The 144179-nt window shown below is 36.8% G+C and overlaps 1 protein-coding gene across 1 annotated transcript; it reads right to left on the bottom strand.

The window, feature by feature from the left end:
- Window positions 1-23441: 23441 nt before the first annotated feature.
- On the bottom strand, window positions 23442-142855 carry LOC117913123 (protein PIR). The gene is made up of 30 exons (XM_034828050.1): window positions 142671-142855; window positions 139927-139999; window positions 135342-135406; window positions 135080-135157; window positions 133416-133535; window positions 133248-133318; window positions 119660-119752; window positions 112961-113030; window positions 112714-112778; window positions 112315-112510; window positions 111779-111930; window positions 99131-99224; window positions 98335-98550; window positions 91669-91880; window positions 87260-87407; window positions 73146-73314; window positions 66169-66245; window positions 63784-63954; window positions 62788-62864; window positions 62596-62698; window positions 60890-61009; window positions 60620-60763; window positions 58846-58995; window positions 41122-41265; window positions 32770-32857; window positions 31864-31991; window positions 29318-29525; window positions 25951-26123; window positions 24825-25031; window positions 23442-23912 (listed from the first exon to the last, which is right to left on the bottom strand). Exons 1-30 carry the CDS (start codon window positions 142722-142724, stop codon window positions 23718-23720), a joined length of 3861 nt encoding a protein of 1286 aa, XP_034683941.1. The 5' UTR covers window positions 142725-142855; the 3' UTR covers window positions 23442-23717.
- Between the last annotated feature and the right edge of the window lie 1324 nt (window positions 142856-144179).

Here is a 144179-nt window from a genome sequence, read left to right as displayed (position 1 = left end):
ATGGCGGGACTGACACTAAACGCTAAACTGAGAAAAGCAATGGCTCTGGAAGCCAAACCAAAGAAGCTAACTCTTAACGCTAAACTAGAAGAATAATGGCTCTGGAAGCCAAACAAAAAAAAACTAACTCGAAAACTAAACTAGAAAGTAATAGCTCTGGAAGCCAGACCAAAAACTAACCCTAAAAGCTAAACTGAGAAAACAACAACTCTAGAAGCCAGGTGAATAAAGAGAACAAAATCCCCAAAATAAAGAGGAAAAAAAACAAGGATTTAAAATCTTAACAAAACCTTATTTGATTCGATTTGATCAAAAAGCTTGAAAATAGGTAAAAATACCTAAAGAGAACAAAATCAAATTAATTAGAACATCAAAACTGACTATACAACTAAGTTAAATAAAAGATTTAAGCAATCTCTCAACAATTAAGGTGAATAAAGAGAAGAAGAGTAAAAAAAACAACCATAGATCATACAGTTATTGGACCAATTTCATTCTTTATCCGAAAGAGTAGTTCAAAACCTATATATTTCGAAATAATTCCAGATATATAAATAGATTTTCAATCCAAATTAAGCCATGATTCTCACCAACAAATAAATAGTTGGGATTTGTAGTTATTGACCAAGCAAAAAGAAAGAAACCTCATTACTTTATTATTACTTTAGATCAAAACCGAGTCTTAATAATTGATAATTGTTCTTGAATCAATGCGTTTATTCACTTGCTATTTGAGGTGAATTCAAAATTGTTCAAATTGTGTAATCGTCAATTACTAACATTGGTAAATTACCCAATCATGAACAATATAACCAACAACCCAATGTGTGGCCTCCAATATCCACACACAACAAATATATTATTTGGATTGAACCTTTAAACGTAACACATGTGTGGACCCGCATTTTTCACGTGCATCCTCACTCAATGGCGATACCCATTTAACTAGTGAAAAATTAGTTTTGGAAAAGTTGGAGTCGCCACTTATTTTATTTTATTTTAAAAGGAAAAATAAAATAAGAAAGAAAACCCTAAAGAAGTGACTTCATAGTTTTGGAAAAGCAAGTCTTGAAAAGCCTGAGTCTTGGTTCGGGGATCAGGTTACCTATTGGGAAGGTACCTTTAAGAGGTAGCACCCCTCTAAGCCCTACAAAGGTCTCTACTGACTACGTTGAGGGAGATGTAACAATTAATTGGTTGATTATAAATACCTAGGTAGGCCAGGTGATTTTAAAAAATAGCATGCCAAATAAAAAAACCAATCACAAATCATAAAGAAGATTTAAGGTGTGTTCCTGGATGCTTTTTAAGTGCTATCATAAATGATTTGTGCCTAGCTGGTGTATGTCCTGTTGATTGGTGTTCAATCAACTAGTGTACCTTGATTTCGGTCCTCAGACGGGAGTAATCAACAAAATTTATAAACCTATTTCACCATGTACTAGGATAGCCTTAGCTAGCATAGCATAGTGGCTCTAGGATCGTTCACTGGGATGGGTCTTCAAATTACAACTAATATTAGTTCAAAGCTGAATTGGTGCTTTTCTTTTTTACTGTTAGCTTTAAAAGAAAACATAAAGATGTTTGAAAAGGTTGGTTTTTAAGTGAAACCAATAATAAAGTAACGGAAAGTACTTACAAAGAAAAGTGTTTCTTAGAGTTTTTAGATCACTAGGCTCAGGTTCCTTATACAAAAAGAGAGTTAAGGTCACTTGAATCTTTTCCTTGTATTAGGGATTTAACATATAGTTATTTCCCGAACCGGTGTGGTATAAATGCTTCCTCTTAATGGTTTCAAACACTAAATCCCTCTCATTGAATCATTTTGCAATGGTTCATACCTCTCACCTGGTATTGGCCATTCAAGGTGTTCCTTAACCTTGGATTACCCGTCAAAAGCTCGCAAGAGATAACTAATGGATGTCTCCTTAGAGTTTAAAAGCTTACCAAGTGTTAGCTATTTTAGAAAATCCTACCTTTAAACCACCTCCCAAAGGCTCGCAAGAGATAAACTAGTATAACTCAATCGACGGAGTCCACTTGCCTTACCAAGTGTTGGCCCAGGTGATTTTAAGGCATTTTAAGTTAACTAAAAAGATAAAAACCATTAACGGGTTACACTTTCTCTTCATTAAAAAACTGAAACAACAAAACTTCCAATTTTTGCATTCGGAACCTTACCCAGCTTTCTTCACTCCAAGAAACAAAAATCCTAGCTACTCATTCTCAGAGTTTGTTTGGCTAGTGAGAAAAATACAATAAAAATGAGTAGGTAAGGTAGAGCAAAGCTCTGTATATTACTTTCTTCAAAACTATACAAAAGTGTTGTCTTTGAGAAAAACTCCCTGAGCTATTTTAAAAGAAAAATTACAATAGATTATATAGAAAGGTTGTTCACCCTTCCTTCTTACTTCATAACTAAGAAATCCTATGATTGGTGGATTACAAGGAGAAAATAGGGATTTAAACAACAAATATTTGAAGAAAAAAATCTACAAAAGTCGGTCGCAAATATCTGAGAGTACACAGATGGATTTCGCAAGTTAAAACATGACTTGCAAAAATTTTGCAAGTTGAAAGTGTCTATTTCGCAAGTTGAACCTTGATTTTGCAAGTTGAATTTTGTGATTTCGCAGCTTGCGAAATTGTCTTTCAACTTGGTGCGGTTGTTTTCCAATGGTCATAGCTTATTCATTTTAGCTCCGATTTACACACCGTTTAAAGCGTTGGACTCCTGACTTCCCGAGCTTTGAAACGATATATAGTATGTATAAAATGAACTCCAAGAAGTGCTCAAAATGTGTCTTGCAGCTACTCTCCCTTTGAATTTCTTCATGTTGGATTCCTTTCTTTGTTTTTCCTCCTTACATTCTTGATTTGCTTTTGGCAAAGGACTACAAAGCTCCAAAGCTTGGATTCTTCATGTAAATGAGCTTCCGTTTAATTTTCTAGGGATTATACAGAGCTCTCCCTCAATCTTATATTGCTTTGGTGATAAAAAAAGCTATCAAAAACACCATAACTTAACACAATTTGATTAGAAGCGATTGCAAGGGTCCTTAACATGTCAATTGAGTTAAAAGGTAATAACTACTAAGTTAATTACAAACTATAAAATAACACTTTTTGAGTAGTAATCACTCCCCCCAACCGACATATTGCTAGTCCCTTAGCAATGGAGGAGAAAAAAATAAAAATAAACAGTACTATAATTTACAACATCATGCTGATCACTTCAAAAAAAAAATTTCAAGTGGCATGATGATCAAACTCTCACAAGGAACATTAAAGATATAAAACTCAAACTTCAACAAGAGTTATCGAATAACTTGTCTAATCACAATTCATGAAGAGAAGGCATTATGCAAATTTAAGTTTCAAAATAATTTCCACTCCCAAAGGGTCAATCCTAACTCTTCCACAAAATTCTATGTGTTACTTGTTAGTTTCCTGAATATAGTATGCTGAACTAATCTCTCCCCCCAACCTAGTTCTTTTTCAACACTTAGCAAACTGACAACCTCCAATAGGCTAAGAACGCACCTCTTGGTTCACATTTTTTTTTCATTGTAGGAGTACAAAGCTAAAGGTATTATTTTCTAAATTGTCCATGTAACGGGGGTTCATCGATGACTGCCAACCACTTAAGGTTTAGGGCATCAAGCTTTAAGGATCTTTCAACCACTAATTCCTAGAATTTTATCCTGGACTTTTGAGAATGAATTTTAATACCCAAGCACCTATAGTTCGTTAAACTCCACCTATTCACCCTTGTAACGAGCATTTAGGTCGGTGACTCCCAACCAATGAAGGCTTAGGGCACCAGATTTTAAAGATTTTCACCATATACCCCTCAGACCTTGCTTGGGTTTCAAGGCAAGCAAAACAATTTTTTCTTTTTCTTTTTCTTTTTTTCAAAGGCTAATTGGCCTTTTATAAGGTATCCCAACACTATTAAATGAAGTCAAAAGTACCAAGTCTAAATTTTTCTAAGTCAAGGGGGTGAAATAGTTTTTCATCTTATAATCGGAACCTAGTGTGCACAGTGTGTGGATAGCTTAAAGTGGAAGACATAAGGTTGAATTCAATAGAAGTTTCAAAAATTCATCAACTTTAATAAGCATAATACAAATTCTAAGTCAAGTAAAAAGACAAAAATTCAATTTCTCCCATTCATTTTGAGAATTTTTCCTTAATAACCATGAAGAGTAGAATAAAAACTTAAATTTTTTTAAAAAATTAAGCAAAAAGCAACTAAATTACCAAAATAACTTAGCATTAGTAGTAAAACTTCCTTCCTCAACCCTCTTCCCCCCAACCAAGCTGAACATTGCCCTTAATGTGGCAAGAGTGATTGAAAATATAGGGAGGAAGTGGTGCCTCCTGAGTGACATGGAGTCTGAGTCCTCTAGGAGAAACAAAAAAAAAAAAAAAAAAAAAAAATGAGAAGAGGAAATAAAATAATAGTATGCCAAGTATACTAAAAAATGATGGATATGTATTACTTTAAGAAAGTATAATATGAACTATGAATAAGTAATACATCCAATCCCGGTATATAAAACATCAAAAACATGGGATTACGAGTTCTACTATAATAAGTAAATAAAAAAAATAAATAGATGATCAAGTAGTGGTAAGAGGATTGTGTGGAGACGATGGCTCAGCTATGGTAGTCTGAGTGCTCTGGATCAAAGTCTTGATCTCTACTATAGTAGTCTCCTCATGGGGCACAGTCTGCTCTACTGGAGGAGCCTCTTGAGATGGATCTGTAGGCTCGATGGACTAGGCATATCATGCTCAGGTGGCATCAAAATACCCAAATGTTGTTGTATCTGCCTAATGATGGCAGTATGCTGGGTCTGGATGGTAATAAACTCATCCTGATGTGCATGTATGACTACCATCTGCTGGGCAAGCACGCTCTGAGTAGCAGTAAATGTCTGCAATGTATGACATAGGCCTCTGAACTCTGAAATGGATATGGTGATAGTAGACTCAGGTGGAGGAGGCGCTGATGTAGCTGGTATGACTGGTGGAGTCCCAAGAGTGGTAAAAGGAGCAGAAGATGTAGCCTCAGGCATGAGCACTATAGAAGGTGCTGCAGGGGCAGGTGGTATGATCTCTGTAGGCATCTCAGCTTGCTGTGCCTGCTGTGGCTACTCGTCTTGTGGTATTTGTGGATGTGTTGGTCTAGCTGGGGCTCCTAGATGTGCAACATAAGCCGTCATATGATTCCATTTGTCGAGAGTGAATATCTCTCGGCAAATGCGTCGACGCTCGAGTTGAGGCTTAAAAGGATAGCCCAAATGCTCTAATATATGACAAAGTAGGTTAGGGAAAAGTAGTGGAATGGCATTTACTCTATATAGCTTCTTCCTGTGGACTTTCTCTTCAAAGTAAAGAAGAGAGGTCATGATCAAATGATGATGGCCAAAGTAAAAACCCTTTGATATCTTGTACAAGGCCTCTAGCATAGCTCCTCTCCTCTGCACCATATGCTGAAGTGGAAATATGTTGGAGCGTAGGAGCATATCTAGAAGAAACATGCTAGGTGGAAGCTCCTTTCTAAAAAGAAATGAGCGTGTTGATGTCCCCCTGGACAATATATGGACCATGTCGCTCTGAGAAAAATGAGCCCACTCTTTGTAATCTGCTGGACTCACAGGCTCATATGGAATGTGTAGGGCCTCTGCAATGTGTTTGGCTCCTAAGATACCGTGGCGTCCATCAATAGTGAAGTGGATAACAGTAGGATCCCGGACGCGATGTGTAGTCATAGATTAATAAAAGTCTAATGCTACTCGGGGATAGAAGAAATCCCTTGGAGTCATCAGGTGCTCTAAATGGTACCTTTATAGTAGGTGGAATGAATCTCTGAGCTCCGACTGGTGTTTGAAAGTCTCTCTATCAAAACATAGCTCTGAGTGGAATGACCTAGCTCGACAATCCAAATTTCCCTTTATAGGTGGCTGTGTAACCATAGGTTGCCTGATAATGCCTTCCGGAGTCATCCTAGTAGGAATCTGGGACTCTATAGTAGGCGGTTGAGGTTGTGGAGGTGCTAATGACTCTCTTGGGCCAGAAACTCTGGCTTTCTTTGTAGGGGGCGATGAATTGACTTCTTAGGGCGCGAATTGCTTGCCCCAGGTGTAGTGGGTGGTTTCCTTGTCTCATACCTTCGCTGAGGAGGACTAGGCGTCACTCCACCCTTAGAAGGTGGAATGGCAGGGGCCTGTGGAGCCTCAGACATGGAGTCTCGCGCAGATGAAGCTCTCGGTCTGATGTTGCGAGTTGATGGAGACGGGGTTTGGGCTCCTCTCGTCTTGGCCATGGCTGAAGTGGAGAGGTTCGTGTTCCAAAGAGTACGAAGAGGTGCGCGGGGTGGTCTTTTTCAGACGCACGTCTTTTGGGCTTCCTTTGGAGAGGGTCCTTCGAGATTTTTCGGTTTCGTACTTTGAAGAGCTTTTTCGCAAGTTGAAATAGTTGTGCGAAATGAAAAATGAGAGAATTAGCAGTTTAAATAGACATTTAAACGATGGTTGATATTTCCGCAGCTTGAAGGCCATTTAGCAACTTGGTTCGCAACTTGGTTCGCAACTTGTTTCCCAGCTGGGAAATTGGGTTTTGAATATGCGAAATGGCACACGTGTGCCCAGAGGGTGTTTCACAGCTGCGAAAATTTTCGCTACTTAAAGACTGAACTTGCGAAATTTTGCTTTGAGGATTTCACAACTTGGTTCACAGCTACGAAATGGGCTTTTGAAGATGCGAAATGGCACATGTGTGCCTAGAGGGTGTTTCACAGCTGCGAAAATTTTGCAAGTTGACCCTCATTTTCGCAACTTGATTTTTCAACTTGTGAAATTTTCGCAAGTTGAAAAAATTCCTCTGTTTTTCTCCTTCTTTGGTTCTTGGCTTTCTTCCACTTTCTTTGAAATTCCTCCTAATTTTGATCATTCAAAAAGTCTAAGTTATATCAAAATAAAATAAATCAAAGCTAAAATCAAAATTAAAACAATTAATAAAGCTTTTAAATCAACAAAATTAAAACAAAAACATGGACTTTGATTAGTCTTCAAAAAGACTAAGTCCATATAACCCCCTTTTTGTTTAAGGTTTCTATGGCTCAAGGAGACTAACTTCCTCCTTGTCTTGATTGAATGACTCCATGAATGGTTTGAGACGATGGCCATTGACTTTGAAAGTGTCTGTATTGTTGGAATTGAGTAGTTCCACTACTTCATTGAGATGCACTTGGTGAATAATGAAAGGGCCTATCCACCTTGACTTTAGCTTTCCTAGAAAGATATGGATCCTAGAGTCATAGAGTAAGACTCTTTGTCCCTTTCGAAATTCTTTGTTGGAGATTAACTGATCATGCCACCTCTTCATCCTCTGTTTTGTAACTTTGGAATTGATGTAGGCATCATTTATTAATTCCTCCATCTCATTAAGGTCTAAGCACCTCTTCATCTCGACTCTGTTCAAGTCCATGTTTACCTTTTTAATTGCCCACCAAGCCTTGTATTCAACTTCCACAGGGAGATGACATGCTTTGCCATAGACTAGGCGATAAGGAGACATGCCAAGAATAGTCTTATAAGCTGTTTTATATGCCCATAATGAATCATGGAGCTTAACAGACCAATCTCTTCTGCTCGTGTTCACCACCTTCATCAATATATTCTTGATTTCCCTGTTTGCTAACTCAACTTGCCCGGAAGTCTGAGGGTGGTAAGGTGTAGCTACCTTATGCTTCACCCCATACTTGGCTAAAAGAGTTTCAAAAGGCTTGTTGCAAAAATGAGTACCCCCATCATTGATTATGGCCTTGGGCACCCTAAATCTTGAGAAGATGTTCTCTTTGAGAAATTTGAGAACAACTCTGTGATCATTTTGTATACACGGGATTGCCTCAACCCATTTAGAAACATAGTCTACCCCCACCAAAATGTAAGGGTTACCAAAAGACATTGGGAAAGGTCCCATGAAGTCAATGCCTCAAACATCGAAGAAATCAACTATTAAAATGAGGTTCATAGGCATTTGATTTCTTCTTGTCAACTTCCCAAGCCTTTAGCATCTTTGAAAAGTGATGGCCAACTGAAACCCAATTGCAACACCTTCATGGTTGTTTTCTGAGAAGCAAAGTGGCCTCCACATGCACTTTCATGGCAATGACTGAGGATTCCCTGTTGCTCTTGTTCAGGGACACACTTCCTTATTATTTGATCTACACAATACTTGAAAAGAAAAGGTTCTTCCCAATAGTAGGCATGAATCTTTGCAAAGAAGTGCTTCTTATCTTGTGCTTTCCACTCACTTGTAACTTCACCAATAACTAGATAGTTAGCAATATGAGCATACCAAGGAGCATCTTCTAACAACATGAGTGGCTCCTCCGAAAAATCATCATTAATAGGTAAAACATGGGAATTATGTGTTATAGCCAACCTTGAGAGGTGGTCAACTACCACATTCTCCACTCCTTTCTTATCTTTGATTTGGAGATTGAATTCTTGCAGTAAGAGAATCCATCTAATCAACCTTGCTTTTGCATCTTGCTTTGTCAATAAGTACTTCAAGGCTGAATGGTCTGTGAAAACCACAATGAAAGACCCTACTAGATAAGCACGAAATTTGTCTAAGGCAAAAACTACAACTAACAATTCTTTCTCTGTGGTTGTGTAGTTTCTTTGTGCTTCGTTCAATGTTTTGCTTGCATAGTAAATCACATAGGGCTTTCCATCCTCTATTTGACCAAGACTAGCTCCTATAGCAAAGTCACTGGCATCACACATCACTTCAAAAGGTAGTTGCCAGTTAGGAACCCTCACTATTGGAACGGTTGTCAAGAACTGCTTCAGTTGCTCAAAACTCTTTTGACATCTCTCATTCCAAACAAATTTAGCATCCTTACCCAATAGTTCACAAAGAGGCTTTGAAAGTTTAGAGAAATCTTTAATAAACCTCCTATAGAACCCAGCATGGCCAATCCTTACTCCTTTTACAGTTGTTGGGGGTGACAATTTGATAATAAGTTCCACCTTTGCTTTATCAACTTCAATGTCTTTCTTGGAGATGATGTGGTTAAGGACAATTCCTTGCTGTACCATAAAATGGCATTTCTCCCAATTAAGCACTAAGTCATTTTCAATGCATCGGTTCAGAACTGCTTCCAAGTTAACTAAGCATTTCTCAAATGTACTTCCATATATGGTGATATCATCCATAAAAACCTCTATAATACGCTCCACCATATCATTGAAAATGCTTAACATACATCATTGGAATGTTGCAGATGCATTGCATAAACCAAAAGGCATTCTTCTATAGGCATATGTTCCAAATGGACATGTGAAAGTAGTATTCTCCTAGTCTTCAACATCGATTTCTATTTTAAAATACCTGGAGTAGCCGTCCAAGAAACAATAGAAAGGATGACCTGAGACTCTTTCCAACACTTGATCAATAAATGACAATGGAAAATGATCTTTCCTTGTCACAACATTCAATTTTCTATAATCAATACACACCCTCCAACTTGAAGTGAGATGTGTAGCAACTTCTTCTCCTTTTTCATTTTGCACCACTGTGATCCCTGATTTCTTTGGTACTACTTGAGTAGGACTCACCCATGGGCTATCTGATATGGGGTAGATAATACCGGCTTGAAGTAGCTTAAGAACCTCTGCTCGCACCATCTTTTCCATATGAGGATTCAATCTTCTTTGAGGTTGACGAATTGGCTTAGCTTATTCTTTCATGTATATATGATGTGTACAGACCAAAGGACTGATGCCTTTCAAGTCAGATATTTTCCATCCTAAGAAACAATGTGATCTTTCACATCAGCTCTAGGAGGTGGCATTGGTGGGAATAAGGCCAGACTATGTTGAAACTTCCCCATCTTCCACTACATTAAAGGCAAATGTGGCATCCCCTTGGGATTGACTTGAGTTGCCTCAGGAAGCAGGCAAAATATTGGAAATGGTACCTCTGATGGATCTTATGTTGGCTTAGAACTCTCTAATTTCTTTCTAGCTGACTGCAATGGGAACTCTGAGACTAAAGGTTAGCTTGAAAAGTCTTTTGGACAAGATTTTGAAGAAGCATCAAAGCAACTTTCTGTTCTATATGATTCGAAGTATGAATTTGTGTGGATTGAAGATTTGATGGGTTCAATATTGCTTCATCTGTATGCAAATATTCCACATTGATATCATCAGCTTGCACATCCAACACTTGTTCCAAAGGAACTCCAGGCTTTGGGAAGTAATGGGAAGGTGAAGACACCAAACGTTTAGAGTCCTCTCCAAGATGAATCTGATGAGGAGCAACTTGTGAATTCAAATCCTGATTGATTTGTTTTGAAGATGTAAGATGCAAACTATCTTGGTATTGTTTAGCCAGCCATGAATCGAAAACATCATTGAGCAATTCAGAATTAGAATGGCCATAAGCTCCTGTAATGCTAGGATTGGAGTCCAAGTCAGTCAAAGCATATGCTAGTTGATTCACTTCCTTTGGTGCATTTAATTCTATGTCATACTCAACAAGAACTTCCTTATTAACCTCCATTTCTCCCTGAAGTGTTTCTTGCAAATTTAGAATATTCTTGTATGGAGACACTATCAAATCCAGAGACGGACAAATAACATTGTTGACATCATCAACTTCATCATCACATGTAGCGGTGGAGACTAAATGTGTCACAAGAACTGATTCAGTTACTAAATCATCCAAGCTTAGGTGATCCTTAGGATCTGGATAATTTGGATAACCAGACGGAAAATCATCTTCACTGCCAGCACCAGAAGCAGCAGCAACAGCCACAACTACAGGTTCTGCTTGAACTATTTCAGGTATTGAATCATTTGAGATTAAAAGATCTTTTGGAACTAGACAATTTTGATTATTGGATGGAATATCATCTTTACTATTAGCACCACTATCATTGTCACGGATCTGCTGATGGGTTAGTACAAAATCGGAATTTGTCAACAACTTGTTTGGGAACCTCATCTGGTGAGGAACTTGAAGATAATCAGCATGGTTAGTAACTTCTCGACGAGGATGCACATAAGGTTGCAAATAAGTTGTGGTTGCTAGAATATTCATCCGACATTGCTGCAAATCAACCCCACTTTCTGTGGCTGTACAGTAAAGGGGTACAGACCTCTCAAAATCAACATCAGGCTTAAAAGATGAAGTCTGGGGAGGACCAGTCTTAACCACTGGAATTCCTAATAAAACTGGGCAGGTGACCATTGGACCTCGACCAGACCTTGACTGAACCTCTACTGGTTGAGGTGTGGGTCAACCGGTTTCTCATCCGGTTGAACAACCATTTTGGAAGAGAGAGAAGGTTTTTTGAACTCCTCAATCGGTTGAGCTGGCGGTCGACTGGTTACTGTTCACACCCTTGACCGATTAAGCTAGGAGTCAACCTGCTCTTAGACCGATTGAACTGGCGATCGACTGGTTCCTCATCTGGTTCAATCGATTGAGCTGTGTTTGACTCAACAACCCACTTTTTCAACTTAAAACCTTTTAAAACAAGTTTGAAAAACATTTGACACAAGGTTTTAGTTAAAAACATGAAATCATCTAATTTTTAAAATATTTAAAACAAAATAACTCTTGGATGATTTTGGTGCATAAGTAAAGGATGTAATGCATGAAAATCCTAGTGCACCAACAACCTTACAAAGAGATCTTAGGAAGCTTGGGTCTTGAAAAACACTTCTCTTTGAGGTGGTCTTTTTCTTCATGTTTTCTCCTTGGCTTGATTTGTTTTTTGATTGCCACTTTGGAAATCTTCTTGCCTAGTCACACTTGAAATATAATCATTAGTTCTAAGCCTTGTTTTGTTATAATCAAAATCGGATTAACCAAACCTTGGTTTCACAAGACCACTTAAACCAAGCTTAAACTCCCAAAATGTAAAAACCCAAGGTTAAGGCTCATAAAAGCACTCTTAAAATGAGCCTAGGGAACCCTTAAAAAAAAAAAAAAAAAAAAAAAAACAGGGAGGAGGAAACCTAGGGTGTTGCTAAAGTCACACCATATATCTAAAAATCCCTCCAAAAGCTGCTTCAAAGTCTATGCTAAGGCCAAGTAACAAGTGAATCACTAAAGAGTGCAAAGAACAGAAAAACCAGAAAGAATCCTATGCATGTATTATATAAGGGAATGAAATAATGGACACCAAATATGGTTAAAATCATGTGCTATAAGAAAAAAATAAAGGGTTTATACTATAGCTATAAAAACCATAAAAGTACTAGATCTGAAAAGAAAAAACTCAAACCTGTGATATGGATATTCCCATATTGAATCCTATCCAATGAAGATGTTGTGGTCATTATAGATCTCGTTTAGCTAATGATCTTCCATCTGATTTCTCCCTCCATGGATACAAGGCATAAGAGAAGGGCAGACTTTCCTCTCTCTCTTTGAAGATGGCTAGGGTTCCTCTTTCTAAAATTTCATAAAACTGAACTAGAAGACTAAAGCCTTAACCCCTTATGAGGTTTATATAGACTTTCCTAAGAATTTAAGTGACATGAGCCCAAATTAGGCTTGTGTCACTTAATCCAACTCACTTGGGTCTTAATTAATTATTTAAACCTAGAGGGCTCCAATTAATTAATTATGACAATTTCTAACTCATTAATTTTTTAGCATTTTCAGCTACTTATGAGTTCAAAATGCATATCAAACTTACCCAAATTTCATTTTGGCTTTTGAATCACTTTAAAATGAGTTCCAAATGCATCTGTTCAATTCAACAAGCATCCTAGACATTTAAAACTCGTAATTTTTCATACTTTTTAGGCATTAATGATGTAACTATGGAATAAGTGACCAATTAAAAGATGTCACATGTTTCTTTTAGGGTTAGACTATATACATTTACTTTGTTTTAGAGTTTTAAAAAAAGAGAGTAGTTTTAGAGGGAGAAAGATTGAACTATTCTTCTTAGATTCTTGAATAAAGTTTTAGTTTTTCTTCAATTTCTTTTCTATTCTTTCTTATTTTATTTTCTTGGAAACCAAATGTGGGTTGTGAGAAGGAATATTCCACCAGTTTTAGCTAGTGTTATGAGATCAAGAAATGTTAACATGAAGGTGAAAAATCTAAAGTAGTAAGAAACAATAATGTATTGATTTTGTTTTTTTTTTTTTTAATGTTTTCATATTTGAATTGGTCGGAATAAATTCTCTATGTTATTTTATCTTAGATAATGTAAAAAGGATTCTTACCAAGGTACTAGTAATTCTTGAAAAGATCTTAATCACTTGTTAAATTAGTTTGATCCTATTGTTAATGGATACAGATTTTTTATTAAATAAAATTGAAAACCAAAATAACCATCACATTTAATTGGTCTAAGAGATTTGTTTTCCAAACCTAAAAACCTAGTTTTAGATGTGAAGTGGTTTTAAGATTCAAATATGATATCAAGTAGACTTCAATCCTAAACCATAGAGTACATCTTAATGAATTTGACATTAGATTGTAAAACTCTCTTGGATTTATTTTGGTTATTTCATTATAAATTTTAGGAAATCTTTATCCATATTTTATTCATATTTAATTTAAATATTTATTTATTTTAGCAAATAACTAATCCTTTTAACTAAAACAACTAAACAAATTAATGTTGATCCTAAAAGATGGCAATCCGAAATACTACAAATAAAACTCAAACGAAAAGGAAGTTTAGATTTTTTGGTTAAAGGATAAACATCACAAACCTTATTAAAATGGATAAAAAATTTAAGGAGTTAAATTTGTAAAGTACTTCATGGAGGCGACTAAGACATCTAGGCCAAAGATCAAGTTATGAAGTTGTGTTGTTGCCTTTTGAAATAAGGATGAATTGTTGGTGCTGAAGTATTTGTGAAGAAGTGATAGAAACCATTATGTTGTCTCCTTAAACCAATCATCTCCTTCATTCCCTAGTCCTGTTAAAAGGTAAATATTAGAAAAGGATAATTAAGCAAGTAAAAGATTTTTTCATTTTGTTGATTGACAACAAATTGACTCAAAATAAGAGCACACAAAGAGCATCTAGAAAAATAAACTCAGGACCAAGTTTAGTTGAACCTGTTAGAGAAGATTAGTTAGGATCAGTTAAGAATTAGTTTTGGATTAGTCTTGACAGCTCATGCTTAACAGATTGTAACAGATTGTAACAATACTTGAGCTTTAGAAATATATAAAGAAAACAGAGAGTAAGGAGAGACTCTCTCTGATAGTCTTCCAAATAACCTTTTTCACAATCTTCTCTTCAGAATCTTCTTTCTTAAGATTCTATCATGGTATCAGAGCCTGAGTCTTCTTCAATGGAGGTCAATATCAGTCCTGCAATAGCGAACCCTAATCCTTTGTCTTCCACTCGTTTTGTTCCAATTAACTTCAATCACTCACTGTCCGTGAAGCTTGATAACAAGAATTTCTTGATCTGGAAACAACAAATTGTCTCTGCGATTCGAGGCTATGGGCTACAGAGATTTGTGTTCAGTGATGATGAAGTACCGGTTCAATTTCTCACCAGAGAAGATGCAAGATCTGGAAAAGCAACTAAGGAATTCCTCGAGTGGGAACAACAGGATCAACTACTGCTCTCTTGGCTTCTCTCATCTGTTTCTGAGTCAATTCTTCCTCGGTTAGTTGGTTGTGATACATCCTTTCTTCTTTGGGGACGATTAGAGCAATATTTTGCGTCTCAGACTCGAGCCAAGGCGAAACAGTTCAAGACTCAACTTCAGCATACCAAGAAGGGAGGTTCAACAATTGATGAATACCTTGCGAAGATCAAGGTTTGTGTTGATTCACTTGCATCCGTTGGTGTTTCTTTGTCAACCAAAGATCATGTTGAATCAATTCTTGATGGTTTACCCAATGATTATGAGTCTTTCGTTACCTCAGTCACTTTAAGGAATGATGATTTCTCAGTTGAAGAAATTGAAGCTCTCTTGATGGCTCATGAATCCAGAGTTGAGAAGAATAACAGTTCTCTTGACTCCTCTCCTTCTGCTCATGTTGCAAGCTCTAACGCTGTAGAAAAAGGGAATCGTTTTAAGCAGGATTATTATGCTGCTAACTCTCAAGGTAGTCATTCAGGTTACAATGGTGGTTTTGGACGAGGTGGAGACTTTGGTCGTAGAGGTGGCTTCAATGGTGGTCGTGGATTCAATTGGAATTACAATGGAAGAAGCAATAGAGGTGGTTTTCGTGGTAGAGGAAACAGAGGTAGTTTTCAAACAAGACCTCCTTGGAACTCTGATAATCAGAATGAGAAACCAGTATGCCAACTATGTGGTAAAATAGGTCATGTAGTAGCACAGTGCTATTACAGGTTTGATCATACTTTCCAGGTACCACAGAATCTACCAGGCAGGAACGCTTCTCCTCGGGCTTATTACAGCTTTTCACCCCAAGTAAATGGTGTTATCCCAACTTCTGAAGTCTTTAGTGATGACAATTGGTATCCGGACTCTGGAGCTTCAAACCATGTGACACCTAATCCTGCAAATCTGATGAAAAGTGCTGAGTTTGTTGGGCAAAATCAGGTTCATGTTGGGAATGGAACAGGTTTGTCCATTAAGCATATTGGTCAATCTGAATTCTTATCTCCTTTTTCATCTAAACCTCTTTTACTTAATCACTTACTTCATGTACCTTCCATTACCAAAAATCTCTTGTCAGTTTCCAAATTTGCAAAGGATAATAAAGTATTTTTTGAATTTCATTCTGATTCCTGTTTTGTCAAGGATCAGGTAACCCAAGCTGTTCTAATGGTTAGGAAGGTTAGAGATGGATTGTATACTTTTGACTCCTCACATCTTGCTCTCAGACCAACTCAAAGCTTATCGAAGTCTCCATCTGTTGTTGCTAGTTCCTTTTTTTCCAAAGTTTGTACAGCTTCTTTGTCATCTACCTTTGATTTGTGGCATAGACGGTTGGGTCATCCTTCAGCTGCAACAATTAAAAATGTTATGTCCAAATGTAATGTTGCCCATATAAATAAAATGGACTCCAACTTCTGTTCTTCTTGTTGCTTGGGTAAAATACATAGGTTTCCTTTTTCTTTGTCTCATACAACTTATACCAAACCCCTTGAGTTAATTCATTCAGATTTATGGGGTCCAGCCCCGGTATTATCTAATAGTGGATATAGGTATTATATTCACTTTGTGGATGCCTTTTCCCGATTTTCTTGGATATTCTTACTCAGAAATAAATCTGAAGCTATCAAAACCTTTGTTAACTTCAAAACTCAGGTGGAATTGGAATTTGATTCCAAAATCAAGTCCTTGCAAACAGACTGGGGAGGTGAATTTCGTGCTTTTCAATCCTATCTGGCTGAAAATGGCATTGTACATCGTGTTTCTTGTCCACACACTCAACAACAAAATGGTGTTGCTGAACGGAAGCATAGGACCATAGTTGAACATGGTTTAACCCTTCTTCATACAGCTTCTCTTCCCCTTAAATTTTGGGATGAATCATTTAGGACTGTTGTTTACCTATCAAATAGGCTTCCCACTGCAGTACTTCATCACAAATGTCCCATTGAAGTCTTGTTCAAGTCCATACCTGACTATTCTTTCCTCGAAGTTTTTGGCTGCTCCTGTTTTCCGAACTTACGTCCCTATAACACCCATAAACTTCAATACAGGAGTGAAGAATGCACTTTTCTTGGCTATAGTCTAAAACACAAGGGTTACAAATGTATGTCTTCTAATGGTCGAGTCTATATTAGTCGTGATGTCATTTTTAATGAAACCTCCTTTCCTTATTCTAAAACTATTCAAGCTTCATCTTGTTTACCTTCCACTATTTCCCCTTCTACTTCTCATTTGTCTCCTTCAGCCTCTCCTCCAATATTGTCTCCAACAATGCCGCCAGCTCCTACTTCTCCCATTTCTTCAGCTAGGCCAATAAGTGAAATGGATAATATTGTTTCCACTCACCCACATGCACCTAATAGTGCTGATACTAATCTAGCACCTGCACAAGTTGTTTCTAATCCAGTTGCTACTCCTGTACAGCATGTTGTCTCTTCCATTGCAGATGCAAGTGTGACTAGGACAATTGCCAAGGATGCTGATAATACTCATCCAATGATTACTAGAGAAAAGAGTGGAATTGTTAAACCCAAAATTTTTATTGCTGCAGTAAGAGAACCTTCAAGTGTTGCAGCTACCCTTCAACAAGATGAGTGGAAAAAGGCTATGGTGGCTGAGTATGATGCATTACAAAGGAACAACACCTGGTCACTAGTTCCTTTACCCACTGGTAGACAGGCTATAGGTTGCAAATGGGTTTACAAAACTAAAGAAAATCCAGATGGCACTGTTCAAAAGTATAAAGCACGATTGGTTGCCAAAGGCTTTCACCAACAAGCTGGCTTTGATTTCACTGAGACCTTTAGTCCAGTCGTTAAACCTTCTACAATAAGAGTTGTCTTCACCAATGCTCTCTCAAGGAATTGGGCAATCAAGCAACTGGATGTAAATAATGCGTTCTTCAATGGAGATTTGCAAGAAGAAGTGTTCATGCAACAACCACAAGGGTTTATTGATGAGCAAAATCCTAATTTGGTTTGTAGAATTCATAAGGCCTTGTATGGTTTGAAACAAGCCCCACGAGCCTGGTTTGAGAAACTCCATCGAGCATTATTGAGTTTTGGGTTTGTATCCGCCAAGTCTGACCAGTCACTATTCTTAAGGTTCACTCCTAATCATATTACATATGTCTTGGTCTATGTTGATGACATTTTGGTCACTGGTAGTGACACAGCTGCAATTACTTCCCAAATAGCTCAATTGAACTCAGAATTTTCCTTGAAAGACCTCGGGGAAGTACATTATTTCCTAGGAATACAAGTTTCTCATACCAATAATGGACTACATTTATCCCAGACTAAATATATTCGAGACTTGCTCCAAAGGACAAAAATGGTGCATTGCAAACCTGCAAGAACTCCCCTGCCTACTGGTCTAAAATTGAGAGCTGGAGATGGTGATCCTGTGGAGGATTTACATGGTTATCGGAGTACAGTAGGAGCTCTTCAGTATGTCACCATCACGAGGCCGGAGCTCTCCTTCAGTGTGAACAAAGTATGTCAATTTATGCAGAATCCTACAGAGGAGCATTGGAAGGCTGTGAAACGAATCTTGAGATATTTACAAGGCACTTTGCAGCATGGTTTGCATTTGAAGAAATCATCCAGCCTTGATTTAGTTGGATTTTGTGATGCTGATTGGGCATCTGATTTGGATGATAGACGCTCAACCTCAGGCCATTGTGTATTTTTGGGACCAAATTTGATATCTTGGCAATCCAAGAAACAACATACTGTTTCAAGGTCTAGTACTGAAGCTGAATATCGAAGTCTTGCAGGTTTGGTAGCTGAAATCACATGGTTAAGGTCATTGTTGAGTGAGCTGCAACTTCCCATAACAAAGCCTCCTCTGGTTTGGTGTGATAACCTTAGCACGGTTTTGCTGTCTACAAATCCTGTTCTTCATGCAAGAACAAAGCACATAGAGCTTGATCTCTATTTTGTCCGTGAAAAGGTCATTCAGAAGGAGGTAGAGGTTCGCCATGTCCCCTCAGCTGATCAACTTGCAGATGTGTTGACAAAGACAGTTTCCTCAACTCAATTTATTGATTTCAGACACAAACTCAGGATAGAAAATCTTTCTACCCTGAGTTTGAAGGGGGATGTTAGAGAAGATTAGTTAGGATCAGTTAAGAATTAGTTTTGGATTAGTCTTGATAGCTCATGCTTAACAGATTGTAACAGATTGTAACAATACTTGAGCTTTAGAAATATATAAAGAAAACAGAGAGTAAGGAGAGACTCTCTCTGATAGTCTTCCAAATAACCTTTTTCACAATCTTCTCTTCAGAATCTTCTTTCTTAAGATTCTATCAGAACCAATGGAAGTAACTTGTGCTTTTTTCGAATTGGGTAATATAATAAAGGAATGTGAGGGTAACCTTGTCTTATGTAATAAAAAATAATGTGGTTAGTAGCACCACTTCAATCATCTATTTATTGGAAATTGTAGTATTAATATGAAATGAAAGAAAAAAGAGAGCGGAATAACCTCTAACATTTTCCTTTGGAGTGTCATCCTTATTTAAAAAAACTAAGAGTTCTTAATATTTACTCATGTAGGAGTTGTTGGCAAAAGCCTGTACTTTGCTTCCTTGTTTCATTCCTTTATGGACTTTATGTCTTAGGGGAAAGCCATTCAAATATATCTTTCAATAGTGTGGTTGTGTCCTATGACAATGGATAAGAGTGAACTTTGCTTTTTATGATTTGTTATCAAAATTATTTTTTCGAATATCTACCATCATGAACATTTTTGAAGACAACTAACTCTCACTAATTTTCTTCTTAAAGAATCATGAATAAAATTTCCCAACAACAAGAAGAGGTTGCATATTGACCATGGATAGGATAATATGAATAATTTAAAACATGAAAAATTGCATTACCTTCCTGTTTTGTTCTCCTTTCTCAACTTTCTTAATAGAACCACATGTGCAGACATATAGATCATTGTAGGTGGAAAATTCAATCTATAATCCCTTTATTTTTGTGAAATAAGCAACAATAGACATGGTACTTTAATGCAACAAGGTAATATCCCTTTCAATATAGAATATCCTAGGAATGTTGTTTCATGATTATCTTTCCTTTGGATCAACCTAGATTTTGGTAGTGGATTTGATATATATCACATTATTGGCAAGGTCAAACTCTATGGAGTTAGGAATCCAAGATAATCCCATGTCATTGCACATTTTCTATGAGGTTTTACATCAATTGATGGTGATCTCTTGATCAATATATCAAAGATACTTGTTTTATTTTTGGCACCAAGAGCTATACTCACTGAGCAAAAGTGTCATAGATATCGTTGTTCAATGGTTTAGTGACCAAAATAATTCTTGGATGATTTGAGTGATGAAGATAAAAAGGGTTTGAAGGATCAACAAGAACTTTGACTTCAATTATGTTTGATAAAAACAAATTTGTCATATTAGCTTAAGATATTTTCATAAGAGAGTAATTGCTATGATAATGTAAAAATGTAAAAAGAAGAAATCCTGAGAATATTTTTTTCATTTAATCTTGTTATGTACAATTCAAGTGGAAAGGAAAAAAAGGAAAAATATAGATTTGATAACAAACACCAAATTGTATAGCAAAAAAAATAAAAATAAAAATGATCAAGCTATTTACATGCAAATTGCAGTCAAATTAATTACTATCAAATAAAGAAAAGTTTGAGAATGCATATCAATGACTTCTCAAATTATCTCTTTCATTACTTTCTTTTCAATTAAGAATATTTGGCAAAATTTTCAACCACTTACAAAGCCTTTGACTTTTCTTCTAAGACCATGCAAGCACTTCTTTTTTCTTCCATCAAGATCACAACATTACTTAAGACCATCACAACGTGGGCTTCTTATTTCAATTCTTATACAAGACACTAACTATTGGTATTGTTTCTTCTTAACAACAAAATTTGAACACAACAACTTAACAAAGTAGGTGCAATTGGTTTTTTCCTCAAAAAAAAAAAAAAGGGTCTAATGACGGCATTAGAGCACCTCCTATGTATAATGAAGAAAAAAAAAAGTGGAGAAAGCATAGATGAAAGAATGAGATAGCTTTGGTGATGAAGGTGAGTTTTAAAGCAAAAATGAGGGAAAAGGCTAGTCTCTCCTTACATTGGTTCACTCTTGCCTCATTTAGCAACTGTGTTTTTTTTAGGTGGTTATTTAACCATTCCCTAAGGTTCTATCATGGTTAACCACTATTAACTATGGTTGGCCCTTAGCTTGGGTTAAGGATTGTAATAGGTTGTAATGAATTAAAAAATATTGAAATTTTTTTTCAACTAAACACAATCAAATTAATAATTATATTAGAATCATTTGATGTGTATATGATGTGTAAAGATGAATCTTACCTATAGATAACACCTAGAGGGGGGATGAGTAGGTGTTTTTTTAAAACAATTGAGATGGTATCTCAAAAATGCTTACAAATCTCCTGTTTATCTCAAATGAATTGGTTGTTTTTCAATCCTACCAACCAGCAAACAAATTACAAACAACAATGGATGGACCAACACTCTCCCAACAAATTAGTCAATGCAAGTCACATACATATAAATCAATACTAATTGATTGTTTTTTCAATCCTACCAACCAACAAACAAATTACAAGCAACAATGGATGCACCAACACTCTCCCAACAAATTAGTCAATGCAAGTCACATACAAATGAATCAATACTCCCTGATCATGTTATGTAAGACATTGTATCAACACAAAAATACATTTTCACATGTCCTTAACATCAACACAAAAAACTGAAATATACTATATTCTTTCAAAATTTCAATGATCGGCTCATTTTGTAATTAATAATCCAAAATATCACAATGGAAATATCATAACCTAATGAAGAATGAATCAAATGATGAAATAGAATAAAGAGACAATGACACCAATATTTTAATGTGGAAAACCTTCGAAGAGATAAAAAACCACGAGCATCAAGTGATCAAATCATCCACTATGAAAAAATCAACTAAGTACAAGGATTTACCTAGTCTAAGCCTTCAATCCTCTCCTGGACCACTTACCTAGAACCTTCAAACTTTAACTACCTTTATTCTTCTTTCGAAGCACACTTGGAATCCACACCAAGAATCAAACCATGGTAAAAAAAACTTAAAGCTTAAAATAAGGCTCTCTTACTCACAGTCGTCTCATTTTTTGGAAAGAAGACTTAAGTATTAGGGTTTTAAAACTCATCAAACAGTTGAGATTTGTTTGGAAAATACTAAAGATTTGTAGGTATGATCGAAATCTAATTGATCAAATAAGAATAGAAAAGAATTGGGTATAATAGAAACTATTACTCTTAAGTTTGATTGATACAAAATCAATCCAAATGATCCAAACATTATGTTTTATACTCCTTAAGCAACCGCTCCATTTTTCAATAAAATGATAAGAGTTTAAAACATGGTTGATCAATGTTTGCCATCATTCAACACCTCAAAAACACTAGCCATCTTCAAATATGAATAATTTAGAGAAGACAAGAGTCCAAAGGAGGATTTGAAGAGTATGAGCTTAGAGGCACAATAAGAATTTTGATCCAGAATTGCCAATACACAAATACACTTACAATGTGTTTATTATATGAATAACATGACATAACCTATTTAACTCATTTATTAAAGGATTTAAATTATATATGAATTAAAAAGAATAACAAATTAATACATTTCCAACTCGTTAACACGATTATAAACTATGAAAGCTCTTTAAGATTTTAAATTTATAAAACATTATTTTAAAACACTTTTTAACTTTTTAAGTTCAATATTTAATGTTTTTCTAAATCTTTATTAGTTTATTTATTTATAATTATAATGTGTTCATAATATAGAAAATAAATGAAACTTTATGGAGATGTTTGGATACATTTCTTAACTTTTGTTCTTAAAATAAAAGGTCCTTAGAAGCTACATATCTTGTGTATTTCTAAATACTTTTTAAAAATTTTAAACTTTAAGGACTTCCACAAGTTTTTAAAATCTTGAACACAAGGTAAATTTCTAAAAATGAAGTAGTTTAATTTTATAATTTTTAAATGCATCAAATTAAAGTATGGGTGAAATGAATCATCAGTGGGTAATTTTAATACAATTAAATAAACAAACATGATCAATTTGTTAAACAAGTTATACAGATTGATTTTGATTTTTGATACCAACATGATCATACTCAATGCAAACCCACTGTGTAATTTTCAAGTTGTTGTCGGGTTATATCAAAATTTGTCACCCCTAGCTTGGGTTCCAACCATAGGCTTTCTGGGCTTAGGTTTTGAGCTTTTAGGCCATGAAAATTATGGTGTGCTCGACATTTTGTCCTAGCGTGTAGCCCAGCTAAGATGGGCTGGGGTAGGACGTGGTTTGTGCCCTTGCACTCCATATTGGGCCAGGATCAGGTTGGGACTGTCCTCTGGTACACCCATTTTTTCTCACATTTTAGCCGCCGGCGAGCCCATTGTTGGTATTGGCCCTTCAGACTATATAGTGAAGCTGACACACCAAGAAGATAAAATGAGTGAAGCATGATTTGAATTGAGTGCATGAAATTTTATAGCCATGGGCAAATGGAACAACTAACTTAATTACTATACTATTAACAAGTTCTTTTTCATGTACAAGGTAAAGATCGTTTTTAACAAGTAGATTTTGTAAATAATTATTATTTTTATTTCTATATTAGGATTTTTTTCCATTGAGAACATTTTCTGTCTTCTTTCTAGAATTCTACCACCACCGTTCTCTTCAAGAGTCTCATCTTCAAAATCCTTCATCTGCATTCACTTGGATAAAATCCAAGAAAAGAAATTATATCTTCTGTCATCAAAGTGCAGTGTGTACAAATTTTCATTTCCATCTGAAAAACAGAAGTTGCCACAGTGAAGAATATACATTTAGAAACAGACAACATGAATCTCAACTCTTAAGATAAAGAGTCTTCCAACTCTGCAGATTATACCACTATCAGGGAATTAACATTACTAATATTACAAACAGAAATCAACAACAGATATTGAAGGAATCAATCTACTGGTTCAGACACCTTTCTGGGGCAATGTTTCAAATGCAGAAACGGTGTTTTCAAATTTGATGCGGTGCAGAGGGGCGCCACTTTGCTTAATAGCACATGCCACCTTGTCTTCCAGGGGGCACCGCGCTTTCAGCATGGAGAAGACGTGATTGTTTAACCTCCTTGCTTTCTTCATAGCCTCTAATAGGGATTCCCACCCCTGTTTAGAATAGAAAATGCAGTTACAAATAAAACCAGGAACAGAAAGAAACACTAGGACCAGTTCCAAAGGCTATTGGAGAACAAGAAATGAGGTGATCCATTAATATTCATCACGCTTCACTAAAATAAAGTGCAGATGGACATAACTATACATTTTGGCAAGTCATTTCCAGAAAAAGGTTGGCAATAACGTTGTTTCCAATACCACAACTGCCGGTCATGGATGCCTCAATCAGCAGCATTTTAGCCAGTCTTGTTCCAGATTTTATGTATTTTAGAGAAACAAACCAAATCTTTTAACTCCCAAAATCACCATTTTCTAACTAAAAATTATCATCCATTATTTCAAGACCGTACATCTTAGTACCACCATCTATCCAAATATGAAAATGAAACTGCAGTATCATCCTTTTACAAATTTATTTTATCCAAGAGCAATTGATTTTGGACTGTGACCATAGGAGAGTTTTTATAGTTGCTATCCTAAAAGGGGCAGGATTAGTGCCAGGAAGCACAAAAATTGGATGGATATAAGGCTTAATAACTTTTGGTTAACTCATACAGACTACCTATATGAAATGAGCTCTGGTTCTTTTCAAATTTGATAGGGGCTCACCTCGTCTAGACTGTCACTATTTTAAACAGGTGAAGATGCTGAAAAGCAGAAAGGGGAAAGGAACCCAAAAGTAATGTGGAATGTTTGATAGTGTTGTTATAATGAAATACATTATATCACAAAAATAAAGTAGTAGATGTCACATAAATTTTTGTGATCAATGCTGAGAAACTACATTCTAAGTTATCAGTAGGCGGATAAAGAGATGCTTGGAATTCAAATCTCTACGCACAGATGAATATCAGGCACAGAAAAGTTCCTTGGTGTGATAAGATACAAAAGAAAAAACGATACCTGTGCAAGATGAGGATTCTTATGTGTTTGTATGAGTGCTGCAACCTCCACTTCTGCAACATTGAGAACTTGATATGAAAAGTCAAACAGCTCAAAATGCAGCTGTTGCCCAAGCAAGTATATTATAGTACAACCACCCCAAGCAACAGAATCACCCAATATTTCATGGTTGTTTGGTGGTAATTGAACAGACTCCTCCAGGTGTCCCTAGAGTAGAAGAAACTGAAAAGATTAGCAACAAGAAGGTATCCAATATTTCACATATTACCATGATTGAATCAGGCAGACAAAAAAAATTATATTTATGAATAAATGAATGCCTTTCTAAGAAGGTTACAACACTTTAATAATACATGTAAAGATTTTGATCAAGACATACAATCAAAAATTTTGATTTCAAGACTACAGTTCCATCAAATACAAGCTTTAACTATTCAATTCCCTTCCTTTGATGGGATATTCAAACGGTTGTTTGATCTCAAACCAATTTATATAAATGTGAGTGATACTAAGGGCACACTCCCTCTACATGTAGTGCACATTTCATAAATAAGGCAGTTGCTTGTAATAGCAAACTTTTGCTGGAGTCCCCAGGAAAGCATATTCTACAAGACAGCAGTTAATGATCTCCCCTATATTATAAATATCCATAAATAAACACTCTAGTTTTCTTGCAACTGGATATTGACCTGTAGACCATAATTTAATGATAACCATACATTCTAGATATATTTATATGTATGCTTTTAAGTTTAAAATACACATATTTAATGATATGAAGAAAAAATTCTGAAAATAGCATCAATTAGTAAATAGTAGAAAAAATTTAAACCTTGGCACCAGATTTTGATTCCTTAAAGAACTACAGAATTTTAATTTGTAGAATAGTTTAATTACAATATGTGGCCCATATCAAACCTCTAGCCAGGGAAATCTCAACTAAAGAACTAATCACCTCTTGCCTTAGTGATATGACACCCAAAATATTGTTGTTGCAAGCTCAGCATGCAGCAGATTTAACATGAGGGTAATGAGACAAATATTAACTGGAACAGAGGCAGACTTCTAATTATATCAATTCAGATCCATTATTATGGAAAAAGGAGTCCATGAGTTTGTTCCTTACAATCTGAAGGCCACTGAATATACGATAGAAGTCCTTTGAAGTAGTGATGTCAAGGAACCCAGTCTTTGGAGCAGCACTCCATTTACTGCAATATTTATCCAAGGCTGCACTTGTAAAAGCAAGGGCATATTCCAGCACACTCCCAGTATTCATGTTAGCCTTGCACAACAGATCTGCCATAGAAGAATGACACTTTGTTCCCATAAAGATAAACAATAAATGCAATCAACATATTTATAAAAAACTTAGTAACTATATGGTCATTCACAAAATCTTTTTTGACATCTGCAAAAGAATGGAAAAATTATTTGCCTAATAAAAAGCTAGAGTTAAGAAGATCACCATCAAAGAAAAATAGAATAGCTGCAAGATCATTATGTTCACAATTACAAAGCTCGGGTCAAGAAGATTTCTACTAGAGAGAGACTTGGGTGATAGATTATTGGGCTGATGGAATTTAGTGTTGGGGTCTATGTTACATGGGTTTGGGTATGGGTGTCAGGTGTGGATATGTGTCTAGGTGTTAGATTCTTTGCATCCCAAAATTACAGGGCACGAGGATTCGACTAAAAAGGATCTCATCTATGGGTGTGGGTACTTGGATACAACATCAATGAAATATGAATTAACACTAAACATAAGCACAATAATATAAGTTATCTATGATAATATATCATTAATTGTAGTCAGAAAATATATTTATTATATCTTTTCCCGTTTTAATAAGATGTTAAGCATTATTTTAATTTGATGTTAATGTTTATTGTACATGAACAACTTATTTATTTAGGTCTTTATTTTAATAGGATGTTGAGAAAAGTCTTTAGGAAAATATTATACCACATTATTAATAACCTTTGATTTTTAAAAATTTATATTGATTGTGTAATAAAATCTTCTACTATACTAGATATTAATAAAATATAATCATATTTAATGTCTAATCATGCTAATAATTTGACCTTTTAGTTATAATTATTATAATTTATTCCTAGATTTTTTAAGATATTAAAATTGCTATTTATTTTAGACTTTTTATGCTATTAATTATTACGTTTACCTTCAAATATTTTATGATATTAATTATTATGTTTATCTTTAAATTTTACCTATTATAATTAAAAAAATAAGAATAAGATAAAACACTACTTCATTTACAAGAGTTAGAAATTAATTAAAAAATTCTTTATTTTTTATTAGAATTTATTTTATACTATTATTTTATATAATTTTTAAACAAATTTAAGAACAAGATAAATAGAGAAATAGTAGTATCTAATGCAATATAAATATAATTAAAAAATTAAAGAAAGATATAAAGCAGCCATGACCTATAAAGTTGTATTCAATGCAATAGAATTGTATCCGATATAGATCTCACACCCGCACCTATGTCATATTATGTTGGCACTGGTATTTTGGCTTAAATTAACATGTCCATGTATCACAAGTTGGTGTTGTTGGAACCCTATTTTTAGGTGAGGCCATTTTATTTGGAGCTAGAGCTTGTTGGGTCCTTATTGCAGCTTATAAATGAAATGCTCATTTGCATTGGTATGAAGGATAGACTGGTCAGGAAGGCATCTCAAAAGGGCATGTTCTTAGTCAGTACCTACTACAGGACTCTAATTGCCAATACAATCCCATTTTTTCCAAGGAAATTTGGATTCTGAAGTTTCATCTGAAGTTAGCTTCTTATCATGGGAAATGGTGTGAGAGAAAATCATAACAATTGATCCACTTATGAGATGTGACTTAAATATGGTTAGTAGATGTTGTGCCAACAAAGAGAGGAAACTGCAAAGCACATCCTTGTTCATTAGTTGGTCTCTTAATCTGTGGACTTTGGTTCTCCCTTTTTGAGACGTGTTTGACTCTTCTTGGGACAACTAGAGACATTTTATAAGGTGGTACAATAAGTTTAAGGAAAGATGTGTAAGGCAGTTTGGAAAATGGCTCCTTTAAGTTTATTTCCAACAATATGGAAAGAGAGGAGTAGGAGATTCTTAAATAGTTTGAAGAAGTCAATTTTGGATGGGAAGGAAGAGTTCCTTGATACCTTATTTCTTTAGTTTAAAGGATCTATGATGGATATAGACCTATCCTTTGTCAATTTCATAGATAGTTTAGAGCCTGTTGATCTAGCTGTTCCATACTTTCCTCTTTGTCGATTTCGTATACATCCTGTGTACTTTAATTGGGTCACCTAACACCCACCCCACCCCCCTACCCAAAAAAAAGGAGAAAAAAAGAAGAAAAGAGACAAACATCATGAACTTTGTATAAAGATATACTATCTTTTATTTTCCTACCAAAAAAGAAATAAAAAGAAAAGAGTTCAAAGATTTGTTTAAAGCTTTATTATGATAGTTTTTGCATTTTAATAGTGTCAGCTTTAAGCTTGAGAGGAGTTAAAGAGTACATGAAAAGGTATAGGCTTACAATTGTCATAGTTTGGTTCTACAGTTTTGTTATTCTAATGAAAAATCCAACACCTATAGGGGAAGTCTCACCATTCAATGGACAGGAACGAAGTGACTTAGGTGTTGTCAGTTTTGACTAATCTAATTGAAGATACCAAGGCATTAACTCCCTAAGTGAAAATACAAGTGTTTTAGGATTTCTATAAATTAATCAACTTTCTTTTTATAATTTAGTTTCCCAGTTTTGTAGGATTGTCCACTATAAATACTAAATCATTTTGTCAGAAATATAATAAATAAAATCATTCTTTTCCACAGTCAGAAACTTTGCATCTTTCTTCCCAAAATTTCCCCCCATAGATGGCCCTATGTAAGCATAGCATTGAACCTTGCAGCACCTTAGCCTTTTGAATCCTAATCTTATTTGAAATGAGAATCTAAGTTTCTTATAACCAACTTTATACATGAATAAAAATTAACTTTAGCATTGCAGAGAAAGTCTTTCAAAGTAGAGATAAAAGAGACCCAAAAACAAAAAAGGAAAGATAAATGGTGTAAAATTTTCTAATTATTTATTTATTTTTCTGACATTGTCTGCTTGTTGGCTTGTTTGTTTATTTGTTTGTTATTATTTTTTTTAGCATTTCTTTCCCTTGCTATAAGGAAATGAACTGCAACCTCCCTCAACCTCATCCCAATACCATACCACCAGAGCGAAAACCATTTCTGTATTTATTCATTTATTTATTTTTGGATAGTGTTTGCTTGTTTGTTTGTTTTGCATCTTTGTCCCCTACTGAGCTAAAATTATACCATCATAACCATGTCATGGACATAAAACCAGCATTCATGCAAGAAAAGTACAAAATTTCTTCTATCTGTGGACAAACGCTTAACAGAATAGCAGTAGTACATCAGAAGATTGGATTTTAAATATTACTCACCGGCAGCTTCTGCCTGTTTTGATAGGGTATGGAAAGAGGTTGGATCTAAGCATCCAGGATTTGACACAATTGCAGCAGTAGCAGATTTAAACAAGGTGACAACAGGGCTGTCTCCACAATCTTGACCTTGCAATATTTGTCCATCTACACCAGGAATCAAGCCCAACCAAGGTGCTGTTTGCATGAAATGTGTAGTATCTACTTCTCTCTGTCAAACACATGAAATTACAATCATAAGAAGCTCAAAACTGTAAATATGTTTTTCAATTTAATCAGAGGTTAGTTGAATTAGCTAGAATAAGGGCTAACTCCTTGTCAGTTGTTCATTACTAATTTCTATTTTCCCCTAATTCAGTTACTCAATCTGCCATGTTGCTATTTTGACAAATCAACAACATGATTAGAATAGTTTTGCTCTATGATGTTATTTGGTGCAATTGAAACCAATATAACACATAACAATGTGTTTTCTCTTGAACTTTTTGGATTCTCACCCTATAATGATTATCCTTCTTCCAGCATGACTAGTTTCACAAAGTTACATTTTAACCGAGCATTTCCTTCAAAATTTTTAATGTAAATCTCATGGTCATGTTTCTCTATGTAGAGTGTAATATGTTCTCTATTTATAAATTGTATTCAGATTATCAAATTACATGTAAATCCAAACAAAACCATGATAATTCAGTACCTGATGCTCATAGTGGCTTTTCTGGTATGTACTTGAATGAATAACCATTTTTATGGAATTTCTACATTAAAAGGATTTTTACTATCTTGTGATAAATTTCTCTATTCACAAATCAAAATTTTCATTTGAGATATAGAGGGCAATATGTTTGGTTCCTTTCTCTCCATTACAAATCTAAAATCTCATCTAAGGTAAATACCAATGATATGCTACAGTTGTGAATTTATGTATCGAGAGGGGAGAGATAATTGACTATCTCTTTCTTCATTGTCCAATAACTTTGGAGCTTTGGATAGTCTATTCAAGTAAGCTAGGATGGATTGGGTTATACCCAAGAGTATATGTGATATGATGATCATTTCATATAGACGTTTGGGGGGCTCCATTTGAGGCAAGACCCTTTGGAAAATAGCTTATCTCGTGTTGCTTTGGATTGTATGGTGAGAGAGAAATGATTGAATCTTTGAGGATAGGTGGAGGACTTCAGAGATGTTGTGGGATCTACTTCACTTATATTCCTCTTTCTAGGCTTCTTATTCCCACGCATTTAAAAGCTTCCTCTCCATGTTATTTACCTCAATTGGCATTCAGTGTGTAAATCAAAAGGGTTTGGACAACAATGAAAGGAGCTTGGCCAGGGTTTGGACCAGAAAAGGGTTTGGGACTGCGCAGGGCCAGATTTGGGGCCTGCATTTTGTTAAACTTTGTACAGGTGTGAGCCCAACTCCAGGCTTCATGTAATTGATATGGAGGCCTGAATTATTTAGTGTCAGCCCATGCATCGTATTATTTCAGGTTGAATTCAGCTTAATTTCACTGTTATAATATGAATCTATCTGAAAAGATTCCAATTGGGCCATGCATCTTGGATTTTGGAGAGGTTCTAGCTTCAAATCTCACATTTTGTTATTCATTCCCTATTTATTGACTTTGAGAGGAGGCTGCAAGTCTTAATAAACCTGATATAACTTGTTGACCCTATCACCTAACAGTTAAGCTTTTTGGGTTAATTGGTGGTTCAATATCATACACCTATTTTGTGGGGAGTACTATGAGAGACAAAGTTTTATAGCAAATCGCTTGTCTCATGCTAATTTGGATAGTATGGCAAGAAAAAAGTGTAAAGATCTTTGAGGATAAGTGGAGGACTTTAGTGATGATATGAGACATAATTTATTTCTCTTCCTATTTTTGAGCCTTTACAACTGTAGCTTTCAAGGGGGCATTCCTCCCTATGTTATTCAACTCGATTGGAATTAGACATGTAGATCAAAAGGGTTAATTTAACAAAGAGAGAAACAATGCTTCAGGACCTTTTTGTAGTTGTACAAACCCCTAAGGAATGTTGAGCCGCTTTTCTTTGTATTGCCTATCACTATACCCTTTTGATGTATATTTGAGAAGGTTTCTCCACCTTTATATTTTATTAGTCTATAAATTTTGGAAGGATTTCTCATCCTTAACTTGTACTTCTAATTCGTTTTAATAAATATGTTTGTTTCTGATTTAAAAAAATAAAATTAAAAAAAGGGCTGCAGCAGTATTCATAGCCACATCTATCCATCTATCTATCTATCTACATATATATATATATATATATAGTGCCTATACTATTGAATAATAAGGGAAAAGTTCAGAGTATATAAAATTAAATAAACAAATAACAGATAATAAGAAATAGCAATATACATATATAACTCTACCATGGATTACTCGGACAATATTATCTAATGCATTTTTAGATTGTGCTAGCATTTAAATTTAGTAATTTTCCAGCACACTTCTGAAATGTGTTGCCCTCCCATGTTAGTCACTTAAAAGAGTTACTGTTGAACAATGAATTTAAGATGGTTACCAATACAATATCAAGAAGCCCCATCCAATATAGCACACTTCCGATCTCCTTAATTCCACGAAGAACCTCAGATTTAAGTTCTGGCTTCGACCCCCAGTTAAGATTTTCTCTAACAAGCCTCATACAACCTGAACATAAAAGGAAAAAAATAAGAGGAAAAAACCAGCCAAAAAAAAAAAGAAAAAAAAATGCATGCCTCCAATTTAACATTTCAGGGGAAGAAAAGACACAATTACTATTGCCTATAACCATTTTTACCTAGATAATGGTTTGATACATATAGTAGAACTTTAAAAGAAGGTTCTTTTTATTTACATTTCAAATTAAAGGGGCATTGTATGAAATAAGATATATTTAGGACGAGGGCTTCAGCTAAAATTGTGTCCTTAGAAGTTGAAAGTAATGATTATCTCAGATGGAATAGGAAATGATCCTGAACACATGCATACCAGTAGTTATTTATGAATCATATTGGCATGTGTGTCAGAGAATTCTGAGAGTGGAGACATCTATGGATATCTATAGGTCTATACATGGATCATAAATTCAGCCCTATAAAGAAAGGGATAACACCCATAGGTCCCTGTCTTTTTAAGCACTTTTGAGGCTCCTCTTCTCCTTTAAGTTCATCATTTATATTGCAATACATGAACTGTTTTTCTTGAGAACAATACTATTAGAGTACTACTATATGCAATCATCCATCAGAAGATTAGTTATTTCCAAACAAAGATGTTTTTCAATATGTTCAGACACTATGTGCAGTCAAACATAAAACAATTCCACATTTCTAGGAAACAATTTCATTACCACTATGTAATCAAGAAAAGAAATGACAAATAAAAGTTACTATTTCCCTATCAGAAAAGAGGAGAGAAAAAAAACACTACTGTTACCACCATGTACCTGTTACACCTCCATCAAAAGGAAGCAGTCCAATAGATTTTGGCAATGATTCTTGCAGTCCTGTAATCATCGGTTCAAGTGTTGCTATCTGAAAAATGTTGTACATAAAACATTAGATGGAAGCTCACCTAAATTTTAGTCAATATTCGAAATATTTAAGATACATGTAGAAACTTAAGGCCAAAATATGATGCAGAAAACTAAATTAGAATGCCGACTGAAATACAATTTTGGTGTTTATAATAATGAACAAAAACAATAACAAATAAAGTACTATATTTGAAATAAAACCAGCACTAAATATGACATTGCAAGAAAAAACATGGAAGATGTTGAACTGCCTTAATTTTTTGGTTAATAAGACAATTGGTTCAACCTGGACCATGAGAGGGGAAAGCAATTATGCTCTTAGGGAACATACTAATGTTCTAGAGGTAACATAATAAACACTGGGAAAGAGAAGCCAAGAAGGACACATCACGATTATTAAGGCATTGAAATAGTGGTAAATATCACAAGAAAAATGAATGAGGAAACAAAATGCTCCTAGTTATAGCAGTTTTATTGGAGGTTTTGATTGGTTTATCATATATGATTTTTCATCTGTACTGATTAACTAACTGTTCATGTTCAATGAAATCTATGAGATAGCCGAAGGGCTTAAGTCATTTAATCCAACTCATTGAGTTCTAGTTAATGAATTGACCCATTAGATGGGTTTCTAAAAGTGAATCTCAATGATGAACTACACCTAGAGGGGAGGTGAATAGGTGTTTTCAAACAAATTCGAAAAAGTCCCCCAAACATATATTATCTTTTCCTTTGAATCCTCACAATTTATATTTCTCTCTTCCAACCACTATTCAACAAAGGATAAAAAACACAGGCAAGCATGAATGCAACAATACTCTCCCGACAATTTATCAATGCAAGCCACATCCAAATGCTTCAACACTCCCCAACATTAATTCATAAGACGAATTATCTCCCTAATACATTTCCAATTACTACTAGATATCATTAACAATACGAACAAAAAAATTATTCAAGAATATCTGAAAGGTAATTACACTAATTTTAACTCATATTTCATCCTTTCAACAAACATGCTCAAGTAACAAAGGATAACAAAACTGAAAATAAATCAAAGAGTAGAATTAGAGCAAGAGAGATAATGACACTAGATTTATGTGGAAAATCTCCCAAGGGATCAAAAGCCACGAGCCTACCAATGATAAAAAATTTCATTATGAAGAACAATTAATGTGTACAAGGATTTACCTAGCTCAAGTCCACTAATCCTTCACAAACTACTTGACCAACACCTTCTACTTGACCAACATTTGGGATTTCAAGACTAAGAAAATCCTTAACTAACCTTTTTTTCTTCTTGGAACCCAACCCTCTAATATTCTAACTAATAACCTTCAAGTACGCAATAAATGACCTGACAGCTACAAGAACAAAACCTAAGAATCACCAAAAAAACTCTAGGAGAAGGTTTATACTTCCTCCTAAAATAAACCTTATCCACAGATTGAGCATTGTTGTTGTCCACGGGTATGCACTTCTCACAGTATTTGACTAGCTTGATGTTCATTGATGCCAAAACTAAGTGTATAATGGCCAATTTACTAAGTGTTAGACCCTCTAAGTGAAAACCATCCAACAAAGAAGGGATTGGTTCAAGAATTTGACCCCTAACCGTTGAAGGGATCTCACCAAGGTCGCTATGTTGTGACCTGTGGAAAACATATGTGATAACATGTTTATAAAAATAGTTTGAAAACAATTCCCAAAAATTGCTCATTTTTATAAAAGGCTAGAATTTTGCTAAGACTTCATTTAAAAAAATTTTAATTTTCCTAAAATTTCTTTCTAAGTATTTTTAACTCTTAACTATTTTCTAAATTGATAACTTCAGTAAAAAAAATTACTAGGATTACTAATTAACTAATTTCACGAATAATATACCCAAAACTTATTAAAAATGATCAATTTTGCAGCTTGAATGTGTAATATACATACCTTCATTGCTTTAATGCCAAAAAAGAGTCAAACAAGCAAGATTTCAGATTACAGACCCATCAGTTTGGTTACTAGCTTGTACAAAATCATAGCCAAAGTTCTATCAGGGCGGTTGCGTAAAGTCCTCCAAGACACCATCTTTTTAACTCAAGGTGCCTTTGTTGAGGGGAGGCAGATTCTGGATGTTGTCCTGATTGCTAATGAGTTGGTGGATGAAAAAAGGAGATCAAGAGAGGAAGGGGTAGTCTTCAAAATTGATTTTGAAAAGGCCTTTGATCATGTTGTTTGGGATTTTTTGGACCATGTACTTGAAAGAAAAGGGTTTAGTTCAAAATGGAGGTCCTGGATGAGGGGATGCTTATCTTTAGCGACCTTTACAATCTTAGTAAATGAAAATGCTAAGGGATGGGTTAAGGCATACAAAGGCCCAAGACAAGGAGATCCCCTTTCCCCTTTTCTTTTCACCTTGGTGATTGATGTTTTAAGCAAATTGATTGTGAGAGCGAAGGAGAGAGGTTTATTTAAGGGGTTTCTAGTGGGAAAAAATAGGATCCGGGTGTCTCATTTACAATTTGCGGATGACACCATCTTTTTTTCTAGAGCATCCTTTGAAGAGTTGCATTCTCTCAAGTTAATTCTATTGGTGTTTGGGCGGTTATTAGGGCTAAGGATCAATCTAAATAAGAGCACTCTCTTAGAAATCAACATTAGTCAAGACCAAACCGCACGGTTGGCCTCTTTGCTTGAGTGTGCAGTCTTTGATTGGCCTTCATCGCATTTGGGTTTCCCTTTGAGGGGAAATCCAAATTCGCTCTCCTTTTAGGATTTAGTGCTGGATAGAGTCTCTAGGAGGTTGGATGGATGGAAAAAAGCCTTTTTGTCTTTAGGAGGAAGAATCACCCTTATTCAGTCTTGTTTGTCCCACATCCCAAGTTATTTTCTTTCTATTTTCAAGGTTCCAATTTCAATAGCTTTGAGGATTGAAAAATTACAAAAAGATTTTTTGTGGTCAAGTTTTGGGGAGGGTAAAAGGGATTATTTGGTCAATTGGGACATGGTCTGTAAGCCTAAGGAGTTTGGTGGGTTAGGGTTTGGGAAAATCTCTCTGAGAAACCAAGCTTTATTGGGGAAGTGGCTTTGGAGGTACCCTAAGGAAGGTTTTGCCCTTTGGCATCAGGTTATCTTGAGTATCTATGGGACACATCCTTATGAATGGGACGCCAACAATATAATTAGAAGGTCACATTGCTGCCTTTGGAAAGCCATTGCTCATTTTCTTTAAAATTTTTCTACACACATTCGTTTTGTGGTAGGTGATGAGACCAGAATTCGTTTTTGGGAAGATCTTTGGTGGGGGGACAAATCTCTTTGTTTACAATTTCCAAGACTGTTTAGAATCACCACCACTAAAACTCGTCTTATTTAAGCTATTCTAGGAAATAACACTTCTTTGTCTTGGAATCTAGTCTTCAGACGCAACCTAACTGATGAGGAGATTATGGATCTTGAAAGACTAAAATCCTTACTTTCCCTTGTTCATTTTACTCTTTCAGTTCCAAATGCGAAAGCTTGGATTCCGTCCTTTTCTAGAATTTTCTTAGATAATTTTTTTTTTTTTTTAGCCTTAGCCAGTGTCTCATATTCTATTCCTTTCTACCCAGCTAATTTTTTGTGGAACTCAAAAGTCCCCTCCAAGGTCAGGGCCTTTGCTTGGTTAGTGGCTTATAAGAAGGTAAATACCAATGACATGCTGCAATTGAGAAGACTTTTCAAAGTTCTTACCCTGATTGGTGCATCCTTTGTAGGAGGAGCAGAGAGACGATTGATCATCTCTTCTTGCATTGTCTAATTACTTTGGGATTGTGACATAGAATCTTTTCATAGGCTCGGATGGAGTGAGTTCAGCCTAGTAGTATTTGCGATATATTGGTGACTTTCTTCAAGTGTTTTGGGAATTTTATTTAAGGCAAAACTCTTTGGAAGATCGCGTCTCTCTCTCTCTTTTGGATTGTGTGGAGAGAGAGAAATGTTAGGATTTTCGAAGACATTTGGAAGACGCCAAAGATGATGTGGGATCAGCTTCATTTTCATGTTTCTTTTTGGGCTTATTGTACATACATTTTTAAACCCTATCCTTTGAGTGTAATCCAGCTTAGTTGGCTTCAATTATGTGCACCCTAGGGTTGGATTTATAGGGTCAGGATTCTTTTACTTGTATAGGCCTTTTGTTCCCTTTGTATAGCCCTCCTTGGGTTAGTGGAGGTTTACTTAGTTCTTTCGATCATGCAGCCTTTTGTATCTCTTGTATAGCCTTCCTTGGTTAGTGGAGGTTTACTTAGTTCTTTTGATCAAGTTTGTACTTCATGGGGAGAATTTCTCATCCTTCTCATGTCTCTTTTCTCTATTAATACATATATTTTGTTTTTGATAAAAAAAAAAATGTAATATACATTTTTTTTTTGATAGATAAACAAAAATATATAAAAAAGGGTCAAAAAGCCACAAGTATACAGGGGGTATACACAGAAGCCCAAGACAAGAAACAGAAAAAAAGTGAGCAACCTCACCAACCCTCAAGTGGTCGCGAGCCACTCCAAAAAGCCTAAGAGAGAAGAGGTTTCCTCTCCGATGTACACCCTAGCCCAACTCCACAGATTACATACAAAAGAATTTTTGATTTTCTGTATAGCTAACGACCCTCCCCCCCTAAAAGCTAACCTATTCCTTTCCTTCCAAACCGTCCAAAAAATGCACAATGGAATGGAATTCCAGATCTTTTTCCTTTTTTTCCCCAAAAAAGAGCCCCTCCAACTAAATAACACCTCTTTAACAAACTCTGGGAACACCCGCTGAACTCTAAAAATGGCGAGGACAATCTCCCAAAGAATCTTAACCACTATACAATGTAAAAGAATGTGATTAGCATTTTCCTCTTCACAACCACACAAAAAACAACGGTTAGGGAGCTGCCATCCCCTTCTTTGAAGCCTATCCAAGGTGAGGATCTTCCCCCACGAGGCTTCCCAACCAAAAAAGATACTTTTGTTGGGACCTTGTCCATCCAAATGCAGCTATTCGGGAAGGCGCAAACTGTGGAGCCAATCAGCATTTTATAAGCACCCTTAACCCCAAAAGCACCATGGCCCCCCCTTTCCAGCTCACTGAATCCTCCTCAGGAGAAGTCCTGAAGTCCCTCAGCAAATTCAGCATATCTCTTATCTGATCCAGCTCCCAATCATTGAAATCTTTAGCAAATCTAAGATTCCAACCTCCTTGGCCAAGGCGAGAGTCCCATACTTCACTTACTGTGGCATTCCTTTGACCTGCCAAGGTAAACAGTTGTGGAAAAATTTGGGACAACACCGCATTACCACACCACTTATCCATCCAGAACATTACTCTAGTCCCCTTCCCCACCTTAAAATCAATGCTCTCCCAACACCAATTAGCCTCCTTCATGATCTCCTTCCACACTCCCACTCCAAAAGACCCACAAACTTCCTTAGTCCTCCACCCACACCCCTCTTGACCGTATTTCACCCCAATCACCGTTTTCCAAAGATTGTCCTTCTCATAGGCATATCTCCATATCCATTTACCCAACAAGGCTTTGTTCAACAAATCAATCTTCCGGATGCCTAGACTACCCTCCTCCTTTGGGCTGCAAACCACCTTCTAGTTAATTAAGTGATCTTTCCCCTCCAAGCTTCCCCCTCCCCAAAGGAAGTCTCTTTGAAGTTTTTCAATCCTTTTTGCAACAGACTTAGGAATGCGAATAAGAGACAGGAGGTAGATGGGTATGCTAGCCAAAGTGCTCTTGATAAGAGTGATTCTCCCACCCTTCGAGATGTATTGTCTTTTCCACTGGACTAGTCTTCTCCTCATTCTCTCTTCCACCCCATCCCATGTTGAAGAGGTTTTATGGTGAGCTCCAAGGGGCAGCCCCAAATAAACAGTGGGTAAAGCCCCCAATCTACACCCTAGCTCAACCACCAACTCCTCCAACTCATCCACTTCCCCAACAGGAATTAGAACACTCTTAGCAAGATTAATTCTAAGATCGGAAGCCGCCTCAAACCACGCCAAAATCCAGCTTAGATTGGTTACTTGCTCTCTTCTAGCTTTGCAAAAAATGATTGTATCATCAGCAAAAAGAAGGTGGGAGACAGTCAGCTCCTCACCCCCTCTCCCCCGAAGCCTGCAGCCGGAAAGAAAGCCCCCCTCACCAGCCCTTCTAAGAAGGGTGCTAAGCACTTCCATATCCAAGACAAAGAGATAAGGAGAGAGAGGGTCTCCTTGCCGCAGCCCCTTTGAATTCGAGAAAAAGCCGGCAGACATCCCATTGATTAGGATGGAGAACTTGGCAGTTGAAATACACCACCACATCCAATCCATCCAACGAGACCCAAAGCCCATCTTAAGCAGCACCTTCATGAGAAACTTCCAGTTGATACTATCATAAGCTTTTTCAATGTCCAATTTGCAGATCAGCCCTTTCTCTTTTCTTTTATGCCAATAATCAATCACCTCATTAGCTATTAGAGAAGCATCCAAAATCTATCTACCTCTCACAAAGGCATTTTGGTCTACTGAGACCACCCTATCTAACACCATCTTCAGCCTATTCGCCAGGACTTTGGCCAAAAGCTTGTACAAACCCCCGAGCAAGCTAATGGGCCTGAAATCCCCTAAGTCTTCAGCACCTCCTTTCTTAGGGATTATAGGTTTTTTAATTTTGGATTTGTATTACTAATTTGTCCACCAAAAGTAAAAGTTCCCAATACCTTGCTGTCATACATACTACAATCTTGTCACCATCACTTAATCCGTGAGCTAAAAACCTTATGCTGCAGCCACATATTTTAAACGTAAAGACCTGCCCTTATTTAGTTGAATTAGGGTTCACACTCACTGGGATATGGTTAGAGATAGGCCTTGGGAGTGCCTCTTGAGAAAATATTAGATGATGCCAACAATCAGTCTTCAGCTTTTGTAATCTACATGGGTTTTTTGCAGTGGAGTTTGAAAAGAAATTTGTTATCCAGAAATGTAAACTCCCAAATCAGCTAAAATTACTGAAGAATAAGTAGCAAACAGAGAAAGTATCTCTCTCCAGATTTAGAAAGTTCTGAATCATGTTTTTGAGCATAGTCACAAATATTACTCTAACTCCTTTTATACTATAAATTCAAAGAGAAAGAATCTAAGACCTTAAGCATCCTAGATCTAGATTAAAATCAATATTTTGTAACAAAACACTAACCTTAGTAGCTAACAAAACACTAACTACAATTAATCATAACAATCATCTTATAAATAAAAATAAAAATGAATCATAACAATCCTAGTTCCTAATCATTGCCCTACTTGCCTTGCTCACCTTTCTGCAATAAAGGCTAAACCAATTCTTGAACTGCATTATTAGAAAACCTACTGTTCATTGGCACACAAAAATGTATTCAATCTTCTGCAAGGGGATTCACTTGTCTCTCCAATTGGTCTCACCTTAGCCACTGCAATTTTGTAAATGTCCTTGATCACATTATTTAATATATAATTCTTTATGATATATAACGCATCAAATAATTTATCTTGCTCTCTTCAAGTTACAAAAGGGGCTTATTGCTAAGACGCTTTGTCATTGGTTACATTATGTGAACCTTATAAAAATTAGAGCAAATCAGATTAGTGACTAAATTTAGAGCAATTCAGATTACTAACCATGGTCACTAAAGGTTACAATGTGAGAGAAGTGAAGTCGTGTAGAACTATAACTACCAAAACTTGTAATAACGTAGCTCAATGCAAATCAATCAGCAGCCCATTTAGGAAAATGTATATCCATTAAAGTTCACAAATTATTTTTATCTATAAATCAAGTGATACAGTTAATTAGTTATTCAAAATATCATAACTGAACAATCAATATGTTCTTTATAAGATGACTATGACAACAATTATGGATTTCTGAAAAAATAAAAACTTTGACTTCTAGGACATAACCCTGCTGTGTTAGAGCCATGAGTGGACACTAGCCAAGTCAGACACGTGTCTGCATAGGCTTGAAAATTTTATGGATGTGTCTAATTAAAAACAACTAGATATGATTTGAGCATCTCTTGTGGCTAGGATACCCAGATATCTCCAGTGGTAGAATTTGAAAGGGGCAAGCATCCTCAACATGAAAGAAAAATGATATGTTTGGAAAATGAGAGATCTTTCAAATGAAAATGTGTAAAAATATCAAAAGAGAAAAAGGAGAATCAGAACCTTTCATATGAAATTGAGATATGAACATGTGAGCTTCTGCAAGGCAGAATATACCTTGTTTGATATATGATCAAGAAGAGCTCTGATAAGCCAAGGCAATGATCTGGACCCCAGAAGTCTGACAATGGAAAACATATGAGCCATTCCAAAAAACCCACTATGAAGTTGTGCAAAAGTTTGATGTGCAGAATTTAAATCCTACCAGAAGAATCAACAAAGGGGAGAAAGAACAAGTCAGGAAAATTTCCATTTAGGACAAAGATAAAACACCATCTATAACTTTATATAGTCATGAGTAATATGTAGAAAATGCTATATTCAAATGGGTAAATGCAAGTTCATATGAATTACAAAAATAAATGCAACACTGCAAGTGCATGTAATAAAATGGAAAACAAGAATGCATCAACTTATGCGAGCAAAACAACAAAACTTGCATAGGAATGTAAGCATGTGAAGATTGAATTCATTTCCTCTCTCCCTTCTCAATTTTTTCAACAGTTTCACCTCCCCTAGTTAAGAAGACATTCCTTTTTTGTAGCTTCTAATTGATCTTATTAGTTTTCTTTCGTTCATATTTTTTGGTGTAGAATGTAGACAACCATGCATGTGGGTCTTACCCTTTCACATCCATCTAATAATCTAATTGAATTTTTTAGAGGAAAAAGACATCCAATGATGCATTTGACAGCCTCTTACAAAACAGGCTAATCTAGTAAGCTAGAGATCTTATTCCAGAGTTCATGTGGTTGGCAATTTCAGTCCAAATTTGTAGAAGGGAGTTTTTAGAATCCTTCATATCCAATCCATGACTTTATCGCCATGGAGAATAGGAGGTTCAAGATAATCACTGGATGAATATTTTTTCTAGATAAAGGTAAGGATGTGAGATGATGAGTTTTGGGGCTTCCTGCATGCATTCATATTCACGTTCTTTATGTTTTAAAAGCTTCCAAATAGGGGCATAAATGAAATTTGGCGTTTCCTAAATTAATTTTTGTTTTTTTGAAGATACAGGTTTATGTTAATCAATCCAGGTAGTAGTATTTGATAAAAAGGTTTGAAAGAAGCTTGATCCACCAAGGTCTTGAAGCGGATTGATCAAGACTTAGTTTTTTGGAAAAAAAAAAAAAAAAAAAAGGTAAAAAGAAAATACCAGGAAGATGGAGGAGAGGAAGAGAATATAGATGTGACCAGTATGGAATTGTACTTCATGTATTGATGGAGGAATTTACAATGAATATATAGGATTTACAAGGAAAATAATCCTACAGACAATCTAGAATACAATGAATGTAGACACCATTTGTCAATTATACAAACAATGAAGGAATCCCTAATTTTCAGCCACAATTTATCACTGATTTATAGCCTTAATTTACAGCTTATACAAGTTGTATTGATTGTGGACAGCTTGCACAGTCAAATGATATATCTTGCTCAATCAAATCAAACAAGCAATCAAGATTTTCGAAAGTAGCTAACTCTGAAATCCTATCTACCTGCCAACACTCCCCTTCAAGCTGAAGAGTAGATATTTTATGTTCCCAACTTGCTTGTGATTTTTTGAAAAGAATAACTGGCTAGTCCATTGGTTACAATGTTAGCTAACTGCCGCTCTGTTGAAATGTATGGAGTACAAATCAAGCCACTATCTAGTTTTTCCTTGATATGTTTAGTGCAGTCATGCTAGATAAGATTGTACACAATGTTTATTGCTAACTTATTATCACAATATACCTTCATCTTCTTCACATTTGATTCTAAGAGCAACAAGATTAATCTATAGCAACAACAATTCACATACTCCATGAGTTATAGATCTAAACTCAACCTTTACACTTGATCACACAACAATCAATAGCTTCTTACTTCTCTATGTCATTGATTCCCTCTAAGAAAAGTATATTAACCTGAAGTTGACCTTGTTGGGATTAAGCCTTGGAAAGCATGACATGATATAACAGATTAAGATTTATTTATCTATGTTTCTTGGTTTCCCTTTTATTATCTCATATGCATTAATTGATTATTTGAGCATACACGCCTACATCACTTGCATTGTACATGACTTGGGCGTATTTGGAGTTGCAAAGAAGATCCAAGTCATGGGTTTCTTGCAGAGTAATGAGTAGTCTACAGTCAGTTCATGGATTTGGGCAATCCATCTGAAATTGTAGTCCACTACCTCCTAACTCGAGGAATAACCTATCTTGGTTATTAGGATGGTTTTCCAATGGTGAGTGCACTAATATATATGATGCATACTAGACAAGACCTACATTGAATCATGATGTAAGATTATTAGATTCACCAAGTTACTATACTGCATGGACTCTTAACCTTAAGAGGACATCGAGTTTATGCCAAAATCAACATGAGGCTTTGATTTATGGCTGAGACCCTAAGGTGGTCATATATTCTTATGGATTGGGTCACTATTGATGAAGGGTGGTGGCAATAAGTATTCTCAATAAAGACATCATGATACCTCATGGGTTTGAGACAATGTATCCCCTTGGGTGATTTAAAAGATATATGATCTACAAGACTATGACCACAACATTTGACTTAATGAAACTTGACATATGCTCCTTAGAGTTAGAGTATGTCAATTAATTACATAATAAAAAGAATCTGTAACTCAATAATTGGAGAGGTAATTTTAATAGGTGAAATCACCACCTTGTTAGATTATGGACAACAATTCATGGGGAGTCTGTACGCAGTGAATAGTAGGTCATAGACTGGAGCATCATCCTATTGTTATTTATATAAGGTATTAGAATGTAGTTGATTCTTTGTAGCGGGATGTTAAATCAGCATCAAAATTGGATTCTAAGAAAGCCAATACTTCTATGGGTTCTAGTAGTCCCCCTTCGAACTCATATATCTTGATGGCACAATCTATAAGGGTTGGATTGACGCCAGGTTCACTTTTGTGCATAAGAGCGTTTAGATAATTATGCAAGGTTGTATAGAGATTAGTGAACAAGGTCTTTGAATTGGGTTAATTGATTAATTAGATGGCCCTGTGAGGTTAATTAATCAATTACAACCCTTTTTGAGTCAAAATAAGTGACTTAAGCCCATATGGGCTCAAGTCACTTAAGCCTAATATGGAAAGATTAGAGATTCACTGCTATATGGAAAGGTGGGAGATCCACTGCTAAAAATTTAGAAGTATCATCTATATTGAGAATATTTTAGAATATTTCATAATATTTTATTCTTTGAATTATTTCATGTAAATAGGTTACTCCCTTAAATGGATTTAGACTATTGTATCTATAAATATGTGTATGTAATGGTAGCAATATGAATCATAAATTTATTCTCCATGCATCTTTGTATTGGACTTTTGAGTGATTTTTGGTTGATCACTCAAAATAAAATAAAAAAATTCAGCATTTATCTAGTCTTCTACCAGATTTTTTTTATTCCTTAAATGAATCCTCTACAATGTCTAGAGTATTTTCTGATGAAACCTCGAGGGATTCCTCTAACATTCAGACCTCTCAGAATGGTTAGATTTCATTGACTCAGATTGCTGAAAGTCCAATCTTGCAGATCACTACTCATTGACTGAATGGACAAAATTTCTTGCGGTGGTCACAATCCGTGAAACTGTTCATTAGAGGAAGAGATAAGATCGGCTATGATGATCCTACATACCATGTCTGGGATGCTGAGAATTCTATGATTTTATCATGGCTCGTTAACTCAATGGAACCAGAGATTGACCAAACTTATATGTATCTCAACACTGCCAAACAACTATGAGATGCAGTGAATGAGATGTACTCAGATTTGGGCAATTCCTCGCAAGTTTATGAGTTGAAAACAAAGATCAGAAATACAACACAGGAATATGTTTGTAACAAGTTATTACAATATGTTGAAAAGTTTGTGGCAGGAACTTGACTTGTTCTATGACCTTGAATGGTCATGTGCTGAAAACAGTGCTCAATATCAAAGGACCGTGTTATGGAATTTTTAGCTGGCCTAAACACGGATTTGGATTAAGTGAGAGGTCATGTTCTAGGAAAAGAGCCATTGTCCTCAATCAGTAAAGCATTCTTTGAAGTTAGACAAGAAGAAAGTTGTAGGGGAGTGATGATGGGAAAAAAATTGACCAACAGTGAAAATTCAGTACTTAATTCTACTGCACCAGCCAATAAAACTGCTGCAGCAGCATACAATCAGAGACCTGCAGCCCAGATTTTGAATAATCCTGATGAAAAGCCTAAGATATGGTGTGATTATTGCAACAAACCTCGGCACACTAGAGAGAAGTGCTGGAAATTGAATGGAAAACCAGCAAATTGGAAGGAAAGGAAACCTGGAGAAAAGAATGGCAGCAGAATGCAAGCTACTGCAGAAACTGAGATTCCATTTAGCAAAGAACAACTCGAGCATCTCTACAAAATGATTAATCAAGTCCAACTTTCAAGTGTACCCTCTGGTTCTTTGGCTCAAACAGGTAGTGCATCCACTAGTTCCCTAAATTCAGCACCATGGATCATTGATTCTGGTGCATCTGATCATATGACTAATCAGTCACACTTTTTTACCACTTATTCTCCATGTTCTGGTCACTTCAAAAATTTGAATTGCAGATGGTAGCCTGTCTCCGGTTGCAGGGAAAGGTTCTATAATAATCTCTGAAAATCTAATTCACAAATCTGTCCTCGATGTTCCTAATCTTTCTTGCAATCTTTTGTCAATTAGCAAAATAACCAAAGATTCTAACTGTTTTGCAAAATTTTGCGACTCTTGTTGTGAATTCCAGGACCAGCATTTGGGGAGGATGATTGGCAGTGCTAGGATAACTGATGGACTCTATTACTTTGATAACAACTTCCTCAAAGGTGGACAAGCTCAAGCTGCGAGTAGTAGTGTGATTTCTATTCCTGTTAAAGATGAAATAATGGTATGGCACAATAGGTTAGGCCATCCTAGTTTTCCTTATTTGAAATAATTATTTCCAACTTTGTTCAAAAATTTGAATCCTTTGATATTTCAATGCAAAGTTTGCCAATTATCTAAACATCACCGTGTTCATTTTTCGTCTCATCCTTATCAAGAATCCAAACCATTTTACCTAATTCACAGTGATGTATGGGGACCTTCTCGAGTCACAAACATAACTGGAACCATGAGATTTATTACATTCATTGATGACCATACCCGAGTCTGTTGGGTGTATCTCTTAAAAGAAAAATCTGATGTCAAGGAAGCATTTAAAGTGTTCTATTCCATGATTGAAACTTAGTTCCACACTCAAATACAAGTTATTAGAACTGAAAATGGGAAGGAATATTTCAACTCTATCCTTGATAGAACCTTTAAAGAAAAGGGCATTATCCACCAATCCACATGCTTTGATACTCCACAGCAAAATGGTATAGCTGAGAGAAAAAATCGTCATTTACTTGAGGTGGCTAGGTTGATAATGTTCACTATGGGGGTCCCAAAATATTTATGGGGTGAGGTTGTTCTCATGGCATCTTAATTAATAGGATGCCTACTACAGTCTTGAAATTTGCCACTCTTCTAAATAGATTACTGGAGTTTAGATAGTGTTTCACATGACCTCAATGTTCCCATTGCACTTAGAAAGGGCACACGTTCTTGCACTATGCATCCTACTGCAAAGTATGTCTCATTCCATAGACTTTCTCAGAACTATACAACCTTTGCTTCTAATCTCTCTAGTGTTTTATTGCCTAAAACTATACAGGAAGCCTTAGGTCACACTGAATGGAGGACGACAATCATTGAAGAGATGCAAGCTCTTACGAAGAATGGTACCTGGGAAATTGTTGAACTGGCAAGAGATAAAAAGACCGTGGGTTGTAAGTGGGTGTTTACAATTAAATACCAAGCAGATGGAAGCATTGATAGGTACAACGCAAGGCTTGTAGCCAAAGGATTCACCCAGACTTACAAAATTGACTATCAAGAAACTTTTGCTCCTGTTGCAAAAGTTAATTCGATTCGAGTACTACTATCCCTTGTTGAAAATTTGAGTTGGCCGATGCATCAACTTGACGTGAAGAATGATTTTCTAAATGTTAAGCTAGAGGAGGAAGTCTTCATGGACCTACCACCGGGTTTTGAAAGTATGCTTGGAGCTAGAAAATTATGTAAGTTAAAGAAGTCACTCTACGGACTAAAACAATCACCTAGAGATTGGTTTGATCGATTCACCAAGGCTGTCAAAAGGTGTGGATACCAACAGAGTCAAGCCGATCACACATTCTTCTACAAGCACTCAACTATGGGTAAGAGAGCCATACTCATTGTATATGTGGACGACATTATCCTTACTGGTAATGATGCAAAGGAACTAAAAGCCTTGAAGAAGTTCCTTGCAAGGGAATTTAAAATTAAATAACTTGGACCCCTAAGATATTTTTTGAGCATGGAGTTTGTGAGGTCTAAGAAGGGAATATTTGTGTCACAGAGAAAGTATGTGCTTGACTTACTTGAGGAGACCGGTCTACTTGGTTGCAAACCAGTAGAAACCCCAATGGAACCCAATCTTAGATTACAACCAACAAGTGTAGATAAGGTGGTGAATCGGGATCAATATCAAAGGTTAGTTGGAAGACTCATTTATTTATCTCATACTTGACCAAACATAGCGTTCGCAGTGAGTGTAGTGAGTCAATTTATGCACTCACCAGGGGAAGAACATTTTGAAGTAGCCTATCGAATTCTCAAGTATTTAAAAAGGAAACCTAGAAGAGGTTTAGTATTTGAGAATCATGGGCACTCAAGGATTGAAGCTTACACCGATGCAGATTGGGCAGGAAGTATTACAGATCGACGGTGTAAATCAAACTATAGTACAGTTATTGGAGGCAACTTAGTGACTTGGAGAAGTAAGATGCAAACTGTGGTAGCTAGAAGCAGTGCAGAGGCTGAATTTAGAGTTATAGCTCATGGGATTTACGACCTTTTATGGCTGAAAAAGTTACTTGAAGATCTCAAAGTGACAAGTCTTATGCCTATGAAGCTCTATTGTGACAAAAAAGCAACGATCAATATAGCACATAATCCGGTTCAACATGATAGAACCAAACACGTAAAAGTTGACCGACACTTAATCAAAGAGAAGTTAAATGGTGGATTGATATGCATGCCTTATAGTCCTACAATCAAACAATTGGCAGATGTTTTTACTAAGGGGCTACACAATGGAAAGTTCGAAGCATAACTCGCAAGCTGGGTATGAAAGACATTTTCAAGCCAACTTGAGGGGGAGTATGGAAAGATTAGAGATTCACTGCTATATGGAAAGATTAGAGATTCACTGCTATATCGAAAAATGGGAGATCCACGGCTGAAAATTTGGAAGTATCATCTATATTGAGAATATTTTAGAATATTTTTTATTCTTTAAAGTATTTCATAATATTTTATTCTTTGAATTATTTCCTGATATTTTAGATTTTCTATTGCACAAATCTATATCAAATGATTGTAAAAATGTTGCTTTTTTGCTTTCATTGCTTATGATCTAGAGGCCTAGGGTAGATTGCATGTACCAATATGATTCATGGCTAGAGAATGGAGTAATTCAGGGTTCTCAACAGACCTCCTACCTACCACTGATCTTGCCTAGTCTGCTTCAATGTATGCTTCCAATATCAATCTTTATTTATTCTAAAGGAATTCTTTTCCCTAGAGTAGTCTTCAAATACCGTAGAATGCTATACACCACATCTAGATGTATTTTTGAATAATGTAATTAGGGAAGTTATAACTATATAATTATGTAATTAAGGAGAGAATTAGGACAATCCTATAATCAATGGGATCTAATATAATTAGGTTAGGAAGGTTCCTATTTCTGGTGCTAGAAATAGTTGGAATTAGAGCTTTATGCTCGTAAATCTAGGAATCAAGAAGAGAAGATTTTTTGGCCTTCATTGTCAAGTTTAAAGAACATAGTTGACATTTATTGTTGACCTTATGGGTTTCCATCTCATCTGAATCATGCCATTGCTACAAACACAACCTCGTTCAATGCTATAAACATAGAGCACAAACACATCACGAAAGCAATCGAAGAGCTCAATAATCACATTCATGTCTGCCTTCTGAACAATATATAGATTGCAACATCATAACAAAACAGAGATTATGGCATTACCCTTGTCTCTGCCTTGCCGTTGCCCTGGTCTGTACCTCACACTACCATCCTTGCATTATCACCCTAGTGAACTCATCATGAACCTATGCAATGACCACTCGTCTTTGCGTCGTTCATACAACATAATATCACAAAGTTGGAGTTCTAACACAACCAACATAAACTGCTGCCACCTTTGATTGTCACTAGCTAAGGTTCTAATATGAGTCTCTTTTGTATGTTACTTAGCCTTCAGTCTGATTATTTAAGTTTTCAGTGCATTTTATAGTTTACAAAAAAAAAAAAAAGTGTCAAAGGTATCAAAAATTCCTACTATCACCACTTAATCTACGGAAGTAATAACTAGTCACATCATAGGGGAATTACAAAATATTCAAGTGGAAAACAAACTTATTGGGAAGAATTTTAAAATGGTCACAACTTGTTCATACCTTTCTTAAGGGAAAAGGAAAATTAAGTCATCTCCTGAGAGTCGGACCAACGAGAGGAGACCCTTTGTTTAATGCCTATGACGAGCAAGACTCCACGATTATGGCATGGCTATCGAACTTGATGACACCTGAAATTAGTGACACATGTATGTTCCTAACCACTGCTAAAGATGTTGTTCACTAGACATACTCGAAGGCACTAGATGCAACCTAGGTATATGAAATAAAAGTCAAGACCGGAGTGGCAAAACAGGGAAGCAAGACAATAATAGAGTACACCAATATGCTGAAAAATCTATGGCAAGAACTTGATCACTATCAATGCATTGAGACATGATGTCTTTGGGATGCAATAATCCTGAAAAATTGTATCCAAAAGGATCGAGTTTATGATTTTTTTGTTGGTCTCAATGCTAAGTTTGACCAAGTTAGAGTTCAAATACTTAGCAAAGAGCTCCCTACTTTGAATGAGAGAAGAAAGCAGGAGAAGTTTCATGCTCAAACCTCACAATTTGGAAGACTTGACTATGGTTGCTAACAAGGGAAATGATTAGAAGGTAAGCACAACCAATCACAAAAGGGCTGATCGGTCAAGGGTCCCAAACCATGATAACAAAGATAACTTATGGTGCACTTATTGTTAGAAAGCAAGACATACACGGGAGCAGTGTTGGAAACTCCATGGCAAGCCGTCAACATCTAGCAAAGAACATGGTTACAATGGAGGACAGCTGAGGGATAATGGGCAAGCACACTTGTCTTTTATACAACTAGTTGAAGAGAGATCCCTGGAACAAGGCGGATTCAACCCACATAAGATTGAAAAACTGAGAATTCTATCAGGAACTTTTCATAAACCTTTAAGTACCTACTCACTGGCACTTTTAGGTAAGTTTCCTACTTCCATTGGATTAAAAGTCTCAAATGAAACCTTTGACAAATCATGGGTTATAGATTCATGTGCCACCGATCACATGACTTATTCATCACACAAATTTAACAACTATAACCCTTGCCCAAGTAATAGGAAAACAACCACAACTGATGGTTCATTAACCATCGTTGTAGGTGTAGCAGATGTCTAAATTAGTCCTATACTTAGAAATGTGCTTCATGTTCCAAAGTGGTCCACTAATCTTATCTTTATGCAAAAGCTTACACAAGATTTGGGTTGCAATGTGATTTTTTATCCTACTCACCATGTATTTCATGACCATGATTTGGGGAAGACAATTAGACTTGCTAGCAAATGGAACAGGCTATACTACCTTGAGACACCAAGCAAATAATCTTTATCATTTATTTCTAAGTACCATCTTTTCAATAAAGAAAAAGGCTGGTTTTATCATCATAGACTTGGACATTTGTCTTCCTTCTCTATTTAAGAGATTAGATGTTGAGAGCTTTCATTGTAATGTATATGAATTTGCCAAACACAGGCAAGCAACCTTTCTAATCAGCAATAAAAGAAGTTTAGATCCTTTTCATCTAATTCTTAGTGATATTTGGGATTCTTCTATTGTCTCTAATATATTTGGAGCACATTGATTTGTATCTTTCACTGATGATTATACTAGGATCGTTTGGATCTTCTTCCTTAAAAACAAATCTTATGTGAGTTTAGTTCTCCTTGATTTCCACAACATGATTAAAAACCAATTTGGTACCATGATCAAGAGGTTTAGGTCTAACAACGCTAGAGTATTTCAATCAAGTCCTAACCCCATACTTTCAACAGGAAGGAATAATTCATGGGTTATCGTGTGTAAACACCCGACAACAAAATGAAGTTGCTAAGAGAAAAAATGGTCACCTACTTGATACAACATGAGCTTTCTTGTTCCAAAATAATGTCCCTAAATCTTATTAGGGGCAAGTCGTCCTCATCACCCCTCGTCTCATAAATTGCTTACCTTCTATGGTCTTAGGTTTCAAAAGTTCCATGAAAATGCTCTTGATGTTTTATTTTCATATGAAAACCATAAACTATCTCATTCCTAAGATATTTGGTTGTGTGTTCTTATTTGATAGTCACAGTCAAAACGAGGGGAAATTAGATTCAAGAGCAGCCAAATGTATTTTTGTGGAATATACTTCAACTCAAAAGGGATATAAGTGCTGCCATCCACCATCCAAATTTTTTTTTGCCTCCTTTAATGTTACTTTCAACGAAAGTGAGATTTATTTTCCCACTCCTCGTCTTCAAGTGGAGCATTCCATCAAAGAAGATAAGGATCAAGATTCCTTTCTTATTGATCCCTTTTCTATTAACCTTCCCAAAGTGTCGGAGTTATCCATACCCCTCTTCTTTGTTCCTGAGTCATCTGTATCATCTCCTAAACCCATTGTTGAACAAATTGATGAGTTTGTGGTGGTTGGTCCCAAGGATAGAATGACTAGAAAAGTGTTTTTAAGGAAGAAGGCCACAGTCTCGAGACTTATACAAGTTCAAAAATCTAAACCAGATTGTGGAGATGAGGTAATTGTTTCTTGTCCTCCCTTACAAACTGAGCCAGAATTTCATAAAGAAACTATAGATTAAAATCTCCCTATTGCCATTAGGAAGGAAACTAGAGAGTATACTAAATACCCTTTATACCCACTTTCTCATGTTGCATCATTTGAAAAGTTTTCACCATTTGTAAGAGTTTTCTTACGAGTTTGAACAATATTTACATTCCTACCACTCTATTCTGAGGCTTTATCTAACGAAAATTAGAAACAAGCCATGAATTCAGAAAGTGAGGCCTTAGAGAAGAGTAAATAACTTAGGAGTTGGTAGATTTGTCTATAGGAAAAAAGCCAATGGGATGCAAGTAGGTTTATATTGTTAACCATAGAGCAGATAGGTTATTACAGAGGTAGAAGGCAAGATTGGTGACTAAAGGATACACTCAGACATATGGTGCAAATTATCTAGAGACATTTGCTTTAGTTGCTAAGATGAGCACAGTTAGAATTTTGTTATCATTGGCATCTAATTATAACTGGGATCTACAACAGTTCAATGCTAAAAATGCACTTTTGCATGGAAACTTGGAAGAAGAAATTTATATGGAAGTCCCTCTTGAATTTAGAAGTGATCTAGACAATGAAAAGATGTGTAAACTAAAGAAAGCTCAATACAAGTTGAAACAATCTCCAAGGGCATGGTTTGGAAGATTTGCCAAAGTGATGAAAAATGTGAGGTATAGACAAAATCAGGGAAATTATATGTTGTTCATCAAGCATTCAAATTTAGGGGGAGTATGACTTTTCTGGTATATGTAGATGACACCATTGTGATAGGGAATGATGAAAAGGAGAGACAAACTTAAAGTCAATGTTTGACCAAAGAATTTAAGATTAAAGAGTTAGGAAGGTTGAAGTACTTCCTAGGAATCACAGTTGCACATTCTTAGTAGAAAATTTTTATTTCTCAACAGAAATATGTAACGAACCTTCTCAAAGAAATAGGAAGTTGGCATGTAGGTTAGCAAGATCCTAATCATAAGGTTAGAGAGGTTAAGGAAGATGTTGTAGATAGAGAGATATATCAACGTCTGGTAGGGACACTCATTTATCTCTCTCATAGAAGATCGGATATTACATATGTTATGAGTGTGATTAACCAGTTCATGCATAGTCCAAAAGAGGTTCATCTACAAGTAGCTAACCGAGTGCTACAACATTTTAAAAGAGTATCCTATTTAAACAAGGCTTAAGGCTATTACTTGAAGCATGTTGGATTTGTGGTTGACAGAAGATCCACCATTGGGTATTGCACCTTTCTTGGTGGGAATCGAGTAACATGGAGAAGTAAAAAACAAAGTTCGGTGGCTAGATCTAGTGCAAAAGTGGAATTTTGCTTAGGGATTTTGTGACCTACTACGGTCAAAGATCATTTTGGAAGTTGTGAAGATGAAATGGAATGGCATAATGAGAATTTATCGTGACAACAAATCTATAATCAGTATTGCACATAATCCAGTGCAACATGACCGAACAAAGCATATAGAGATAGATAGACATTTTATCAAGGAGAAACTAGATAGTAGATTGATTTCTACTCCTTATGTATCTACTAACCGCCAACTTGCAGATATACTCACCAAAGGTTTAAATGGTACAACATTTCAAGCAAGTTTATCCAAGCTGGGAATGAAAAATATCTATTCACCAACTTAAGTGGGAGTGTGGAAGAATGTAATTAGGGAAGTTATAACGGTATAATTCTATAATTAAGAAGAGAATTAGGATAATCCTGTAATCAAAGGGATTTGATATAATTAGGTTAGGAAGGTTTCTATTTTTGGTGCTAGAAATAATTGTATAAATATGTAGGTTTGTACAAATTGAAATCAAGGAAAAATTCATTCTCTTTATTCCTTTAATTCTTCATATTCTTCAGTATCTCTCTAGGAGAATGCATTAACTAAGTCACCACACTAACTACACATGCTATATCTAGTTGAGTATGTGACAAATAGATTAGTGTACTAACCAAAAAGTTAGTATTTCCCATGGTTTACTATAGTGTTCTCGTTGACCTCTCCCAATCTATGGTTTTGTTCAATTGGAGTGTCAACTAGCATATTGAAAAATGAAGCTTCTACCTTTTGAATGAGCAACTTCTATTCCCAGAAAATAGTTGAGTTTGCCAAGGTCTTTTATTTCAAATTCTTTGGCTAACTTTTTCTTAAGTAAGTTGATTTCTTCAATATCATCACTTGTAATCGTCCACAAAACTATCAAAGTCATTACCTAGCTAGAAGGTGAGTGCTTGATAAAAAGTATGTGGTCTCCTTGACACTACTGAATCTTCATATTAGTCACTACATTAGTGAATTTCCCAAAACATGTTCTAGGCAATTGTTTTAGTCCATAAAACGCCTTTTTCAACTTGCACACAAATTTTATTTAAAACCATCATCAAACCCTGGTGGAGCCTCCACTAATACTTCTTTCTTTCAATCACCATGCAAAAAAGCATTTTTAACATCGATTTGATGCAAAGACTAACCAAGATCAGCTGCTAAGAACAATAGTACATGAATGATATTCATTTTTGCTACTAGGGCAAAAGTTAACCAATAATCCACGCCATAGGTTTGTGTATATCCTTAAGCTACTAGCCTAGCCTAGCCTTATATCTCTTCAAGGTTCTAGAAGAATTATATTTAATCATAATTAACCATTTACACCTAACTGGTCTTTTTCCTTTTAGAAGTTCAACAATTTCTCATGTCTGAGTTTTTGCAAGAGCCCTCATTTCCTCATTCATGGCTTTCCTCTAGTTCTCATTCCTAAGTGCTTCTTAGATTATTTGAGGAATTTCTATGGGGTTAAGTTGGAAAAGAAAGGATTTATGTGATGAGAACAGTTTGTCAAAAGAAATGAAACTAGAGATGGGATGTTGGGTGCATTTTCTGGCTCCTTTCCTAACAGCTATCAATAAATCTAAGTCTTTACTTAAAGAAGCCTTATTATTTTACACACTTTTTTTTCTTAAATTTCAGGTGCACAATGAGTGGGATTTATTTCCATACCTATTATCGGTTTAGATTCTTGAACCTACATGGGAATTCCAGTGAGCTATTTCCTTGTTCAGTAAACTTGGAGCGGCTTGGCTCCCGACTTTCTAACAGTTCCCTCATTTCCAAGTTCAAATACAAACTGTGATTTAATCATTGTGGGTTCAAAGAGAATAGCAGTGGCTAGACTCAAACGAGGAGGACTAGAGATAGCAGGACTAGGAGAAATAGCTTCAGGGTCGAAAACATGACTCGTGGGTCGAAAGGATAGATCTTGAAGAAAGGACTCTCATTCATTAGATTCCTTGTCTTAACCTATAAGGACAGGAAAAGAAGGATTGATTTTCATTGAAAGTGGCGTCCATAGTTATGAAGAATTTCCCAGATTCTGGATGACAGCATTTATATCTTCTCTTTGTGGGAGAATAACAAATAAACACACACTTCAATGCATGGGGATCAAGTTTACTGCAATGATAGGAATAAATGTGAGCATATCAGACATTCAAATATTATAGGAGGAAGATGACAGGAAATACAAAAATCATGTTAGAACTTTGAAAATTTTCCATTGGACTCTTATTCCCCAAAACTCTAGATTGTAACCTATTGATCAAATGAGTTGTAGTCAAAACTACTTCTCCCTAATATGACTTAGGAACATTCTTTTGGAATAACAATGCTCAAAGTACCTCTAGGTGATGATGGTTTTTTTCGCTTTGCAATAACTTGGTCCTGAAAAATACAATGGGATGGGAAAAAGGTTACACGATAATTCAAATCTTAAGTGAGTTGATGAATAGACAATAGATTGACCAAAAGCTTAGGATCATGTAACACAAACTTTAGAGTAAGGGATGATGTAAAGGAAATAGTTCCTTGACCAACCACAACAGCTAATGTAACATTTAGCACTTCAATTTTTCTTTTATTAACCAATGAGAAGAGTTGGTCATGTGATTAGTACTTGAGTTAATTACCCAAGCACTAGAAAAACAGTCTTTCGAAGCACTAAAGGCATGAGAGTTTGAGTACTTACCTAAGCGAGCAAATGAACATGAGGCACTAGGCTTTTCTAGAGAGGTCAAGAAGCTTCGAAGTCTTTCTATTTCTTCTTTGTTTAGTCTTCCACCACTAGACCCTTTGGAATTCGAGGCTTCTTTTCTAGAACAATCTTCTGACTGGGCCATATGCACATGACCTCCTTGTTGTCCTACTTGTCCATTTTGGTTATTATTTCCCTTCCGTCGGGATTGTGACTTCCCATGAAGTCTCCAACAATTCTCTTTCATGTGTCTTAGCTTCTTGTAGGAAGTACACCATACTTCATCTTTATTATTCTATGGTCTATGGGTCTCATTCTTCCAATTTGTCTCTCCAACAGCCACCCCATTTTTCCATTGACCGGTATCCGGCTTGACTACAGCAGGAGTCGATCCTTCACTTGGTGGGGCTTCTAACATGACTATTCTCCTACTAGCTTCTGCCTTTACAATTGAGAACACTTCAATGAGTGATGAAAGTGTTTCTTTTCCAAGAATTTGCAGTCTAACTTGATCATGTTCAACATTTAATCCAACAAGAAATTCAAAAATTCTCTCCCTTTCAACCAACTTTTGTAGCATGGTTACATCTTCACTACATTTCATTTGGAAATTTTGATAATAAATCAACTCAAGCCACAAACTGTTTAAGATTTATAATACTCAATCACAGACAAAATACCCTGTTTCGTGGATGAATTATCCAACTCTTTTTTCTTTTCATTTTTTATTTCATAAATTTGAGCAGCAACTTGTACCTAGGAGTATGATTGCTTAATAGCCTCCTAAATCATGAGAAACCTACAAGTTCCACTAATGTCCAGTTGCATCGAGTTCCAAAGATAAGACATTATCATTGAATCCTCTTCATCCTAGGTAACAAATTTCAGGTCTTCTAGGCTTGGTACTGATCTAACTAAATGGCTTAGCTTCCCCTTTCCTTTAAGGAATGTATTCACAAGTTGAGACCAAACCAGATAATTCTAGCCATTAAGCCTGAATGGCACTTGGAGATTTTGTATTCATCGGTGAAAGAGTGGGTTATGGTTTGATAGGAATCTTAGGTAGAGGTAGAGAGATTTGGACATTACTAGATGTTCTAGACATATCAAGAAAGCAAACAAAAGAAGAGAAAATGGATCAAGGTTTTTTCAACAGAGAGTTGGCAATAAATGTGGGGCAACCAACAATGAAGGCCGCCACAACAATGAAGGTTGTATTTCCCTATGTTGATTATGACAATTAAGGTTGAAGAACAAAGAATGAATTTTAACAGAAACCTTGCTTTGATACCATGTGAACAATCATGGAATTGTATTTCTTGAAATGATGGAAGAATTTACAATGATTATAAATCTATATGATACAGGGTAAACAATAAAGGAAAATAATCCACAACCTAGAAAACACTAAATGTAGACACCATTAGTCAATTATACAAACTAGGAACTAACTTATCACTAATTTACTGCTTGTACAAGCTGTATTGATTGCAAACAGCTTGCACAATTAGATGCATACAACTTGCTTAATCAAATTCGACAAGTTGTTATGATTTTCAACAACAACTAATTATGGATCCCTACGGATCCACCAATAAAAGATGAAACTACGGTTAGAGTTTGGGGAAAAGAAAAAAGACAAGGACATTTTCATAATTTCACATGCCTAGCATATTGTGCTTAAAAGCATCTCTAGGTTGTGTTTGAAGAGAGGAAAACATGAAGAGAAAATAGAATGTCGGAAAACAAATGTGAGATACTCCCAAGGCTGATGGAGGGCATAACGCCACCAACTATAAAGTATACCAAACTGTTGCCCATATCAATAATTTGACTTATCCAACTATCATGCTTTCAAGCACCTCATTCTTATAGCCTAGGTGATGTAGAGAGGGATAGGCCCTTGGGTGTGTGACTGGTAGGTACAATCAATTATTGACCTATTTAGAACCTTAAATTGTTCCTTTGCATGCGAATTTGGGTTAGCTAACTCAATATTCTGGAAAGTATCTTGGGGTCTCCTTTTTTTAGGTTAGTGGTGGATTGTATATTGTAAGATGAAGTTTTTCTATTAGGCATTCTTTTGTGTCACTTTGTGTTCTAGCTTGAGGGACTTCTCATACTTCCTTTTATCTTTCAATTGATAAAAGATTTCTTAATCTCAATTTATCATCCTGATAGTTGCATGATGAAACAGAAAAACTAACTTTGTGGAATTTTGACAAGTTACTAAAAGATCCAAGTGTCTATGTTATTTTTTTTGATAGGTAAAAATTTTCATTTAAAAATATAAATCAAGTATCTATGTTATAAACCACCTGCCAAGCCATTATCACATTTGAGTACATTTTAACAATGTCATGATATGTAGCTTTCCATTTTCAATGTAGCTGAACTTCTGAAGACTAGCACTGAAAATAAATTTCATACTACTGTAACAGAATAGAAAAGAGAATATAGAAACATGGGATGCATATCTTGAAGTTTTTATCAGTAAACATAAATGGTTTGATTGTTATCCAAATATTAATCCTAACAAGGGTAGGATTCACAAATTGTTCCCTAAGAAACATTACTAGTTATATACTTCAATCAAATTATGGTGGTTAGTTGGTAAATTCTTACTTGAGTGCCACAATAGAAATTAGGCTTAGCAGAGGGAACAGATGGCCTTTGAACAGGAACAGAGGGCACTTTTGATGACCGAACAAAACGTTGAGTAGTATTGCAAAGGATGAAGTTTGGTAAGAAATCATTTCGCATCTCCATCCAAATCTGTGAGTCACAAACAAATTGATTATATGAAGATAAAATAAACTACAAACAAATCAAGCATGATGATAACTGCATTTTTAATGTCCATTCTGAATATGCATTTCCCTTTTTATTTTTTAATAAAAAAGAAACAAGAAAATATCCCATTTAGTTTCCATCAAAGAGAAGAATTTCATGACATGTTCAAGGGAAGAAAATTGTGAAATACCACTGATGTTTCCACATTTTGGTCGTCCCCTGTATAGTTATAACGGACTATATATTTTGACAACACAATGTTTTCATAATTTCTCTTTTGAAAGGCTATTTTGGAGGAGAAATTGATAAAATATGTTTAATAAATCTCCAAAGTGCCATAATTTCTGTCATTGGGTACTACTTAGTGTTGGCTTGCTTGGTTCCTTTCTTTTTATGCGATGTGCAAAATCATTTGTACTTTAAGAATAGCTTTAAAAGGGTTCCTATTAAAATAAAACCCCCTCATACTTGCCAGTGCACACAATTTTCACCTTTCAAACACTTGAATGTATTTTTATTTTTTTGTCAGAAACAAAACAATGAAGGATGAGAAATCCCTTCAAAATTTTCAAAAAGCTGATTACAAAAGAGAGAGAGAGAGGTATGCCTACACCTCTGAATGTAAGAATAACAAACTGCACATCTTATAAAAGAAACCAAAGGAGAGCAAAATCCAAGAATGCACTACATCTTAAGCTGGTAAAAAGTCCCAAACAAAGGATACCAAGTATTTAGCCCCTTCTTGGCTAAATGATCCACTTTTGGTTAGCAACAAAAGGAGCCCAAGAAAAAGAACTTCTTAAGTCACTTGCAACATCAATTATTTGATGGATTCACCCATCATACTTTCATGGACCTGTTTCTTTCTTGGACAACTAGGAAACAACAGTAGCAGAATTAGCCTCAACCCATAGGGTGCCTGTTACGATAGTCCAAAATAGCAAGCCTTCCCTTGAGATTGCCTCTTAGTAAGAAAGTACACATCCCTTGTTGTAATAATTCAAAATAATTGAAGTACCCATGATCTATCCTCCTTCATAACTCAAAAATTTTCTAAGCAACAGAATAAAATCTCCTCTCCATGATCCAACTTCCACCAGAATTCAATTTCCTTCACTGAATAAGATCACATCAAGTGTTCTTGTCATTTTCTTATTTTGCTTTATCATCAGTAGTTTGATAAGAAAGAATGCAACCAATAGATTAAGATTTAATAGATTGATGATATAATAGAGCACTTTGACCATATTTGATATATAGAGAGCATAATGAAGTAATTTGGTTGCAGTATCCAACATTTGTTCTCAATTAATTCACTGTTTCTGGAGAGGCTAAATGTTTTAGTTTTGTATGGTGCTCTATTAACTTACCTTTTCCATTGAAACTAAACATTGCAATGCAGTATGGTGCTTTGCCCAGACACACATCCAGAGAGACATGGTATTGGGGTTCTTTATGGTGCTTTCCACCAACACACACAGGGATAGACAGACACAGTAAATATTGCAGTTTTATATGGTGCCCCCCACACACACATGCACACACACACACACACACACAGAGTGAGAGGAGGGAGGGAGAGAGAGAGAGAGAGAAATTGCCTAACCTGCGAAGCAAGTCGACTTGAATATGAAACAAGAGATATATTCTCTTGCATCTCACTTAACATGAGATTGAATGCATCCATTAAAAGATCTTTTGACAACAATTCATGTGCGTGTTTTAAAACATCCAGGAGCTTTTCTAATTCCTGAAACAAGCATATCATTTGAAAGGAAAATCATTATTCATTGTAACCAAGATCAGATAGACAAGGAAATAAGAGAAATAAAAATGAATGTTTTTAAATGAGAAGAAAAGTGAAACTGGTACTTACAACAATGCAACAGAGATCCTGGGACTCAAATCGATCAAAGAGAAATTCAAGGTTCTCTCTGAATACTTTGTTCATGCGTTCGGCAATTAAACTTCTTAAATCAATTGTCCGCCCAAGTAACTGTACATTAAAATCTAAATCAAATGAGAGAGAGAAGAGGGGGGGCGGGGAGGGAGTAATGATGTGAAGAATCAGAAGAAACAGATATTGCAATTCTTGCTCTGACGACAAGAAAGTTCATCCCTAATTTTGCAATTCACTCTCAATCTAAATGTTTCTGAGGAAAATAAAATAATAAAAGCACAATAAAGAAACACTCAAGAAATGATTGCTAAGAACTATCATGCTAGATCAATGTACTGATTCATCAATTTCTAACTTTCATAGTAGCTCAAGAAGCCCTCGGCCCAATAATATTTGTTGGCTGCACATTCTTCTTTATTAAAGAGACTTTCAACTCATGTTCCGAAGATGTTATGATCTTAAAATAAAAGTCTTATCCCAACTACTCTTGTCAACTGCAATCCATCTTTGTAATTATAAAATTGTTTGGACAATTATGATTTCAAGGATAATTTTTACTTGTTACAACATGGACCTTTCATAGTCATGTGTTTCATACAGGTGTGCTTTTTCCAAACATCACAAGATGTACTAAATTGCAATAGCTATGATACATGTGATTCACACAGGTATTTTCTAATAATGGATGATCTAAGGTATAGATGTCAAGGCTAAAAGAATATGGAGATGCCAATAAAGATTTCAGTAAATATCATTCTTGCAGATACTTTTGACCTATTTCAAATATTTTATAGATATACAACTGGTAGACCTGAAGATCTCCTGAGGTTGGCTCAAATGCCAAGGGATTTGAGTAGGAAACTAGGAGGTTTCATGTCCATGTTCCATCAGGGAATTAACCCTCTTCCCTTGCTCAACCATGACGTACTGTGGAGAAAGATTTAGTCTGTAGAAATAAGGCATGATGAGAAGAGCCTAAAATTTACCCAACAACCATAATTGGAACCTATGAAATCACCATTGAGAGAGCTCTCCTCTTAGCTATGAAATCTATAAGTTGACAATCCTAATTCTGATTAGAACCACCCCAGAGAGATGGGTTCTTGTATGAGACTACTACACTTCCTTAAACAATCCTCTCTGCCAAGAGAACCCTCTTTATCTGCTTAATTACCCACCATGTTTTATTTTTCTCCAGCCCTAGTGTGATAGGGACTTCTTGTCATGTTCTTCTCCAAGCTCAAATGTCTCCCTCTCCGCAATGGAGACTTCCTCTTAGATTTTGTGCAAACAAAAACTAACAAAATGATTTCAAGTTTCTTGAAAGATTCTGGCTTCATTGTTAGAACTGATACAAGGGTGTCTCTTTTGGGAGGATAGGTGGTATAGGAAGGATGGAACAAGATTCACATTCAAGTCTGGTGGAAATGACAATGTATATTTCCAAACATGGCCACATATACAAATTTCAAATAATAACTATCATTCATCATATATGGGGGTACTTCAACAGAAGAATGACGAAAATCAAACAAAGTCATCCAAGAAATGATTTTAAAATTTGAAATTCAAGCATTAGGAAAAAATCATAGAGACTCAAAAAATGGTAAGCTAATAAAAACAGAATATATTCAAAATGGAGAAACATCTTTCAATCACATTTATAAGAATATAATCTTCACCTTTACTCTAGTCATCTTTAACAGTGCAGTGAACCTCATAGGTTGGATAGAATATTTCTCTCCATTGTCCAAGGCAAAGAGGAATGATGGATCAAGTAGCTCACTGAAAATTTTGACAGCCAACAAGATAAAAGGTTTAGTTCAATAAAGTTTTAAAGGCACAGATTATCAAGCCAGAGAAAAAGGGCATACCTTGCAGCCCAACTTTTGTAGTATGTGAAAATATTGTCACATAATTTTGAAACAAATATATCAAAACAATGGTCCACCTAGAAGAAAAAGAGCAAATAAATAAATGCAGCCACAGAATAAATTTGTGCATGCAGAACATTTATGATGCATCTTGCAAGAACATCAAATCAAACTTGAGGCATGCGTTCACACATTTATAGGTGTGTGTTTGGGGGTGGGGAGATTTGATACAGTTTAGGTATTCACATTGTATCAAAGTATATATGCCACCTCTACCACAAAACATGTTCTTTTCTAGTCTAAAATACTTAGAACCTTTTTAATTTTTTTTTCTCTAATATGGCAGCATATTCTTCCCACTCACTAGCACATGGAACTTCTGTGCATAGCTCCTGAGAAACCTGGAGATCTCCCCACCATTCAAATGTATGTAGTTCAAATGAACAGGGGAAAAGGCTGTCACAAAATTGGAAGTTATTCATTTACTCTTTTTCTTTCACATCATACCAAAGTATATACACCACATCTACCACAGGATGTTCTGTTTCTTGTCTAAAATACTCAAAAACATTTTTTTCCTAACATGGCAGTATATTCTTCCCACTCACTAGCACGTGCAAGTTCATGCATAGCTTCCCAGAAACCTGAAGACTTCCTCATCATTCAAATGAACAGGGGAGAGAACATTTCACAGAATTTTTATCATGAAAGACTGAAAACAGCTAAAAGAAAGGGGACCCCTTGAAAAAACAGTGGCTATTTTATAGTATATTCGTGTGGATAGAGGGAGGTCCACCAAAAGATTTCAGGTTTTAGAAGGGAAAAAAAGGGAGAAAAAAACAAATACATGTCAGCTGCATAACTTGAAAAAGACACTGGCCATGTGAAGAAGTGTGAAGAAGTGCAGGAATTGAGAAATTCCAGTGGAATATAGCAGGCAAGCATCAGAGCAGTCTCAAAATCAAACATCAAATTTCACTTTAAAAATTTTAATACCTCAGCCTCAATTTCATCGTAGAGGAAGCGTTGCTTTAGCACAACCAATGCTTGTTGAGCAGAATCATTATAGATGTCAAATGGCATCAGAATACTCTCAAGAAGACCAGCATTCTGGGAATCTAACACATGATCCACCAACATCCAGGGAAGAGAGCATTCAATGGGAAACTATAGATGAACCAAAAACAAGAATCCTTTAGTACACGAGGAGCAAAGCATTATCGACAATGGGCAGGTAAAAGAAAGAAAAGAGAAAATAAAAGCTTGATGTTTTTTCTAGAACAAAAGTCTATTTCGGAACCTGGAATTTCTCAACTTGTTTTTTACGTTTTCAAATTTATTTTTAAAAATAACTTCTATTTGTAGTGTTTTATTTTCAATCATTCTCTTTATTTATATAATCATTTTTTAAAACAACCGCAGAAAACAAGGAAAAAAACTGAAAATAATTATAATATATTCTCAAAAAACACCCTCTTCTTCAGAACAATTCTCAATAACCTGTTCTAGGAACAACTGACAGCCAAACGTGTTTTTAACTTTTTTGTTCTCAAAAACAAAAAACTTTTCTTGAGAAGAGTTCCCAAACATAGCCATATGAATTATTTTTTAAAATTGTTCTCAAATACCATTTTCTAAGAATGGTTTTTGAAAACATTCCCAAACAAGCCCTATAACTCTAATATAGAAAAAGTCAACAAACTTGGCAAGTATATTTAACATAAAAAGCCCAGAGGATGTCAGACATGCAAGGCTTCCCTGGAACACAATAGCTATTGCCACCATGGAAAACTAATGCTAAAAGACGGTCTAGGGTGGTTCCTGCAGCTATAGTGGGAGCTTGAATAGGTTTTATTAGAATTTTATTTCCATCTAATATCCTCTCAATTCTGAATTCCATCCATTCCACAACGCCATAAAATCACAAATCATTGATGTTGATTTACCAATTGATCCAAAAAACTAAACTATCAGGTAATGAGCCAACAATGTATGTGAAGCTGATGTACTTGAGCTAAAGGCCTAACAATCACCCTCACAGGCAGCCTTTGTGGGGCTTACATGAGGGTTCAATAAGTGGGAAAGTAAACAATTCGTAAGGTTTGAACTTTTCATTTTCCAAGAAGTAAAGCTCTAAGACCATGTAAGTTACCAATTGACCCAAAAGCTTAAGTTGCTAGGGAATAAGCCAATAATATATATGAGACCAACTTGATTGAACTAAGACCATAATAACAGATGATAAAGAACTGCATAAAAATTCCAAAATAGAATAGGTACCTTTGAACTCTCTATTGCCATGGTTTATAAACTCCAGTCATCCACTGCCAAAGGTGTTTACTTTGGAAGGCTTATTCATTCTAGTTAGTACTTTCTGCTTCTCTGTCAACCCCACAAGTGCAATTCAGCAGTTGTAATGTCTCAGAAGCTCAATCAAGAGACCTTTACCTCACATAAATGCTTCCTATATTTCACTAGTCTCAAATTTTGTAAGCTTGTAGAAAAAAATAATGCACCCTTTATCTTATAGCTACTCATTTACCAGTACAGCTTCTCAGTTAGCAATTCACATCAGCCCCAAAGTCCTACTTGCACATCTCCTTTATAGTAATCAGTTTCACAACCCTCTTGCAGAACTGTTAAACCCTATCTTCATGTGGATTTGCCTGAGATGCTATTGGAATTTTTCCAAATTGGCTCTCAACTCTATTTTTTAAGCACTTTATTCCATTGCACATACATTCCCATTTTACTGAATCCGTTTTTCCCTCATTGGGTACAACAAAACCTTACTACAAGATCTACAGCCAATTATTCAGCCAACCACAAATTCCAATCACCCCCACTTCTCCTTCTCATCTTTCAAGGGGCTACAGGGTAGAATCCAGCCAGTACAAAAGCATACTAGCTCATATTGAAAGCTTCCAAATACAGCTTTGCATACACACCATCTAATGCCAATGAATCTAGCATCTCAATATTTTTATTTAATTGTCAACTAGCTTTAGCCTAATATTCAGTCTAAAAAGAGATAAAATATTCAATGTAAAATTTTGTGTTTCACAACATCTTTGGAAAATCAAATGTATTGTTAGTGCATCTAGATCCTTTACCTGACAAATATTTCACTAAGTCAAATTTATGAAGATTGTTTTCAACCATCCTGATAATCATACCAATAAATTTACACTGAATATGAGACATTATTTCCATCTGAATATCTCTTAGACCTATGATGTTGATTAATATCAAGCCAAAAATATTACATGGCTATACCTAAATGATCCTACAATAGAAATTTCAGTGGACTAGAATTTGTGATTTCTGTGTATATACGACTTGTCTAGTGGCATTTAGTATCAGAGAAACAACTCTTCTTACCTGAATAACACGAGAAGACTCCAAATAAAATTCTCTAAACCATAGGAAACCAAGATCAGTCAAAGTTGCAACAGTCACTGCAAAGTACCAAAACACCAAGATTAGAGAAAGTTACAATAGGGTCACTGAAACTGTCAAGAAAGAAATCCATTTCCTTGTCAGCTTAAGAAAATTGAGTATATTGAGTAAGAACTAAGAAAAGCATGATATTCAAGAGAAAAAACATTTATATTAGTTGAATTAGCCACAAAGGAGCCTCATTATCATATTTCTGAGTGCTCTTATGCCAAGATATGCATTCCAACAATGATATCATACAGCATCATCACAAAGCTATAAGCACATACAAATCCATGTTCCCTGACTACAACTTCAAAGTTCCTACTGGTATGGTTGTTGGTGCGACATCCAGAAGGGTAAGAGCCACCATACATAAATTCCCAAAGGATCCAAATATTTGACATGTTCTGAGACATACCACAACATATACATGATGTTAGATAGTGTACAGTTGTATTGTGGGTCCCACTAGCATGTATATATATACCCAAGTCCAATGTGTATAATTAATAGTTTTTAATAACAAAAATTAGGAATTCTCCATTTTCTCTCGTTTCACATGGTATCAGAGCCTAGGGAAAAAAAAAAAAAAAACCAAATTATTTCCGGTTTATCCATGAATCAATTCTGGGAAACCTTCAGTGACCGTGTTTCATTCCGGTCACCTTCCCCATCTCCTAAAGCTTTCCGGTCAACTGTATCGCTATCAGAAAACCCTCACTACCGGCGACTTTTCCGGCGACTCTTTCTGGCGAAATCCTTTTTCGACACTGACCATACCATCAGGTGCGCAAGGAGAAGATCTTCAAGTTTTGTCAAAGCACCGGAGGGAGAATCTCAGTCACGCGCCGGCCACGCGCATTTCTTCTTCTGCAGCCTAAACCTCACCCGCCGGCGCATGAGGGCGCGTGGAGCACTTTTCGGCAACGCACATCCACCTCCAACCTCGCCTGACGTTGTCTAGCCACTCTCCATCTGTGCTTGTGCCATCCGAGCCCTGCAAGTGCATTTTTTGGGGTTTTTGTCTCCGTCGGCCCTTTAAACAGCCTTTCGGCGACCTTCGGTGACTTCCTCTCCACCCCGAGCCTTACACGTGTCTTAGGAAGTGTTCTTCTACCCTTCCAGTAGTGCCACATTTGTTTTTCTTTATTATTTGGTCTCTCACAGCCGCGGATCCTCGGTTTTTCTTTTTCCAGCCGCGATCTGAAGCTGTATTAGGGCTCTCTTCGATCCAAACATATTTCGTTCTCCAGATAAGTAGATATGACTACTAAAAGTTTCATTTTTTCCTCTGTTATATCTGGATCTCCTATGATTACTTCGGAGAAATTGGTTGGTAGTGAAAATTATTTGTCCTGGTCTGCCTCTGTGGAGCTTTGGTTTATGGGTCAAGGTTATGAGGATCACCTTGCTACGTAGGAGGCGGATATCCCTAAGGTTGACAGAGTACAATGGAGGAAGATAGATGCACAGTTATGTAGTGTGTTATGGCAATCAGTTGATCCTAAGATTCTGCTTCATCTTCGGGCCTACAAAACATGCTTTAAATTTTGGAATCAGGCGAAAGGGCTATACACGAATGATATCCAACGTCTTTATAAGGTGGCTTCTTCTATTGTCAATGTCAGACAACAAGACATGGATTTATCTACTTATATTGGTCAGATTGCCTCTCTTAAGGAGGAATTCTTGACTATGATGCCTCTTACTACTGATGTTGGGGATCAACAAACACAGATTGACAAGTTCTTCATGGTTCTTACGCTTATTGGCCTCCGTCCAAATCTTGAGACCGTCCGCGATCAGATTCTTGGCAGTTCCTCCGTTCCATCCTTGGATGATGTGTTTGCTTGCCTCCTCCGTATCTCTTCCACTCAGACTTTGCCATCTGATAACACTTCAGATTCTTCTGTGTTAGTTTCTCAAACTAACTCTCGAGGAGGACGCAGTGGTAACCGAGGTAGAGGTCAACATCCTCATTGCACCTATTGTAATAAGCTTGGCCACACTCGTGATCGGTGTTATCAGTTACATGGGCGGCTTCCCCGCACTGCCCACATGGCCCAGTCATCTGATCCTCAACCGCCTCAGCCTCCCAGTTCCTCCACATCTCAGGGTATTTCCCTCACTGACAATGAGTATGATGACTATCTCCGCTATCAGGCCACCCAGTCAGCTTCTGTTGCTTCTGTTGTAAGTAAACTGAACTACCTCACCATTACTCGTCCAGACATTTCTTTTCCTGTGAGTGTTGTCAGTCAATTCCTACAGTCACCATGTGATAGCCATTGGGATGTTGTAATCCGCATTCTTCGATATATCAAAAGCACAACAGGCCAAGGTGTGTTGTACGAGAACAGAGGTCATACCCAGGTTTTGGTTACACAGATGCAGATTGGGTTGGCTCACCCACAGATAGACGTTCCACTTCCAGGTATTGTGTTTTTATTGGAGGTAACCTAATATCCTGAAAGAGTAAGAAACAAGATGTAGTGGCCAGATCTAGTGCTGAAGCCGAGTATCGAGCTATGGCTCTGGCAACATGTGAACTCATATGGCTGAAACATTTTCTCGGGAGTTGAGATTTGGAAATGATGAACAGATGAAGCTCATCTGTGATAACCAAGCCGCTTTGCATATTGCATCCAATCCAGTCTTCCATGAAAGGACCAAACACATTGAAGTTGACTGTCACTTCATTAGAGAGAAGATCGAATCAGGATGTGTGGCGACTAGTTTTGTCAATTCAAATGATCAACTAGCAGATATTTTTACTAAATCTCTCAGAGGTCCTAGAATTAAATACATTTGTAACAAGCTTGGTACATATAACATATATGCTCCAACTTGAGGGGGAGTGTTAGATAGTGTAGAGTTATTTCAGTTATTTACTTTTCCTTTTCTTTCCTTATTGTATTGTGGGTCCCACTAACATGTACATATATACCTAAGTCCAATGTGTATTATTAACAGTTTTTCAATAACAAAAATTAGGGATTCTCCCTTTTCTCTCTTTTCACAGACACCACACATGAAAATATTGAAAGAAAAAGAAGTACAATAGGAGGATGAGGAATCCTCCCGCCAAATGTGAAACTAAACAACACAAAAAGATAACAAGACACTACACTATGTCGACTACGCACAAGCACCCTTGACTATACCGTCCCATTGGAACTACACACTGCTAGCCAATCTAGTTGTAATACGTTAAGGGGAATGCCCTTAAAAACCACGGAACAAAAAGCCCAAAGAGAAGCAAGGAAATGAATGGAGTCCCAAAGATTCTCTGAATTCCTAACTTTGTCCTTAAATATCCTAGCATTTCTTTCCCGTCACACAACCCAAAGATTCTATGGAATCTCTAGAGCTTCTAACATAGCACTAGGTAAGGAATCAAACACCAACTCACCAATGCTCGGCCTCTACTCCCTTGCCTTAACAGAACCATGTGAAAAGCATTTGTCGCACCTTCTTGAATGTTGTCCTCTTTGAATAACCATTCACCATTTGCCCTTAACTTGGAAAAAAAATTCCTTCTTCAAGTATAGGCCATTTTGTGAAAAAAAATTCGCGTTCTTATGCCTATAATGTTAGTAAGGGCAAACATGCCCACTTAGCAAAGTCATTGCACTTTCACATGGGAGAACTAGGCTTGAGTACCAACCTTCCAAGTTTGGATTTTTTTTTTTTTTTTTTTTTTTTTTTTTTTTTTTAGGCTTTGACCCTCATTTAACTCCTGAAATATCCGCTGAAAATTGGCAAATTTTGGTGGAAAGTTAGAAACATTCTGATAAAATCAGAAAAATCCAGAAAATCGGGAAAAAATGGTGAAAAAGGTTAGGACAGAAATTTCCTTGCATTTATCATTTCAGTCACTATCAGATCTCTAAAATTCCCCCAAAATATCGGGATATTTTAATCCTTGCTTCTACCTCCTAGTTTGATTCTCTATTCTGTGACTAACAAACAATGTACAAGAAGTTTTGAAGCTACATCATATTCGTTATTTTTTTTTTTTTCCACATTTTGGAACTAGTGTTTCAAATTCTTGAGAATGATACTCCATGCAGTTTCTAGTAAAGTGAGGGGTTGATTTTGTAACAGAAAAGAAAAAAAAAAAGGGGGGGGGAAAGAGAAACTTCTAGAATTCATTAGCATGCAATGATATTTTTCTTGGACAGCCAGTCCTGTGTTTGTCTGGCCTGTAGTTTTAAGAGGCATAAGGCGCAAAAGTTTCCGATAGCTTAGGCACAAGGCACAACACAAGGCACATGCCTCAGCAAGGTGAAACATGACCTAGGATGGATATCAATTTAAAAAAAAAAAAATGTAATCCAAAATCTAATCAAATCAATAAAAAATTTAAGATACCAAACACTTAAACAAAAAGTAATGAAATTATATAAATTTCAATATACAATTAAAAGTTCAAAATTAAAGTAATTAAAAAGGAAAAGTAAAGAGATGAGGCACGCCTCTGCAACAAGGCGCATGCCTTAGCAAGTGAGGTACAATAACCAAGGAGTGGTTGCATGTTAGACCCTAGGTGTGCTTTTTTAAAACTATTGTATGGCCAAGGATGAAAATGTTGAAATCCACAAAAATATTGAATTTACAGAAATATTGATAGAAATATCTCGATATCAATTCCAGTAAGAATGAAAGAAACGACAGAAACTGATTTTAAAATATGGAAATTTTTGTATGGAACTTTAAGAAATGATAAAACAATCAATAATGCACAAATTGAGCTATTTTTTCTAATAAGTATATTCAATGAAGTAAGTGTAATTGGTTAATAATATCATGTGTTAGTAACAAAAATGACTCCAAAAGTGAATACCAAAATGAAATAAGGAGACGCAGTTTTTATTTCATTGAATTTCAATATTTGAAAACACATTATGTTTGACACCAAAATAATGGCCAAATGTAGTTTAGAGATACTTGATGATAGGATAACGTCTTGATCCAAATATTATTGATACCTTGAAACGGGGTTTACATGCTTTTTTATGTAATTATGAGCATGCTAGGAAGAGGTATCTTGATTCCTCCCTACTGCTCCATGAATAAGGAACTATGACTTCACCTAAGTGCTTGTTTGAAGTTGTATTCTCTATATCCAACTTGCATAACACCCCTCCAACATTGTCTTTCAACCTTGAGTCCACAGCCTCGTTTGCAATCAAAATTGCATTTAAAATCTGTCTACCCTCCACAAAGGCATTTTGGGACTCCGAAATCACTTTCCCCATTACCTTTTCAATTCTATTGGCCAACACCTTGGCCAACAACTTGTACAGGCTGCCTACAAGGCTGATAGGTCTAAAATCTTTCAGATCTTCTGCACTTCCCTTAGTTTCACCTGAGATGCCCAACGGAGTGCTATGGCCAAGCCTCCTTCCAATAAAACCCAAAGATTCAATCTCATTCAAACCTTCCTACATGATAAGATCCACTTATACAGCCAACCCAACCCCAACTGGCTTGGAGAAGAGTCTAACCGTTTTGTCATAGTGATCTTTGAAAGCACCACTTATCCAAAACTGATCCAAAGTTGAAAAATAAGCATCCATCAAAATTGAGCTTATGACAGCCAAAGAGAGGCATTTTTACTATATACACAAATTTTCTTATATTTCTGGTATTGTCCACCAGAAATGGGCTAGTACATTCATCAAACTAGCCTTCTGTACATCTGAAAAAGGTGTAACCTACGTGGGGTGGTCATTGGCATGTTTGGGCTCTATGTAAAATTATGGAGCAGTTATGATGTCTTTCTGTTCAAATTTTTCGTAAGTTTTGGCAACTTCTTTTTCAAGATTGCTTGTGTTTTGTTCTGCTACCTCTGGAAAAGCAACTCCCAAACTCTTTCAACAATCTATGATCTTCCAAATCCAAGTATTTCAATTCCATTCTCAACCTTTTTCCCCAGGAAACCCAAGAGATAATAATAGTCAAGTCTTCACTGGATACGCATCAAAATATAATTTGTAACACATCCTGCAAGCATGGAACATATGGCAGCAACCCCTACCTGAGTCCTATTACCAATCTACTACTCGTTCTCTCTCCATTCAACAGAATAATGCCTAGATGACTACTTAAGAATTTTGTTGAAACTAGCCTCATAACAAGGTAAGATAGTGGGATTCAAGCAGCCTCAATTTATCCTCATAAATTCCAAGATTCCTCTCCAGTCAAACCACCTGGACTATAAGCATGGTTCTAGCAAGGACTCTACTTGTCTATCATTGAAGCTGCTCTAAAACCTCTATAAAAAATAAGCATCATCTCTACAGCATCCTATTTCCCTTGCCTATTCTTTTATTCTTCCTCATTAACAAAACCAAGAGCAAAAAAACCACCTTAGTTTTACCCTGCACCACCCCCTGTTGCTGTTCTGAATGATAGTTTCTAAGCTAGTCAGTTGAACTTCATTAGTTTGTCTTCCTATAGAGACCTTTATTCTAGGGTAGATGACCCTTCTTACTTAGAGTTTCCAGGATATGGTTAAAGGAAATCCTTCATCAGTTTTCCCTTAGAGTAATAGGATGCGGATGACAAACTGCACAACAAGTGGACAATGTCGAGTTTCATTCCTCAGTGTGACAGAAGCTGGGACAGCATGTTTTCATTTGGTTGAAAATTTTCTTTTTGGCATCCTCCTATCTTTAGAAGCACCTATTCAGTATTCCAAAAAATATTAAGGAGAAAGAAAAGATATGATTTCATTCTTCTTACAAATGAGCACATGTGATGTGTTAAATCCAGGGTAAAAAACATGCCACAAATTTGAGCTCAATTTTGCAAACTGATTTCAAACCCTATCATGGCAGGAAAAATTCGAGGAGAAAATACCATTTCCTTCAACTTAAATTATGACAAAAGAGATCAGGTACGAAGTTAACCTGTATAGTCCAGCACATGCAGGAAAAAGCTAAGCTTGTAGAAGAAGGTTTCCAACTGTTTTAGATCATTAACAGGAATCTCAGAACCACTATTTCCAAAGAGCCCCCCAGGCTTCCTCAGATTGCCACCAGATACCACCTCATATATCAGGAACTGCAAGCAATGCACCTGAAAAATAAAATTATATAAATATTTGTATTATTAGCTAAAAATAAACCATAGTACTTTTTTTCAATGCCCAAAGCACACCTGTTTAATTCAAAAATGAAAAGATCAGTGAATTTAGCAACCAAAAAAGATATGCTGAACTGCATTCAACAATTTTTGTAGTTCAAAAGATTGCATAATGAACATTACAATAATAAGATCCATAACCACACAAGAAGAAAATTTATACAGCAAGAAAACTTTAGATTAGAACTAATCAGTATTCTCTCTTTAGTGAATTAGTTTTCTTTAGATAAAAAAATAAATAAGGAAATATATAAGGGCAAAAAATAAATAAATACTAAACACAGAGATATAAAGATGAATCAGACTCATATGATTCACTTCTCATTAATTAATAAAAATGATTTACAAGTTTCCTACTTATAGGCCATACAAAGAATAAATTAAGGGACAAAATAACTGTTACAGCTATTCTATTTTAAACTTTCCTAATCCTATATTTACACAAAATACAATACAGCTATTCTATTTTAAACTTTCCTAATTTATAGAAGTTGACTAATCCTATATTTACACAAACAAGTAAATCTCCTAGGATCTCAGAAATATCTCAGCTGAGATATTCAACTTTCCAACACTCCCCCTCAAGCTGGTTTGAAGATATCTTCCATTGGTAGCTTGCCAATCAAATTCTTGAATAGCTACTTTTGTAGCCCCTTGGTAAGTATGCCCCACAGTCAGTTCGGTAGTCGGAATATAAGGCATACAAATTAGTCCAGTGTCCAGCTTTTCTTTGATAAAGTGTTCATCAACTTCAACGTGCTTTTTTCTATCAAAAAAACTAGGTTATGAGCAACAGAAATTGCTGCTTTATTGTCACAAGATACCTTCATGGGTAATGGACTAGAGATCTTCAAGTCTTCTAGAAGTCCCTTAATCCACAACACTTCACAAATTCTATGAGCAACAGATCTAAACTCAACTTCTGCACTACTCCTTGCCACTATATTTCGCTTTTTACCATGCCACATGACCAAGCTACCTCCAACAAAGGTACAATAGCAAGAGGTTGATCTTCTATCAATTACACTCCTATCTCAATCTACATCAGTGTATGCTTCAATTTGTAGATGACCATGGTTCTCAAACAATAAAAATTTTCCTGGGGTTCCCTTCAAATAACTAAAATTCTTTAAACAACATCAAAGTGTTCTTAACCTGGTGAGTGCATGAATTGACTTACAATTAGTCACTGAAACTTATCCCTATTCACCACTTCTTCAGGTTTGACAGGATGTAGCTCCAAATTGGGTTCAACAGGTGTCTTGGCCACTTACATCCTAGTAGACCTATTTCACCAAGTAGATCAAGCACATATTTTCATTAGGAGACAAAAATACCTTTCTTTCACCAGGAAAATTTCATTCTAAGATAATCCTTCAATGCACTTAAGTCCTTGATTTCAAAATCCTTTACAAGCACCTTTTTTAGTCACTCAAGTTCAGCACTATCATCAACTGTCAAGATTATATCATCCACATAAACAATCAAAATAGAAATTTTCCCTTCATTCAAGTGTCTATAAAACAATGCATGATCAGTTTGACTTTGACAGTAACCATGACCTTTCACAGCTTCTCCAAAACATTCAAACCACACTCTAGGAGATTGTTTAAGGTCATACCATGATTTTCTCAATCTACAAACTTTATCTTTGTTGAAATTTGGCATTCAAAGTTAGGGTTTTAATTTAGGAAAGTATTTTAGGAATAAAAAAGGAGAGATCCTTTAGGATGATTCAATTTCCTAATTTTAGGAGAGAATCAAACTAGATTGATATTTTCTTATTCAGTCTTTTGTGTATATTTATGTGTATGGTGTGTACCTAAAAAATCAATAAAGGAATTCAGAAATTCTTCATGGTATCAAAGCCAGTTTTCTGAAACCCTAATCCCTTCTGGCCACCTCTTATTCAGGCCATCATTCATTCCGGCCAAATCACTCTGATCATCTCTCAATCCGGTCATCTCTCTATCTGGCCATCTCTCATTCCGATCATCAATCCCTGTTCTCAGAGCCAAGGGAGAAAACGCTTTCCGATCGGTCAAATTGTCATCAGAAAACATTCACCGCCGGCGACTTTTCCGGCGAACTTTTCCGGTGAACTTTTCCGGCAACGATTTTTTTCACACTGCAAGGAGTGCCTGGAGGAGATCTCCAACTTTTCCCAAAGCACCGGAGCTAGAAAACCATCCATGCGCCGCCCACGAGCGTTTTTCCGGCCGGCGACTGCATCTCACGCGCCGGCGCGTGAGCCACTTTCCGGCGATGCGCTTCCTACTCCAGGCTCGCCTGACGCCGACCAGCCACCCTTCGTACCTGTTTTTGCCATCCGAGCCCTACACGTGCCTCTTTTGGGGTTCTTTTGCCTCCGCGGGCCCTCCGATCAGTTTTTCCGACGTCCTCCGGCTATTTTTTCTCAACTTCAATCCCTGCACGTGCCTTGGGAAGTGTTCTTCTACCTTTCCGGTTCATGACAAAATACGGAATAGCATCATCACAAGTATCCAGCGTCACGTCACCAGAATCAGGGGGCAGATCTGAAATTCCAAACCTTGGTGGCAGTGATTCCTCTCCTATTCTCATCACAGGACACAAATTAAATGGCCATAACTATTTACAGTGGTCACAATCTGTGTTGCTGCTCATTTGCGGTAAAGGAAAGGATGAGTACCTCACTGGAGAAGCAGCCATGCCAGAAACTACAGAACCGAGTTTCAGGAAGTGGAAGATTAAAAACAGCATGATCATGTCATGGCTTATCAATTCCATGAACAATGACATAGGTGAAAATTTCTTGTTGTTTAGGACTGCAAAGGACATATGGGATGCAGCCAAAGAAACTTACTCAAGTTCTAAAAATACTTCAGAACTTTTTCAGGTTGAATCAGCCCTACATGACTTTCGCCAAGGAGAGCAGACAGTTACTCAGTATTACAACACACTCACAAGGTATTGGCAGCACCTTGACTTATTCGAGACTCACTCATGGAAATGTTCTGATGATGCAGCAACATACAGGAAAATTGTGGAACAAAAGAGACTGTTCAAGTTTTTCCTAGGACTAAACAGGGAATTGGATGATGTTAGAGGCCGAATCATGGGCATTAAACCCCTGCCAAGTCTCAGGGAGGCTTTTTCAGAGGTTAGGCGTGAAGAAAGTAGAAAGAAAGTGATGATGGGATCCAAAGAGCAACCTGCCCCAACATTGGATGCCTCTGCCCTTGCTGCTCGGTCATTGAATAGTAGTGGTGGAGATCGTCAAAAACGGGATAAGCCTTGGTGTGATTATTGTAAGAAACCAGGCCATTATAAGGAGACTTGCTGGAAGCTTCATGGCAAACCGGCTGATTGGAAACCAAAGTCACGGTTTGACAGAGATGGCAGAGCACACGTGGCTGCCAACTCTGAGAGCACATCTGTTCCCGAGCCGAGTCCATTCAACAAAGAGCAAATGGAGATGCTATAGAAACTATTAAGCCAAGTTGGCAGTGGCAGTACTACCAGTGTAGCCTTCACTGCTAATCGAGGAGGAATGAAGCCGTGGATAGTGGACACAGGTGCTTCTTATCACATGACTGGAGATGCTACCATTCTTCAAAATTACAAGCCAAGTAATGGTCATTCATCCGTCCATATTGCTGATGGTTAAAAGTCAAAAATTGTCGGGACAGGTTCTATCAAACTTACTAAAGACTTATATCTTGACTCTGTCCTCCATGTTCCAAACTTGGATTGTAATCTTTTGTCTATTAGCAAACTGGCCCGTGATCTCCAATGTGTTACTAAATTTTATCCAAACTCGTGTGTTTTTCAGGACTTGAAATCAGGGAAGATGATTGGCAGTGCTGAACTGTGTTCCGGGCTCTACCTCCTCTCATGTGGCCAATTCTCAAACCAAGTCTCTCAAGCAAGTTGCGTACAGTCTCAGAGTATGTTAGAGTCTTTCAATTCTGTGTCAAATTCTAAGGTCAATAAAGATAGTGAGATTATAATGTTACACTATCGTCTTGGTCATCCTAGCTTTGTTTACCTTGCAAAATTGTTTCCCAGATTATTTATCAATAAAAATCCAGCATCTTATCACTGTGAAATTTGTCAGTTTGCAAAGCATACTCGAACAGTATATCCTCAAATCCCATACAAACCTTCGACTGTTTTCTCTCTAGTACATAGTGATGTGTGGGGTCCCTCCAGGATAAAAAATATTTCTGGCACTCGATGGTTTGTGACATTCGTTGATGATCATACACGGGTAACATGGGTTTTCCTTATGAAAGAAAAGTCAGAGGTCGGGCACATTTTTCAAACCTTCAATCTTATGGTTCAAAATCAATTCAATTCCAAAATTCAAGTCCTCAAGTCAGATAATCCAAAGGAATACTTTACTAGTAGTCTCAATACTTATCTTCAAAATCACGGCATTATCCACATAAGTTCTTGCGTTGACACCCCACAACAAAATGGGGTGGCTGAACGCAAGAATAGACATCTCTTGGAGGTTGCCCGGTGCCTTATGTTTTCCTCTAATGTTCCAACCTATTTCTGGGGGGAAGCTATTCTCACAGCTACCTATTTGATTAACCGTATGCCATCCAGAGTGCTCACCTTTCAATCCCCACGTCAACTTTTCTTAAAACAATTTCCTCACACCCGTGCAGCTTCTTCTGATTTACCACTCAAAGTATTTGGTTGCACGGCATTCGTTTATGTGTATCCTCAAAATCGTAGCAAATTTGCTCCTCGAGCCAATAAGTGCATTTTCCTAGGGTATTCTCCAACCTAAAAAGGGTACAAATGCTATTCTCCAACCAACAAAAGATTTTACACCACCATGGACTTCTCTTTCTTTGAACATGTCTTCTTCTATCCCAAATCTCATGTTCAGGGGGAGAGCATGAATGAACATCAAGTTTGGGAGTCTCTTCTTGAGGGTGTACCTTCTTTTCACTCAGAGTCACCAAATCCTTCCCAATTCGCGCCCACTGAGTTGTCCACACCCATGCCATCATCAGTCCAGCCAGCCCAGCACACAAATGTTCCTTCTCCTGTGACCATCCAGTCTCCCATGCCTATTCAACCTATAGCCCCACAACTTGCTAATGAGAACTTACAAGTTTACATCAGGAGGAGGAAAAGACAGGAATTAGAGCACGGATCACAGTCAACATGTGGCCAATATATTGACTCCAATTCAAGTCTTCCTGAAGAGAACATAGGTGAGGATAGGGCTGGAGAGGTGTTAATTCCCAGCATTGATGATTCTACTATGCCGATTGCATTGAGGAAGGGTGTTAGGAGATGTACAGATCATCCAATTGGGAATTATGTTACATATGAAGGACTATCACCATCTTATAGAGCATTTGCTACTTCTCTTGATGATACTCAGGTTCCCAACACAATACAAGAGGCATTCAAAATGTCAGAATGGAAGAAGGCAGTACAAAATGAGATTGATGCACTTGAGAAGAATGGGACGTGGACTATCACAGATTTGCTGGTTGGGAAGAGGCCCGTGGGGTGCAAGTGGATTTTCACCATAAAATACAAAGCAGATGGATCAGTTGAGAGATTCAAGGCTCGTTTGGTAGCTAGAGGGTTTACACAATCCTATGGGATGGACTATCAGGAGACTTTTGCTCCTGTTGCAAAACTGAACACTATCAGGATTCTTCTCTCATTGGCTGTCAATCAAGATTGGTGCTTGCAACAACTGGACATAAAAAATGCGTTTCTAAATGGTGACCTAGAAGAGGAAGTCTACATGGAAATACCACCTGGTTTCGAAGGAAGTTTGGCAAAGAATCAGGTTTGCAAACTCCAAAAATCCTTGTACGGCCTTAAACAATCTCCCCGAGCCTGGTTTGATAGATTCACAAAAGCAGTCCTGAAGCTGGGCTACAAACAAGGTCAGGCTGATCATACTCTATTTGTCAAGAAGTCTCATGCCGGGAAAATGGCCATATTGATAGTCTATGTTGATGATATTATTCTATCTGGGAATGATATGGAGGAATTACAGAATTTGAAGAAGTATTTGTCAGAAGAGTTTGAAGTTAAAGACCTTGGAAATTTGAAATATTTCCTTGGTATGGAAGTGGCTAGATCAAGGAAGGGAATTGTAGTCTCTCAAAGAAAATACATACTCGATCTTCTTAAGGAGACCGGTATGCTTGGATGCAAACCAATTGATACTCCTATGGATAGTCAGAAGAAACTTGGTATCGAGAAAGAAAGTACACCAATAGACAGGGGGAGATATCAGCGGCTCGTCGGGCGCTTGATTTATCTCTCACACACTCGGCCAGATATTGGCTTTGCAGTGAGTACTGTAAGTCAATTCATGCACAGCCCCACTGAGGAACACATGGAAGCAGTCTACAGGATTCTTAGATATTTAAAAATGACACCAGGGAAAGGTCTATTCTTCAGAAAGACAGAGAACCGTGACATTAAAGTATACTCAGATGTGGATTGGGCAGGAAACATCATTGACAGGCGGTCCACTTCTGGATATTGTTCTTTTGTCTGGGGAAATCTTGTTACCTGAAGGAGTAAGAAGCAATCAGTTGTAGCCAGAAGTAGTGCAGAAGCTAAGTACAGAGCTCTTGCACAGGGAATCTGTGAAGGGATTTGGATAAAAAGGGTTCTTAGTGAACTGGGACAAACGAGTTCATCTCCAATTCTGATGATGTGTGATAATCAGGCAGCTATAAGCATAGCAAAGAACCCCGTGCATCATGACAGGACCAAGCACGTTGAGATTGACAGACACTTCATCACAGAGAAGGTGACTAGTGAGACGGTTAAATTAAACTATGTTCCTACCAAGCACCAAACCGCAGACATCCTCACCAAAGCTTTACCTAGGCCTAACTTCGAAGACTTAACTTGCAAGCTGGGATTATATGATATATATTCTCCAGCTTGAGGGGGAGTGTTGAAATTTGGCATTCAAAGTTAGGGTTTTAATTTAGGAAAGTATTTTAGGAATAAAAAAGGAGAGATCATTTAGAATGATTCAGTTTCCTAATTTTAGGAGAGAATCAAACTAGATTGATATTTTCTTATTCAATCTTTTGTGTATATATATGTGTATGGTGTGTACCTAAAAAATCAATAAAGGAATTCAGAAATTCTTCAATCTTTACCAAGTTTATCTTCAAACCCAGGTGGTAAATCCATAAAAAAACTTCCCCTTCTAAATCTCCATTTAAGAACACATTTTTTACATCCATCTAGTGTGAGTACCAGTTAGAGTTCAGAGCTAGAGAAAGTAAATGCGGATTGAGTTTATCTTGGCTACTGGAGCAAATGTTTCTTGGTAATCAATCCCATAGGTTTGTGTAAACCCTTTCACCACCAATCTTGCCTTGTACCTTTCTATACTACCATCAGCCTTGCATTTAACTATAAACATCCATTTGCATCCTACAATCTTCTTCTCTCTTAGTAAATCAATAACCTCCCTAGTGCCATTTTTTCTAAGAGCATTCATCTCTTCTAGAACTACTAACTTCCAATCCGGATGATCAAGAGCTTCCTAAATGGTTCTTGGAATAAACATACGAGATATTTTAGAATGTCTTATGGTTAATGGAAAGTCTATGATATGACACATATCTAGCAATAGGATGCTTGGTACATGTTCAAACTCCTTTCCTATGTGTCATAGGAACATTAAGATCTAAGGGTTAAGTACTAGGAAGTACAACAATAGAAGGAACTGAAACTGAGGGATTACCTGGAATATCTGAGGAGACAGATCTTGGGGATAATGATTAATCTAGAACCAGGATTGTATACTGATCTTTACTTTTATGATGAGTATGTCTTCTAGTATAAACCATGATCTCAAACGTAGGATCATTGCAATCATTTTGTAGTATTTCTCCCCCTTTATGTGGTACATTTATATTCATCAAAGGTAGATTAGAATTTCCTTCACTTTCATTATTTAGAACAACTATTTATCGAGTATTAACTGGCTTGGGAAAAGAAGGATTAGACAAAGGCACAGATATTTCCCAAAACTGATCTTCTTTTCTCTTGTTGTCCCCTGTGAAGATAGTTTTGGCTGAAATAAGGTAGATTTTCCAAAAAAAGTAACATCCATACTAATATGAATCTTTGTAGTTTTAAGGTTATAGTACTAAATACCCTTTTTTATTTGGAGCATACCCGATGAACACACATTTTTCTGCTCTAGGAGATAGTTTCGATCGAAGATAACTAGGAATGATGACAAACATTGTGCTGCCAAACACTTTCAATGGTAAATCCGAAGTTATCCTAGATTCAAGAAAAGTATTTTTAAGACACTTTAATGGTGTAGTATACTTTAAAACTTAGGTAGGCATTTTATTAATCCAATAAGATGTTAAAATAGCATCACCCCACAAGTATTTTGGAACATTCATAGAAAACATTATGGCCCATCCTACTTCAAGTAAATGTCGATTTTTTCTTTCAGCAATACCATTTTGCTAAGGAGTATCGCGACATGTGGATTGATGTTGAATACCCTTTTCTTTCAAAAAGTTTCCCGCATTGATTAAAATATTTTGTTCCATTTTCAGTGCCAAATATACTGATTTTTGTTTGAATTTGGTTTTCAATCATATTGTAGAAATCCTTGAATAATTTTTCCACTTCAGATTTTTTACTCATCAAATATACCTAACATAATCGAGTATGATCATCTATTAAAGTCACAAACCATTTTTTTCCAAATAGAGTCGTAATGTTTTACAGACCTCAAACATCACTATGAACCAAATAAAAAGGTTTTAATGCATGATACGGTTTTGAAATATAAGAAACTCAATGGCTTTTTCACAAATGATTGATTAAAATATTATGTTCCATTATCAGTGCCAAATATACTGATTTTTGTGTGAATTTGGTTTTTAATTATACTGTAAAAATCCTTGAATAATTTTTCCACTTTAGATTTTTCACTCATCAAATATACTTAACATAATCGAGTATGATCATCTATTAAAGTCACAAACCATTTTTCCAAATAGAGTCGTAATCTTTTACAGACCTCAAACATCACCATGAACTAAATAAAAAGGTTTTGATGCATGATACGGTTTTGAAATACAAGAAACTCGATGGCTTTTTGATAAAAGACAACTTTCACCCTGAAAAGAAGAAGAATCCAAATTTTAAAATAATACAAGAAATAGATGTTTTAGACAAGGAAAACTACAATGTCCTAATCTAAGATGACAAAGCATTATTAGTTCACAAACAGAAATTGAATCTACACTACTATTGAAGCCTTGAGCTCGTTTATTGTTGAAGAAGTTGTCATCAAAATAGTAAAGACCATCTACCATCCTAGCATTGCCAATCATCATCCCCGAGCTCTAATCTTGAAATTCATAGTGAGAATCAAAGAATATGACATGATAGCTAGAATCCTAGGATATTTACTCACAAACAAAAGATTATAGGCAAGATTAGGGACTTGAAGAACTAATTAAACCTTTCCTTGCAATAAATGAGAATCTACCATCTATAATTCTTACTTTCTGATTACCAGAACAAGGTGAATAAGATTTAAATAAATGAGAAAAGACTAGTCATATGATCTAATGCACCTAAATCAATAATCCATGGTGCAAAGCTTAAACAATAAAGGAAAGCACTAGGATTAGTCATATGATCTAATGCACCTAAATCAATAATCCATGGTGCAAAGCTTAAACAACAAAGGAAAGCACTAGGATTACTACCTATTTGAGCAAGAAAACCATTAGAAATACAAGATCACAAATTGAACTTTAGCAATTTAAGATGTTATGTCTGATATTTTCTGAAGGGACTTAGACTTGTCTCAGTCTCATTAGTAGAAGGAAACATATGGCTAGTTCTATCACTAGGTTTGTTACTTTTCCAATTTATAGGTTTCTAATGGATTTTCCAACAGGTTTCCCGAGTATGAGAAGGTTTGTTGCAGTAGTCACACCATATTCGAGGTTTCTCATCATATCTCCTTTGGTTGATGAAGGACCAGCTTGCATCAGCATCAACAATGATTGATGTCGAGTTCTCAAGTGATCCATCACCCCCCTTTTTTCCGAGCATGACACTCCTACAACTTTCCTCCCTCCTAAATTCAGGAAAAACCTCTCTTATTGGAGGAAGAAGTTATCGGCCAATTATTCTTCCTCTCACTTCATCAAATTCAATATTTAGACCAGCAAGAAATTTGACAATCCGGTTAATCTCCACCATTTTCTTATAGTGGTTACAATCATCCACATTATTCCATTCGTAATCATTAAACATATCTAAATCCTGCCATAGCCATTTCAAACAATTGAAATACTTAGTGATGTTGTCTCCTCCTTGTCGTATCTCACCAAATTGCAGTTGTAATTCATAAACTTGAAATTGATTGCCAAGATCATAGTACATCTAGTTGATATTGTCCCAAGGTTCCTTTGTAGTCAAAGAGCATATATAGTTGGAAATAATGTCTTCATCCATGGCATTCACAAGCCATGCCAAAACCATGGAATTCTCTGCATCCCAAGTAACATACATTGGGTCCTCCTTTGCAGGTGCCTTCTTATCTCTAATTAGATAACCAATCTTTTCTTTCCCTCAAACATACGTTTAAACCGATTGAGACCAACGTAAACAAATGTCTTTATTCAAACGGATATTTTTTATTTGAAAATGAGAATTGGTATTGGAAACCTTGGTTTCAATTTTATTTTTTTTAAGTAGTAACAAAGGTGGATTCAGATGATATCTTTTAAAAGTGTTCTTAGAGTTTCACAACAATGGGATAATTAATCAAAGCACTAATGCTACCTTCATTGCTCTAGTGCCAAAAAAGAGTCAAACAAGCAGGATCTCAGATTATAGACCCATCATTTTGGTTATTAGTTTGTACAAAATCATAGCCAAGGTACTATCAGGGCGATTGCATAAAGTCCTCCAAGGCACTATTTTTTTAACTCAAGGTGTTTTTGTTAAAGGGGGGGGCAAATTTTGGATGTTGTCTTGATTGCTAATAAGTTAGTGGATGAGAAAAGGAGATCAAGAAAGGAAGGGGTAGTCTTCAAAATTGATTTCGAAAAAGCCTATGATCAAGTCAATTGGGATTTTTTGGACCATGAACTTGAAAGAAAAGGGTTTAGTTCAAGATGGAGGTCCTAGATGAGGGGATGCTTATCTTCAATGACTTTTGCAATCTTAGTAGATGGAAATGCTAAGGGGTGGATTAAGGTATAAAGAGGTCGAAGACAAGGAGATCCCCTTTCCTATTTTCTCTTCACCATGGTAGTTGATGTTTTAAGTAGATTGGTTGTGAGAGAGGAGGAAAGAGGTTTATTTGAGGGGTTTCTAGTGGGAAAAAATAGGATCAAGGCGTCTCATTTACAATTTGTGGATGACACCATCTCTCTTTCAAAAGCATCCTTAGAAGAGTTGCAATCTCTCAAGCCAATTTGTTGGTGTTTGGGCAGGTTATTGGGGCTAAGGATTAATCTAAATATGAGTACTCTCTCTGGAATCAACATTAATCAAGATCAAACCATCAAGTTGGCTTCTCTACTTAATTATGCAATCTCTTATTGGCCTTTAATGTATTTGGGTCTCCCTTTAGGGTGGAACCCAAATCGATCTCCTTTTGGGATCCAGTGTTGGATAGAGTCTCTAGAAGGTTGGATGGATGGAAAAAAGTCTTCTTGTCTTTAGGAGGTAGAATCACCCTAATTTAGTCTTGTTTGTCGCACATCCCAAACTATTTTTTATCTCTTTTCAAGGTTCCAGCTTCAATAGCTTTGAGGATTGAGAAATTACAAAGAGATTTTCTATGGTCGGGTTCTAGAGAGGGTCAAAGAGATCATTTGGTCAGTTGGAACATGGTCTGTAAGCCTAAGGAGTCTGATGGGTTAGAGTTTGGGAAAAATTCTCCAAGGAACCAAGCTTTATTAGGTAAGTGGTATTAGAGGTAATCTAAGGAAAGTTTTGCCCTTTGGCATTAGGTCATCTTGAGTATCTATGGAACACATCCTAATGGATGGGATGCCAACAATATAATCAGATGGTCACATCATTGCCCCTAGAAGGCAATTGCACATATTCTTCAAGTTTATTCTACACACTTGCTTTGTGGTCGGGGGTGGGACCAGAATTCGTTTTTGAGAAGATCTGTGGTAGGGGGACCAACCTCTTTGCTTACAATTTCCAAGACTTTTCAGAATCACCACAACAAAAAACCATCCTATTTCAGCTATCATGGGTAATAACACTTCCTTGTCTTAGGATCTCATCTTTAGGTCTAATCTAACTGATGTGGAGATTGTGAATCTTAAAAGACTAATGTCCTTACTTTCCCTTGCTCATTTCACTCCTTTAGTTCCAGATGTGATAGCTTGGGTACCATCCTCTTTACAAATTTTCTCAATAAAATCATTTTTTTAGTCTTATCCAATGTCTCAAATTCTGTCCCTTTTTTCCCAGCTATTTTTTTGTGGAAATCAAAAATCCCCTTTAAGGTCAAGGTTTTTGCATGGTTAGTGGCACATAAGAAAGTAAATACCAATGACATGCTATAGTTGAGAAGGTCTTTCAAAACCCTTAGCCTTAATTGGTGCATTCTTTGTAGGAGTAGTAGAGAGACGATTGATCATCTCTTGCATTATCCCATTTCTTTAGGATTGTGGCATAGGTTTTTTTCATAGGTTGAGATAGTGTGGGTTCAGCCAGACGATATTTGCAATATGATGGTAATTTCCTTCAAGTGTTTTGAGAATTTTATTTAAGGCAAGACTCTTTGGAGGATCACATGTCTCTCTCTATTGTGGATTGTGTGGAGAGAGAGGAATGCAAGGATTTTCGAGGATATTTGGAAGACGCTGAAGATGATGTGGGACTTGCTTCATTTCTATGTTTCTTTTGGGCTTACTATACAGGCATTTTTAAACTCTATCCTTTGAGTGTAATTCAACTTAATTGGCTTTCAATATGTACACCCTAGGGTTGGGTCTACAGGGCCAAGAGTTGTTATACTAGTATAAGCCCTTTGTACCTTTTGTGTAGCCTTCCTTGGTTAGTGGAGGTTTACTTAATTCTTTTGATCGGGTTTGTACAACATGGGGAGGATTCCTCATCCTTCTCATGTTTCTATTCTTAATTAATATTTATGTTTGCTTCTAATCAAAGAAACAAAAATGATACCTCAGACATGGTGTAAGGCTAGAATAGCAGAGGAGAACAGTAGGATTTGAAGAGAAGTATATCGTGGAATAAGTCCAAGATATTCTAGGGTTTTCTTCTAGGGCTTTCTCAAAGAAAATCAAAAAAGAAATTCCTACTCTGATACCAACTAAATGTAGAGATATGAAGAGGAATCAAACTCATATGATTCACTTCTCATTAATTAATAAAAAACGATTTACAAGTTTCCTATTTATAGGCCATACAAATCATAAATTAAGGAACAAAATAACTACTACAACTATTCTATTTTAAACTTTCCTAATTTACAGAAGTTGACTAATCCTATATTTACACAAAATACAACTAGAAAATCTCCTAGGATCTAGGCAATATCTTAGCTGATATATTCAACTTTCCAACATAAATAAATAATGGCATAACCATAATTCTAATGACTAAAGATCGACAAGAGGATTACAATAATTCTCATCGTAACTGGCAGCACTTTACAACAAAATGCTACATACTCTAGAGAAAGAAACAAACTGGTTGTAATAAAGCTAACCACATCATTAAAATTGGCAATATAAACACTTTCAAGACAGTCAAACCAAAGCCTCAAATGAACATCAGTTGTATAATAAATAATTAGTCAAATTAAGGAGGGAAAACTAAATTAATAGAGAACAACCTGTGCTGATGTTGGTGCAACGGGCCTTGGATGAAAGAAGGTTCCTCTGCTTTCTTCACCTCCATGCTGTAAAGGTTGCAAGTCAGATTCAGGTCTGCTCGTATTTGCCATCCAGTCTGCTGAAAGGGTCCGCATATCAGAAAGAATCCTGAAAGTTTTCAATTACATACAACAAACAAGCAATTAGAAAATTGAACCAAAAATCTAAATGAGCAGTAGGTTTATCGAATATAAATTTTACTTTTAGAATGATTGTTTTGATACAGCATTTAAGCACTTCATGAATCCCATCATAGCAAATACAAAATTTTAAAAGTGTATCAACTTGATGAAGAACAATCTGAGCATGCAGGAATGTACTTAAAAGACCTTCCCACTTGTTGCAAAGATGAACTCCATTCTAAGTGAAGAATGTACTTAGACTTTCATTGCAATACTCAATTCCATTATCTGATCCAATCACTCATACTTGGACACCCAAATGTGTTTATATCATTTTGTAGAAGTTTTGCGAGATGGGAATATTTTCAAATTTTCCCATTAACAAATACACCCGAGTAGTTTCATTGCAATCATCGATAAAACTAATAAACCACCTAGCTCTTAAAAGAAAAGTTACCCATGAGGGTCCCCACACATCAGTATGTACAATTGAGAAAGGAACTTCACTTCTTTTATTACTTAAAGGATAGGGAACACAATGGTTTTTTTCTCACTCACACTTCACACTTGAACATAGAGTTATCTAGGAAGTTTAGGATACAACCATTATAGGTAAGTAAAACATGGATGTCCTAATCTCTCATGCATCAACCAATATCTTTCAAAAAATCCTTCAGCAATCCTCTTTATTTGATAAGCCTGAACTTTCCCTCCTTCCTCAATGGCCCAGGTACAGGCCATTTCTCTCTTTTAGGAAACGACAAAGGAATATATTAATAGAAAAAAGAAGTACAAGAGAAGGATAAGGAATCCTCCCACCAAAGAAAACTAGTCTACAAGAAACAAAAAATAAGAAATTATACTGTAATAACGAACAACTACTCTAGGCTAAACCAACCCATCAGAACTACACACCGCTAACCACTCAAGTTGTAACACAATGAGGGGGGTTCCCTTAAAAACCTTGGAACAAAAAGCCCAAAGAGAAGCAAGGAAAAAAATAGAATCCCAAGGACTCCCTGGATTCCTTGCTTTATCCTTAAAAATCCTCACATTTCTCTCCCGCCACACAACCCAAATTAAAGCTATGCACGCAGCTTGCCATAAAACTATCCCTCTCCTCGATAAACCAAAGCAACTGTAAGTGATGGATAGCATGTCGGAAATGCTCCTCAAGGGAACCCAATCCATCTTGGCTAACTGAAATAATTTGTGTCATAACCCCTATGTCAAAGAACAATGTAGGAAAAGATGATCTGCTGATTCTCCATGCCTCATGCACAACTTACAAATATCCGGACTAAGGGCTTTGTGAGGTCTTCTCAATTGTAGCAAGTCATTAGTATTTACCTACTTGTGTGCCACCAACCAGACAAAGGACTTAACCTTGAAAGGGACCTGAGAATTCCAAACGAACTTGGTAGGGAAAATTGGAGGAGAATCAGAGCAATGAGATAAGGCAAGAAAGAAAGACTTGACTGTAAAAAGCCCTGAAGAAGATAAAGATCAGGATCTCGCATCTAGAACCGAAAATGTCAAGTGCAAACAATCAAGTGATCGCATGAGACCTTCTAAATCTTCTATCTCATGATCGTATAGGTTGCGGCGAAAGTTAAAGTTCCAAGAGAAGGGACGAGTAGATCCGAGAATTGAAAAAATGGGAATATTTTTATCCGTGACTACTCTAAATAGTCTTGGATATTGGGAACCCAAAGATTGATCCCCCCACCACAAGTCTTCCCAGAGCCGAATTCTATCCCCATTTCCTACCACAAACTGAGTAAACTTGGAAAACTTCTAAAAGACTTGTGTAATAGCCTTCCAAGGATAACGATGTGACCATCTTACTATTGTGTTGGCATCCCATCCATTAGAGTGTGATCCATAAATGCTTGAAATAACCTTGTGCCATAGAGCTGAACCCTCCCTAGGGTACCTCCACAAGCATTTCCCTAAGAGTGCGACATTCCTTAGAGCTATCTTCCCAAAACCCAAACCCCCTATTGCCTTCGGCTTACACACTACATCCCAGTTAACAAGATGATCTCTTTTTCCTTCCCCAACCCCTGACCATAAAAAATCCCTTTGCAATCTCTCAATCTTTGCAGCCACTGAAGCAAGTATCTTAAACAAGGAAAGTAAGTAGCAAGGCATGTGGGTGAGGCAAGATTGGATAAGAGTTATCCTACCTCCACAAGATAGAAAAGCCTTTTGCCACCCATCTAATCTTTTCGAGATCCTCTCAATCACAGGATCCCAAAAGCCACAAGCCTTGGGATTCCCTCCCAGAGGGAGACCCAAGTAGGGAATAGGTCATCCAGAAGCCTTGCAATCTAGCAATTCGGCCAACCTAGAAAGGTGATTTTGTTCAAGATTGATGCCATAAATGTTACTCTTGTCAAGGTTAACCTTAAGCCCAGAAATTTGCCCAAACACTAGCAATAAACTCTTGAGAGTCTGCAAATCTTCCTCATTAGTGTTAGAAAAGAATATGGTCTCATCTGCGAATTGCAAATGGGACACCCTTGTATTATTCCGACCCACAGGCCATTTCTCTCTTTAGCAATGCTAATCATCTTCCTCGAACTGAGGTCTTAGATAACACAATAATTTGGGGAAAAAGTTATTGAACAATTGCAAAGTTTGTTAATTAACAAAAGTTTACAAGACTTTTTTTTCGATGAGAAGTTTACAAGACATTTTTAGGACATGCAGTATAAAAGTGGGTAATCTTTAGTGAAACAAACACATTTCCTTTACACCTTTTGTTTGCCAGAACAGGTTATTTATGACAAGAAAAATTAAGTTCCTTGGTCATATGATCACTAGCTCTTGAATCAATGATCCAAGAGTTAAAATTAGATACAACAGTGGTTGTAAGAGCTTTACGGTGTGTACCTGATTGTACAAAAGCACAAGAAGTAGAAGTAGGAGTAACCTCTAATTTCCCCATGATTTTATACGAAATATCAAGTTGTTCCTTCATATAAGGCAGATTCACATCACCTGAAATGAGTCCATTAGCTATTGAGGTTGTACCTAGTGTAGTCCCCACTTGAAAACTCTTTCTAGTCTTGGAAAATATTCCATTCTTGTTCCTTGTTATGGCCTTCTATTTAGTCTAGGATGTCAATTTGGTGTGTTCGGGTCTTTAGCAATAGTTCCACCTCATGCCGTAACACCTTTAATGTATTATAATAGGCTATGACTATTAATTCTCCTTATTTGGTTGCATGAATCTTGTTTGTCAACTTAAACACTTGAGGGCATTTCCCTTCTTTGAATAGGTATGTGTAACAACATCCCAAATCTCCTTCATCAAGGAGAGAAGTAAGAAAGGGTTGGTTATTTCTAGTTTTATTGAATTTAGCAACTAAATGATCAAAGAGTTTTCAGCTTCTCACTATTCAAAGTTAGGATGTTTTTGTTCTTTTATTGTCCCACGTAGATACCCCATCTTCCCTCAACTTAATAGAAAGAGTTTGGTAGACTGAAACCACTCAAGAAAATTATTATCATTGATATTTTTGGGCCATGATCTCGGGATTATTAGGGACTATGGAATTCTTATTAGAGGTTTGTTCAGCCGTGTTGAAAACTGAAGGTAAAAAAAAAAAAAAAAGGATTCAGAAGGCACCAAAAAGGGGCAGAAGGAGGCGGAGACACCAAAAATAAAAGGACTAAGATGCCAAAAAAGGAAGAAAGGTGGGGCAGAGAAGCTAAAAAAATTGACCCTAAGAAACTAAAGTGGGTCTGGTACCATATTGGTTGGAAAAACCAATACCCTTTTTTGATCAAAAAATAGTACACACACACACACACACACACACACATATATATATATATATATTACTGTCTAACACCCAACACACAGTTGTCCTAATCACTAATTTACAGCCAACCTAGCCAATAGTTGACTATTATAGTTGTCCTAATTTGTATAGTAGTTGATTAATTGTACCAGCTAATATTAATAGCTATGCAACAAAATAGCTCATTTAGAGCTAATCAAGTCCTATGATTAGGATATTTTGTTTACAAAAGTCTATACTTTCTCCAAGAATGTTGCCAAAGATAAAATTAAAGAAATTAATAACTTCAAAGATTGGGAAATTTCCAGAAGGTAGTACAATCAACATAGTGGCTAATCTTTGAAGTTGCCAAATTTCATATAGCAAAAAGAAAGTATTTGTGACAGTGAAATAATGTCAAATGGTCAAACCACAAATACTAAAGCAAATGCCCACCTAGAAAGGTCCTTTTTCTTTCGGAAAGTAGTACGTAACATAGTCGCTAAAGTGTTTTGCACAAAATCTTGAACCTCAGCATGGATTGTTTCCCATAAAGCATCAGCCACCAATGTATCACACCGTTGCATCATTGATCCAATGCTCTTAATGTAGCTCACAAGTTCAACTAGACCTTTCCTTTCCTCTGCACTGTAATTATATCGTACCACCTACAAGATGATTAAAAAGAATACAATCAAATCAGAAAAGAAAATAGATATAGATGACATATATATGCTATTCAATAACAATAACTGTTTGTTATTTCATCTTGTTCTCCTTGTTTGCTCATTAAAATCATTTCTCATCCAAAAGAGTAGATAAATGAATAAATAAAGGGAAAAGTGTGTTTTGGTAACTTATTTTGGAAAAAAAGAAGGGAAAAAGGAAGCCAATTGTTTAAAATTAAATTTATCTTTATAAGTTTGAAAATTTTAGAGGTTCATGCACTTAGACATTACTTCCCAAAATGCCCCTTTCAGCATCACCTTCATAGCAGAAACCAGCAAGTGGATTCCATGTGGAGTATCCTACTCTTTTTTTGATAGGAAACGACAAAGTAATATATTAATAGAAAAAAGAAGTACAAGAGAAGGATGAGGAATCCTCCCACCAAAGAAAACTAGTCTACAAGAAACCAAAAATCAGAAATTACACTGTAATAACGAACAACTACTCTAGGCTAAACCAACCCATCGGAACTACACGCCGCTAACCAATCAAGTTGTAACACAATAAGGGGGGTTCCCTTGAAAACCTTGGAACAAAAAGCCCAAAGAGAAGCAAGAAAAAAAATAGAATCCCAAAGACTCTCTGGATTCCTTGCTTTATCCTCAAAAATCCTCGCATTTCTCTCCCGCCACACAACCCAAATTAAAGCTATGCACGCAGCTTGCCATAAAACTATCCCTCTCCTCGATAAACCAAAGCCACTGAAAGTGATGGATAGCATGTCGGAAATGCTCCTCGGGGGAACCCAATCCATCTTGGCTAACTGAAATAATCTGTGCCATAACCCCAATGTCAAATAACAATGTAGGAAAAGATGATCTATTGATTCTCCATGCCTCATGCACAACTTACCAATATCCGGACTAAGGGTTTTGTGAGGTCTTCTCAATTGTAGCAAGTCATTAGTATTTACCTTCTTGTGTGCCACCAACTAGACAAAGGACTTAACCTTGAAAGGGACCTGAGAATTCCAAACGAACTTGGTAGGGAAAACTGAAGGAGAATCAGGGCAATGAGATAAGGCAAGAAAGAAAGACTTGATATAAAAAGCCCTGAAGAAGATAAAGACCAGGATCTCGCATCTAGAACCGAAAATGCCAATTGCAAACGCTCAAGTGATCGCATGAGACCTTCTAAATCTTCTATCTCAAAATCGAATAGGTTGCGGTGAAAGTTAAAGTTCCAAGAGAAGGGATGAGTAGATCCGATAATTGAAGAAATGGGAATATTTTTATCCATGACTACTCTAAATAGTCTTGGATATTAGGAACCCAAAGATTGATCCCCCCACCACAAGTCTTCCCAGAACCAAATTCTATTTCCATTTCCTACCACAAACTGAGTAAACTTGGAAAACTCCTAAAAGACTTGTGTAATAGCCTTCCAAGGATAACGATGTGACCATCTTACTATTGTGTTGGCATCCCATCCATTAGAGTGTGATCCGTAAATGCTTGAAATAACCTTGTGCCATAGAGCTGAACCCTCCCTAGGGTACCTCCACAAGCATTTCCCTAAGAGTGCGACATTCCTTAGAACTATCTTCCCAAAACCCAAACCCCCAATTGCCTTCGGTTTACACACTACTTCCCAGCTAACAAGATGATCTTTTTTTCCTTCCCCAACCCCTGACCATAAAAAATCCCTTTGCAATCTCTCAATCTTTGCAGCCACTGAAGCAGGTATCTTAAACAAGGAAAGGAAGTAGCAAGGCATGTGGGTGAGGCAAGATTGGATAAGAGTTATCCTACCTCCAAAAGATAGAAAAGCCTTTTGCCACCCATCTAATCTTTTCGAGATCCTCTCAATCACAGGATTCCAAAAGCCACAAGCCTTGGGATTCCCTCCCAGAGGGAGACCCAAGTAGGGAATAGGTCATCCAGAAGCCTTGCAATCTAGCAATTTGGCCAACCTAGAAAGGTGATTTTGTTCAAGATTGATGCCATAAATGTTACTCTTGTCAAGGTTAACCTTAAGCCCAGAAATTTGCCCAAACACTAGCAATAAACTCTTGAGCGTCTGCAAATCTTCCTCACTAGTGTTAGAAAAGAAGATGGTGTCATCTGCGAATTGCAAATGGGACACCCTTGTACTATTCCGACCCACCCTGAAACCCTCTAACAAATTTCTTTCCTCTGCTCTCAACAACATCCTACTCAGTATATCCGCTACTAAAGTGAACAAAAAGGAGGATAAGAGATCGCCTTGTCTTAAGCCTCTAGATGCCTTGACCCACCCCTTAGCGTTTCCATTCACTAAGACTGCAAAAGATACCGAGGACAAACAACCTCTCATCCATTTCCTCCATCTATCCTACTCTTATCCTCTCTTTCTCACTCTTCCACTCTCTTTTCCTCTCTCTCATTCTTCAACTGTGAAAAAGCTCTATCTACAAAATCTCTCCCCACTTGACACCTTCACCAAGATCGAAGCCCTAATCATCCTACACTCCCATTTTTTTTGGCATCTCTCTATAATTTATTCCCTCCACTTTAAAGAACTTCTAATCTTCAAAATCGCTCATTCTTCCTCAAGATGCTTTGATCATAAAAATTTATTATTAAATTTTCAAATTAAAAAATAAGAATAAGTTTATTAAACATAATTTCTAAAAAAAAAAAAATTAGAACATAATTTAGAAAAAAAAAAAAAAACTACAAAATAGAAGTGGAACCAAACAACGTTTTAGTAATAAATCTTCTTACTTTTAGAGGAAAAAGCAAAAAACATGTTTAATAATCATAAGATCTCACCTCATGATTATTAAACATGTTTTTTGCTTTTTCCTCTAAAAGTAAGAAGATTTATTACTAATGATAAGTTGCAATTGAGAAGACCCTACAAATCCCTCTGTCCTCAATGGTGCATTCTTTGCAAAGGAAGTGGAGAGTCAATTGACCACCTTTTTCTTCATTGTCCTGTTACCATTGGACTCTGGCACAAGTTGTTCAATCTAGCAGGGTTGGTTTGGGTCCCTCCAAGGAGTTTTGAGAACATGTTGGTTATTACTTTTAAAGGCTTGGGGAACTCATTAAGAGGCAAGACACTTTGGCAAATCGCTTGCCTTACCTTGATTTGGATGGTGTGGCAAGAGAGAAACAATAGGATCTTTGAGGATAAAGGGAGAACGGAAGAGATGTTATGGGATTTGATTCGGTTCTATTCTTCTCTATGGGCTTCTTGTACTGAAGCTTTTAGAGGAGTTCCTCTAAGTGTTTTACAACTCAACTGGATTGCGGTTTGCGCTTCAAAAGTTTGAAGATTGTTGGGGTTTCTCTTTGTTTTTAGAGTTCTATTGTTGGGAGTTTTCTCCTTTGTTCAGTTTGTGTAGGAAGGACCTCTCATCCTTCCCTTGCTTTCTTCTCTTTCTTTTGTAACTTTTCTTTCTCCTGTATCTTTTCTTCTATTAATATATTCTTCTTCGTTTCTGATCAAAAATAAATAAATAATCATGAGATCTCATAATTTTGAAGTTTGCACAAAAGATTTAGAGAGTTTTGATAGATTCATTTTTAAGGTTTAACTATTAGATTTAAATTAGATGGATACTATATTAGAAAGGTGGGATCCTATTTTCCATTTTTTTTCCAATCAATGTATGAAATAGTCAAATTTATCAATGAATTACACATGTAGAATACAATGAATATAAAGCCCAAAATCCCCTCAAGTTCAACAACATCATGCAGGTAATTGCAGTTGCAAATGACAACCAAAAACTTGCCCTGGAATTTCACTTCCCTTTATCTTTGCTCTCCATTTTCTATTTCCCTTTTTCTTTTTAATATAAAAATCAAACTATTGATATGAATTCCTAAGTACAAGCAAATGAGAGGAAATCCTTCCAAAAATACAAAAGCTAATCAAAAAGAAAAAGAAGAAAAAAATTTCTTGAAAAGAGAAGCAAAACAGCTATACAGTTCAATGCTATGACAATTACAAACCAAAGAACCCAACTCAAAAGGGTAAAAAAAAATACAAATCCCCTAAAAAAGAAACCCCTTTGCTTGGTTAGCTAACTGATCTGCAACATGATTAGCTAAATGTGGAATCCAAGAGAAAGAACAGCCCAAGCATAGCAATGGAATCTCCACAGGAAAGAAAAGGTCTGCTTCACAATCATAAACAGAAGCTGAAGCATGCTGATTTTTCTTGGGTTCGAGGCAATTTTGTGGATCGCTGAGCAACTGGAAAGATCCTGCCTAATGAAAGAGACATTGATTTCACCAGAAAATTCAGATGGTGCTCTAGAGCACAGTTTTCAAAATCAGCTGGAACAAGAACCGGAGATTCATCAAAATCTGAAAAGTGGGAGCACTGAAGACATCCTTTCTTACTGATTCCAGAGGAGTCTAGAACAGGGATCAGGGAATAGAAGGGGATTGTGGTTGAGCACATTGGTGTGTGCAAGGTCATCCTTATTTTAGAGATACGAAAAAATAAGGCAGAGTTGTTACAACAAAAGTGGGGTTCAAAGCTACTGTTTGCATCAAAATTCTCATTATTGGTAGGTATTTTTTTATGTCTCCCTTTTCTGATTCATTTTTTTATTTAAATATCAAATATATAGCTCTTATTTTCCTGTTAAAACATTCTCCAAAAGGATTTCCTTTGAAACATCTCCAGAGAGGACACCCTATGTAAGAAATTGGTAATGTAATCATGGAAAATGGCAAATGGATGGAATCTGAAGGCTAAATCAATTCCAATTGAATTTCTCAGGTGAACATGGACAAAGGTGAGAGGACTGGCCTTACCCTTAGGATAAGATCGAGGGGTTGTAAATATCAATTATCAAAACTGAAATTTATAGATTCATCCCAAAGCTGATTGAAAGTGGAGGTTCTTCAGAAAAAGAAATTGTCAACAGTGATTGAAGAGAACAATGGAGATTTGAAGCTTTTGGTTCAGTTTGCTGTAACAGATTGTGAGAAGTGCTTAAAAACCCATTGTCCTAAAAGCAAAGTCACATGCAAAAAAACATCATAGATTTGTAATCACAAATAAATAAACACAAACAGTATAAAATGTCAGATACCCATATCTTGGTATCATCAGCTTCTGGAAACCAAACCCCATTGATCTCAATCTAGCTAATAAGGTGATTAGGGAGGCTTTGGTGACTTTATGAAAAAACCTAGTGGTCCTGTCACCATCTTTCAGCCATAGAGGATTTTTGCCTCCACCAGGTTCTCTCAAAATTCAACATCCTTTCTAAATCAGTACTTCTAAAACCCACTTCCTGGTCAAATAAGTATCCGTCACTTCATTTCACATTCTATTCCAAAGCATGAGCTTTTCACACCGCAACATTACCTAATCCATTTATTGAGGTTTCTTTCCCAAGGTTTTTCAACCTTATTGCTAGGATTAAATTCAGACCACCAACAAAATGGTAGTGGGACCACCCAACTCCGTATCAACCCACCAAATCCAATTTCATATAAACTATTAGAGACAAGCCAGAAAGAAGACTACAACATGTATGGAGGCAAACAAGCTCAATGCCTTGTAACTAACGCTGCAATAAATATAAAGACTCCAAGCTCATAACACAAATCAACAACCAGTTACTTTGAAAGGACCATTTATGCATTAAAAAATTTTTAAAGAAATATTAACCTATCTCCACTTTGTTGATCAGTTTTTGTAAACCTGGGGAGGATTTCTCATCCTTCTCATGTACTTGCTTTACCCAATTTTAATATATTTTGTTTCTGATCAAAAAATAAACAGTAGGAAAGAACTGAACTCAAGACCTCAAATTAACCATAGCTTAGATACCACATTAGACAATAAACTTTCCTGAATGCCTAAACTATTAGAATATTTTTTTGATAGGAAACAACAATGAATTATATTGAAAAAACAATTAAGAAGTACAAAAGAAGGATGAGGAATCCTCCCACAAAAGAGATCTAAACATAATGAATACCAAAAGCAAAAAGCTATTTGGTAATTACACAAAGCTAACTCTCCTTACTAGTCCACACCCTTGGAGCTACACACCACTAACCAATCTAGTTGAACCACATTAAGGGGAATGCCCTTAAAAAACGTGGTGCAAGAAGCCCAAAAAGAAGCAAGGAAGTGAATGGTATCCCATAGAACCTCTGAAATTAGAATATGGGTCCACAATGTATACCAGACTAACAAAAAAGAAGCACCACAATATGAAATTAGAATAAGAATATGAAGTATTAATCATTATAAATGCCTCCATTATTAAATAGAGCACCAGAAGCACAACCAACAAGCCAAACTGCGCATATACAATTACTGACATAAGAAATCAACAGAAGAAATATGAATTGAGAAGTATATAATCTCATAGTACAACCGTCACAGACCAATAGGGAAAGAAAACAATCAAGGCCATTAATAAAGTAATACCTTTTCATAGTCAGAAAATGAACCTGAAGCTTCATATGATTCCATAGGAACTGAAACTTTGCAAGGGCGAGAAAATTTCCATGCACATTGCTCCCAAATCCGTGCTGTCCATCTACTTAAAAGCTGAAAACCTTCAACAACCATGTCGTACATGTTTCCCTTAACCTCTTTGCACCACTCAACATCTGCACTATCTGATGATTTCAATAACAATAACTGCACAATTAAGGATGAGGAGCGGGATACATGCATTAGAAACTTATAGAGCAAAATAAAGTCCAAAGTTCCACTAGCTTACCTATTAGAACAATAATAATAATTAAGGATGAGGAACAGGATACATGCATTAGAAACTTATAGAGCAAAAGAAAGTCTAAAGTTCCACTAGCTTACCTATTAGAACAATAATAATAATACCTATTAGAACAATAATAATAGCTTACCTATTAGAACAATAATGAGGAGCAGGATACATGCATTAGAAACTTATAGAGCAATCTAAAGTTCCACTAGCTTACCTATTAGAACAATAATAATAATACCTATTAGAACAATAATAATAGCTTACCTATTAGAACAATAATGAGGAGCAGGATACATGCATTAGAAACTTATAGAGCAAAAGAAGGTCTAAAGTTCCACTAGCCTATTAGAACAACAATAATAACAATAATAACAATAAGAATAAGAATAAGAATAATAACCATAACAATAACAATAATAATAACAATAACAATAACTTTAGTAATAATACATGAGACGAGAAAAAAGGAGAGTTCCAAGGGTAGAGAAGAACCTGGTTCAAGGATAAAGCAAAACGAACAGTGAAATCATCATGTTCAGAACGAATAGCTCCAATGTGATTGATGATCAGGTAATGTCTCTGATAAGTGAATTAAGTCAAGGAATTCACTATACAAAAGATAAAACCATATACAAAATCTGAGACAATTGTAGGAGACACTAACATTCCATTTAAAGGATGTTAATGAAAAATTGAGCTCATAGGAGAATTTATAGCATATATGAGATGAAAAAAAAGGGGCTAACTAAACAACCAAACAAAACCTATATAATCTCTCATCAATGAAATAAATATAAAAAATTCCCAAAATCAAGACAAATGCAAGTATTTTATTGATAACTTAAAAGTTGGACCGAACTGATAAACTAGAATATCAATTCAACAAAATGAAGAAAAATAAAAATCGGTTTGCCTTCTTTTTTTTTTTTTTTTCTTTTTGTTGATCAGAAACAAAAATTCGTTGAATAAAAATTTGAAATATTTCATTGAAGGATGAGAAACCCTTCACAGATATACAAACTATAATCAAAATAATAGGTCAACATGATATTACCGATATACCCCAAAACTATACAAAGGAAATGCGGTTGTGCTTTCTTTAAGGAACAATACATCTGCAAAAAGGCAGAATCTTTGCTCCAAGATTTGCATTTCTAACCCCTTAATTACACACCAAATTCCAATTTAGTTGAATAACAGTGGGAGGAGTTTAATATACAAACTGTAATCAAAATAATAGATCAATATGATATTACTGATACACCCTAAAACTATACCAAGGAAATGTGTTTGTGCTCTCTTTAAGGAACAATACATCTACAAAAAGGCAGAATCTTTGCTCCAAGATTTGTACTTCTAACCCCTTAATTACACACCAAAATCCAATTGAGTTGAATAACAGTGGGAGGAGTTCCCTTAAAAGTTGAAGTTCTCTTGAAAGTTGAAGTTCTTTAACCCCAATAAGAGGAATTAGAAGTATATTAATTCTCATATTGTCTCTAAACTTCTCTGCTTATCCTAAAAAATCCTTCCATTTCTTTCCCATCATACCATCTAGATCAATGTGAGGCATGCAACTTTTCAAATAGTTTTGCCTTTACCTATACTCCCAAAACCTCTAAAGGAAATGGTCATGATGTCAGAAATGCACCTAGGAGGGACCAAATCTAGTCTGGACCAAATCTAGCCCAGACCAAATCTAGCCCGGACCAAAGCTAGCCCGGCTAGGCTGAATAATCTATGTTGAAGCCAAAGTCATCAAAGTGTAAAAAGAGATGACCAATTGATTCACTGTTCCTCATACACATAATGCAACAATCAGAACTAAAAGTTTAATGAGGTTTTCTCACATGTAGCTTGACATTAGTATTGACCTTCCTATTGACCACTAACCATGCAAAAGCCTTGACTTTAAATAAGGTTTTAGATTGCCAAATGAGTTTTCCTAGAGAGAAGGGGATAGGAGTTGGCAAATTGGATAAGACTAAAATGAATGATTTCACAACGAATATGTATGAAGAAGTAAAGACCAAGCTCTGATATCAAGGACGGACGGTCTCGAAAGTACATGAAAAAAGGAAGGACATGAGTCTTTCTAGGTCCTCTATCTCCATATTGGTGAGGTTATGATAAAAGATAAGGTTCCATGAAAAAGGAAGAGAGAGACCAAGAATAGATGAAATCGAGGATTTTTAATTGCCACAACTCTAAAAAGATTTAGAAATCGAGAACAAAAAGGTTTGCACCAACACAAGTCTTCCCAAAAGCAAATCCTTACTCCATCTCCCACCTCAAACCAACTATGACATGAGAAATCCTGGGAAATTAGCGTAATGGCCTTCTAGGGGGGTTGATGTGACCATCTGGCTATAACGTTGGCATCCCAACCATTGGGATGAGTCTCATAGATACTCAATATTACCTTATTCCAAAGAGCATCACTTTCCCTAGGGTACTTCCAAAGCCATTTTCCTAGTAGAACGCTATTTATCAACTAAATTTTCCCTATTCCCAAACCTCCTTCCAACTTAGGCTTGTACAATTGTTCACAACTAATGAGATAGTTTCTCTTTCCTTCACCAACCCTTGACCAAAGAAAATCTTCCCTATTCAATTTGCCTTTGATTAATTTCATATAGTTTATCTTTCGTAAAACACAAATATCACAAAGGTTGCAAAGTAGCTTCTTTCTATCATATCTTTCCAAAAGATGATAAGAACCAGCTTTAATGCCTACTGTCTCCCCTAGGTTGTGTACTACTTAGTGGCCAATGAGTTACCTAAGCATCCCCTTAGATGGCAACCTGAGAGCTCCTACTTTTTAGAATCCAATCATCAAGTGCCTAAAAACTCAGATGGTTAGAACAAGGTCCTTCTTCTGTTAGATGATAGAATCACTTCAAGTTTATTCTGCCTTGCACATGTCCCTCCTATTTCCTCTATCTTTAGAATCCTAATTAGGGTTGCTTCCACATTTGAGAAAATTAGAAAGATTTTATGGTCGAAGGTTGGGAGAAATGTTAAACATCATGTGATTAGGTAGGACTCAATATGCAGATTTAAGGATGACTTAGGGCAAGGGAAGGGTTTGTTTTTACTGGCAATAGTCTCAATGGTTAAGCTTCACCAAAGCTTGTGTAAAAGTATCACCCTAAGGCTTCAGGTTTTTCTTCTTCATATTAGGCCTTCTTAATAAGCAAGCAAAAAATATAATAACACTACCTATCAAAAGGGTGCACCAAAGTACACAAGTTGTGTACAGGTCCTTCAATGCTCTGCAATTCTTCTTTATGTGACTAGGCTTGCCACAATTCCAACATTCCACATTTCACCAAGATTTGGATTTGCCTCTTCCATTCTTTGAATTCGATCTACAGTAGCCCGGTTAGAATTTTTTTTTTTGATTGGAAACGACACAAAGATTTATTGATAGCTAAAAAATGTACAAAAGAAGGATGAGGAATCCTCCTGCCAAAGAAAGCTTAACTAAAGAAAAATACACTGAAACACAAGAAACCACTCTAAAAATACCACTCCCTAAGGAGTACACACTGCTATCCAATCAAGTTGTATCACATTAAGGGGGGTCCCCTTAAAAACCTTGGAACAATAAGCCCAAAGAGAAGCAAGGAAAACAATAGAGTTCCAAAGATACTCTGAATTCCTTGCTTTATCCTCAAAAATCCTCGCATTCCTTTCCCACCACACAATCCGAATAAGAGCGATGTTTGCAGCTTGCCACAAGGCTATCCCCCTCTTAGACGAACCAAATCCATTAAATTTGATGTGCATCATGTCAAGGATACTCCTCGGGGGGACCCAATCCATCTTAGCTAACTGAAATAGCCTGTGCCACAACCCAATCGTCAAGGAGCAATGAAGAAAAATATGATCAGCTGATTCCCCATGCTTCATGCACATAATACAAATATCCGGACTAAGGGCTTTGTAGGGTCTTCTCACTTGTAGCATGTCATTAGTATTCACCTTCTTGTGTGCCACTAACCAGATGAAGGACTGCACTTTGAAAGGAACTTGAGAATTTCAAACGAACTTAGAAGGAAAAACCTGAGGAGATCCAGAAAATTGGGATAAAGCTAGAAAGAAAGATTTAACTGAAAAAAGCCTTGAAGAAGATAAGGGCCAAAGTCTGGCATCTGGAACCAAAGGAGATAAATGCAATCCATCGAGAGATCGCATGAGGCCTTCTAAGTCCTCTATCTCAGAATCTGACAGATTACGACGGAAATTTAAATTCCAAGAGAAAGGACGAGTAGGACCGAGAACTGAAGAAATAGGTATGTTTTTATCCAAGACTACTCTAAATAGACTTGGATATTGAGAACCCAAAGGTTGGTCCCCCCACCACAAATCTTCCCAAAACCGAATTCTTTCCCCATTTCCTACCACAAACCGAGTAAACGAGGAAAACTCCTGAAAGACTTGAGTAATATCCTTCCAAGGACAGCGATGTGACCATCTGACTAATGTGTTAGCATCCCAACCATTGGAGTGTGAACCATAAATGCTTAGAATGACCTGATGCCATAGAGCTGAACCCTCTCTAGGGTACCTCCACAGCCATTTCCCTAAAAGAGCGAGATTCCTCAGAGAAATATTCCCAAAACCCAAACCCCCTATTTCCTTCGGTTTACACACGACATCCCACCTGACTAAATGATCCATTTTGCCTTCCCCAATCCCTGACCATAAAAAATCCCTTTGCAACCTCTCGATTTTTGCAGCGACTGAAGCGGGTAACTTAAATAAAGACAGAAAGTAACAGGGCATATGGGTAAGGCAAGATTGGATGAGAGTTATCCTCCCTCCGAATGATAGGTATGCCTTTTGCCAACCATCTAATCTTCTTGAAATTCTCTCAATCACAGGATCCCAAAATCCCCCTGCCCTGGGGTTCCCACCCAAAGGAAGACCCAGATAGAGTATAGGTCAGCCTGAAGCCTTGCATTCAAGTGTCTCAGCCAATCTTGAAATATGAGCTTGATCCAAATTGATACCATAAATATTGCTCTTGTCTAGATTGACCTTAAGCCCAGAAATATGTCCAAATGCTAACAAAAGACTCTTGAGAGTCTGCAAGTCTTCCTCCCTAGTGTTAGAAAAAAAGATGGTGTCATCTGCAAATTGCAAATGAGATACCCTAGTTCTGTTTCTACCCACCCTGAAACCCTCCAACATATTTCTCTCCTCTGCTCTCAAAAGCATCCTACTCAATGCATCTGCTACTAAAGTAAACAAAAAGGGGGATAAAGGATCACCTTGTCTTAATCCTCTCGATGCCTTAACCCAACCTTTAGCGCTACCATTCACCAATACTGCATAAGATACCGATGACAAACATCCACTCATCCATTTTCTCCATTTAGGACTGAACCCCTTCTTCTCCAACACTTGATCTAAAAAATCCCACCTTACGTGATCGTAAGCCTTTTCAAAGTCAATTTTAAAGACGACACCTTCCTCCCCTGATCGTCTTCTCTCATCTACTATCTCATTTGCTATGAGAACCGCATCCATTATTTGTCTCCCTTGAACAAAAGCGCCTTGAGTAGAATGGATGGTTTCATGTAAAACCCCTCTAAGACGCCCTGAGAGCACTTTGGCTATTATCTTATAGAGACTAGTGATCAAACTAATGGGTCTAAAATCTGAGATTTTCTTCGTCGTACTCTTTTTGGGCAAAAGAACAATGAAAGAGGCATTAGTGCTTTGATTGATAACTCCGCTCCTATGAAATTCTGCAAACACTCTCACTAAATCCTCCTTAATCACATCCCAACGGTCTTGGAATACTGCAATAGTAAAGCCATCAGGCCCCGGAGCCTTGTCCCTATCCATCTGAAAAATGGCCTTAGAAATCTCTTCTTCAGTGAAAGGGGCATCCAAACTTATCACGCTCTCTTCCGAAATAGGGGACCAATCTAATCCTTCAATACTCCAAGACTCTCCTATAGGATTCGCGTATAGATTTTCAAAGTAAAGTAAGATCTCCTCTGTGATTCTCTCGGCATTATTCAACACTAAAAACCTTTCATTTTCCAAAGTCTTGATATATTTCCTATTTCGCCTGCCATTAGCCACTTTATGAAAAAACTTAGAGTTGCAATCCCCTTCCTTAACCCATTTCACCCTAACTTTTTGTCTCCAATGGATTTCCTCCCTCAAAATTAATTCCTCTAGCTCCCCTTTTCTTAAGGCTCTTTGATCTAACAATTCAGAGGTGAGACCCCCATCCTGCTCAATGGCATCAAAGATAGCTAAATCCTTGAGAATACTTTTTTTCTTTTCATTAAGCTCTCCAAAAGAATTCTTATTCCATTCCTTCAGTTTGGCTTTAACAAATTGTAATCTCCTCATGAACTTGTGGCCTTCCCATCCATTTCCTTGAAAACCCCTCCACCAAATTCTAAAGTTCTCCTTGAAACTAGGATGTTGCAGCCACATGTTCTCAAATCTAAAAGGTGTTGGGCCCCACATGAACGGGTTGGTATCCAAAGCAACTGGCCAATGATCTGAGGTCCTTCTGATAAGGGTTTCTTGAATGCCTTGGGGAAAGAGCTGCCCCCACTCATTTGAGAAAAGAAAACGGTCTAATCTCTTACACACGGGAGACTCTTGCATATTTGACCAAGTGAATGATGCGTTCCGAAGAGGTGGATCAAGCATTTCGCATTCTCTAATAAAACTATCAAAGTCCCTCATGCTTGAAGTTAGTCTAGAGCCTCCCAATTTTTCTGTACTTCTCCTTATGACATTAAAATCACCGCCCACACACCACAATGGAAAAGTTAGACCATACATGTCATAAAGTTCCACCCAAAAATCCTTCCTAAGTGAGGGACTATTTGGACCATAAACTGCAGAAATCCAAAGGGATCCACAGCCCTCCAAGGCGAACTTGACCGATATTGAAAAAGAGCCTAATACCACTTCCTCCTTGCACAACTTTTTTGAGTCCCAAATGAACAAAATCCCTCCTGATGCCCCACACGCTAGGAGAATAACCCAATCCTTATTTCTGACCGTCCAGACACTGCCAACTAACCTTCTGTCACACTTCTCCTTTTTTGTTTCCTGAATCATCACAACATCCGGATTCTCTGACCTAAGGAAATCTTTAATCACCCTACGCTTAATACTTGAACCCAAACCCCTAACATTCCAACTAATAATTTTCATGGAAAAACACTCAGGCCCTAACCCTCCAAACCAAATCCACCTGGATTCAAACGCCTATGGGCCTCTATTCTTCCTCCTAGAGTACACCTTAATGTCCAGAGAGCATAGAACCTCTCGCACTTTAGCCATTTTCCTAGGGGACAGGCCATCGATAAGAAAGTCTTCCGATGAGGATGCCACATTAACCCCCGGACTGCCTGACATCAGGTTAGAAGACTTCCCAAGGGTAGATCTCTCGGACATCTGGTCAAAAACAGCTCTCTGATTCTCCTCCTCAACTTGGGCAGGGATGCCAAAAGAATTTAAAGGGCCAACATCGCCTATTTCAGGAAAAATTTTAAATTTACCTTGATTTATCGAAGGAGACTGGGAAAGAAATTCTGAATTTGGGAGATGAGGACCGGAGGGACCCGGTAGATTCTTTTCCAGATTACAGAAAGGAGAGGAATAAGGCTCGGGTGGCTGAGAAGAAAAAGGCTGACTCACCTCCAAGTTTTCCACTCCCGGAATTTCACAATTTCCTCCCAAAATGATTTCTTTACCTCTGGTTCTTGGAAAAGAAGGTGATTCCGTGACTGAAGAACCACAAGGATCGTACCCCGCTCGGCCCGTAAATCCTCTTTTGTCGTCTTCGATTTGGGATTTTCGTGGGTCCATCTCTCCACTTGACGTTGAGCTCTCTTCCTTTGACCAGCTGTTGCATTTCCTTGGCAGAAGACAACGGAAGATGGGACTGTCTCTGATACCTTGAGATCCCAACCCGCCGTCCACTCCCAGATTGCGGACTTCGCTAAGAGGCGCTGCGTTTCGTAGGGGAAGAGGCTCGCTGCTACTCCGTTGTCCAATACGGCAAGCCGCGCTTGGAAGGAAGGGTTTGGACCGCATCTTCCTTGAATCCATCGTCTTTTCCCCTTGCGTGAAGACTTCCATCTGAAACATTGGAGCTTTCCCCTTTCTCGCTGCGCTTTCTTCCTCTCGAGACCTACCTTTCATGCCAGAGGACTTCGATCCTCCTAGAAATTGGCCCAACTCCGACGGGCCTATTGACTTATAGCCCACAGTCCGACGCCCGTAACAATCATCTTCTGTCTCTGAAGGTGGGCTAGGGTTGGATAAGGTCTGGGCCTGTAACTCATCAGCCCGACCATCCTCTCCAAGTATTACCTCGACGTCGGCCCTCTCATCGCCTGAACATGGTTGCGTGGTCGCTTTTGCAGAGAAGCCCACTCGCTGGAGAGAAGAAGGTGATGCCGCTGCGTCATGGGCTTGAGGGGCGTCTGGGCCAGCTTGCAGCCCACAACTCCTTCTCCCTCTTTGGGCCCTTACTGGATGGGCTTTAGTTGAAGTCTTAGGCACTATGGGCCCAAGAAAGTTCTCTTCTACTAAGCCCAATCTGCTCCCTTCCCTTCCTTTCTCCCTTTTGGCTGCCATGCTTGTACTTGAACACCGATAGCGTGCCCGGGAAGAAGCTCCCTACTGTAGCACTCATTACCCCTGATGCTACCTCGTAGCCCCTCTGCGAAATTTGCCATCTGAGAGACGCAACCCCCCTCTTTCAACCACTCGTACTTGCAATGGGATGTCTCGGACGTGACAGTGTCGTCTTCACCCTCTTCTCCGATGACTGAAACTGCCACTGTATGTTTCCAGGCCCCGTCTTCCACCTCAAGCAACGCTGGAAGCACGACATTAGGATGCATCTCCACCCACATCTTCACCTTCGTCAAGTCCAACAGCTTCACGGTTTCCTTAGCTACCTCCGTCACCCTCCCCCACTTCTTCAAGATGTATTTCAGCTGGTCTTCCTCCCACAAATGAAAAGGAAGGCCTTTCAACTCTAACCAACCCCGTCTGAATTTTCCAGGAATAATCATGTTTTCTCTTGGCGACCATCTTCTTAGGAGAACAAGCCTTCCCTTCACTAAAAGTCTCTCCTGCTCCTGGAACCATTTTGCTCTTCCTGCTGTACTCACAAAGAAACACCCCTTGAAGGCGGAAATGGGATTTATAGACACCATACCTTTCACACCCATCATCCTCGCAATGGCCTTGCCTTCATGAGTTCAGTCCTGGACTTTTTCTTTGCATTCACATATTACGGCTCTGGCCCATTTTCCAGCTGATAATGGAACTCCACTCCTACTTCCATCCTCTGCAACCACCTCTGCGTATGACCGACCACCTCTATATATGCTTTTACTCATCTGAGTATTGTCAAACGTCTTCTTCAACTCTTCTCCGACTTGATCAGAATAATCTTGCACTGAAAGAATCGCCCTCCTAAGGACTTCCCATCCATTACCTTTAACACCCTCGGGGATGACAAGAAGTAGAGGTTTCCTTCTTGTAGCAATCTCGGTGATTTTCATGAATCGCCCTCTATTGTTGACGCAAATCTCCATCAAATGAATCTTATTCTCGCCCCTGAACTTTCGTGTAAATCCCCTGGTATTCTCTAACTCCACAGCTTTCTTCAAATGCTCCGTTAACCAATCCATCTCCTCCCTTCCAAATCCTACTGATACAACAAAACCACGGCTCCTTTCTGTTACTGATACCCAAGTTCCACCATTCGATCCTTCAAACTTTACCTGAAAAGCCTTTTTTTCCACTTCAAACTCTTCAACTTTGCACTTCATCATGCCTCTAGATTCACACTGCTAATTTTTGTTGATATGAAAAAAATGAATTCAACTGAACAGATACATTTCCATGCTTAAACTAGAATTCGCCCGATTAGAATTCCTATCATAACTCTTACCCCTGGTACCAATATTTAGGGCACAATTTGATGTTGTTGCTTCACCCAAATCTTTCTTGTGTACTTCCTCAGCAAGAATTTGATCTTTGACATCATTGAACTTTAATTTTGAGTTCCCTATAGAATTACTAACTGCTGCTCTCGTGGGCTCCCAACTATTTGGTAGTGAGACCAAAAGAATTAAGGCACAAACTTCCTCGTCAAAATTGATTTCAACCAAGGACAATTGATTGTCATGTTAAATTCATTCAGATGCTCTACCACTAGAGTACCTTCTCCCATCTTCAGATTAAATAATTTTTTCATGAGATAAACCTTGTTATTTGCAGAAGGCTTCTCATACATGTTAGATAGGACCTTCATTAGTCCTTTTATGGTTTTCTCCTTCGCCACATTATGTGTCACGTTCTTTCACAATGTTAATTTGATGACCCCCAACACTTGTCTATTAAGGAGATTGTAATCGGCTTCAAACATTGATTCTAATTTCTATTCGAGAAGAGGAAGATGCAACTTTTTACTATAGAGATAATCTTTGATTAGCATTCTCTAAAATGCAAAATTTGTACCATCAAACTAGTTAATTCCAAGCTTAGATCCATCTTCTCCAGCCACTTGTTAAGAAAAAATCCTCATTTACAAGAGCAAAGACACATAAAATAAATAAAACACACACAAGATTTATAGTGATTCACTTTCAATGTGAGAACTAAATCCACTTTGCCATTACAGAATCTTCACTATGATCAAAAAGAAAAATACAAGGTGATATCAAGCTTAATAACACTCCTCTGTTTTCACACATCCTCACCATAATAATTCCTTATATAATGAGAAAATTAAGGCAAACTAATACGTATGTAGAATATTTAAAATAGATTTCAAATAAAAAAATTAAGCTCCACACAACTTAACAACAACTCCTTTAAGGAGATCCTAATTGGTCTATAAAATCTAAGATGGTTACAGAGCTTTTATCCATGCACATCCTAACCCACAACAAAATATTACAAAGAAAATAGAACTCTAGTGCATGATTAAACATTTCTTTGCTTTCAAAAGATCCTTGGTTCCTTTCCTTCCAGAATGTCGAAAATACACACAAGGGGATAACCCTCCATACTTTCTTCTGGTTTTTACCCACAAAGGAACCATGTCACCTAAACAGAGTCTTTTTTACCCAACATGGTATTACACATGCAATGCCAAACAAGGAGAAAATCATTCCATAATCCTCGAGCTCAAGCACAATGTAGAAGAATGTGGTCTACGGACTCTTTCTCTTCCATACAAAGAAAGCAATGGTTCACCAAAGACCATCCTCCTCTTTGCAATTGGCACCCAATGTCAAAACCTTTCCCCAAGAAGCTTCCTATGCAAAGAAACCTACTTTAGTCAAGATCATTAGGTTCCAAATAGCTTTTATAGAGAAAACAACCATTCTTTCCTGCCTCAAAAAAGAGGAAGGATTTAACTATAAGTTTCCCCTTCTTAGTTAGCATCCATCCATTCAAAGCTAAAATCATCCTCTCGTTGCTATTCAAGCCCTTTTGTTGTACACACCAAGGACCAATCAAGTTGAACAACATTGAGAGGAATGCCATTAAAGGCAAATGTACAAGAGTCCCAAAAAAAGGAATGGAAGTGAATAAGATCCCATAGGCCATAGTGTCTTTGTCATCCTCAATCAAATCTCACTACTTTTTATTAGAAAAAACTCCCATGAAAGGATAGGAGACAGTATAAGCAACCAATAAAAAACCACATCATTTCATTAATGAAAGATGTCACAAAAATTTAAAAGAAATCCAAATAATTTCATTGATAGACCAAAATTTGGACTAATACATCTTAACTAACAGTTCATACACACACAAATATCATTTCCCATTTTAATTGCCTACATAAAGATATTGCTTAATAAATGTATACCAGATTCATGTAGTTGTATTTCAAAAATCAAAACTTTCATAATTGACCAAAATTCCGAAAAGCATATTATAATATATCATACATTTTCAGAAGATAAGCAACATTTGCCAGCATCATAGAACACTGGAATATTCTTGTCGCAATCCAACAAATTTTATGGCAATTTAGAAATCAATATATAAACAACTGTCACTGCTTATTAGCAGATTCAACCAATAATCTAACAATGATTTAAAAAGGATTCACTTCTCAAACTTGTTTAAGGAATTAGCTCAATAATTCTATGTTTTTCTTTGACAAAACTAACTCCAATTAAAAATAAAGAATTGAGTTCTACAGTGACACATTTCTCCACCTCTTACAGTAATGATTCTGAAGACTACAATCAATGCACATATGCATGCTTGTTCACAACCACCATGAGAATTACTAAAGCTAGTCCTATAAAAGAAAAAGAAATTATATACCCCATTCAATGTTGTCTAATTTCTGTTTTTCCAACCATATTAAAGAAGCCATCAGCATTATGATAGTCTTATTTTCTGATCAAAAACAAATATCATCTCCTACCTATTTAAATAAATAAATAAACAGACTTCGGATATATAGCCTGATATCTTTGGCAGTGTTTCATTTCCTTAGTTGGTTGCAATTAGGTGGGCCAGAGAGGGCTCAGTTGATAATGATGACAATGCTGATCATATTTTCCTGCCACTGGCAGGAGAAAAAGAGAGTTGAAGCAGTTTCAGAAAATTTGAAGGCAAGGTGGATTGCTACAAGGAGATATTAGTATGTCAACTCCTTAGCAAAGATAAGAGTTGCAACACTTGAACAGTTTAGAGACTACATTCCTAGTTGATTTTGAGATGGTTACTGGTACAAGTGTTCATGGCTTTAGCAATCTTTATTTCCATTTTGATTGGAGCAGTTGTTACTTGGTTTTATAAATTTCTCATCCTTCCTCCTTGGGTATGATTCTTTTATTCTTCCACAGAAGTTCTGTTACTTATCCAAACATTGAAAAGAAAAAAGAAAAGAAATGATATCCCGCTATATACCAAGGCTAACAAAAATTTAAATAAAAAACACACAGAGAGAGATTAAGACCAGCTAACATAGTTTCACAAACACAAGATCCAGCAAAAAGCTCACTGGTTTAGTGATGCACTTAGCATCAGATTCAATTCAGCAAAGAGAAAAATTAAAATTATAAGAATATTATTAGAACAGAAAACATAAAAGGATATTCTTGTGCCTCTCGTGGCGGGAGCTCATGAGGTGATGGGAGAGTGAGAAGACGAGTTTGGGTAGAAAACTTTTGGAAGTACATTGCTAATTCCTTCAAGATTGCAGCAGGAGAAAGATGAAGATCTGGGAATGCAGGGATGACTGGATCATTCTGCAAAAGAGAGCAATTGTTATTTAAAAAGACTTTGCAAGTCCATAAACTAGAACAATATCTAATTTTTTTATCAGTAGAACAATATCTAACTTTTTTTATCAGTAGAACAATATCTAATTGACTAATGAACAAGCTATAGGATTTTTTTTTTTAATGGGAAAATAAGAAAACATATTAGAAGCACCTAAGAGGAGATGATCCAAAGTACACACAATGTATACAATACATGCCAAAAGGCTAACCAAGAAAAGGGAAAACAAAAAACAAACTCTCACTCCTTACTTGAAGTTCAACCAATGTAAAATAAGAAATATGTACATATTTCACTAACTCAAGTAATAACATCGATAAAAGAGCCAGATGATACAAGATCCACCATACCTTGAATATGTTGATCAGTCTATTGATTTTCACCCTTTTATACAGTGACTCGCTATCTTTCTCTGACGAGGTAGCTAAGACAACTAGAACAGGCAAAACACGAAGAAGAATATGCCTTTCTGGAAACAGGAGTGCAAAATCCAACTCTAATGACTCCACAGCAAAGACTATGAGCACTTGAAGAATGTCTTCTACACTATCTAGAATCAAGGACTTCAAGTTGGATATAGAAATGTATCACCATTTATATATGTCCCATCAATAACAAAATCCAGATTATTTTTCACCTTTATGAAAAAGTATGTAGCACAAAGTGTACATATGCAGAACCCTTTTTCCAATGGTGTAAACGGAAATGTGTGAAATAGATAGAAATAAAGGTGCATACAGACAGGATACTTGTTCACACGGAACATCTCTACATGCAAGTTCAATAAAATAGCCCATCTCGTGCTTAAGAAAATCTGCAACAACATAAAATAACCATAGTTAATTTACAAACTATTTATCAGACAGCCAGAATATTAGATTCCAAAATTCCAAAAATTATATATAGATATAGATATCCACCAAAGGAACTATCATGCAACTGATGCATCCTTTTCCAACATGTTATGAAGGTATAAAAGGAACCAGACTTGCACACCTGTAAATCATCCAACTCCTCCCTCATTGAGTCAGTGTCTTGCCACTGGACACTGACTTGAGTAAATGTCCTGATAAATAGGGAAGTGGTTAAAAAACAGACTTAAGCTAGAAAAAACTGTCTTTTGCAGAAAAGACTGGTATTATTGTGGCAACATTTTTTTTCTTTGAAAAAAAAAAATCAAATTGAAGCTGCCATAAGCTGTAGTGATTTACTGCAATAAATCTAAAGTGAGAGAGAAAATAGTTAAGGAAAATATCTTACCATGCTGCGTAAGAGACATGTAAAGTTGCAGTAAAATATCATAGAACACTCGAAGAAATAACACTTCAATTATTTAGGGAAAACTGCTAGCATGCATAATAAGGAAAATCAAACTCAACTCGCTCAACAAAGCCTTATAACAATTACTAGGACCTAGGTATATGCTACCCAAATCCATCTTCACCATTTTGCACTATGCAGGGATATACACTAACACCCAACATCAAAATTACAAATTTTCAAGGTTCACATTTACAAGAGCATGGTTAAAGATTTTACAACTGAGTATCAAGAGAAACCCCCCTTCCCCCAGGCTCAAGCCCAGGCTGCTCAGGTTCATGTAAAAGATAATTCTAGCACAAAAGCATGGTTATTAAGCATAAAATTATGGTTACTAAGTATTGATGGGTACATGTCAATATCAAAATCATGCAGTATCAATCAGCTATCTGTCATATCAATCTATATTGGAACAATCAAAACCATGCAGCTAAGTCTGGGAAAGATGTTTTCTTTTTCTGACACATGATTTTTCTCCCTATATTTCATGGCATTGCTTTGAACCTGACACCTCCATCTTCAACACAATCCCTTGCCACCTGAGCTAGGCCTAACAGGCCTCACACTTTGAATGATCCTGTGATGTATAGTAGGATCCCATACCCCATTTCTAATAGAAAGGATGGTGATATATATACATGAAGCAGGGATGAAAAAAGGCTAGTTAGTTCCTCAACTCTGGATCAGAAAGGTTCCAATGAAAATTGAAATTCCAAGATGGACTGAAAGAGGATCAATCTATGACCGAGGAAATAAACATATTTCTAGTCTTTACTAATCTGAAAAGATTTGGAAATTGAAACTTGAGATGATAACCACTCAACCAAATATCTTCCCAAAAATTATGAGTAAAATATATGACTGAAGCTCTCAGTTTATGAAATTCTACAATTTCCTTTAAGGTAAACATGTTGATTATACTTTCAGGTTTTTAGAGCCCAACCATTCAAAGTCTAAATTAGCTTGATGTAGCAGTTATAAAAAAATGATAACTGGATTAAAAGAAAATGATAAAAGAAAGATATATCAATTGTTTGATTATGTGTCCAATGAAAATAAGGCTTTTGAGTTGGAACGTGCGTGGGGTTAATGATAGCTCCAAGAGGAAAGTGATTAAAGCTATAATTAGAAAACAGAAGTTGATTTGTTTTGTATCCAGGAAACAAAAGTTCAGTCCATGAATGAGGGTCTGGTGAGGAGTTTGGGTTCTGGGAGGTTCATTGATTGGGGTGCTTTGGACGCTCAGGGAGCTGCAGGAGGGATCCTGATATGCTGGGACAAAAGAACACTGGAAATCCTTGAGATGGAGATGGGTCAGTTCTCAATCTCGTGCAGACTTAGGAATGTAGAAGATGGGAAGGTCTGGATTTTTACTGGTGTGTATGGCCCATTCACTAAAGAAGATAGGGAGACTCTTTGGAGGGAGCTTGGGGCTATAAGGGGAATCTGGGATGATCCCTGGTGCGTAGGGGGTGACTTCAATGTTACTTTATCCCTTGAGGAAAGGAGCAATCAGAGGAGGCTGACTAGCGCCATGAGAAGATTTGCTCAGGTGGTGGATGAATTAGAACTTCTGGATATTCCGTTGCAAGGGGGGGTGGCTTCATGGAGTGGGGGGAGGAATAACCAAGCTTGGGCTAGACTGGACCGATTTCTAGTGTCTCAAGATTGGCTTGACTGCTTCAGTGGGGTCAGTCAGTGTAGGCTGCCCAGACCCACCTCTGACCATTTTCCCATTCTTCTGAATGGTGGAGGGGTCAGGAAGGGTCCATCCCCCTTCAGGTTTGCGAATATGTGGCTCAAAGTTGATGGGTGTAAGGAGCTTCTTCGGGGTTGGTGGCAGGAGGCGGGGGGGAGGGGGAGGGCTAGCTTCAGATTGGCCACAAAATTGAAGTTTCTGAAGGAGAAGATCAAAATCTGGAATAGGGATGTGTTTAGGAGGGTTGAAGTCAACAAAAACCTAGCCTTGCAACAAGTAGAATTTTGGGATAGGGTGGAGAGGGACAGGATTCTAACTGAAAGAGAGACAGAGATGAAAACAGAGGCTAAGGATGTCTTTAAAAAATGGGTGATCTTGGAAGAAACGCATTGGAGACAATTATCTAGGGAATTGTGGTTCAGGGAAGGCGATAAGAATACGGGATTCTTCCACCGGATGGCTAATGCTCATAGAAGAAATAACTCCATGGAAAAGATTAAAATCAATGGGAGGTGGCTGGAGGAGGAGAGGGAGGTGAGAGAGGGGGTTGTGCATGCTTTTCAGCAGTTGTTGACAGAGGAACACTCTTGGAAAGCTGACATTGAAGGGCTGCAGCTGCAAAGGTTAAGTCATGCTGAAGTTGAAGGTCTGGAACAGTCTTTCACTGAGGCAGAGATTCATGCGGCTTTGATGGGGATGAATGGTGACAAGGCACCAGGCCCGGATGGGTTCTCAGTGGCATTTTGGCAATCCTGTTGGGAGTTTGTGAAAGAGGAAATTGTGGAGTTCTTCCAGGAATTTTTTGAAGAAAAATCGTTTGCCAAGTGCCTTAACTCTACTTTCATAGTCCTCATTCCTAAGAAAGGGGGGGCGGAGGACTTGGGGGACTTCAGACCTATCAGTTTGATTGGGGGTTTGTACAAGCTTTTGGCCAAAGTGCTAGCCAATAGAATTAAGGAGGTGTTAGACAAGGTGGTTTCGCCGGACCAAAATGCTTTTGTGAAGGGTAGACAGATATTAGATGCATCTCTCATAGCCAATGAGGTGATTGACTATTGGCTTAAACGCAAAGAGAAAGGGCTGATATGTAAGCTGGATATTGAAAAAGCCTATGATAGTATGAATTGGAGCTTCCTCATGAAGGTCATGCGAAAGATGGGCTTTGGGGATCGTTGGATGAAATGGATTTGGTGGTGCATTTCATCGGCAAGCTTCTCTATTCTGGTGAACGGGGTTCCAGCTGGTTATTTCCCCAATTCTAGGGGGTTACGCCAAGGAGATCCACTCTCCCCCTATCTCTTTGTGTTGGGAATGGAAGTCCTAAGCGCTATGTTAAGAAGGGCTGTTGATGGGGGCTTCATTTCAGGTTGTAACATCCAAGGGAGGGGGGGTATGGAGATAAATGTATCCCATCTATTATTTGCTGATGACACGATCATTTTTTGTGAAGCAAGACAAAATCACATGACCCACTTAAGCTGGATTTTGATGTGGTTTGAGGCAGCCTCTGGTCTTAGAATAAACCTTGCTAAAAGTGAAGTAATCCCGGTTGGGGAGGTGGATGATATTGAGATGTTGGCGGTGGAGTTAGGGTGCAAAGTGGGGACCCTCCCTTCTGTCTATTTGGGGCTGCCTTTGGGAGCCAAGTACAAGGCCAGGGCTATGTGGGATGGGGTTGAAGCATGAATGAGAAGAAGGCTTGCCTTGTGGAAAAGACAATATTTGTCAAAGGGCGGGAGGATTACCCTTATCAAAAGCACCTTGGCTAGCATGCCTATTTACCAATTGTCTCTTTTTCGCATGCCTAAGCTAGTTGTAAAAGACTCGAAAAAATTCAGAGGGATTTTCTTTGGGGAGGGGGAGGTACGAAAAGAAAAATCCATCTAATCAATTGGGAGGTGGTGTGCACCCAAAAGGAGAGTGGGGGTCTAGGCATTCGGAGAATTGATCTCTTGAATAAGGCCCTGTTGGGGAAATGGATTTGGCGGTTTGCCTTTGAGGAAGATATTTTCTGGAGGAAGGTGATTGGGGTGAAGTATGGCCAGTTGGGTTTCGGGTGGAGAACTAAGGAGGCCCGCGGAACTTTTGGGGTGGGGGTTTGGAGGGATATTCTGAAGGAGTCGTCTTGGTGTTGGGAGAATATAGAATTCAAAGTGGGCAAGGGGACTAAGGTAAGGTTCTGGACTGACCCGTGGTGCGGAAATGAGGTGTTGTCCCAAGCTTTTCCCCAGTTGTTTGCTTTGGCGGTTCATAGGCATGCATCGGTAAATGAGATGTGGGACTCGAGCCTCGGTCAAGGAGGTTGGAACATAAGACTCTCTAGAAACTCTAATGATTGGGAGTTGGACGCCTTGGGAGAGTTGTTGCATATGTTGAGGGATTTGAGGATCTCTATTGAAGAGGACGCAGTGATATGGAAAGGAGAGGGACACGGCCGCTTTCGGATTAGAGATGCTTACAAGTTGTTGACAGGGTCTAATGCCATTAACTTCCCAAAAAAGAGCATTTGGGTGGACAAGGTCCCAACCAAAGTTGCTTTTTTTGCTTGGGAGGCTTCTTGGGAGAAGGTCCTAACTTTGGATAATCTTCAAAGACGGGGGCTGGCAGCTTCCAAACCGGTGTTTTTTGTGTGGTTGTGAAGAGGAAACTGTAAATCATATACTTTTACACTGTACAGTTGTAAAGGCTCTTTGGGAGATTGTCTTGGCCTTGTTTGGGGCTAATTGGGTGTTCCCAGAGAAAGTCAAAGAGATGTTAGAAAGTTGGAGGGGCCCTTTTGTGGGGAAAAAGAGGAAAAGGATTTGGACTTCCATTCCCTTGTGTATTTTTTGGACGGTTTGGAAGGAGAGAAATAGATTAGCCTTTAGGGGGGGCTCTCTAGCTATTCAGAAGCTAAAGAATTCGTTTGTTTGTAATTTGTGGAGTTGGGCTAGGGTGGATATGGGAGAGGAGTCCTCTTCGCTTTTAGGTTTTTGGAATGGCTTGCCACTCCCTAAGGGATGGTGAGTGTTGTTTTTGTTTTTGCGTAGGCTACTATGTATACTTCCTGTATGCTTTGTGGTTTTTTGCCTATTTTTAAATATATGCGCTCACTTATCTAAAAAAAAAAAATTGTTTGATTATGTGTTGCTGGTTTTATATTTTGTTCACCCAATCATTCACTTGCTTTTGTTTTTCTCAATAAGAAACCAACATTTTATTGAATTATATATAATAAAAAGAAATAAAGGTACAAAGAAGTCCTATGGGGAAAAGAAAGAATTAAAAAATAGAAAGGTCTCAGCACAACCCATAAAATTTTGAGCCTAAATCACCATAATGCTATGACGTAAGCAGAGACCCAACTTCCTGAATGTAAGAAGTCCCTACAGAAGTCTATAGGAATGGAAGGTCTGTCTTAGCTAATTGATCTGCTAACTCGTAGGTGGACCTTGGCATCCATGAAAGGCAGCAACTCATCTCTTTAGAAGTGTTAGGATCTTCTGAATGTGGATAGACTATCTCCATGTTCCCCTCTTTCCTAAGCAACACACAGCCTAACAATAGCCTAGCCACTTTCTACCTGAAAGTCACTAATCCCCATTTGCCTTAATTAAGCCTTTCCTGCTACTTGGAGTGTCTATTTTGTAGGAACGATAAGAAGGTAAGTCCTGAGAACTTTATAATGTTTATCTTTTGATGTATCTAGAAGAACAGAAACCGGAGTCTTTGAAGGATCAGAGCATTTTGAGTTGAATATTAGAGATGTTTTTTCTTCTCTTTTTTTATATCAAAAAACAAGAATTTCATTTTTCATAAAATAAGTTCAAAGAATGATAAGAAATCCTTCCCCTATAACAATCCACAAAGAAATTTGATGAAAAGCTGGAAAAACCATCATTCAGGGAGGTATGCAATCCCCTCTTTAGCTCCATGCTTTGCTAAATGACTATCTCATGATTAGCTAGCAAGGAACCTAAGAAAAGAAGCTCCTCAACTTTGAAGCAATATCAGAAATTTGACAAAGCCACCTATCAAACTTCCATGAGCCCCTTTCTTTCTTAGTCACCCAAGATAGGAATTCCATTGAATCTTCCTCTACTAAAAATACTTTATATAAATCAATTTAAATTTTTATTAAAAATTTAATAAAACATGCTTTAATAAAAGTATTTTTAAATTTTTTAAAACAAATAAATATAAATATATTAAATGAATTTAAGCTATTTTTTATAAAAATTTCATAAATATTATCTTTAATCATATTAATGCTAATTACACTTACAAAATAACTTTAATATGTGTATTCTTACTTATTTTATTTTTTTAAAATTTTTCTAAACATTTTCATGAATTTTGAATCATTTTTGTTCTATCAATATTTTTGTCAAAATATTCACCGATATTTCTCCGATATATTTGTAAAATCCAAGTACCAATATATTTGTGTTTACCAATATTTCAAATTTTGGTTTTGATTAGGTTTGTATTTAGGGAAGCGTTTCTCATCCTTCTTTTGTTTAATCTGTTAATGAAAATGTTTTTGTTTCTGGATTTGTATTTTGAGGAAAGGACTTCTCATTTTTCTGTTGTGCCTTTATTATCATTAATAAATATTTTATTTCAGATCAAAAAAAAATGTTTCTGCTTTTTATCAAAACAATATGATATAGAGCAAAGAGGATTGATTGGCATACCTCTTATACCAAGAGAAATCATTAGGTATGCTTGCTTTCGCATTCTTAAGATGATCAAGTTGCACCAACACATCGAGTAATTTCAACATAGACCTGAAGTAAAGTAACAAATTAATTAGAGTATATATATTGGTCCTCCACATTTAAAATAAAAAAAACAAAAAAAAAATGTCTAATTAGCCACAACAAATGAGTGACAAGGAAAAAAAAATACTGAATGGAAAGTACATACACATTATATAACTTTTTTCTTTATTATATGACATTTAGCTAAGAAAAATATCATTCTATGATGTCTACAGGCAATCATTACTCAATTTTTTTTAGACACTAATATTTCAACACCAACAGATTTTATTTTAAGGAAAACATACTTGAGCTATAAAAATGCATTCAACAATAAAGAAGGATTTCATGTAGAATATCATAACTACTTCACTAAAGGCTCCATGTAGAAAACTTGCATATTTTATTGTTCAAGTCAAATGTGGAACTTTTTTGACAAGGGAAAAATTTGCATGTATCATTTTCCTTTTCTTTTCATGGGTTTAGCTAAAGATCTTTTCATGAAGTGTAACCTTCACTTTCATGTAATTTGAAGGACAGGCTAAAATATGGTGGGGTGCAAAGTGGCGTTTGTAAACATGCTCATGAAATCCAAAAAGAAACTACCCAAATACAATCACATGACAAATTACATTCAGTAGTTCCACTAAAATATTATAGAAGAATTAAAAGAAAGTTAAATCTGGCCAATGATATTGAATTTTCAATTTTTTTTCAGATCAGAAACAAACACCTTTTCATTAAGATATGAATAGTCATATATGCAAGTTGAAAGCAATAAATAACCCACAAAGTAAAAATGTTTTATTTTTATGAAAAGTTACAAATAGAAGTTCTTGTAAGTATAATAAACATCAACTAAAATATTTTCAAAAATGTATTAAAGTTTTTAAAAGAAATTTAGTGCACAAAAATTGAGTAAGAAACTTCATTCAAAAATAATTTTAACAACTTTAGTATTGAAAAAGTTCTATAGAAATTTAAAAATAAAAAAGTAATTCCCCTAAGAAATTTCAGAATGTTTTATATAAGAAAAGCAAAATATGCTACAGATGACAATAAATTCATGAAAATTTTATTTAGATATAAATTTCAAAGAGCACTTGCAAGGAATAACAAAAACCCATTTTTTATAGATAAAAAGTATTAATAGTGAAGTAAAAAAGTGAGAAAAGTAAGATTCTTGATTTGGAAATGGCAAAAGATGAAGAGAGCTAAGAGAGTGTGTCTTGGTCTAGTCAATTGTGTATTATTAGTCCAAAAAAAATGTCAACTGAAGACCAGTAAATAATTGGTACAGTTTTTCAAACCAATTTCAACATTTAATGAGCCAGATTAGTGGTCACTGGTAAGAACCATAGAGACAAATGGCAGCCACCTTTAAAAGTTTATCAGAGGCGCAAAGGAGTGGGCTCCAAGTCCCAAGCTTTAATTTGGCACACTGTAGATGATAATGGGCTTAGTTAGGATCTTATATAAGTCAATATGGCAGCTTAAGTTATGGGCTTTGTCAATGGTTAAAAAGTTACCATTTTCAGTCATTATTGTTGTCACTTTCCAACAGTCTTTAATGTGGTCAGTAATCAGTCCAACTTTGTCATTTTCAAGTTGCATTTATTGTGTCTAGTTCCAAGGAGTTATAAGTCCCTAGAAAAGTCTTATATAGTAGTTGATTAGTCTTTTGGAAGGAATCAATCAATGAATGAATCTTCAGCAGCCAGTTTTTCCTTTGGGAGATGCAAAGAGTACTTGGGTGTGAAGCCTAAGGTTTCTAAGAATAATTCCTAAGGTCCTTTCATTATACTCTCCTTTCATTTTATTTCCTGTACTGCATCAATATTTGGTATCAGAGCGAGGGTGATATCATGGTTACACAATCTGGAAGGAGTTTTAGAGGAAGATTAACTGATAGCCAGCGTGATGAAATGTTGATTCGGATGGTGGATCAGCTTGATAGCCTCCACATCCGGCTAAGTAACGTCAAGACACGAATATCTCAGCCCACTAATGAGTCATCACATGTTGAGCAAGGGGAAACATCTCAGGCTAACAACCAGGAAAATGCGGAGGAGCAAGACGCAATTCAAGCACCACAAGACCCTATGTCTGAATGGGCGAGAGGATTATTCGAAAGAAAACATGAAGTGTGCGACACCGCTGGAGATATCACAAAGAAAGTGAGAATGGAGGTTCCTGATTTTGAAGGAAAGGTAGATGCTACTCAATTTGTTGATTGGTTGGCTGCAATTGAAGAGTACTTCGATTGGTATGACATGATGGATGATCGAAGAGTGAGGTTTGCTAAAATGAAACTGGTGGGCTTAACAAAAGTTTGGTGGACAGGTGTTGAAGGAAACATTAGAAGGATGGGGCTACCACCAATCAGCACATGGCAACAGATGAAGGCTAAGCTTCGGGAGAAATATATGCCTACAAATTACTATGATAAGCTATGTGACCAGCTCATTAATTTGAGGCAGAACAACATGTCTGTTGCTGAGTATATGCAGACGTTTGATGAGTTAAAAACAAGGAGTCAAATAGTAGAAGACCCTCAACAAACACTTGCAAGATTCAAAGTTGGATTAAGGCCTGAAATCAAGCGGGAGTTGCTGCATCAGCCATTATACAGCTTGGAACACGCCTTTCAAGTTGCATTAGACATGGAGGAATACGTGGGACATTCATTCCATAGGAAGCCAGGAGCTATGACCATGGAATCTGCCCAAAAGAAGCTCCATGACACAAGTTGAAGTATGAAGCCAGGCTTATCTCATCCATTTAATCCACCTACAGGGTTTAAATCATCTTCTTCTCAAGTGGCTGGTCCTAAAGGTAAGGGTATCAAATGTTTCAAGTGTCAACAACCTAGCCACATGGCATACAATTGTCCAAAGAACTTGCATATTGGGCTGGAACATGAAGAGGAACTAAAACCACAGAAGGATGAGCAAAACGAAAATTCATTTGACTATGGAGTCTATGATCCTGCTGACTTGGTTGACGAAGAAGTGGACATTTCTCTAGCCTCTGTTGTGAGACGTATTCTTGCAGCCCCTAAAGTTGAGGAAGAAGATTGGCACTGAATTTCTATTTTTCAAATGTTAGTCCGATGTGGGAGTCAAGTTCAAAAACTCATTGTTGACAATGGCAGTTGTATGAATGTTGTTTCAGCCTTCCATGGTAGCGTCTTAAACTTCCAGTTGAGCCACACCCACAACCATACATGGTAGCATGGATAAATAACATGTCTATTCCAGTAAATCAACGTTGTCTTGTTTCTCTCTTTTGTGGTGTTTATAGTGATTCTATTTGGTGTGATGTGATCCCTATGAAAGTAGCACATATCATTCTTGGTTGTCCTTGGCTTTATGATCGAGATGTGCATCATTGTGGGAAAGAGAACACATAGAGCTTCATGTTTAAGAACCAAAAGGTTGTGTTGAAACCAATGACTGCTGCTGAAATGGGAAAATATCGGATTCAAAAGTCAACAAAAGTTGTTTAAGGCATGAAGAGTTCTCTTCATATTCTTACTAAGAAGAAGTTTCAACATGAAAGCAAGGAAAATGGGGTTGTATATGCTGTTATAATGAAAGAAGTTGGCATAAAAGATGCCGGCAGCATTTCTTCTATACCTAAGAAGGCCACTGAACTGCTTAACGACTTCTCGGATATAGCTCCAGCAAATCTGCCTAGTGAGCTGCCCCCACTCCACAACATTCAACATTCTATAGACTTTATGCTAGGATCTCAATTGCCTAATCTTCTAGCTTATCGTATGAATCCAATCAAGTATGCAGAGCTGAAAAGACAAGTGGAGGAGCTGCTGTCCAAGGGATTTATTCGCAAAAGTCTAAGTCCTTGTTTTGTCCCCGCCTTACTAACCCCTAAAAAAGATGGCAGCTGGCGCATGTGTGTAGACAGCCGTGCAATCGACAAGATAACTATCAAATATCGATTTCCCATTCCTCGGCTTGATGATATGTTGGATATGATGGCTAGTTCTTGCATCTTTTCAAAGATAGATCTGAAGAATGGGCATCATCAAATATGGTCTCTATGAGTGGCTGGTCATGCCTTTTGGCCTCTCCAATGCTCCTAGCACATTCATGCGCTTCATGAATCAAGTGCTTCAACCATTTATTGGCAAGTTTTTAGTTGTTTACTTTGATGATATTTTAATCTACAGCAAGACTGAGGAAGATCATGTGTTCCATTTACGACAAGTTATGAGAATCCTTCGACAAGAGAAGCTCAACATAAATCTGAAAAAATATTCCTTCATGACCTCAGCTATCATGTTCCTAGGTTTTGTTGTTTCAGCCAAAGGGTTAGAAGTAGACCCTGATAAGGTGAAAGCCATCTTAGAATGGCCAATTCCTAGCACATTGCAAGAGCTACGAAGTTTTCATGGGCTGTCCACATTTTATCGACGTTTCATCATAAGTTTCAGCACTATTATGGCTCCTATCACTGATTGTATGAAGAAAAACTAGTTTGTTTGAACCAAGGCAGCAACAAAGGCTTTTGAAGAAATAAAGGAGAGGCTAACTAAAGCACCTGTTCTACAACTTCCCAACTTTTCAAAAGTATTTGAAGTAGCTTGCAATGCATCAAATGTGGGATTTGGAAGTGTGCTCAGTCAAGAAGGGCATCCTATTGCATTTTTCAGCGAAAAATTGAATGAAGCAAAGCAAAAGCATTCAATCTATGATAAAGAATTCTATATTGTGGTTCAAAATTTGTGCTATTGGTGTCATTATCTCCTTCCACATGAGTCTGTTTTATATTCTGATCATGAAGCTCTCAAGTATGTTAACTCTCAAAAGAAGCTTAACCATTGTCATGGGAAGTGGGCCTCTTTCTTACAAGAATACTCCTTTGTTATTCGGCATAAATCTGGTGTTGAGAACAAGGCAGCTAATGCTCTTAGTCGAGTGGTGTATATTCTTTCTTCTATGGCTATACAGGTTGTGGGATTTGATTTGTTGAAGCGGGATTATAATTCTTGCAAGGATTTCAGCATTATATATTATGCCTTAGCAGCAGGGACTGCAGGAGCATATCCAAATTTTTTGTTGCATGATGGATACCTCTTCAAAGGGACCCGCCTTTGCCTATCTGACACATCACTTTGAGAGCAAGTGATATGGGAATTGCATTCTAGAGGAGCAGCTGGTCATTTTGGAAGAGATAAGACGATTGCAATGACAGAAGATCATTTTTATTGGCCAAGTCTAAAAAGAGATGTGACTAAAAATGTTTCTAAATGTCGCACATGCCAACCATCAAAGGGAAGGAAGAAAAATACTGGACTGTACATGCCACTTCCAGTGCCACATGAGCCATGGCAAGAACTAAGCATAGATTTTGTCCTTGGTTTGCCAAAAACTTTCAGGAGACATAACTCCATATTTGTCATGGTAGATCGTTTCTCTAAAATGGTGCACTTTATCCCATGTTCAAAGACTTTGGATGCTGTCCATGTTGCTAAACTGTTCTTCAAAGAGATTGTCTGACTACATGGTTTGCCCAAGACTATTGTTTCTGATCAGGATGCAAAGTTTATGAGTTATTTTTGGAGAAGCTTATGGAAAATGCTGAACACAAAGCTGAAATTTTCTTCAGCTTTTCACCCTCAAACTGAAGGCCAAACAGAAGTTGTTAACCGAAGTTTAGGCGATCTACTTCGCTGCCTAGTTGGTGAACATGTTAGTAATTGGGATCAGATTCTTCCTATGGCTGAGTTCGCATACAACAGTTCAGTAAATAGGTCTACAGGTCGCAGCCCCTTTGAGATCGTGACTGGCTTGCTTCCTAGGAAGCCTATTGATTTACACGACCAAGTGTTGAAGCTGATGCTTTTAGTAAGCATATACTTGATTTACATGAGGATGTTCGAAGGAAGATTGCTCTTAGCAATGAGAATTACAAGGCACAAGCTGATTTGAAAAGGAAGGTTGCTGATTTTAAGGAAAGAGATATGGTTATGGTAAGGATAAGGCCTGAACGATATCCTAAAGGTAAATACAAGAAACTTCACTCAAAGAAACCATAGAGAGTGCTCAAGAAAATTAGCTCCAATGCTTATGTTCTTGATTTGCCAAAAAATATGGGTATTAGTAACATCTTCAACATTGAGGACCTCACCCTATGTTCTAATCCTGAAGATGTTATAACTAATGGTGGCCCCAATGCTCGCTTATCACCAGCTCCTCGTTTAATGGCAAAAATTGAAGATGTTATTGATCATCAAATTGTTTCAACTAGAGGAGGGGGCTATCAAAAGTATCTTGTCAAATGGAGAGGAAGACCACTTTCAGATTGCACATGAATCACAGAAGGGGAATTCCAGCACTTGAATCAAGACCTTTATGAGAGATTTCATGCCTTTAACTCGTCAAGGTCGAGTTTTCCTAAGCCAGGGAGAGTTGATAGAGACGAGTGGCAGACACCTTTAAAAGTTTATCAGAGGTGCAAAGGAGCTGGCTCCAAGGCCCAAGCTTTAATTTGGCACTCTGTAGATGATAATGGGCTTAGTTGGGATCTTATATAAGTCAATATGGGTTCAGCTTAAGTTATGGGCTTAGTCAATGGTTAAAGTTACCATTTTCAGTCATTATTGTTGTCACTTTCCAACAGTCTTTAATGTGGTCAGTAATCAGTCCAAGTTTGTCATTTTCAAGTTGCATTTATTGTGTCTAGTTCCAAGGAGTTACAAGTCCCTAGAAAAGTCTTATAAAGTAGTTGATTAGTCTTTTGGAAGGAATCAATCAATGAATGAATTTTTAGCAGCCAGTTTTTCCTTTGTGAGATGCAAAGAGTACTTGGGTGTGAAGCCTAAGGTTTCTAGGAGTGATTCCTAAGGTCCTTTCAATTATACTCTCCTTTCATTTTATTTCCTGTACTGCATCAGAAACTATAGATAGGAATTTGAAGGTTGGTAGGGGAGCCTGTGATCAACTCCTACAGCTGTCTGTGAAAGAGATTTTTTTCTCAGGTTCAGGAGGCACATGCCCCACACCCCTTGTCGCCCTCCCAACCCTCTTGATAGAAGTTAAATTACAAATTGATGCTGTCGTGAACTCTGAACCTCATATATAAGATATCATGATTTAGGAATAATATCCCAACATCAACTTCTTTTTTTCTTTTTTTCTTTTTTTTCTTTTTTTTTTTTTTTGATCAGAAACAAAGAAGATTATATTAATAAAAGAACAAATACATGAGAGAAAAAGAGACAAAAGAAATAAAAAAACCAAGGGAAGGATGAGAGGTCCTTCCTACACAAATACCAAAGAAAACACCCAACAATAGAACTCTAAAAACAAAAGAAACCCCAACAATCTTCAAACTCTTGAAACGCAAACTCCAATCCAGTTGAGTTGTAGAATGCTTAGAGGAACTCCTCTAAAAGCTTCAGTACAAGAAGCCCAAAGAGAGGAATAAAACCGGATCAAATCCCAAACCGTCTCTTCCGTTCTCCCTTTATCCTCAAAGATCCTGTTGTTTCTTTCTTGCCACACCATCCAAATCAAAGTAAGGCAAGCAATTTGCCAAAGTGTCTTGCCTCTTAAAGATTTCCCCAAGCCTTTAAAAGAAATAACCAACATGTCTTCAAGGCTCCTTGGAGGGACCCAAATCATACCTACTAGATTGAACAACCTGTGCCAAAGTCCAATGGTAACTGGACAATGAAGGAAAAGGTGATCAACCGACTCTCCATTTCCTTTGCAAAGAATGCACCATTGAGGACAAAGGGCTTTGTAGGGTCTTCTCAATTGCAACTTGTCATTAGTGTTTACCTTCCCATGAGCTACTAACCAAGCGAGAGCCTTAACCTTTGAAGGGACTTTTGAGCTCCATAAAAACTTGGCCGGAAGGAACATTAAAGGACTTGAAACTCTTGACAAGGCATAGAAAAAAGATTTCACTGAAAACGAGCCTGACGAAGACAAAGACCACGCTCTTGAGTCTGATGAAGAAGGGGAAAGAAACACAGAATTTAGGGAAGACATTAATCCCTGAAGGAGATCAATTTCTGAATCCGTTAGATTGCGGCGAAAGTTAAAATTCCAAGACAATGGTAAGGAATTGCCAAGAACATTTGAAATAGTGAGGTTTTTCACAGAAATAACTCTGTAGAGATCAACAAATTGAGAACACAAAGTTTGGTTTCCCCACCAAAGATCTTCCCAAAACCGAATTCTCTCCCCATTGCCCACCACTAGGTGGACAAAAGGGGAGAACTCCTGGAAAACTTGAGCAATAGCCTTCCAAGGACATCTGTGAGACCATCTAACCACCATGTTGGCGTCCCATCCATTAGGATGTGTCCCATATATACTCGCAATAACCTTATGCCAAAGACCGCTCCTTCTCTAGGGAACCTCCAAAGCCATTTCCCTAAGAGGGCAATATTTCTCATAGAAGTCTTCCCAAAGCCCAAACCTCCCATCTCCTTTGGTCTACTAACAACCTCCCATCTGATTAGGTGATCTCTCTTCCCTTCCCCGGCACCAGACCAAAGAAAATCCCTTTGCATCTTCTCAATCTTTGAAGCTATAGATACAGGGATTTTAAAAAGGGAGAGGAAGTAGCTAGGGATGTGAGACAGACAAGACTGAATTAAAGTAATCCTCCCTCCCAAAGACAAATATGCCTTTTTCCACCCATCCAGCCTCCTCGAAATTCTCTCAATCATTGGATCCCAAAAGCCTATTGTCTTTGGGTTCCCTCCCAAAGGGAGGCCTAAATAAGACAAAGGCCACTCTGATACTCTGCACTCCAAAACCAAAGCCAAACTAGACAACACCTCCTGCCTAGTGTTAATACCTGAAATGGAGCTTTTCTCTAAGTTGATTTTTAAACCAGATACTTGCCCAAAAACCAAAAGGATAATCTTAAGGTTTTGAAGAAGGTCCAAAGAGGCTTTAGAGAAAAATATGGTATCATCAGCAAACTGTAACAAGGACACTCTAGTCCTATCCCTCCCCACTAAGAACCCCTCAGTTAACCCAGTTTCCTCAGCTCTAATCATCAACCTACTTAGAACATCTGCTACTAGAGTAAAAAGGAAAGGAGAAAGAGGATCTCCCTGTCTCAAACCTCTAGAGGCCTTAACCCAACCCTTTGCATTCCCATTAACTAGGATAGCAAAACTAGAAGAAGATAAACAGCCCCTCATCCAAACTCTCCATTTCGAGCTGAACCCCTTCCTTTGAAGCACATGATCTAAAAAGCCCCAATCCACATGATCATAGGCCTTCTCAAATCAATTTTGAAGACAACCCCTTCCTCCCCTGACCTTCTTTTCTCATCCACCACTTCATTGGCTATCAATACAGCATCCAAAATTTGTCTCCCTTCCACAAAGGCTCCTTGAGAGCCAAAGATTGTTTCATGAAGAACTTTGCGTAAACGCCCTGATAAGACCTTAGCAATTATCTTATATAAACTTGTAACCAAACTAATAGGTCTATAATCTGAGATTTTAAAAGTTTGGCTTCTCTTTGGCACCATAGCAATAAATGTCGCATTTGTACTTTGATTTATTACCCCCTTAGTGTGGAACTCAAAAAACACCCTCATAAGATCCTCTTTTATCACATCCCAACACTCTTGATAAACTGCTATAGTAAAGCCATCAGGGCCAGGGGCCTTTTCCTTATTCAATTGGAAAACTGCCATTCGAACCTCCTCTTCAGAAAACGGTCTATCCAACCAAATTGCACTCTCTTCAGAAATAGGGGCCCAATCAATCCCTTCAATCTTCCAAGATTCACCTTCGGGTTTGGAGTAGAGATTCCCAAAGAAATTTACAATCTCCTCAGAAATAATCTCAATGTTATTTAAAGTCTCCCCCCTCTCAGAAATCAAAGACTTTATGAACTTCCTGCTTCTTCTTCCAGTGGCCACTCTGTGAAAAAACTTAGAGTTGCAATCCCCTTCTTTAATCCACTTAACCCTAGATTTTTGTCTCCATTGTACCTCTTCCTTCAATAACAAATCCTCTAACTCCTTCCTTCTTAAGGTCCTTTCCGAAACCAGATCAAGATTTAAATTCCCTTCTTGTTCGATTCGATCAATTCTGCCTAAGTCCGTAAGAATGAGCTTTTTCCTCTCTCTTAAATCTCCAAAGACCACTACATTCCACTCTTTCAACTTTGATTTAATAAACTTTAATTTCCTCATAAACTTGTAACCTTCCCAACCTTCAACCGTACACTCTTGCCACCAATCTCTAAACTTCTCTTTAAACTCAGGATGGAGCAACCACATATTCTCAAACCTAAAAGGAGTCGGCCCCCATTTTAAAGGATTAGTTTCCAAACAAATTGGGCTATGGTCAGAGGTCCATCTAGGAAGGGCCTCTTGAATACTTTGAGAGGAAAAAGAATCCCACTCAGAAGAGAACAAAACCTATCTAACCTCTTGCAAATAGGATCGACTTGCATGTTTGACCATGTAAAAGCCGCATTCCTAAGAGGGGATCCAACAAACCACTTTCCCTTATAAACTCGTCAAAACACCTCATGTTGGTTGTTAACCTAGAATCACCCATCTTCTCAGATAACCTCCTGATCACATTAAAATCCCCTCCTACGCACCACCTTGGGAAAGTCAGACCATGCAGGTCTTGAAGCTCCATCCAAAAGTCCTTCCTCCACACAGCCTTATTCGGGCCATACACTGAGGTTAACCAAAAAAACCCTTCCTCATCAGAGTTCAATTTTACAGTAACAGAGAAAGATCCTAACACCTTCTCTGAACACTTGAACTTAATTGAATCCCACAATATCACAATCCCCCCCGACGCCCCGCAAGCAGGAAGAGCAACCCAATCCAGACTTTTACCTTTCCAAACACTGCTCACAAACCTCCTATCCCAAATTTCACGCTTTGTTTCCTGAAGCATCACCACATCTGGGTTTTGAGTACTTAAAAACCTTCTCACAGTCCTCCTTTTCTTCCTAGATCCTAAACCTCTTGTATTCCAACTTAAGATCTTCATGAAAACAAAAACAACCCAACACAATCTACACCCAAAACTAATCCTCTCCTCCAGTTCCAAAGTCCTTTTTCTTCTTTCTTCTGGAATAAACCTTGTCCTCAGAGAAAGCACTCTTGTTCTCTCCTTCCATACCTTTTCCATTATCCCTGACAATTCTAACCCTCAAACTCTCCAGAACCGACTGAACCTTGATCATCTTCCGAGGCGTAAGCCCCTCAACCTGAAAACCTTCCAAATGGAGAGTGGAAGGTTCTAGCACTGGGACCGAGGCCTCACCTGAGACACCACGCACCTCAGGGTTGCTAAGAGTTTCCCTAAGGAGAGGCTGGTCTTTAGATTTACGGTTAGAGGTTTCTAGGGGCACCACCACACCTTCCGAACAGGACGCACCACCACGATGGTTATTATACACCACAGGAGAGATAGAAACGGAACCACGCTGAACGGCGTAGCTTGACTCCAACGGAATCGAAGAGAAAGACTGACAGCGAGAAGGAAGAACCAAAGAGACAGAGGTTTCGGGAATAAGATTTGGCTCAAAAGCCCCAGACAGAGGAAGATCTCGCTCAGAAACAGCTGAGAAAGGGGTACGCACCTCATTGAACAAATCGCATTGCAAAATCCCCTCTTCTCCCTCTGCCTCGCCGGTAGAATCTTTGGGTGTTTCAAAACCAGTGGAGAGATCGCTCTTTCTGGAGTGAGATTTGCCCCGAGAAGCGTCTCGATTTGTCTCCAGTGAGCCACCTCCTTCTAAATTTCGCTTCGGGGTAGAAGACGCCTCCTCAAAACTCGGCGGCCCACTTCTTGCTCTGCGCCTTACGGAGACTGAAGATCCTTTCGGCTTTGCCGACACGTGAAGAAGAGCTTCCGACATTTTATTCTTTGCAGTGAGCCCTGGTCTTAGGAGCTTTGAAGACGAAGATGCACCTGGGCCGCCATTAGAGGATCCTTTATGGGCTGGACCAGCTAGGGGCCCACAATCTTGCGCCTCAAATTGGGCCCATTCACAACGGGCTTCAAGGGCGTCTGGAGTTGGCCCGATATTGCTTCCCGCCATTGGGCCCAGCCTCCACCTTCCCTTTCCTTTCTCCCCTTTAGCCGATTTTGAATCTGAAGAACGAAAATGGGAACGATGACGAGGCAACCAGCTATGGCTCTCAAAGGTCCTGTCAATAGCTCGTAGCCCCTCAGCGTTCTGTGGCTTCTGAAAGACGCAACCCCCAGCTGACCTCAGCTCGTCCTTGCTGCGATTCGACTCAGGCCTGATAGAGTCTTCTCCGTCATCTTCTCCGTCATCTTCTCCGGTGACTGTAACTGCAACCATGTGTGTCCACTCTCCATCTTCTACCTCTAATAGCGCTGGAAGCACTACATATGGAAGCATCTCCACCCACAATGTTACCTTCGTCAAATCAACAAGCTTTAAAGATTTCCTCGCCACCTTCGTTACCCTCCCCCACTGCTGCAAAATGTGTCTCAACTGCACCTCATCCCACATGTGGAAAGGGAGACCTCTTAGTTCCAACCACCCCCGTTTAAATTTTCCATTAACGATTGTATTCTCTTTTGGCGACCATCTCCTCAGAGCAATAACCTCTCCTCTCGCAGTGAAGCTCCCTTGATCTTGAATCCACTGAGCTTTCCTTACAGATTCCACAAAAAAACACCCTTTGTAAGCAGAAATGGGTGTTACAGACACCATTCCTTTTATCCCCACTCTTCTCGCTATAATTTTTCCAACCTCATACCAGTCTCGTATTTTCCTTTTACTTTCACAAACCACAGCTCTTGCCCATTTTCCAACTGGCATCTCTGCACCAATCCTCATTCCTTTCTCTGCAACCACATCAGCATAGGACCTCTCACCTCTATACATTCCTTTGCACTCTTAAGGCTTTTTTTGCTTCTCCTTCGAATCTCTTTCAGCTTGTTGGTTAACTTTTATCCCCATTGAGACTAAGAGCCAGAACCTCTCACAAACTCTCCCCAAGACAAGTTAGTGAGATTCAAATACATGGTGTTTCAAAGCAAAATATCCATCTAACAATAGCTTCAAAATTTTAGAAGGAGAATCTTAGCAATAGAAAACAAGAAAATTCCCATTTTCCTTTGCTTCCCATTTTATTTATTTCACATTTAGGTTAAAAGTTCAGAACTTGAGCAATTGGTGAAAATATGCAAAATGACAACTTAGCCAATTAGAAATAATAAAGTATAAAAAAATTTTCATTATTTTCAAAACTACTTTCAACTGATATTTCAAAACAAATTTTGATTGTTTTCTAATTTCTAAAAACCATATCCGTTTATTTTTACCAAACATGTTTTTAAACTAAAAGTTATAAAATTGTTTTTTATTACATTTTTAAAAACCTATTTTTCAAGTTGTTTTTAGAGAAGATAATCAGACAGACTTTATTTTTTATTTCAAATGACAAATACAATTACTTCTGCCTATCAAAATATATATGCATACTTATACTAACAAAAAAAGAGAGAACATACCAGAGATGAGTTATTGTAGGGCCATTGATGCGCCGCTCAGGCCTAGAAAAGCGTTGCATATCAGCTGCTAGCTGCATTAGAAGGTATCATTTTTACGTGCAAGTAAGAACTTAACACAAGCTAACTAGTAGGAAAGACTAATAAAAAGAACAATATGAGAATTTATACTTTGGATGCAGCTGATGCCTGCCATCTCTGAATTTCACGCAAACGACTCATCTCCAAGTCAAGCACTTGATAAGTTTCTAAATACAAGTCAGCTTGACTTTGTTTCATAGAATCAGGAAGCTGCCACATTATTTATAACCAGAAATATTTCAATAAGGAAAAGAAAAGGCAAGCACTGGAAAAGACAAAACAGCCAATTATCTACATGTAAAAGCACAAATGATTATTTCCTTGATCAACCAACCGTGAGTGGGGCTGTAAAGCTCAGGTAGTTCTCATTAGAATTTTGGTTGATGTACAAGTTTACTCAGCTCTATATTCTCACTGGACTTACTCAGGTCCAAACTTGGTAATAAAAAGTATGCATGACCCAAAATGCAAACCGGAGTAAATTATGATATTTTATTAACTTTAAAAGGATATCATTCAGAAAATCAAAGTTGGAAAATTAAATGGCTCTGTGGCATGTAATTTGATTTTCCTAGACTTAATTAAGAGTTAAGGTAGAATGGACTGTAGAAAACTCCTTTTGTTAATCCAATCCAATCCAGTAAATTAACTCACATCAGTTTTACTGTTAGTAGATTTAATCAGCATTGCGACGAGACACACCTGGACCACCAACTTCAATGTTAAATATTACATTTCGCAGCTCCATGGACAGTCTCATAGTCTCCAACCAACTGCAGTGCAGAACAAGATCTGGAGAGGTATTTGGTAGGGGTTTTCAAGACAAACTCACATTATGTAGAGAAATGGTGAGAGGATCATGCACAATGGTGGCAAAAACGAATCAGCTTCCAGGTATCACCACCTTAGCATCAAATACAGAAGCTATTATTGGAGTTGGGGGTGAGCGCGCGCGCGCGCAGGTGTGGGTGTGGGTGGGTGGGTGGGTGGGGGGACTATGATGCATACCTCCAATGGCCACAAACCATAAGTCAAAAAGTCTGTTATGGGACTAAAATAGTCTCAGCCATGAATGGATTAAAAATAAACCCAAATAGAGCCTTGGACATGAAAATCCAGGTCAAGTTACCATCAAATTGTGAATCAAAATCCATGAGTTGTTTATGCCATAACAGGTAGGCATCTACATACCTAGGTCAAGGCACACTTCGGTTAAGGGATTTCAGATATGAATTCATGAGCTACAAATTACTGGGCCAACAACATTCCACAAAAGGAATCTATTTCTATTAGAATGTAATATCATTGTTTATGTGCATAGATATACATTTGTTGAGTATAAGCTTTAATAATCTCCATTGTATTTCTCCAGATGATGTAACTTGGAAACAATGTTGTGAATCTCAAAAAATCCTATGTATGCATTTTTCTTTCTTTTTTTCTCTCTCTCATAAAGACTCCTCATGCTACTTTTTACTTGCTTTTTGTACAATTTATTTTTTCTTACAAAAGAAAAAGAATATGTTCACTTTCACATCATACTCAATGGTTAAAGTGCTTTCATTTTTTAGAATATGGAAAACAAAAATGACACTTTTTAAGGAAGCATTTTGGAACCGGTTTCTGAGAACATGCTGCAAAACATGTGCTATGTATCTTTTTTATTTCTTCTATTTTTGATAACAGAGAATAGTTCTCAGTTCCACTACCAAACAAGCACATGGATTATTTTTAAATCTAAAGTAGGAATTAACCTGAGGAAGAGCTTTGACACAACTGCGATATGTATAAAGTACTGACGCCATCTCTTTCCCTTCTTGAATAAGGCTATTCTGCACATGTTCCCATGTCAACCATTAAAACACAACAAAAAAATATATGGTAGGAGAAAATTATCACCTATTTGCAATCACATTTAACACAAGGAATAATCTGGTCAGATATTAATTAATTACATGAAAAAGTCCAACACTTTTGTAAGACAAAAAAAAAAGGAGAAAAGGAAGAACTACATACCAGCTGATTAAGAGCTTTGGTGTCTTCCGATAGAGAGAGACGGTATGCAGAAACATCAGTGTACTCTGTGAAAGGAAAGAATCATCTTTGTACTTCAATGCAATATATTATACTTGTTGAAAAAGAGAATAACTGAATAATAGAAGAAAAAAATAAGTGTAAACAAACATGAGGTCATCCATTGCTAGATGAGTCTCTCTTATATATTAAAAAGATAGAATATATAAATTACAAGTTACCTAGAATATATAAATTACAAGTTACCCCTCAGGCATAAATACCCTTGGTATTATATTTCACACCCCCCCTCAAGCTGGGGCTAAAATATTTCTAAGACATAGCTCAGAACACACATTAAAGAAGGCACATTTTCCCAAGGCTTTAGTGAATATATCTCCAACTTGATCTTTTGACTTGACATGAGGTTTCTAACTCGTAACAATTTCCCTAATACAATGACAATCTATATCAATGTGCTTGGTTCTCTCATGCAAAACTAGATTACTCAGCTTGATTATCACAGTACATTGTCATGGATTTATCACGTGAGAAACCAAGCTCCTGCAGAAGCTTCTTAAGCCACATGAGTTCAGAGGCTATATGAGTCATTGCTCTGTACTCTGCTTCAACACCAGACCTCACCACTACATTTTATTTCTTACTCCTCCATATGTCCAAGTTTCCACTAACAAAAGTAGAGATCCAGTAGTAGTTTTATATCAACAACAGAATCTGCCAATCAACACCTGAAAACTAATTAAGTCTAAGTTAGGGTTAGGTGTTTTATATATATAACATCTAAACCTATTGTACCTTTTAAATACCTCAAGATTCTGCACAAAATCTCCAAATGAATTTGATTAGAAGCTTCCATAAATTGGCTTATAGCACTGACGGAGAATGTGATATCAAGCCTTTTAATTGTCAAATAGATTAGTTTTCCAACAAGATTTCTTTAACACTTTTTATCAAGAAAATCAAGATGGCTTTCACCTCCACGTTTAACAATCAATCCCATAGGAGTTTTTACAAGTCTAGAGCCTAATTTACCAGTTTCAATGAGTAAATCATGTATAGACTTCCCTTAAGAGAAAATTATACCATCTTTTCCATGAGTAACTTCAATCCCTAGAAAATAAAGCAAAACCCAAAGATCTTTGGTTCAAAACTTTCCCTTTTGATATTTCTTTACCTGCTCAGTACTTGCAGTGTTCTTCCAGAAACCATAGTGTCATCCACACCCATGACAAGAACTATAATACTATTTTCTCTCCTCAAAAGAAAAACTAAGTGACCTGAATGCTTTGAAATCCAAAAGATATTGCTCAACTTATCAAACTAGGCTAACATGGTATGTAGATCAGGTTGGTTTGTTTAGGAGATACTCCCTGCATAGATGCCTCCTCCAGTGGGCATCATCAAGTTAAATTTTAATGTTTCTTTGGATAAACCAATACAGTTAGGAACTAGAGGAATGAACATAGATCACCATGAAACATTAGTGACAGCGTTCTCCAGAAACTCTAGGGTGGGCTTAGCCATCAAGGCAAAGGTATTAACTTTGTTGGAAGACCTAAAGTTAGCGAAAGCTAACAGTCTATTCACCCTTTTAGATGAGGGAGTCTCCAATAGTCCTATCTCGGATAAATTGGAAGGAGAAAAGCTTGTAGAGGTTTGAAGAGTGGCTGCCCCAAATTTTTTTATCTTGCTTTAGAGTTGAGGTGCTCCTTTTGTTGAATTCCTCAATAGCTAACCATATGGTGGATAGGTTAGCAAAATGGGAAGCCAATAAGTTTATCTCTTTTGTAGGGGATTTTCTAACCTCCTAACTCTTGAGTTCATAGTTATATTCACTTTTGACTTCCATTGATACTTCTCACTTTTGATCTGAGTTATGTAGTGGTTGAATCTAGGGGAAGAATTTCTTATCCTTCTTTACATTTAATATTTCATGGTAATAAAATGTTTGTTCCATACCATAAAAAACTTATCAAATCAGACCCTCGGAAACTATTTTAAGTCATAAATTGCCTTCTTTAGTTTGCAAACCTTGACATTGGACAACCCCCCACCACCATATGTACAACAAGGACATCCATTGCCCATAAGGACACATTGCATAATATATACTAACAAAGCATGATATTTCTCTAAGGAAGCCCCAGAAAATTCTTTTTTAACCAACACCTGTCAGAGGCTACAAAACATTGATCCCAAGGCTTCCACCGACACCTTCATATCAAGGAAGATCCTCGGTTCTTTTTCCAATCAAATCAGTGAAATGATGGCTAGAAAATACAAGATTAAAGGATTATTCCCCTCGACTATCATCCAAGCCTTGAAAAGGAATTCCCATCATACTATTGAATTTACATGGGGCAACTCAGCAGATCCCTGACCATATTGAAGAACCAAAACAGTGAGACAAAGAGTGCATAAACTGTCCTATCAAACTCGGGACATGACACAAAAAGCCAAACAAAGCACTTTGTAAGGCCTTCAGCATTGGAGATTCCTATTGGTATTCATTTTCTTGTGGGAAGCTTGGCAGGTTCTAGAAAGAAGTTTCCAGCAAAGTCAAAAATGTTTAGCTGCTATTAGTAATGACCACTATATCAGTTGGATTTAAAAAATGTTTTTCTTCATGGGGACTTGGAAGAAGACTACATGGAGTTACCCTAGGACTCAAAGAAAAAGTGGGAAAAAGGAAGGTTTGTAAATTAAAGAAGTCTCTTTATGGCTTGAAGCAATCACCAAGAGCTTGATTTGAAAATTTTATTAGATCTAGTTGAAGAATGGGATATTTGCAAAGTCAAATCAATCACACAATGTTCTATAAGTAAACCGAAGGAGGTAAAATTACTATTCTCATTGTCTATGTTGATGACATTATAGTAACTAGAAGTGATGTGGCTGAGACAAATAAGTTGAAAGAGTCCCTTGCTTGTGAATTTGAGATACAAAAAATAAAAAATAAATAAATAAAATAAAATTGGGAAACTTGAGATTCTTTCTCAATATAGAAGTTGCCAAATCAAGACAGGGAATTTTTCTATCACAAAGAAAATATACATTAGATTTACTAAAGGAGACAAGAATGTTGGGATGTAAACTGAGTGACACTCCCATCGATACAAATCATAAATTGGGAGTGAATATTGAGTGCAAGGTTGCAAATAAGGAGAACTATCAAAAAAAATGGTTGGCAAATTAATCTATTTGTCTCATACAAGGATCAATATAGCCTTTGCAATAGGAGTTGTCAGTCAGTTTATGCATAGCCCAAATAAAAATCATATGAATGCAGTATTTAGAATTTGGAAATATCAGAAAGAAACTCCAGGAAAGGGACTTCTATTCTCAAAAATTGACATGTTAGAAATTAAGGTCTACACTGTTGCAAGTTGGGCAAGTTCAATTAGAGATCATAGGTTTAGATTTGGCCACTGTACATTCCTTGGAGGCAACTTGGTAAAATGGAGAACTAAGAAACAATCAATTGTGGCAAGGTCAAGCACTGAAGCAAAATTTAATTCTCTAGCTCTGGGAATATGTGAACTAATATGGCCCAAATCCTTAATGCAAGAGTTGAAGATAGCTAACAACCATCCTATGGTACTCTATTGTCATAATAAAGCAGCTATTAACATAGCCCACAACCAGTTCAATATGACAAAACCAAGAATGTGGAGATAGATAGACATTCCATCGAAGAGAAACTTGAGAATGGCCTTGTTTGCATGATATATATCTCCTCTGATAAGCAACTAGTTGATGCTCTTACAAAGGGACTACCAAAACAAAAATTCCAAGAAATAATAAGCAAGCTAAGAAAGAACAGTATCTATGAGCCAGCTTGAGGGATAGTGTTGAAGATCCTGGAATAGTCTTCCAGCTAGCCACCAAATTATTGAGAGAATCTCTAGTTGTCTTAATTTTTTCCCTTACCAATATCTTGGTCAATTATTTCCTATTTCTTTCCATTTTTTTTTTTTTTTTTGATAGGTAAATAGAGCATGTATTAGGAGCGCCTAGAAGCAGCGAAAATAGTACACACGAAGTATACAATCAGAACACCCAAAAAACTATTTCTTTCCAATTCTTCCTGATTTGTATAATATTTTCTTACTTCAGAATATCTTGTAATTATACTACCTTAATTTTCTTTGTATCTTTGCCTTTAGTCTAGCTAACTCGTGTATAAATAGGTTATAATTATTCTCTAATTAATTGAAGAAGTGAGAACATAATTTGCAGCACAAAGCATTCCATTTATCCTAGTTTTAAGTAATAGTTTTTCAACAAAAGCATCACGAATTTACAAGAGCACAACAAGAAGCTAGATACCTTGCATGATGTAGATGTTTGTATTATTTAGGAAACAGTTACTTAATCACAGATATATCAACAGTACCATGGAAAATTAACAAAAATAAAACACAAACTTTCAATATACAGAATTAATGATACTATTCCTAGCAAGCAAGATTGATGAAAATTATGCTTTGCTCTCCAAAATCCTCGAGAGCATAAGTTTCTATTTCAACCAAAGTTATTTCATATTAAGCCAATTCGAAATACATACCAATTGGACTCTGGGTTGCACCTCTTTCAGTGGAGATCCAAACAGCGGGTCCTTGAACCTCTGGTTGGTCATCCTGCAAAATCATTCTAAAATATAAATACAAATACATAAGATTTCAAAATTAGAATTCAAACTTACCCAGTGGCCAGACCAAGCAATTAAAGGATGCCTATTTGTTTGAGTTAATGATCTAGTAGTTTTATTATTTTCTTTAGCTATAGGTCTTTGGCTCAACTCAAGTACTGTGTGCAGTCTTCTTTTTGCCACTGCCTATATCTCATATTGACACAAAAATATAATGAGTCACAAAATAGAGTTTACCTCACCAAAATAAATAAATAAATACAAATATAAATGAAGAAAATAAAAAATCAAGAGAAGCTCCTTGAGTATTGAGGCTTAAGTAGGAAGTTTAAGTCATTTAGGTTTCAACTTCAAGGTAGAGGCAATCTTGATGAACATAAGTTATGCCTAGAGGCTCACCATATGCATGAAATGTGTCATATACTAACCAAACATAAGAGGTTTTATCACAAAATGGGACTGAGAATTTCTTTTATGGATACTCTATTACATTTGACTTAATTTTCTCTTATTTAATTATACTTCATTATACTTTTCACTAACACTTCATGTATTATAATTTAGCCAAAATTAAAATAATAATAATAATAATAACAACAACAACAATACCCTTTTAAACTTCATTAGCATTTAGGATGTGTTGATATATTAAGTTTAGTTGGCAATTTTATTGCATTTCTTACTAACTAGGATGCAACATACTTTCTTGGGTCTCATACATGTCAACTCTACTTTGGACTAATCTAGAGACAACTTCGGACAGTTTCAGTGTCGGCAATATTCGAGGTATGTATGCATTTGAGGTTACTAAAATTTATGGAATGGCTGCAATATGGTTTCTAAGCATGGATTATGGTGAAAAGGCAGAAAAACAAAGTCAAGATTGCGTTTTTACATGGATCATTTGAATGCCCAATAGGGAGCATTCAAAGGTCCAGTCAAATTTTCAAACATCCCTTAGGGAACGTCCAAACATTCAACCCATTGTTCAAACACTCCTTACAGGCATTCAAACAATGAATGTATTTTTAGTTCAATTTCATCCATACATTGTGTTTTCAAGGGTAATTTTGCAACATTAAAGATTTAATTGGTTTCCAAAATTATTTCAAGCTTTTCTCAAGTATTAAAGGATTATTTTGTTGCAATTTGGGAATTGGAGAGAAGATAGCCATACGATAAGTTGGTTCCCACATCTCTCAAAGCTTTCAAGTTCTTTTTTGAAATTATAATTAGGATGCAACAAAAATCAAAGACTCGCATCACATAAACTTCAATAAGGACTTCGAGCAAACCACTAAGGAGCACGAGGGAGTATTACATTGAGAATGTGGAAAAGGAGTGTGAGTGTTGAAGCTATAAGACCCTAAGGAGTAGGTGCATCTAATCAAGAAAACTATGTGTACCATTTTCTTATATTTAGTAGATTATCCAACAGTTGAGAGACCATCCACAGTTTTTTACACCTAGGGTTTTAGATCATTTTTCCACCTTATATCCTATGTTTGTTTGTGAGATCGATTTTTCATTTGCATGAGATTTATCAACTTTTAATCATAATTGAGATAACTATAAAGAAAATTAAAAAGTTGAGATTAATTGCTCGGACTATCTATTCACCCCCTCTAGGTAGTTTCTTATCAAGAAAAAGTTCTTTCAAGATGCTCAAGGGAAGGTAATCATAGAAGACTGAAAATTTTATTTGCTTTAAAGCCTTCAAATTCCTAAATATTTATTAACAAACTGCTTATCAAACTCAAATTTGCCCTTATAAGATAGAGAAATACAAGATCAAATAAATCTCAACCCAAGAACACTTTTAATCTTAATTGAAATCATGTATCAGCCATCGGAACAAGGTTGTTGCATAACTAAAATCAAAAATCAGGAATCACAGTCATTGGTATGAGCAATATATGTATTCTTTTACACAATAATATACTTCCACACTCACAAAACAAACATTCATTATCGCCGATTCCCCAAGTGTGAAACTACAATCGTTGAGAAAATAAGTCAATTAGGTGGTTTTTAGCAATTCTATTAAACAAATATGAATCCAAAGTCATCTAGGAAATCCAGCTCACCGCTAAAAGTCTTGTTTGCAAACCAAGAAAACAGAGAAAAAGGGGTGGAACTCAAGTAAAATGGTGCTAAATAATGAAAAAACCAAAATTCCAATTTCTTACAAGTTGGACTTTCCATAGAGCCATTACCATAATCACCAAAGTATAAAAGAAACAATTCCATTCACCAAATACCTCAGATCACCCTTAAACCCCGCTAGCCAGCATAGAAAATCGAAAATTGATCTATCAAATTGAAAATCCTTAGGTCCAAAATATCGACATTTATCCTATAATTTCTCACCAGTCAGAATAAAAGAACCAATTAAAAATTTTAAGTTCCTAGAAATTAGGTGGTCCACAGTCATTGCCATAACCACCAAAGTATAAAAGAAACAATGCCATTCACTAAATCCCTAAAATCACCGTTAAACCCTGTTTGGAAGCCTTTTAAAGAGAACATCAAAAGCTTACTCTTACAAAGATGAAAACACTAAGTCTCAAAATCACAATTCATCCTGCATTTTCTCAGCAAACAAACAGAACACTAAACATTAGAATTTCTTTTTGGTTTTTTTTTTTTTTTTTCTTTACCTCCAATGAGAAAGTTGATAGTGCTGCAATGGCTTCCTCCACTGGAACCGCCATGAGACTTCTCTTCTTCAGTTCAAATCTACTAAATTAAACCATTTTTTCAGCCAAATTCAAATGAAATCGTTGCATTTGAGATCTGCCAACAAGTTCTGTTTTTTTTCACTCACGGTTCTCACCTAATGGAGACGACTGGAGGGTGAACCCAAAAGCGGCGTCGTTTTGGAAATGTTGTCTGCTCCTTAAAAATCTTTACCCTAAAACGACATCGTTTTGGAGATGTAGTCCGTATCTTAAAATTCTCGCAGTTGTTACACCAGAGGGCTGAAGTTACTATATTGGACATTCGTTGTCAAAATTACATTTTTGGCCATATTGAATCATAACTTATGAAATAAGGATGCGAATGCATGAATTTTAATAAAATATTCAAGTACGAGATTTTAAGATTTGTTTGGTAACAATTTTAGAAACATTAGAAACAATTATTAAAAAATAGTTTTTAATTATTTTTAAAAATAAAATTTTGTTTGAAAATTCAAATAAAGAAAATAGTTTTTCACTTACTATTCATTTATAATCAAATTCTTAAAGTATATTTCACATTTTCAATTATTTATAATAATATTTTATAAAAAGAAAACATTTTAATATACTTTGTTTTCTAGAATAAAAAAATTTAAAAACATATTTTACAATTAGAAAATAGAAAACGGTTTTTTGTTTTTAAAAAATAAAATAAATTATTTTTTAAGAACATCTTTAAGTCATTTTGATTTATTTTCACTTGTATTTTTAAAATCATTTTAAAAATATTAATTATACAGCTACGAAGAATTATTAAAAAATAAAATATTATATATAAAAATTATTTTAAAACATTAAAAATAAGTTAGAAATTTTTAAAATTTCAAACAGACTTTATTTTATAAAACATAAAAGATCATTTTTAATAATTATTCTCAAAAATTATTTTTGAAAACAATTACTGAATAGAAACTTTAATTTTATTCTAAAAAGTGACTTATTTTTAAAAATTGTTTCAATAAAAATAATTATCAAATATTTTTTTTTTTTGAATTTTTTAAGTTAAATGATGAATTTGATGCTACAATTTAATATTGCCAATCACATTTGAAATTTATAAAATAATATTTTCTTAAATGGAAAAAATCCAAGATCATAAAACATGGGATTCACTCTAATTAAAAAGGAAAGTTGAAGCAAGAGTAAAATCTACACCATCCCTTACACTCTACTTAAAAAGGGCCACCAACCATTTCCCTTGTTTGTTGGCTTAGTAAATGGCGTGGGCATCATTTCTTTGAAAATAAAGTAGCATATATTATTTCTTCTTTTGCTTTAAGTCCAAGATTGAATTAGGTGTCTTCCAAGTGAAGATATTAAGCTATGAATAACCCATGTTGTTTATGGAGAACACTATGAGCCAAGTAATTAAGAATTGTCTTGTAATTAACCATATTTATTTCTCTTTAATTAGATGAGTTAAGG

The sequence above is a fragment of the Vitis riparia genome, chromosome 4 (assembly GCF_004353265.1).
Source record: "Vitis riparia cultivar Riparia Gloire de Montpellier isolate 1030 chromosome 4, EGFV_Vit.rip_1.0, whole genome shotgun sequence".
NCBI classification, from domain to species: domain Eukaryota; kingdom Viridiplantae; phylum Streptophyta; class Magnoliopsida; order Vitales; family Vitaceae; genus Vitis; species Vitis riparia.
The sequence above is the reverse complement of the archived record's forward strand: the minus strand, read 5'-3'. Positions and strand labels throughout refer to the sequence as shown.

Bases quoted from the DNA above. Each gene is read 5' to 3' on its own strand.
- LOC117913123 (XM_034828050.1), bottom strand. From the start codon at position 142,724: ATGGCGGTTCCAGTGGAGGAAGCCATTGCAGCACTATCAACTTTCTCA. The intron at 140,000-142,670 runs GTAAAGAAAAAA...ATGATTTTGCAG, and splicing joins TATCAACTTTCTCATTGGAG to GATGACCAACCAGAGGTTCA. The intron at 135,158-135,341 runs GTATGTAGTTCT...GAACATGTGCAG, and splicing joins CCAAAGCTCTTAATCAGCTG to AATAGCCTTATTCAAGAAGG.